This window comes from Balaenoptera acutorostrata, chromosome 12 (genome assembly GCF_949987535.1).
Source record: "Balaenoptera acutorostrata chromosome 12, mBalAcu1.1, whole genome shotgun sequence".
NCBI lineage: Eukaryota > Metazoa > Chordata > Mammalia > Artiodactyla > Balaenopteridae > Balaenoptera > Balaenoptera acutorostrata.
The window spans coordinates 54,693,225-54,837,403 of NC_080075.1; the positions used below are offsets into that span (position 1 = coordinate 54,693,225).

Sequence of the window (144,179 nt, forward strand, 5' to 3'; positions counted from 1 at the left end):
CCCCTCCTGACCCAAATTCCTCTGGAGCCCAGATTCCAGCCAGCAGCCTGGCAAAAAAGCATCAGACAGACTGAGGCTGAGAGTGGCTGAGTGTGTCATTCCTTAGGCTACCTGTGCCCCTCCTACTTCACCCCCTTTCGATTGAAAATAAGGCCTAAATAGAGAAACAGAGACTTAGAGCACTAATGGTATATTCAAGGCATTGGTGTGGAAGATACCTGGGAGGCAGTTTTCACCTCCAAAGCAGAGAACTGTCTGTTCTGCACAGATATTGGAAAGGCCTGAGATCAGAGAATAATAAAAGAAAATAATAGTTAGCATTTTTAAAAAAAATAAATGTACTTATTTATTTTTGTGTGCGTTGGGTCTTTGTCGCTGCACGTGGGCTTTCTCTAGTTGCAGCGATAGGGGGCTACTCTTCGTTGCGGTGCGCGGGCTTCTTATTGCGGTGGTTTCTCTTGTTGCAGAGCACGGCTCTAGGCACGCGGGCTTCAGTAGTTGTGGCTCGCGGGCTCAGTAGTTGTGGCTTGCGGGCTCTAGAGCACAGGCTCAGTAGTTGTGGAGCATGGGCTTAGTTGCTCTGCAGCATGTGGGATCTCCCCCGACCAGGGATCGAACCTGTGTCCCCTGCATTGGCAGGTGGATTCTTAACCACTGCGCCACCAGGGAAGCCCCAGCTAGCATTTTTTGAGTACATAGCCCGAGCAAAGCATTTTGTTGAGCACTTTGCAACCATTTTCTCATTTTCTTCTCTGAGAGACAAATTGCCACAGAATTACAGATGGATGAGGTGCCCAAGGCAGAGGCTTCTAAATATTTAAGCCAGCATTCCTTCTCCCTTTTTTCCTTGGTAAGAGTGTCCTGATTTTATTTGAGATGGCACTGTACCCAGAGAAAAGTCTGTATTTCCCAGACTCCTTTGCAGCTGCGTGATTAAGATCTGGCCAATGACACAGTGAGAAAAATAATAGTACCTACCCTTATAGAATTATTATGACGATTAAGCGAGAATATTTATAAATGTCAAGATGAATGCCTGACACATAATAAGCAATATAGGCACATTGTTATAATGAACACAGACAGAAAAAACAAAGAAATGAAGTTTGTAGCAGTGTACATCATTATAAGGAATATGACCAGAGAAATAAACTTTGTTCTTTTGGGGAAAAAAAAAAAGACCTGGCCAATGAGATTTTAAGGAATTGTTCAGGACTTAGGCTCCTTAAAGGAAGTGGTACTCTTTTATCCCTCCCTCTTCCTCCTTCCTGCTGCCTGGAATTCACAGATATTGGCTGGAGTTCCAGCAGCCATAGTGGACATAGAATGGAAGTCATGCATGGTGGAATAGAAAGATAGAAGAAGCCCAGATCCCCATGGAACCTTCTTAGTAGCTGAGCACAGCCTACCCATGGACTTCTTCTATGTGAAATAATAAAAATGTCTGTGTTTAAGCTACTGCAGTTTCTATTTCTTGAAGCTAAACAAAATTCCTAACTGATACAGGATCTTAGATATCGGTATTGAGCAAATGGTGCTGGGGAAACTGGATTCCACATGCAAAAGAATGAAGTTGGGCCTTTATCTAAGACCATAAACAAAATTAACTCAAAATGGATTAAATGTAAACATAAGAGCTAGAACTATAAAACTCTTAGAAGAAAACATAAGTGAAAAGCTTTAAGACAGTGGATTTGGCAATGATTTCTTGAATAGGACAGCAAAGGCATAGGCAACAAAATAAAAAATAGACAATTCGGACTTAATCAAAATTAAAAACTTTTGTGGACCAAAGGAAACCATCAACAGAGTACTAAAAAGCAACCCACAGAATGGAAGAAAATATTTGCACATTATATATTTGATAAGGCATTAATATCCAGAATATAGAAAGGACTCCTAAAACGTAATAACCAAAACCAAAACAACCCAATGCAAAAATGGGCAAAGGACCAGAATAGACATTTCTCCAAAGAAGGTATACAAATGGCCAATAAGCACATGAAAAGGTGTTTAACATCACTAATCATTAGGGAAATGCAAATCAAATCTACAATGAGATACTACTTCACACCCTTTAGGATGGCTATTATCAGAAAAAACAGAAAACAAGTTTTGGTGCAGACGTGGAAAAATTGGAACCTTTGGGAATGGAGCAATGGAGCAGCCACTATGGAAAACACTACGGTGGGTCCTCAAAAAAATCAAACATAGAATTATCAACCAGCAATTCCACTTTTGGGTATATATATATATATATAAATCGAAAGCAGGAACTGGAAGAGATATTTGTACACCCATGTTCATAGTAGCATTATTCACAGTAGCCAGAAGTTGGAAGCAACCCAAGTGTCCACTTATGGATGAATGGATAAAGAAGTGGCATATACATACAATGGAATTGTATTCAGCCTTATAAAGGAATGAAATGCTGACACATGCTACAACATGGGTGAACCTTGAAAACATTATGCTGTGTGAAATAAGCCAAACACAGAAGGACAAATATTGTATGATTTCACTTAGATGAAGTACCCAGAGTAGTCAAATTTGTAGTGACAGTGTAGAGAAGTGGTTATCAGGAAGTCGGGGGAAGGGAGTAACAGGGAGTTACTGTTTAAAGGGTTATGGAATTTCAGTTTGGGATGATGAAAAAATTCTGGAGATGGATTGTGGTGATGGTTGCACAGCAATGTAGAAGTACTTAATGCTACTGAACTGTACATTTAAAAATGGTTAAAATGGAAATTTTTATAGTATGAATATTTTGCCACAATAAAAATATTTAATTATCAATCAATTAGGGGGTCCAACCCCCTTGGTGATAGATGTGCTGAGAAATTATTGGCTCTGAATCACACAGCTACCTGAGTAGCCAGAAGAACTAAACCTGGGTATCTTCCACCTGGTTCAAAGCCCTGCCTCAAGGCCCTGAGTTTGGTGGAACAGGTTTCATCACCTGCCCTACCTCTGCATCCTAGAAACGCTTTTAATCATTTGATTACCCACCTGGTGTTTCTACCTTGAGGCCAAACAGTTCTCTCTTCTGGAAGGGTAGGAAAGAAGAAATGGGGGATGGGTTTGAGGCCCTATGTATAGGGCTGTGAAGACACCCGTTCTGGGTACAGGTTAGCAAGGTAGCTGCTTTTCTTTCATGGGGATGAGGGATTCTGTAGGAACTTTGCTGGTGATGGATGGTCTCCTTGTCCTGCTCTAGGGCTGGTTCTGTGGTCAGAGCTTCCCTAGCCTCCCTCCCTGCCCCCAACATCCCTCTCTCCTCACACACTGCCCCTGGCCACCAGCTGCTGGGGCTTCTTTGGTACTTGGCCTCCCAAGCTAGATTAGAAATTCTCTGAGAGCAGGGATCACATCTTCTTTGCAAATGCCACCCTCCCTCATCCCCTCCTCAACCGTCACCCCAGCATCTGCCAAGCATCTTACCCAGTGGCCTCCAGGGAACTTTCACTGGCGGCTTCATGCTCCCAAGCTCACATATCTCATTAGAAAGTGCATCTTGGACATGCCCCTGGTTGTTCTCTGCTTAATGACAGAGAGGTCCAGGAAGGCCACATCTGGGAAGAGACAGTCAGGGGGAACTTGGGTGAGGCCTGGGAGTGGGCAACAGGATCAGTGCAAGGTCTGAGCAGTGTAGCGACTGCTACAGACCCCAGGAGATGCACCCGAAAGCCTGGTGAGGTGGTCCTGAAAGCTGTCATCTAGGGGAAGAGCCAAATGGCAGGGACATTAGAGGGACTGACTCTGAGGAGGCCCATGGCCACCTTCATGCCCAGTACTACATCCACTGGTCTGGTCTCATGTGAGGTGGATTTGCCCCACCCTTGCCCTGACCTTCCCTGTGTCTCCAAGTCTTGAGGTTGACGGCAGGAGGAAGGGAATGAAGGTTTATGGAGTGTTGGCCAACAGTCACCTGCCCCATCACTCACAGCTTTTCTCAGGGCCAGGCAACCATTCTTCTCATCCCCCCTCTGCCCTGGGACTGAGCCTCGGGGCCAGAAGCAATTTCCACCCTTAAACAGAGACCAGTTTGGAGTCTTGTGAAAATTAACCAGCTCCCACCTCTTTCCTGTACTCTTCTGAGGTCTTGTTAAGAAAAACTGTGAAAGACTTTGAAATGGGCAAAGGTCCTTGGGCATCCTTTCAATGGAATGTCAGGGGTTGTCTAGACTGTTGTGTAGACTAGAGGACCCTTCCTGAGTTGTCTGATTCTATGGGGATCTGTGCCTTCTATTGTCATTGATGATATTGCATCCTTGTAGAGATAGATGTTAACTTATGGAGGGCTGCAGCAGAGGCACAAGATCCTGTTCATAGGAATGCAAGCAAAGATGCCAGCTCTGCATCAATTAGCAAATTCCCTCCCCCAACCTTGATTGCCTATATAAATGGGTCTGTGTTTTGGGTTCTCCTGTGAACTGACTGTAACATCTTACTGGTTCCCTCATTAATTAATTAGTTAAATGAAGTAGAAGTCACGTGTTCACTTTATATTTGCATAAGAGTCATGGTTTTCCATTTAAAATAATTATCCCTTAACAGTTTTAAATATCTGTCTCGTGCTTAAGTTAAAGGAATAGAGAGGGAGGGGAGGAGAGGAGAGCAGGGAAGTGGGCAGGGTGGAAGGACACGGGAAAAGAGAAAAAGAAAGGAAAAGTCAGGAGAGGATTGAGAGCGGAGATGGCAGGAGAAGGGGATGGGTGGGGGGGAGGAACAACATAGTCAAGGAAGAAGCCAAAGAAAAGAATCTTCTTGTCCTGAAACACACAAATGCTCTCCCTCTGCTTGATGGAAAAGTCTTTATTTTGAGTCAGCTATAAGAGGCCCTCTCTGTTCCTCAGTCTGAGAGGGAAATTATTTTCTGCCTCTCTCGTTTCCCAGGTCACCAGTTATATTAAGCCAAGGTCCCTTGATGGCTGCTGTCTATAATTTTTCCACTCCCCACCCTTTTGAGTCAGATTGGAAAATAAGGACATTTTGAAACTTGGACTCTTGGTGATGTGGCCCAGGACTCTTGGGCTCCATGGAGCTGGGCACGGTCCTTATTGAGGGTCCTGTTTAGATCAGAAACAGGAAGGCAAGCAGTGCTGCCAGGTTGCTCCCATGAGTCCTCAGACCCTAGCCTGAGGCCCTGGGGAGACCCCCACTGTGTTCCCAGGCCTTTCCCAGCAGCAGGACATGGCTGTTCCTGTGGTGCCCTGTCTGAGGTTAGAAGTAAGCTCTTTGCCCTGAAATGTCCCCACAGGCCTGGCACGGATCTGAAATTTAGAGAGTCAATCATCATCATTCTAACAAGCCCTTAATAATACATCCTCAATCTATCTTTCCAAACTTATCCCCTGCCACACCTGCCTTGCATCCTGCATTCCAGCCAGTACTTGCTACTCCCCCCCGAACTAGTCAAATATTTTCCCACCTCTGCCTTTGCTCTCGCTCATATTTTCCCACCTCTGCCTTTGCTCTCACTCTTCTCTCGGCTTGGAATGCCTCTTTCCTTTCTCCTCCACCCGATGATGTCATCCTTGTGCTTTCCTCTGATTTCCAGGCAGAGTGAATTATTTCCTTCCTTGAGCCTTCGAGTGTACTTTACATACATCTGCACTTGGATAGAACACTCATCACTCTGGTTTGTAATTATTTGCCTGTCTGCCCATCTGTTCTTCAAGGGCAAGAGCCCAGGCTTATTCATGGCCTGTACCCGTACTTGGCTTAGTGCCTGGCACATTCATTCAGTCATTTCACAAATTTATTGAGCACTGACTATGTGCCAGGCTGTTTTCTAGGTGCTGGACGAGGAACAAACGGATAAAGTTCTCTGTTCTCGTGGAGCTTACATTCTTGTTGGGGAGACAGACAACATACAAATAAGCAGAAATAAGTAACATGTCAGGTTGTGATAAGTGCTAGAAGAAAAATCGAGGGGGCTAAGGGCACAGAGGATGACGGAGGGTGTTATTTTAGGACGTCAGGGAAAGCCCCTCTCCATAAGGTGGCATTTAAATAAAGACCTGAAGGAGGGGAGGGAGTGGGTCACGTGGGCACCTGGGGAAACAGCATTCCAGGTAGAAGGAACAGCAAGTGCCAGAGTCCGAGGTGGAAGTGTTATCTGTTGAAATCAAGGGACAGCAGTTAGGGGACTGATATGGTCACAGGAGTGAGTGATGGGAGAGCAGTAGGAGAGGGGCTTCAAGAAATTAGTAAGCAGCAGGGGCCAGAGCACTTTGACCCTTCAGGCCAAGGTAGAAGCTTCAGTTTTTACTCCAAGTGAGCCAGGTAGCCATGGCAGGGATTTGAGAAGAGAGACGACCTAACTTAAATTTAGGAGCATTCATGATCTTATGGGACTTCCTGGCTCTCTTTGGAGAACAGACTGTCCAGGCTGGGTGCTCATGAAGGTCATATGGAATGTGGGACCAGATGCAAATGGCTCTTGAGGAGATCATGGGCTTATCCTTGATTGGACAGGATATGAGAGCGTTGGCTCCTTTTACTCTATATTCTGATTCTTGTCCCTTAGAGAAGTGCCCCAGCTGACAAGGATTTTCTGTCCCTGGTCATCGAATGAGCCTGGAGAGACCAGACAGAACTCATGGGAAATAAACAGAGAACCTGGCCTGCTAAACTGACAGATACTGACTTTGCCTGTAACCATACACCTAAAAAGTCAAGGCAGACTTCCTGGAGTAGGGGGGCTCAATTATCCAGTGATTAATAAAAGGCAAAACATGACAGGAGAAACTAGCCTTTCACAACCCAGCACTGCCACAGTATGACTGTTGGCTCTGAGTCACCTTCAGGATGGCCCCGGCAAATGACCTCTAATAAAAGCTTGGCTGAGAGAAGGAATGAACGACTTTGCCTACCTACTCCTTCCAAGCCCCTTCCCAGGTATATCTGGTAAGTCCTCACTGTTAAAATATCCAATAAAAGTTGAAGACGTCACCACTCCACCCCTCCAAAGAATGGTATCTCTAATGGTGGAATTTCAAGCACCTGGTAAGGCCAGATCCTAACGTGCTTTAGGCCAGGGGACTTCCGCGAGCGCCTCTATTTCCATTACAAAAAAAAGCCTCCAATTCCCACCTCCCTTCTCCCAGGGAGGAAGGCGGAGACCGCGGACCGGTAGGGAGGGGTCAGGAGTCGGCGGCGGGGTTCCCGGGGCGTGCCCCCCGCCGCGTCCAGCTCCTGGCGCGCAGGGGCGTTTGCGGCGGCGGTGGCGCGTGCAGTGGAGGCCGGCGCTCGGCAGGGGGCGCAGAGGACCCGCTCGGCGCGTCCGGAGCCCCGCTCCTCGTCCCCCGCCCCTCCTCCCTCCTGGCCGGCTGCGCGCCCCACCGCCCCACGGCCCCACCCAGCCTCTGGGCGTGTGTGGCAGTCTTCGGGAAGCGTCTTCCTAGGCCATCCCTCAGTCCCCTGCCCCGGCCCGCGGCCTCAGCCGGTATTCTGGTGGCGCCGCCCCGTCCACAGGCCAACCCCAGTTCCCGCAACTCCTTCCCTTCCAGGTGTGGCCGGTGGGGAAGGGCGGTGGTCAGGGTGGGGCATGATCAGGAGGACGTGGGCCTGGGACCCCGGACCGTGGGGATTAGAGGTTTCGTGGAAGGAAGCTGCAGGTGAGAGGTCAGAGCCAATTGCACCTCCACACCCAGCCCTCGCCCTTGGCCCGTATGGCCCCAAGCCTTGGGGCTGGGCACACGGGTGGGGGCCGAGAGTAGAGACCCAGGCCCGGGAAAGGCGGGAAGGCATCTGCTCTGTTCACCTGTGCGGGGCCTGCTAGGGGGCAATCAATTTCTGAATGAATGAAAGAAAGAGAGAGAAAGAAAGAAATGGAAAGGGTCTCTCTGCCCAAGACTTGGCTCTGGCCAGCCCTGTGCCGGCACATTACCTCCCAGCAGGGTTTGCCGCTCACCTTGCTCCTTACCTGTCTGTCTCCTGCAGATCATCTTTCCACGCCTCACAGCATTCCTTGCACTTACTTCCACTGCTCAAACGCCCTCACTAGCTTCCGGATCCAAATCCCTTCTCCTCGAATTCAAAGCTCCTACAGTCGCCACAACCTACTTGTGGCACATGCTGCACTCCTCTGCTTGAATCTGCTGTCCAGCTACACTAAATCTACTCAGGTTTTCTGAACATAGCTTGAACTGGCCTTCCTCCTGGGCGCAGCCCTTTGCCCCTATCAGCAGCACCTTCTCCCTTGCCTCCGAATCTTTCTCTTCCTTCAGGGTCTAGCCTTTAAACCTCATTCCCTTCCTTCATGAAGTGATCCCTCGCTTTTTCAGCCCATAGTAAGTTTTCTCAGCTCTGACCTATAGCATATACTCCTTGACTCTTTTTTGGTACCAGTTACCTGTGGTGCTTTGTCATATAGTACTTATATGCCTATGTTTTTTCTCTCACTAAATTGTAAAGTTTTGGAAGACAGGGTCCAAGTCTTATTTATCTTCCACTTCAGTTCATCACACATTTATTGGGCATCTACTATATACCACGTATTGAGTCTAGCATATTTGGCCCCAAAGGAGTCTAGGACACAGTCCCCCACAATGAAATTGGGGAGAAAAGAAGACATATGGGGCTTGAGGAAAAGAAGAGGGTATGGCTCCGTCATGGAGCACTCACTAGGAAAGTCCCAAATGATGTTCTTTGGGAGCACTCAGCATCCTGGATTAGGAAGCCATCTCATTCTCTAAGGGTGTGTCTGCTCATTCATGCAGCCACTTACCCACACCCTCATTCATTCATTCATTCATTCATGTGATAAATATTTGTTGAGTCCTCACTTTATCCATGTGTCTCATAGGATTAGTCATACATACTGCAGCCCCAGAGCTGGCTGGTGTGCATGCGTGCGTGCGTGCGTGCGTGCGTGTGTTGGGGAGGAGTAGGAGCCTGGAAAGTTTTTGGTGTGAGTTGCTTCTTTGTCAGTTCCTGTTCAGAGGCATAAGTCCCTGCTGGAAATGGTCTTGGGAAAGACGGTTGAGTGTGGCAAGAGCTGGAAAACCTGGGATTTCATGGAGGGAAGGAGGATCTTCAGCCTTTCCTGAGGGTAAGGTACCCAGACTTTGCTTTATAGTTCATTTTGGAACAGCTTACTCTGCCAGAGAGCATGTTTACTTCAAAGTTTTTCCTCCACGATCTCTTGAGGTTTTCCAAACAGCCCTCTGAGTTTACATCCATTTGCCAGATGGAAAAACTGAGGCTAGGAGATTTACGTTTCCTCCAGAGTCACTGGGCTATGGCAGGGGTGGGTCTAGACCAGATCGTTCACATCCTGGTCTCCTCAGCTTCACTGTAGGGTGCTGTGTCCTGGACACTTTGGGGACCATATATGCTAGATGTCACACCTGAGATGTAGTAGATGCTTAACCTGCTCGGTCTGCAGGTACACTCAGGCCTGTTGAGGAGCCAGTCAGAAGAGAGAAATTTCTGGCTCCCCATAATGAAGGAGGTAGGTCCTTGGTATAGAACATTTTAAATTTTAGATCAAAGAGATGGCCCCCACCATATCTGGCTACTAGCAACTCTCCATTTCTCATTCAGAAATTCAATGGTAACTAATAACCAAACCCTAACTCCAGGTGACTTCCAAACTCTAATCTTAATGCCCAAATTCTAACCACTCATCTAAATTGTTCATTCCTTAATTCTAACTGGAACACAGCACTCCACCCTAAGGGCAACTCAGCCCCTCTCAGATCCTCACTGGCAGCCTGATGTATCTTTAATATCCTTCATATAGCCCGCAGTGGGTCAAAGCCACTGTCCTAGCATCCTGGAGCAAGAAGGTCCAAAATGAGGATGCAAGCATCCAGGGAGGGGCTGGTCACACCATGAAGTTGTCTTTGTTATGAAAGTGCCCCTTTTCCTCCCTAGGTCCCAGGCTTCATGTTGTCCCCAGGCCCTCCTGGGAGTGGGGGAAAAGATTAGGGTGTTAAATCTTCTAGAGATTTTTTTGAGAGACTAAAAACAGGCAAAGCTAACCAGAAGGGACGAAGCGTGAATGGAGGATTCCAGCCATTCAGGCATTCATTCTTCAACATTGTATGACCAGTTAAAAGTACTAGGGCACCCAGGCAAGCCGTGATTCAGATATAGTTCCTGCCCTCAGGCACATTGCTATCCAGAGGCAACTGATTTTTTTGAGCACTTGAAATGAATTAGGTACCTATGTTAAGCAATTTTGCATGTTATATTTTATTTAATTGTTACAACCCTATGGAAAAGGAATTACTATTCCATTTTGTAGATGAAGACACTGAGGCTCAGTGCTAGTAAAGTGCAAAGCCAAAGACTGAAAGACTGTCTCTTTTCCTGCATTGTCTCTGGGTGGGGTGGGGGAGGAAAGTTTTCCAGGAACCCTGACTTCTCTTGCGGGGTCAAGTCACCTCCTGTACCACCTAGTCCCAGGCAGCAAGTGTGGAGCCAGATGATTGGGCCAGAGTCTCTCCAAGGCCCCACCCACCTCTGCTTTGCTGAGCCTATCAGATTGCAGGCCCTGGGGGCGGGGCCAGAGGCTGTTAGAATGGTCGCCTGGTGTCAATGGAGGGGCAGAGGGGAGTTCCATTTGATGGTTACCGTTCTTTTCCTTGGTGTCCGATTCTACCCATTTCCTTATTGACCACCAGGGTTCCAAGCCACTGGACAGTCATGGCCTGCTCTGGCTTCCCATTAAAGTCACGGTCAGATTAGCTTTGTCCACAAAGCACAAAGCCCTGCCTTAAAGGAAGCAATCCTGCTTCCACGTTATGATATTCAAAAATAATGCTTTAGTTAATTGGTATGTTAGGCAACTACTCTGTCCTGCTTGTGGAGAGGAATAACCCCTGCCTTTGAGGTGCTTACAATGCAGTGATAAAAAATAGAAATTAATGAGTAGAGTATTATAATAGATTTGTAGAGCACTAACTGCATGCCGGGTGCTGCAGCTTTCAACAAGTACTATCTCATTTAATGCACATTAACATGAGCACACATCACAGCAACTTTTCTCCTGCGACATATAACAGAGGTGGGAAGAGCTGGGAGAATGGCATCAGAAGAACTTACATTTAAATTTAAATCCTGTCAAACACTAGCTGTATGATGCTTGGCAGTTATTTAAACAGTCTGAGCCTCAGCTTTCATATCTGCAAAATGGGAGTATTTTATACCCCCATGGTAAAGAGCTGTTTGTGAGGGCTAAGTGGGATAATGCCTATGAGGCACTTAGCATGTGTCTAGGACGGAGTAGATGTTTATGTGTTTCTTTGTTCATTTTACAAATATGTACTGAGTGCCTATTATATGCCAGGCACAGTTCTAGGCCCTGGGGATAAAACACAAAGCCCACTTATACTCTACGGCTTTATTCAATCTTGGTTTCTTTTCTGCCTGTGTATTCCCGTATACTTTCATGTTCAGTAGCTCATTTTAAGTAGATATATATTCATTTACTTCATCTTTGCATCATCCTGGTCAAGTAGGGATAAAAGAGGATTACTTCCATGTGATGGATGGAGAAACAGAGGCCTAGAGAGATTAGGTGATTTACACAGCACATCTGTAACGAACTCTAAACCACAGATTGGTATCCTGTTTCTCAGCCTTGTCTCCGCCAGGGACTCTCTCTTTTGGCATATGTTCCAGGTAGCCCCACAATTCTTCTCAGGGCTGTGAGCTTTCTGGAGAAAGTTCCTGCAGAGAGCTCCCTGCTAGAGGTCCTAGCCCCTCCCACTCTCAGGCTCTGTCTACGTAGGTGGAGTGCTGAGCATCAGGGCAGAACCCTCCACCAGCATAGACAGACTGGGTCCATTACGATGGGGAAGAACAGGTGGAGAAAGAGGTAAATGGTGATTGAGCCCCTGATCATCCCCACCCACACACAGCCCTTAGCCACTGTCCACTTAGGTTCTTTCCTGCTGAGACTCCTCCCATCCCTTCTTGCAAATTCAGTGGATGGATGAGGACCCAGCAGGATCCCTGCAGAGTGGGAAGAGCACTATGTATATGTACACCTGTATATCAGGTATACAGGCTCAGCAGTTAAGAAAACTTGTGTTTAGTAAAACTGGCCCTTATTTGTTACTATGTAGCAAAATTTATCCTGAGCAAAAGTCCAAGGAATGGGCAAAGTTGATATACAAGCATGTTCATTCATGGAAGAGTTACTTAGGGTTGCAAAACATTAGAAACAAGCTAAATGTCCAACAACAGGGGCTTCATCGAGTCAAACTGTGGCTTTCCCTACTCTGGAGTATTAGGTGGCATTAACAATTCTATTGTAAAATAATATTTCTTGACCTGGGGAAATACCGTGATATATTGCTAAAGGGTAAAAAGCTGGCTGAAGTATCAGGGAAGGCCTCTGGGAGGAGGAGGAAACCAGGGCCAGCTCTCTTTGCCACCAAAGAAAATCTGTTTGTTTGTAGAGCCATCTCTCAACTGCCTATAAGAAATTTGTTTACAGCAGTGGATTTCAGAAACCGGTTTCAGATTCTCCTTCCTTTTCCCTACTTTTAAAATTTTATAACCACTATCCTTGATGTTTCCTGAAGCCCAGTAGGAGAAAGATCTCGTGAAAATCGTGTTATTTTCTCTCAGGCTCAGCCAGGGCCTTTGCACAAGCTGTTCCAGTTGAAGGAACCAATCACCGAGCACATAACACATATCCCCCTCAAAACACACACACACACACACACATGCTGTCCCTGACAGGTCAGTTACCTCTCTAACACATCCTCACAGCACCATGGACTTCCTTCTCCTTTGTTTCCACTTATTTCTGGAATTATCTGATGAATGTCTTTCTCCATCTATGCTGTCTCCCTCCATGATGACAAGGCCCGTGGGTGCTGGTCCTCACCCGTCTCTCTCCCACCCAGCACAACTCCTCTCAATAACTGTCGGATGCGTAGATAGATGAATGGCCAGGAAGATGGATGGGCAGATGAACCTGCAGGATAAATAAGCAGGAGGGAGGGGAGTGATTACAACAGACTCCAAGGCAGAAAGGAGGTTGGAATCAGGACTGGCTCCAGACACAGACTAGTAGGTAGCTGCCTGTAACACAGTTGCAGGGTCACTAGGAAGGCCCCCCCCACCGTGGCTCCAGTGCCTCACATCCCTTTTACAAAAGGAGGCAAAGCCTTCTGTTCCCTGAAGTGTACAGAGCTCAGGCATGAATCCCATGTTCCTGGAGAGGGAAGAAGTGCTCAGAGGGTTACCCTCATTCATGCTAAGGGGTAAATGACTGAGAGAGCCTTTCCTAAGAGCAAACTGTGATGGGAGGCTATGTGTGTGGAGGAAGGGAGAGGAAATTAGGGAGAGAGGCCAGGACCCAAAATGGGCCAAAGACACAGACAAAGGGGTCTTAGGGCCTGAGGCCAACGTTGACCGGACGTGTCATTTTGCTTTCGCTGCACTCAGTCCTAGTGGGTAGGACAGCCTTCTTGGTAAATCGGGTTCCGCAAATATTTGACGTCTGGAAAACTTTCAACAAAGATGGCGTTCGGAAGCCTGGCTCGGAGGCCCCAGGATGACAACCTAATTACGTTCCTTTTAATAGCTCCTTCCCAAGTGCTCAGTCAGGGACATCTGCTGTGCTGCGGTTGCACCTTCGGGGAGGAATATTTTTATCCCCGCGATGCCACAAAAGGAAACTTCTGAAGGCTGGATGAAAATGGCCTCTGCGTTCCCAGAGCCTCGGGGCCCAGGTAGGTAGGGCCTAACACTCTCCCCACACCCCTCCACCCCCAAAACAGGGCCAGGCTCCTTTTCACAAGCAGGGGAGGCGCTGACTGCCTAGGAAGTGGTGGTTGTTATGTGTGTGTGTTTAAAATTTTCCTTTTGCAGTTTTCCCAGAGGTACCTACAACACGCCAGGCCGCCTCACCCAGTTTTCCATGTAAGCGGGGTGTCAACATAACAACTAAGGCTGACGCCAGCCCTCCCTGCTCAGTGGGGCCCTGGCACCGCTTCTACCCCACAGCCCAGCTGAGGATCCCCAACACAGACCTTTGTTATGTCAGAGGAAGGAAAGGGGGAGACAAACAAGAAAGGGCAGGATTTCTGTGGTTTGTTTAATAGGAGATTAGCTTGCTAGGAAGGCCAAGGGCTGATAGGCTAAAGAAGGATATGTGTCTTTTGAGGGTCCCTGGGATCAATGAATAAAATGCAAGGAACCCCAGAGATGCATCTACTCCATATTCTCTCCTCCTCTTCTGCAGACGAGTTCCCTGCGTCCTGGAAAGGTAAATGGACTTGCTCAGGGAGTTAACATTGCCACCTGGGTTGACTCATCTCTTTTCAGCCAAAGAGTCTCTTTTGGTGAGAACTGCTCTACTATGAGTTCATCAAATCACATTGGCAAAAAAACAATAAAAAAATAAAGATACAGAGGATATTACAAAAAAAAATCACATTGGCAGACGCTTGACTGAAGCGTGGCCTCTTTACCTAGGAGGCCAATTCTCTTGGATGGAGGGACACCCTGGAGCCAGGAGGAGAAAGCAGTTATCACTCTGATGGGCCCTGGGTCCAGACACTCATCTTCCCACCAGAAAGGAGCTGCTGGGCAGTTGAGGGCACTCTGTGCTGTGTTTGCACTGAAATTTTTGACCCAGAAATTGTTTATTTTGATGGTGGCTGCTTTTTCTATTAGTGGTTCTAGCACATCCTAAAGGTGCTTACGGAGCCTTTGTGCTAATAGTTACTCCACATCCCTTCCAGGCTTCTAGTGAAGAAGAAGGAAAAAGAAGCAACATTTCTGGACAAGTGCCAAGGAAGCACATGTGGAGCACAGGGTGACAACTGCTGTTTTCCTCTTCTAGCCGGAGATCTTCATTTCCCAGCCCAGAGTCCCGTGTGGTTCTCTTCCTGCATATGTAATTTTTGTTGCCCCTTCCCCTCAGCCCTCACTTGACCATCGTGGACATCTGTGGTCCCCTCACTTTTCAACTTCAGCCTTTTTTTAAAAAAATTAATTAATTAATTAATTTTTTGTTATGTTGGGTCTTCTGTGCTGTGCACGGGCTTTCTCTAGTTGCATTGAGTGGGGGACTACTCTTCGTTGCGGCGTGCAGGCTTCTCATTGTGGCACACGCTTCTCATCGCAATGGCTTCTCTTGTTGCAGAGCACGGGCTCTAGGCGCACAGGCTTCAGTAGTTGTGGCACACTGGCTCAGTAGTTGTGGCTCATGGGCTCTAGAGCGCAGGCTCAGTAGTTGTGGCGTACGGGCTTAGTTGGTCCGCGGCATGTGGGATCTTCCCGGACCAGGACTTGAACCGGTGTTCCCTGCATTGGCAGGCAGATTCTAACCACTGCGCCTCCAGGGAAGTCCCCAACATCAGCCTTTCTTGCTAACAAGCTGCGCAGTATTTGGGTCTTCCTTTATTCAAATTCTGGAGAGAAGGAATCTGATTGACTCAACCTGTCTTTGGCTTCAGTTGCTCTCCTTTTGAGGTACCAGTGTCTGGATGCACTGGTTTTGGATCACGTGGACCTTCAGGACCAACCCTCGACTGCCATGCATAAGGACAAGCCTGTGTTGCTTTCCCGAAAGAGCCCTGGGGTCTGGGAGGCAGCCTACTGCTTGGCCTGGGCAGTAGTCAGAGTGCTGGAGAGGCAGTTTTGGAAAAACCAAGGGAGCTCTACGGTGGGGCAAAGGCAGGGTAAGACCTTGGTGATGGGTCCCAGCAGTGGCCCTTAAAATTGAAGAAACAAATAATTAAGCATTCAACAGGCGCCATGATGGAAAAATCTAGCGGGTGTGTGGGGAGGGTTGGGAGGATACCAGTGCACTGAGTATGTGAACTTGCCTTATTGACAACCTCAATCAAGGCCATGATACAAATAATCAAATACTACTACTACTAATGCTTACTCCAGGCCAGATACTGTTCTAAGTGCCTTCCTTCCATTAACTCATTTAATCCTTAAAATGCCCTCTGAGGTAAGTACCATTTCTATTTTATCCATGAAAAAACAGACTCAGAGCGTATATAAACGCCAAGTCACACAGCTAGTAAGTGGAGGAGCTGGGATGTGCTTTTCACGACTTTGCTATCCTGCCTCCCTGGTAGGAGAGCAGGTGGCCACCTCCACCAGGCTGTTTGGGTACCATTCAGTCCTAACTGCCCCAGAATTTCTCCCTCAGTTCTATCATGCTTGCCATCTCCCTTAGGGTTTAGAAATTCCTGCTCTCAATCATTAATGTAGTGGAAGACACGGTAACCTCAGAAGATCTCTGGCTAGAAGAGGAAAACAGCAGTGGTCACCCTTGCCCTCTCCCACTAGACCTTGAGTCCTAAGCAGATGCAAAATGAGCATGAAGATTTCACTCTTAGGAGTTAGTGAGTTAACAAAGCCTGGGGCTTAAAGGAAGTGGGAAAGCAGTGAAGGGCTCCAGGATTAACCTTGAATTTAGGCTGAGTAAGAAGCCAATATGTGATGTATTATATTGAGAAGCCTCAGGGAAGAAACCTCCCTCTCCAATACCTATCATTCCACCAATTATAGTCCTAGAGCAGCCCTGACCCACAGAGCTTGCTGTGCTGATGAAAATGTTCTATATCTGCGCTGTCCAGTTCAGTAGCCACTAGCCCCATGTAGCTATGGAGCATTTGAAATTTGGCTAGTGTGACTGACTAAATTTTTTATTTTAATTAATTGGAATCTAAATGTAAATTGCCACATGGGGCTAGTGGCTATTATCATGGACAGGGCAGTTCTTGAGGACTCCCTAGAATATATGTCCCACTGGGAGGCTCAGACCTTAAGCAATCATCTGTTAAAACCTTAGTTCAGGGAGTGCAGGCCAGGGACCGGGTGCGGGGCAGATGCATTTCATTTGGCCAGAATGTGGCTTTAGAATCTTTAATCTGAAAGCCTGCGGGCAGGGCAAGCACTCCCTAGTCTCTACTCCCCCTAATTTTACTCCAGGGCCAGTGCACACATTTCGCCACCTCTGATGGCATGTATAGTTGCGACCCTAGCCTTGGTAAAAGCCTTCAATGGGTCTCAACTTGATGTCATTTGCTTCTCACAACAGCCCCAAGATGGAGGCAGAGTTGAGATGGTTGTGTCCATTTTGTGGGTAAGAGAATGAAAGTCCCCAGAAGCTCCCAGGAAGGGGCATTCTCCAAGCCTACCTCCACCTTTCCTGTCTCATTTGCATAGACACTGGGAGCCACCGGCTGGCTTCTGGGGCTGACCTGGCCCTGCTGTGGAACCTTGCCCTGCCCTGGCCATAGGCAGCCCTCAGAGCACCTTTTCCCCAGCACTCCACTCTTGTTTCCATTCAAACATCATCTTGATTCATTTTTAATGCAACCCAGCTGCCGTCCTAAGGCTTACTTAATACACCACTTTCACCGGACCGTGTGCCTGCCTGTCTGCCTGGGCTTTCCAGCCTTCTGTTGTGCTTTCAAAGTTGAATACACCTGGGGTCCATCAGCAGATTCAACTGGGTGAACTGAGAGGGAAAAAACCCCAATCTTCCAACTCTATCTCCACCCAAAGCCTGCCCCCTAGGCCTTTTCTCCACATCAAACCTGATCCTAGCCCCATCCCAGTTTTCCACTGGCCTCACACTGCTTATCTCTAGGCTTCTGGAATTTAACACCTGCTTGACCCTCTGCCCCTTCAACCACCCAGCAGGGCCTCCACTCAAGTTTCGTGCCTCCCTGACAGGGGAGCAGGCCCATGCTGAGCTGTCTGCCCTCCAGCTTCCCCACCATTAACCTTCCCTTTCTGGAGACTTTGAATTTACACTACTATGGGACGGTGGCCAAAGAAAGAGACCTGCCTGCAATCAGGAGGTGCAGTTGTATGACCTTGGGCAAGTAAGTTAACCTCTCAGAGTCTCAGTTTCCAAAACTGGGATCTTCAGGGGTTGGACTGGATTAATGATTTTTCAAACTGTTTTTCCCAGGAGGGTTCCTCAGAGACTTCACAGATGGCTGGAAGTTGGGGGTTGGGGCTGGGAGGTTGGGTGGTGGGGAGAAAAACCAAGTGGACAGGAACTTCAGGATTTCTCCTATTTGATCAGAGAACCCACCTTAATCTGATTAATGGACCAGGCTTCTAAAATGCTGCTGAAAGAGAAAGAGAGAGGGAGAGAGATCGAAAACTCCAGATTAACCATAAGTAGATGATCCAAAAAGATGCTTACAGCTTTAGCATGGTGGAGTCAAAGTCTTTTCTCCCCAGTGGGTTACAGGCCACACAACTGGGGCCCAGTCAATGCCTGTGGAAGGAAGGAAGGAAGGAACAATGGAGACTTTCTGTGGTGTTCCACATGTGTCTCCTCTTAGCAGCCAGAGTGAAAGACTTCATCTTGCATTTCTCTTGCATTCTTCAGAGAGCTCCCAGCACAGGCCTGCAGTCTGGTCTCAAACCCTCTTCCTAATTGGAAGTTGGGGGAGGGGGTAGAAGTTGGGGGAAGGACCTCTGAGAGACAGAGCCTGTAACGCTGACCATAATGTATAATAAAACAAATGCCAAAGCCCAGGGGGCGAGTCCCACCTCCTTTACTACCCCGTGATCTCTGACAGGGCGAAAGGAAGAAGGAGCACCCTAGGGGCAAGAAAGAAAGAGTGCATTGGAGTAGCACTCCCTCCTGGAGATATTAGGGACCCAATGTGAGACCTCTCTCAGAGGGGGCTGCATCTTCAGGGGATCCTGGAGAGAGGAATTCCCAAACCAGAGGCCACGTGTGACCCACAAGTGCTTGCGGGTTTGGTCAGATCATGATAACATCAAGAGTTTTGTTAAAAAAAAAAATAAATAATAATTTATTGCTGGTATTAAAAAACAGGTATTTAAAAGAATTTTTTTAAATAAAAATTTAGGTTTCTGGCTTCTTTTGGAAAATTGGAAGAACTGAAAGTGCTGGTCATATATTCCCAGTGGGTAAGAGTTGGTTGCACTGAGCATCTGCTACTTTCCTTAAACCTTCACTAAAACATCCGCTTGCTGGTTTGCCACAGTCCCTACCACTCCCTACTGCTCCCTATCGTTATGTCTGGTCTCCTTCTCCCATTTATGCCACTGCCTGGCTCCTGTAGCATCTGAGCTTGTGACCTTTGACTTTATCCAAAGAGATCACACTGGCACAGAGAACCATAAGGGCAATATTCCTGGGCAGAGGAATATCCCCCTGCTCCTAACACCATTTCATTAGGGAGGCCACCCTTCCTGAAAGAGGTAAATCCTACCACACAGCCTCACAGATCGTGAAGAGCATTCGATTGCCAAAGGGTTTGGAAAAAAATTTGTATAGATCTGCCCAGCTCCCTGTCCCCACAGCCTGCCCCCTCCAGCATCAACAGCTGCCCATTGCATCATCAGTAGCAGCAAATTCAGGCCCCAGTTGCTCGTCCTCTGTGACCCAGGAGAGAGTCAACCTTGTGCCCGGGCCCAGCCTGACCTTGCAGTCTGTTCCATCATCAGGGCCCTTTGCTTTGTGCCTGCTGACCATCGTGTTTGGGTAGCCCCTTGCGTGAATACCTGCCTTGGTTTCCTACCAGCCCCGAAAGGCTCTGGGAACTGAGTTGTGCCCTGCCCTCTCATGCGAGGTCTTTGCAGCTGAGCCCTGTCCCTGGAACACCAGCTGCTGCCACCAGACTCCTTCAGCTGTGAGACTGCCTTCCTTCTGCCTCTGCCTATCCCAGAGGCTGGCCTGCTCCCACCCCTTAGAGCAGGCCTTGTCCTGTTGCCTGCCTGGCCCTGTGCAGGATGCTGCCAGCACAGGCAAAGCTTGTTTAGAGAGTGGGGTTTAGGTGGGATTTCAGCCCACACCCCCCCTTCAGCCATCACCTTCGTGCACGATCGCACAACTCTGAGTAAGTTCGCCTGGGTCCTGAGCCTGGGCCATCTCTGTTTGGCTTCATCCTCCCATTGACCCAGCTTCATTTCTGATAGCCATCCCCCAGTTTCCCGGCATTTCCTTTTCCTCCTCGTCTGACACCTAATCCTGGGGCAACAAGAGATGAATATAATAATAATCAACATATTGAGATTCTGAGATAGTATATGAAGCACTGTACATTTATTATTATATTTAATTCTTATAACAACCAGGAAATGTAGAACTGCTGTCCCCATTTTCCAGATGAGGAAACTGAGGCATAGAGAGATCAAGGAATTTTCCCAAGGCCCACCACCAGTGAGTGACAACACTAGGATTCAAACCTAGGTCTGTCTATTGCCAAAGCTTAAGCTCTTAACTTCTCGGCTCTGTCTACCAAATCAAAGAAAACTGGAAATGAGACTGAGAGAAGCCAATAATTTGTTTAAGATCACACAGCTCATCAGTGGTAGAGCTCAAATTCAAAACTCAGGTAAGTCTTCTGTCACCAAGTCCAAAGCTCTTTCATCTGCTGTCTCTTTCACTGTTCTGTTTGCCTCTCAGCTCCTGGTATATGATGGGGCGTTCAGGAAATACTTGCAGACTGAAGGAGTTACCTCATCTAATTTGATATGCCTAGTTATGCCTACTTGTTTTCTCAGAAACTCTCTCCCAGTTGCTTCCATATCAGCCAGACTGGTCTTGTCTACAAACAGGTTAGATCTTAACTCAAGTCCCATCCTCCCAAACTGAGGGCCTGGAATTCCACCATGGAACAACTTTCCTGTAAGGGGAATAGATGATTATAATGTCCTAACATCTTAGGATAAATGTGTTTTTCAGAAAGTTTTCTGACAAGAGGACCTCGGGGGTATGAGAAACTGAAGTTCTGGTTGGGGGTAGGTTGGGAGAGGACTCAGGGCTGAACCAGGATGTGAAGACAAATTTCACTTAAAGTGATTTTCTGGAGATCAGAGCCTCTTGATCCTGCTTCCCTGAACTCTGAATCTCTGCGTTTGACCTCGTCTTTGGGCCCTACAGGCCCCTGGTCCAGGCCCCTCTTCCCAGCTGGGGAGGTCAGCTCAGATATCCTCAGAGAGGACCTGGGGACTGGCAGGGCCCTAGGATAGGGCCAGCGGAAATGCCACCGTCACACAGCAAGTCTTCACACCTGTCCCCTTCAGGTGGTCCTAGGCTTGGCCACAGCCCCCAGGAACAGGCCTGCCAAGTGGCCCCTCTTGTTAGCCTCTCTAATGGACAGTAATTGTGTGACAGCCTATAAGGGCTGTGGATCCCCAGCTTGCCAGGTGAAAACTGGTTTCTTAGAGGCCTGGGCCAGATTTAGTTCCTGGCAGCCTGGTTGGGATTAAAGACGTTCCAGAACCTTCACTCAATTCAATTTAAATGAGCAAGGATTTACTTAGCCTCTCTGAGTGTCGGTGCTGTTTCTGAGCACTTCATCTCCCTCCTCCTATTCCAGTCCATTTTCACATCCTGATAGAAGCTGAATTTTCTTAAAGTCAGTGCTGCATAGTGCTCTGAGGCTTCAGAATAAGACAGACTTGGGTTCAATTCTTCTGCCACTCAGTAATGCATGACACTTACCATAATTGAGCTTCAGTTTCTCCATCTGTAAAACATCAACCTCAGATGGCTGTATTTGAGAATTAAATGAGATTGTGCATGAGCTTAGAACAGGGTCCATCACCTGGAAGGCCATGATCAGTCAACGGTAGCAATCAAACCAATAAGCAAATAAAACCATAAAGCCTTCCTGCTCCCGTAAAACATTCCTTTGCTCAGATACCTCCTATAATTCCCTACCACCCCTAGGACAAAATCCTGCCTTCTTCATCTGGCACTCAAGACCTTCCATGTAGGGCCACATTTCAAGTGCTTAACAACCACATGTAGCTTGTGGCTGCCATATTGGACAGCACAGAATAGAATATTTCCATCGTTGTAGAAAGTCTGTTGGGCAGCCCTGCTGTAGGTGATACTATAGTTCACTCACTAACCTGAGCCCCTTTCCTTGGAATAGGTTTCAATAGAGGTACGGGGTAAAAATGGTCAGCACGAGGGTCCTGGAAGGTGGGGAGTGGGCACCACCAGGCCAGGAAAAGGAGTAAACAGAGCTCAGGGAACCGAGGTCAGATCACAGGGGTAGCTATCAATATCCTCACTCCCCAACATCTTTATTTTTTTCCCCCCATTTTGGCCTTAGCCTCTCCAGGGGTGCCCTTGGAGAGTAAGGAGAAAGGGGGCAGTAGAGGGTAGCAGCAGGGGTCTTGGACCTTGTGGGCCTCTGTAATTTACTGTGTGAACTTCCTCTCACTGTTTAATTATCTCTACTTCTCCAGCTGTTGGGAGGAGTAAACAATTAACACCCTACCCCTGCCCAGGCACATTGGGAGAGTTTAACCCATGATAGATCCTTTTCTCACATTTAAATAAGCACTGTATATGAAAATCTGTCTGTCAGAGGGGGTGTGCGTGCATTTGTTTTTAATAAAGAAAGAAAAAAGAAGAAAAATGAGCAGACCATTTTTTACAAGAGCATGTTACCTTAAAGCGCATGCTCCTGCCCCCCAAAAGTTGGGGGAAGGTGGATAGAAGAAGACTGACCATGAGGTGATCATTTTTGAAGCTGAGCTATATTAATATGAAGGTTCATTAGTCTATTCTCTCACTGTGTATGCTTGAAAATTTTCATAAGAAAACAAGTTGAAAAGCTAAGAGCGTGATCCCACTAAAACTTAATATATCCAAGCAGACCACTTGCCCCCAGATTTCCAAGGAGTTCTCTCTCTGTAACACAAGGTACACCTGTTCCCATGAGCCTGGAGGGGAGCAGGGAGAGTGGGGAGGGGCAGAGGGTGAATGTTCATCCTGGATGTTTCCATCCTGGTATCTGTTTATTTTACAGGGAACCTGAGCCTGTGGTCTCTCAGGTGTCTCTGATTCCTGATGAAAGGATCTGGGGTGTGGGCCCTGGTATCCTGGTGTCCTGGCCCCTGGCCAGGTTTTCCAGTTGCTTCTAGGTCTCAGCCTCCGCCGGTGAGAGCTTCTGTCTCATGGGGCGGGGGTGGCGGGGAGCGCAGCTTGGAGTCCCTCCCAGGCTCTGTCCTGAACCTGCTCAGCCTGCACCTTCCTTCCTTCCTTCCTTTCTTCCGCTGCAGTTGCTCCTGTTCCCACCCTCCTGCAGCCTGCCGGTAGCTCGCTTTCCTCACCTCTCAGGGCTCCTTTGCTTCCCTAGGCCTTACTTCTCACTTCCTGGGCCACAGGGGGTGTTTCACAGGGCTGGGTAATCAACCCCTGGGGGATCACTCCCTTGAGACCCTGTGCTGCACCCTATTTTGCTCTGTTTCAGTGGCCAGTCTGGTCTCTCTGGTTACAACCTCAGTTCCGGGGCCTAAGCTCTGTTATCTCCTCTTTATTTCCCACAGCACCTACTATAAGGCTGGGTACCCACAGAGGAAAAATGAATGAATGAATGATGAATGAATGGGTCTGACAGGCAGTGAGCCCCTCCTTTTTCTACCTGCCACCCGCCACCCCCACTAGGGGCTCTGAGCCAAGATAAGAACCGTGAGGGATGGTCTTCCATCCTAATTCAACTAGGCCAGGAGTCAGCCACGGTGATGCTGTCATTCTGTCTGCCTGCCTGTGCTGGTTGGAGATGGAATGATTGCAGCCTGGGAAGGGTGGTGGGTACCCTGAGTCTCCCCAGAGGGATATTGAGAGAGAACTGGAAGAGCAGGAGAGAAGAAAGCCGGGGCGGGTAGAAACAAGGGAGGAGGGGCTGGGGAGGCACAGGGAGGAGGTGGGAGAGAGGGAGAGCGGGGCACAAAGAGAGGGAGGGAGAGATCCTGGCCTTGCACGTCCCCAGCCCTCTGACGTAGCTGTGCTGATATCCCCCGCACTAATTGCTTCAATTAATAATACTGCTCTATAAAATTTCCGCAGCTGAGAGCGAGTGCAAGGAAGGATGACATAATGCATTAATAATGCAGGCAGCCGATCGAGTTGGGCTCCTGGGGAGCTCCATTAAGGAGCCCGGCTGCCATCTTCGCAGCAGCTAACCCTCGGCCAGGGCGACCGGCGTCCTTGGGCCTCTGTAGACCGCGGGGCTGCAGAGCTGGAGCCGCAGCGGCGGCGCCAATGGTGGGAGGCCGGGGACGGCTTCAGCCTCCTCTTAAACTCCGGAAGGCACCCCTCCCCCATTCTCTGATCCGGACAACCGATGTTTTCTCAGTCTTACGTAAGTGCTGCTCACGGTGTCCAGATCCGCAGCCCTGAACCCCGCACCTGCCCCTTCCCGGACCCCGGCTCTGATTAGCTACCCCTCCCCCGCCGCCACAATGACTGAAGTTCCGAGGCAGCTCTCCCGATGGTTTCTTGCTTTTGTTCTGAAATCTCCGTGCCATTTTTGATCTTTCTATCTGCGTCTTTGTCTTTTCGGCGTTGCCTCTTTGTCCCTGTATTCTTAAGAGCTCTTAGGGAGGTAATCGTCACTCTCAGGACAAAGAACCCGTCGTCCAAAACACATTGAGCTGGTTTCTCTTAAGTCAGCAAGAGAGTCAGCATCACCCAAACCCTCCCTAAGGGCCGGCGGGTGCACAGTCCACCCCCCAGACTGTGCTCAGGCCAGTGTGAGTGTGGAGCCAGGAACAAAGGAGCCGGCAGCGGCGTGAAGCGGCAGGTCACTATGCGGGGTTATACTGGTGCAAAGCCAGTTCTTCTCCCATTTGCTTGCAGAAACCAGGCCTGGACCATCCCAAACAAACTCACTAATGCAGGACTTCTCATTCTGGGGTTTAAAGAGATACTTTAGAGTGTTCCAGAACCTGTGGAAATTACATGCAATAATATGTAATAATATATGTACAATAATCTTTTTACATATGTACATTTCTCTGATAAGAGCATCTACAACATTCTCTGATTCTCTCGTGGGTGTGTGATGGCCCCAATGGTCCTGAAGCACAACTCTAACCTCCTTGGGCAGTCAGGCCCTTAGCTAGATCCTTTGTTAACCAAGGCACTTAGATGGACCCTTCTTTCCATCTCTGCCTCCGTGGCTCTAGATAAGGTCCTCTGCTTCTCATCTGGATTTCTGCAGTCAAAGTTTATACCACAAAGGGTCAAGGGTTAGAAATAAAAAGGCGAGAAGAGGCCCAACATTCATCTAAGACTAAAGTGAGAAGTGAAAGCTCGTGCTTCAATTCTTGGCATCAGAGCACAGGCTGGTGCCTCTTTCACAGCAGGACTGAAGTTTGTGTTGGCAACTCAAAGTGTTCTGTAGAACAGCCCTCCTTTCCAAGGAAGGAGAAGGTAGGAGAAAAACATGAGGTGGGCACTTTCTATGTGCAAGGTTCCGTCCTGAACAGTCTGGTGTGATCCCGATCGCATTCCAGGGAGGCAGACCCTCCAGTCCTACTTCACTGGGGAGGAAACGGAGATTCCAAGACGTTCAGAAACTCAAGTAGCAGAGCCAAAATGTGAACCTAAGCCTTTCTGCCACCGAAGTCCAGCTCTTTCCATTACACAGAATTGCCTGGGTTTAAATAGCTCTTGAGCTCTTGGTCTCTTGGGGGGGCATTTTCTGGGTGCAATCTTGGCTAATTCCCACCTCCAGGTTCACATTTCTCGTTGCCTGTTCTCCACCCGTACAAGTCCTACCTTTTTTTAAAAGACCTAACTTAATCTTGTTTCCTCCATCAAGCCTTTTTTAGACAATTTCGGCACAGGGGGACCTCTTTGTATGGTGTGAGTAGACGTTAGATATACAAAGGGGTGGGCTGCAGTGGACACTGTTGATTTTTAGTCGACATTCATCTTCCCATTTATTCATGTCTAACAGATTCTAATTTCTATGGGATATTTACTCCTCCATTTAAACTCAGTGGATAGTGATCCCATCCCAGCTCCAAGAGTGGATTGTGGCTGGTCTATGCTAGTCACAGAATCCTACTCCCCTCACCAGTAGTCAGCCTGGGATTGGGCATGTGGCCCAGCTCTGGCCAGTGAGATGAAGGGAGAAATTGCTGGAAAGCTTCTGGGAAAGAGACAGGGGAAGAGACAATTTGTGCTTCTTCAGTAGGATGTTTCCATGTCTAGAATTGCTGTGGACATCCTGCCACCCAACATGAGGATGAAGCCCACTCGAGGATGGCAGAGCAGGAGGGAAAGGACTCCTTGAGCTGCGGTGTCAAACACTCTGAGCCTGCCCTTCCTCTGAACCTGTGCTATGAAAGATAATAAATTCCCTTGCAGTTGAGGACAGTTTGAGTTGAGGTTTTTTGTTACTTGCTGACAAAAACGTCATAGCTGATACACTCTCCCTGCTTTAACACACAGTATTTGCACTGTTTGCCTGACACGTATCACATACTGCCTTGTCGTCTTTATTGTATTGTTGTCTTGTGTCGTTATTTAACTTTTTCTGTGTTTATGTCTCGTCTATGAAGTCTACACCAGCTCTTCCAGCCCACATAGATGTTCTCTGAATTCTTATAGAGCTTCGAAATAGCAGTCAAATCTCTCATCCATTCATTCCAGAAGTATTTATTGAGCCCCAGTTATGTGCCACACTCTGGGCAAGGGCTGAGGATACAGCAGTGAGCAAGACAGACATGGTCCCCACCCCATAGATCTTATAATCTGTTATGAAATGTTTGTGTCTCCCCCAAATTCATATGTTGAAATTCTGACCCCCCAATGTGATGGTATTAGGAGGTGGGGTCTTTGGGAAGTATTAAGCAGGTCATGAGTGTAGAGCCCTCATGAATGGAATTTGTGCTCTTATAGAAGGGACCCCAGAGAGTACTCTTGCCTTCTTTCCACCGTGTGAGTCAATTGTCCTCATAGCACTTGACACGACTGATCCCTAAATAAGCATTCACATAAGTGCTAAATTAATGAAGGGATGAATGTGTAAATGGATAGATGGAGTTAAATAAACAGTTAAACATTTTCCTTCCACCTCTCCAGTTGGGAGGTTACAAACGAATCCTTCTCTTGCTGCCAGAATCCTCGTGGTTGGGCCTCAGGAAGAAAGGCTTCCTTCAAAAGTGAATGTCCAGGGGCTTCCCTGGTGGCGCAGTGGTTGAGAATCTGCCTGCCAATGCAAGGGACACGGGTTCGAGCCCTGGTCTGGGAAGATCCCACATGCCACGGAGCAACTAGGCCCGTGAGCCACAACTACTGAGCCTGCGCGTCTGGAGCCTGTGCTCCGCAACAAGAGAGGCCGCGATAGTGAGAGGCCCGCGCACCGCGATGAAGAGTGGCCCCCGGTTCGCCACAACTAGAGAAAGCCCTAGCACAGAAACGAAGACCCAACACAGCCATAAATAAATAAATTAATAAATAAATTCAAATAACCTTTAAAAAAAAAAAAAAGTGAATGTCCATGGGGAGTTCCCTGAGCCTCTTCCCTGCCGGTGGTACCCTGACTCCTTTATTGCCCAAGCTGGCTTCATCCTCCTGGCTGAGGGATCTGAAGGAGGGGAGATCCTAGGGTTCCCAGGCACATGTGACCCCGAGCTTTCCAGGCTGGAGCCCCACCTCATCCTCCTCCCCAACTGCACTGATTGGTGGCTGAGTAACCCTCGTGGATTATGTCCCAGGAGCTCTGGCCCTTCTCTTTCCCACTGCGGTGGCTTCCTCTGGCCCAGGAGACTGGATGTGCTCCTGCTAATGGTCTGGAAGTGCTCTCTCCTGCTGACCCAGACTCCCAGGAGGTCTTGAGAGAGGCAGAAGTCTGGAGAGATAACGCAGACTGATCACTCACTCCTGGGGTCTAAACTCTGGAAATACTGAGCAGGCCCGTGCCTGAAGCAGTCCAGATGACAGCCAGCAAGTTTCGCTGAGGATTATCTAAGTGGGCTGTTAGAGCCCGGACCCTGGGAGGCGGGCAGGGAGGAGGAGCCCAGGAAGGAAGCATCGAGTCCCCTGTGACGTGTCCCTTAAAAATCCATCAGCCAGGCCTATTTGCAGGCAGGAGTGAGGACTTGCCTGCGGCTGGACACAGAGCCTGCCCCGGGGGCCCAGCTTAGCACCTGGACTGGCCTGTGCTCGAATGCCAGCTACCTCCAAGTGTGACCTGGGCTGGTCCTGACCGTCTCTGAGCCTGCAAGTGTTGCAGAGGAGCAGGACAAGTTATGTAACTTCTGGAGCCAGTGCAACATGGAAATGTGGGGTCCCTTATTCAAAATGATTAAGAATTCCAAGATTGTGACAGGATAGCCTTAAGCCAAGCGCAGGGTCCATCTAAGCACCAGCCCCTGGGCAACAACAAGGTCGCCCTCGTGAAGCTGGCCCTACAGAGGGGTTACTGAAGAAAAATGTGAGTGAGGGGCGAGTCTGTACTAACACCTGTTCACAAGTTAACCACCAACCCTGGGTTTAAAAGAAGGGGCTTTTTTTCCCTTAGGTCTCCTTCCTGGGACCCACAGGTGCTCACCATTGACCAGGTGAAAGTGAGGGGTGTTTTAGTTTTGTCAGCCTTGGAGTAGAGATTGTGTGTGGAGTGGATCCAAAATGAGAGGGTCTCTGTTAGAGGTCACAGAGCCAAGACACCTTGAGGTGGCCATTTGTCCCATTGCCTTTGGTTTAAGTTAAGGCACCCAGGAAGCCCTCTTTAGAGTGTAATTCACCTCAGTGCCAAGGATGAAGTAACACATTACCGCCTTGGTGAGAAACAGTCTATAGGACCTTTGGCAATGAGCCTTCAAGGGAGGTAATACAGAGCCAATGTGGAGTTTGTAAAAGTCCTTGGATAGCAAGGCTTTATTCAAATGGCAAAACATGCTCATACTCTTTTTTTTAAATTATTTATTTATTTATTTTTGGCTGTGTTGGGTCTTCGTTTCTGTGTGAGGGCTTTCTCTAGTTGCGGCAAGTGGGGGCCACTCTTCATCACGGTGCGCAGGCCTCTCACTACCGCGGCCTCTCTTGTTGCGGAGCACAAGCTCCAGACGCGCAGGCTCAGTTATTGTGGCTCACGGGCCCAGTTGCTCCGCGGCATGTGGGATCTTCCCAGACCAGGGCTCGAACCCGTGTCCCCTGCATTGGCAGGCAGATTCTCAACCACTGCGCCACCAGGGAAGCCCCAAATGCTCATACTCTTGAATAGAAAGACTCAATTTTGTAAAAGTGAAAATTTTTCCCTAAATAAATCTAATTCAGTGTCCTTCTAATCAATGTTTTAAATTTGGCCAAAATAGTATTAAAATTGATTTGGGAAAAATAAAGTTGGGAGGAGAACCAGGAGAAATTTTTAAAAATTTGTTTTAATAAGAGGATAGGACTTTAGATATTAAAGTACCTTTTCAAGGGCACATAAAGGGGCCCCTGGGACCCTCAGCTCGAGCAGGTCCAGAGGATGGTCCTCTTTGTTCCTGTATCCTTGGCCGCTGAGCCCCTGGACCAGGGCTTGGAGGCTGTGCTGCTCAGACCCCAAGCCGCTCTGGCTGCTCTGCTGCGGTGCTGGACAGGGCATTCCGGGAAGCCAGAGGAGTTGCCCACTGCCCACTGCCTTCAGGTTGCTCACAGACACACAGGTGGCTTCAACTCATTGGGAGGCCTTGTTGCAAAACCTCCTCTCCTACAGATGAGACTCATAAAGAAATTTGCACCAGTTCCTGGTACCTGGCCTCGCCCTCACCCCAGAGGCTAGGGGAGTCATCAGGCCAAGGAAGGTCTTGAGTAGGAAGGCAGCCTGCTGCGTCAGGCACTGCCGACACATGGAACTAGGCTCCTCTGGGTTATTGGGTGTGGTACACACACTGGTTATGACCTGGGTCCTTGTGCTTTGTCTTCTTTGTCTCCACCCAAAATTCAAATCATTAATGTAAAGGATGGGGAACAATCAGGAGCAACATGTGGTTCAGAGGAAAGCTGAACTGATCGAGACTGGGTGTGATGTTTCTCTGCATGTTGGTGGCCTGTCCTCCCTCATCCCTCTCCCCACCCTCCCCTCATTCCCATGGATAACTGAGAGTGAGGACTATTCCAGAAAGCAGTGGGGATCCAGACACGGGGACATCCTTAATCCCTCCAACAGCGTTCCTGGTAGCCCTGAGCTCCATTCCCACAGAGGTCACTTGATTCTCTTGCTTCTCTATGGATTTGCTTGAGGGCAAATGGTTTGGAGTGAGTGTTGGAAGCAAAATCCTACAGCAGAGGTTTCTCCCCCTTCTGGAAAACATTCTTTGTTTTTGTCAAACACCAGGCATTCAGAGCAAGTTGCCTTTTGTCTCAACTGGGAGCAGACTTTGGTGGGCCTGAGGTGGATTTCTTTTTTTTTTAATAAAATTATTTATTTATTTATTTTTATTTTTGCCTGCGTTGGGTCTTTGCTGCTGCACACGGGCTTTCTCTAGCTGCGGCGATAGGGGGCTACTCTTTGTTGCGGTGCGCGGGCTTCTCATTGTGGTGGCTTCTCTTGTTGCGGGGCATGGGCTCTAGGTGTGCGGGCTTTGGTAGTTGCGGCACGCGGGCTCAGTAGTTGTGGTGCACGGGCTTAGTTGCTCTGTGGCATGTGGGATCTTCCCAGACCAGGGCTCGAACCTGTGTCCCCTGCATTGGCAGGCGGATTCTCAACCACTGCGCCACCAGGGAAGTCCCCTGAGCTGGATTTTCAATCTTTGCCTGCATCTGACTCAGGACTGGTGGATGGAGTCATTGCAGGGTCTGGGAGAGAAAAAGCAAATTAGCCGGAGGTATCAGCCCTGCCCCCAGCAGAAGCCTGAGTGGGGTCTGGAGTGTTGACACTCACTGGCTGAGGCTGAGATCAGCTGTCACTGCAGACAGAGCTGTTTCTTATTTTAATACTGCGGCATAAACTGAGAGACTGCAAGTGCAGCTTCCAGCAGGGGCTGCAGCTCAGGGCTCTTAATAGGTCCTTAGAACAGGCCTGCAGAGACTGGCTTCCTGGGAGCCGCAAGAGCTGGGGGCCTCGTGCTCAGCACCACACCCCCTCCTCCCAGTCCCTGCCTGCTGCATTGCACCATTGATTCAGTGAAGACATCATCCTCACCCCCTTCGGAGAGCAGCTCGCTGCTCTGTTCTGACAATTAGACTAGCTGCTGCAAAGAAGCACTCATCCCCACTGACATATGGCTTTTTAAAGTGATCAGTTGCATTAGCAAATTTCTTATTAGCTCTGCTGTCAGGAGGGAGCTCCCACCACATTAGCTTGCTGAGGTTGATGCATAACTTCCCGGCTGTTAATTACCAATGCCAAGGACTAAAGAGATTCAGAGGCTGATGAGTGGATGGGTGGAGGCCCCCATTCTCTCTTACCCCTCCCGTGGGAGGTCAGGGAACCTGGAGCTTGGTGTTCAGCTTCTCAGGTCTGACTCTGCAGTGGCCCTGCACTTTGGGCTCCTGATCTTGGGGGGTAGGGCCCAGGATGCCCAGTACCATCTGGGTTGATGGAGGTTGGGTTGTCCAATAGGGCCTCCGGGATTTGGCAGCTTGGAATCTGCACAGCATCTCTTTTGGAGCTGCATTTTCGAGGCAGAGCCTGGACTACATCCCAGAAAGTTTCTCTGGCCTCTCCTTGTGGGGTTCAAGGCCGCCAATCCTCCTCATTCCTGGTCCCCTCACTCCAGACAGCTCAAGAGTCTCCTCCCTGAAGGTGACCTCATGTCTCCTGCTCAGATCTTCTTTTGGTGACTATCCAAAGAACTGTATATTCAGGATGTTCAGCCCCCGACTTCCATGGGCTCAGGCTTCCCTTTTAGATGAGGAATTGCATAAAACTCACACGCATTGGGGAGCGAAATGAGAGGAAGCAAATTTCAATTCTTTGTTTTACCTATTGCCCCAGACTAGTAAAAGCATTCGGAGGGTCTCTGATTCCTTTGAGAATCAGACAGAACTAACAGATCTTTGTCCCCAGGAAAAATGCACATACGCACACATGTGCATTCAGTTTGGGGACCCTCTGCAGCCTGTTTATGAATCCCCATTTTATAAGTGCCCTTCCCAAGCCCATGGGAGCAGCTGATCCCTGGGAAGGGACCAAGCAGCTCCTCCCATAAGAAGTGAGGTCGGCTCCTAAAACAGCAGCAGAGCCAGCTGCCCGGGGCAACCCTAGGCCCTGTTTGGGTAAAAGCTGAAAGATGCAATTGCATCATTCCTTGGGTTACATTAAACGTGGTGAGACTGAGACGTGGGCTTAGGGCAGCACTGACTTTGTGGTCAGGTCTGCATTAACTACTCCTTCTGAGAAACCTGTTCCTGTGGTTGGGAGGCTGCTGGTCCTGGTGTGTTCCTGCTGAGATGGGAGGTGGGAAGGAGGAGAAGGAAGCAGAGACTGCGGCAGAAAAAAGAGAAGATTCTGAGATGGGTGCGGGGGAGGTGTGTGTGTGTGTGTGTGTGTGTGTGTGTGTGTGTGTGTAGAGAGAGAGAGAAGGGGGTAGGGAAGAGTGCTGAATTCCTCATTATTCAGCCTAAGGATGCTTGAGATGGAATCTCAGAAAAATTGTGAGGATGGATTTGCACTCTTTCACACACATGGCCTCAAATTCTGCATCATCTTGAGCTTTGGTAGGTAGGCGTAATGCTCTGCTCTGTGAAATCAAGAAAACGCTCTCCTTTCTTGTCAGCTCTCAGAAGGCTGGGCTTTAGGAAATCCCCCAGGGGGAGTGGAAAGGTGGAAAGAGGTCCTCTAAGCATGTGAGGGAGCTACCAAATTATTTTCCAGGGCCCCAGATTGTTTCCATGACTTCCTGAGGGAAGCAGGAGGGCAAAAGTGCTGTGATAAGACCAGACCCAGCGGGATTATTTTGAGGGATGGAAGACACTGATGGCCAACATGGATTGCCTCCTTCTCTGTATTTAGGAGCATGTCTTAACTTTAGCCCAGACCCTGACACAGCCTCGGGGCCGCAGGCTATCCAGGGCCCATCCTCACCCTTCCCTCTTGTTCCCTCCTCCCTCCAGGTTGATGCAGTCATGAGCTAGGCTCTTGTTCCAAGCCTAGCCTAGCATCTGCTGGTTTTCCCAGTCTCCTTCCGGGATGGCGCTGCTTGGGATCCAGCCCCACCAGTCTGACCTGCTTGCCATCCCCTTCAGGTATGTAGTCCCCGTCCCATCATGTCTGTTCCAGTTCTGACACTCGGCTCATTTTTGAGGGCCCCTCTTTGGGCTTTCTAGGTCCACACCATAGCCCTCCCGGCTTTTCCAGCTCCATGTTCCAGAAACTGGGGCATGACAAGCTCCCCCTCCCACCCCCCCGCCAGTATCCCACGTACTCCTCCCTCACGCTCAGGACAAACGTCGATCTGGCCACCAAGGGCGGGTAATCAGAGATGTTGAAAGGGCTCAGGATTTTGTGAGCTTGTGAAGAGATGACTCAGGCTGACCTGGTTTCTCTGAGGACCACTGGCCTGGGTTTAAGTCTGTCTTCTCCCTGCCTGTGAGGAATGGCCAAGACTGGGCCCTGAAGCAGAGGGGTCAGTTCAGAGAAAGAAGAACCCTGTTGGCTGCCAAGAAGATGAAATTCTGTAGCGGCTCATGGGTGAAGGGAAAGAAACCCATCTCTGGAAGTGGGTTCCAAACATCTACCATCTGTTCTATGTGGTCTCTGCGGTCCTCCTTTCCAGCTCGGGGATTCAGGGACTGCTCCCTCTGGCTGCCCCAGCCCATGCCTCTCGCTGGTTTATAAAGTTAGGTGCTCTTTGCCTGGGTCTTGGGGAGAGGCAGCATCAGTGGCCCAGGAATGTTGGAAGCATGGACCATGGTTCTCTAAGAACTTAACTTCCTTTCAGAAGAGAATTTGCAATGGGGGAAATTGACCCCCCCCCACCCAGTTTCCAGTTCTAAGACCCCTGTTCCCCATAACAACCAGAGCTCCATGGACAGGAGAGAAAACTACTAGAAGCAGCCTCCCCTCCCCGCCCCCAACTCTCTCTGTCCCCTTTATGTGTTTTATTTTTGTCACAGCACCTATCATGATCTTTTATTTATTTGTGTATTTGTTTACTAGGTATTGTCTTATTGTCTCTCTCCCTTTATTATCCCCTCTTCCGTTAGGCCTTGTCTTGTTCACTGCCACATGCCCAGCACCCAGCGCAGCGCCTGGCCCACAGTCGAGGTGTACAGTCAGTATCTGTTGATATGAGGAGCAGTGGTTAGGATTTGGAGAGGAGACCAGGACCAGGGAGGCCATCAGTGCAGAAAGAGTTAGTGGGACATTTGGCACTGTCCTCTTCATTACTCTTCAGAGACTTTCCACGGCCAAGTGGATAAAGTCCAGATTTGTTATCCTGACGTGAAAAGCCCCAGTCTGCCTTCCTAGGCTCATTTCTTGCCAGCCTCCCCTTAAGCCTCCAATGCTTCAGCCTCTCCAAATTGCTAAATGGTCCCCATATTCCCAAGTTCTTTCGTGTGTGTTCCTGTGCATGTTCCCACCAGAAATGCCTTTTGTGTACACAGTTAGGAATTATCATATCTATCTTTACAATGACTGTGAGGATTGAAGGCTGTAGTATAGAACAAACTCCTAGCACGGTGCTTTGCCAAAATGAAGTCCTCACTAAATGCTGGTTAGCATTCTTTCCCTTCCTCTCTGTCTAGGGAACCTATCAGCACAGGGGGCCAGTCCTCTGTGAAGTCTCAGGCCCAGGGAATTGAATGACCCCCAGGACTCCACAGTGCTTTGTTCTTCCTACAGTTAGAGACCTGTTAGAGGGTCTGTGTCCCCAAGCTGCCAACCAGGGCAGAGGCATCTGTGTCTCCTTTGTGCTTAACATGATGCTTGGCACACAGTAGGTGCTAAATAATGTCTGTTGAGTAACTGGAACCAAGGTGGGTCTGGAGGTGTTGGGAAGGAAGGTCAGTATCTGTGCCCTCCTGGGCTGGGAAATTTGGGGGAGGAGGGGGGCGGTGTCTCCCCCCTCCATTAGGAGATGGCCTAATCAGCCATCTGGGTACACTGGCCATGAAATCAGAATCTGCATCCCAGGCACTACAGCCACATCCAATTTTCCATCAATGAAATATTCAGCCGCTCCACAGCCACAGTCTGCTCTGCGCCTGAAAGGGAGGGGCTCGTGCCTGCTCAGTGCCTGTCTCCCGCTCTTCCCCTGCACACACCTGCCCTCGATCCCCAGACCAGGCCCTTTGTTATCCTACCTCTGTGCCTTTACTGATGCTCTGTGCCCCAAGCGTCACCCCCCACAAATAAGGACTATCCTTCCTCCTCCACCTCCTTCCTATCCAGCTCCAACCCACTCTTCCCCAAGGCCCACCATCTCCATGAAATCTTCATTAGAAGTGATCTTTCCCTCCCCTGGACCCCAAACACACATCTGAACAGCAAACACACACTTCACCATCCCAGCCAGGTGGGATTAGTTCTTAACTGGACGCATCCTAGTTCATATGGGATAAAGACCTTTGGCTCAAAACGATGGTTTGCTGCTGCTGTGGCTTTCCCCTCTGTAGACTGGGATTGGGGCTGGGGTAGAAAGAAGGAATGGGAATTTCCAGTGAAAACAATAGGGGACTTTCAGGGACCTCTGCCTGGCTTGGAACCCTAAAGCCTCCCCACTTTAACCAAGAACAATTCTCCAGTCTTGCCCCTACTCTAGACCAATTACTCTGCAGGGGCAGGGCAGGGGAAACTTTTTGGTTAAACACACAGTCATCTCCAGCCACAATGCACTGCATCCGGGAGCACGGTGACTGCTGTTCAATGTGGTGAGATTGGGGATGTTGTGAGATCGCCAAGTGGCACAGCGATGAGCTGAAGGCCATACATGGCAGAAGAAGGGGCATCAGTGAGGGGCCCTTGGCCAACCCTGTATGATCAGAGCAATAGTGCCTGGCTGCATGCATCTTGAAATTAGGTGTGAATAAGATGTTTGAAATCAAGTCTAGTTTTCACACACTACTCGTATGATTTTGATCCTATGGTTCCTAGGTGGCGGTGCTGGCTAGCGCATTGCCGCAGGATGGCGTGTGGAGAATGGGGATAAAATTTGGATTTGGAGTCAGGGGGATGGGGCTTGAATCCGGGCTCTGCTCTTTGCTCAGCCAAGTGACCACAAGGCAGACCTTTACCTCCCCGAGTATTGGTGTAGACATGCATGTTGAGTGTTTGTGTGTGTGATGTGTTTAGCTCTATCCATACAACACTTTCATTTTTTTGAGCATTCTTTATGTGCTAAGACCTATGTCGAACATTTTCTTTTTGGTACCCTCATTTAGTCCCCACAACTCTGGGAGGAAGATATTATTATCCCCATCTTAGAGTTGAGCAAACAGAGAATTAAAAGAGAGGTTAAGTAACTTGCCATAAAACCCATTAACTAAAGGGTAGGTCTGGGATTCCACGTCAGGGTTCCCAAGCACTGTGAAATTTTGCGCTCCTGTAAATGGGAGTAAAAATCTCTCCATCAGTGTGTCTGAAGAGGAAACAGGATAATCTATATGAAAGAGTCTGGTAAACTGCAAAGTATTATTTTCCAAAGGAGAAGACTCAGTTCTTGACCTTGAGCACTTTATAATCCAGCGAACTGATCAATAAGATCTGCGCAGTGCTTACTTAGATGAAACCAGGTGTCAAAATGTACAGTGCACACCTTTGCTAAGTGATCCAACTTCTCATCATCACCAATGGGACAAACAGACATGGCGTGACTCCTGACACCATGGCATGCCACGGGAAGGACACCGCCTCACCTTCGTAGTATATTCTTGCCTCGGAATATTTAGCCTGGATCAAATCAGACAAATCCAGTTTGTGGGACATTTTTTAAGACTCTTTAAAGATGCCAATGTCATAAACAACAACAACAAAGGCAGGGAGACTGTTCTAGATTAAAGGAAACTAAAGAGACATGACAATTAAATATACTGTGTGAATCTTGATTGTATCCTGGATTTTTTTTAAAAAAGCCATAAAGGATATTTTGGGAGAGTCAAAGAAATTTAAATATGTTCTATAAGCTAATATTACTGTATCAATGTTAAATTTCTTAGGTGTGATAAGGATATTGTGCTTATAGGAGGAACTATTGGAGGAATGGTTCTTAAGTGTTTGGGATGAACTGTCAGGATATCTGTGAATTTTAAATGCTTTTGCAAAAGGAAAGTGTATATATATATAGTATATAAATATTTGTGTATTTATATAAATATTTATATACTTGTATAAAGACAGAAAAAAAACCAAATGACAATGTTAACACTTGGTAAGTCTAGATGAAAGATTTATAGGTTTTCCTGTATTCGCTTTTCAAGTTTTTTCTAGGTTTGAAAATTTCCCAGTAAAAATTGAGAAGTTGAGCAAATAGGTTTAATAGGGAGGGCCAGTAACTTGCCATAAAATCCATGAATTAAAGGGCAGATCTGGGACCCAATGCATGTTACAATGATGAGGGGCGATAGCTATTGAAAGAAACCTAGATCTGAACACCTTTATCATATAAAAAATATCTCCACCAAACATTTCTTTGTTGGCTCCACTTTTTATTCAGTGGGATAGCTTAAGAGGGGGCCCACAGGGTCCCAGGATCTAAGGTAGCTTCTCCACTGTTCTACAGGTGTAACTCTTCTATTTTGTTGTTCATCGGGACTGCTTTCCCTTTGGCTACTGCGTAGTCAAAATAATCCACTGCCCCAGCCTCCGGGTTCCTAGGAGACAAGGATCAACATCCTCACAGAAGCTGGGAATCCTCTGTAGCCCCATGGTTTCCATGGTGCTAACAAAGCCCATCTTTACCTACAGGAGGGACAAAATGCCAAGAAGAGGACCTGCAGCCACCTCGCCTGTGGGCCACTATCAGAGTCACCTAGGATGCTTGTTTAAAATGCCCCATACATAAAGGGCCAGGGCCTGGGAACCTTATTTTAACCAGCACCACAGGCAACACTGCAGCGCACCAAAGTTTGAGATCTGACAGTCTAGGCTAAAACCCAAACTCTAAAGCTGGCATTCAATGCCTGCAAAGCTTGGCTGCTCTTACTCCCCAGCATTACCTTCCCCTCCAGCCAGGCCGAAGGGTTCCCTAACCTGCCCTCCAGCCTGGGCCTTTGCACAGACCCACACTTCCCTGGAATCCTTCCTCTCCCCCCTCAATCCATGTGATGCCAATTCAGCTTCAAGTCCCGCCTATTCCCAGGAGCCTTCCTGATCACCCCGGCCCATGTCTCAAGGGTTGCTCTCTTTCTCTGATTTCATTCAATGTGAAATTGGTGGCACCTGATTTAATACTTCATGATACACTATCTACTACGGTTTTCACTTGCTTTGGTTGAGTTAACGTCATTCTCCTGCCAACCTGTGAGATTCTCGAGGGCAGGGATCCCATCTTTATCTCTTGCATCCTCCTCAGTTCCTAGGACAAGGTTCAAGTCCCAGGTAGGTCCTCAGAACCAGGTTGCTAATAATCGAATTGAAGGAAATTTGGGAGAAGAATGGTGTGAAAGAGAGGCTGTAGGGGAGAAAGAGGAGGGAGAAGATGGGCTCCGGCCGTAGCAGTTTTCATGCAGGGCATGGCCACTTCCGTTGAGTCTGGGATTCCAGGCTCTGTGGATAGATGTTGTTAGGGTGACCATCCCTCCCCTCCCCCATAACTATTTGCATTTGGGGCTGGGCTGCTTTGGGGGGGTGTCTCTGCCCCTCCCCCCGTAACAATTTGCATCCAGGAATTTACATAGAGTGAAGGAGCTTTCTGAGAGGAGGCAGGGCCTGGCCACCTTGCCATTTTCCTCCTTTGTTGTTCAAAGTCACCTGTGGTGAACCTGGACCTGGAGGTGTGGGCAGTGGAGCCAGGTTGCAGAATAGTATGGCTGCACCCCTGAGTAACTGGACTTCTCCCTGAGGTTCTCAGTAATAGTAGTCCTGTAGCTCCTTGGTGACCTACCCGGGATTTCTCCACCGACATCTGCCCAGCTATGCTAGAAGCAGTTGAGACCAGCAAGTAGGGCTGTGTGGGGAGAGGGTCACCGTGGATATTTTATCGTAAACGTAAATGGGATCTCCCTTGTAGGCCCAGGAAGGGGAAACCTGCCACATTCACGCTGTTCCCAGATCCCCTTAGGCTGCTCCCTGTCTGGACCACCCTCTCCCCTGGGTGATGCTTGGTAAACTCCCCAGGGGGACCTGGCTGGATTCCCCACGGTGGGGGAAGACTCTGCTTGAAGGCCTCTGTAAGCAGCTCCGTCTCCTGAGTGAAGTGGGAACCATGACTATCTCCCAGGGCTGCGAAAGAGGAAAACCAGATCTTATTCAGGCCAAACAAAGGGCTTGAAATTGCTTTACTTCTGTCTCCCCACATGTCTCCGATAAGGCTGGCAACCCGGAGCCCTCCATCTCGGAGCACCTGGGCCAGCGGGTCCCCCGGATGGTGCTGAGGGCATGCATCCCAGGCAGAGGGACTGCTCCGAGCCGTCTGGGATGCTTCTCAGCCTCGAGTTCCGTCTCGGACAAAGGATGTACTCAACCGTAACGCCCATGGGACCAAAGGCAACGCGGCAGGTGGAAGCAGAGCTGCAAAGATAGCAGTCGTTGGAGGAGCACGGAAAGGTCAGTGACCCTGTGAAACCGAAGCACTGTTTGGAGGTTTGGACAGGGAGAGCGGAAGCACGGAGCGGGCTCCTAATGGAAGAAAGGTGAAAAGAGAAAAATCAATGATGCGGGAAGCTTCTCCTCACATCCTTCAAATGGCTGCTGGGGGAAGAGGGGGAGGGCGAGCAGGATCTGGGAATGTATTAGCTGCCTGATCGCGTTACCAAGGGAGTTGTGGAACCCCGGTGCCCGGCGGCCTCTCAGGAGATGGCAGATAATTACGGATGGATCTCTGGTTTGACACAGCTCCGTCTCAGGGAGAGGGATGGAATATATGACCCCTTCAAGGCCCCCTTATCTCTACCAAAGCAGGTTACCGCAAGACAAAGAGAATTCTGGCAGCTATCATATAATTAGTTGTGTTGTATGCTTCCTTTAGCTTTTAAGAAAATCTCCCAACGGAAGTCCTAAGCGCTCCAGACCACAATGAATTTGGGGAGTTCACTACCCGTCCCCAGCTGTCTTTTATTTAAGTAATAAAAGCTCCAAGCCCCTGAAATCTTGATGACAGTGGCTTGATGGGTAACAAGAGCAGGATCTTCAGCTTTCATTAGAAACGTCTGTGTTTCTCTTTGGTTAAGGGAGAGCGGAGTATGTTGGAATATTAATGCAGAGTATTTAGATGAGGCTCTTAATTTGAAAAGAATGTGAGAATTAATGCTTGAGTTTAATCGGAGCCTGAATCATCACAGATAGATTTTTACCCTCTTCTCCTTAATCAATTTCACCCTAATTAATTCTTCTGTGGCTAAGTCTTGTTGCATTAGATAGTCTGCTGATTATTTCCACAATCAAGAGACTGTATATTCATGCATTTTTAATAAGGGACCACTGCATCCTTTCTCATAAGTGATCCTGCTGGTTGGCAGTTGCAGCAGCTAAAATAATTATAGAGCAGATTACTTACTTTTAAAGCATTGTTTGCTGTCATATTCATGCTAGGTGACAATTTGGAAGAGCTCCTAAGGCTGCTGTAATCTGGCAGAGGAGCTGGGTATTTAAGTGGCAATTTTCAATGTCAACTGCTGTTTATTCATAGGTCAATGCCTTTTTAAAAAAAAAATAAACACAGGGGTAATTTGGTCCTGCTGGCTGATGAAGCCATGTGCTACAGGCTTGCAGGCCGTTCTAATTCTATGCTTAGTTTAAAAACTTGACTCTTAGAAGGACCTGCTTCTGAAGGCTGCGGGGCACCTTCTGCCTTCAACCATGACTGGTCCAAATGTGGTTGTTCATGTCTGATTATGACTTGTGTGATGGGGTGCTCTCATATCCGACTCTGCAATCTAGAAGGCTTGAAGCAGGGGACACAGTAATTTCAAAGCCTCAGCTGTTTTCTGTTTAACAAGAGGACAAAAGGAAATCCACCTAAGGGAATAGACTGCTTTTTATTTTGGGAAAAACACTGGGCTTTTTGATTATGCAGAGGGAAGGTTGGCATTATTCCGGCATGGACAGGTTGAGACAAGAGGAAAGCAATGGTTATGCATACCAATACAGAAGGCTCTCTTTCTAGTGGGCAGACAGAACCACCACTCATGGCAGAATTTCACTTGGTGGAGGAGAGGCTTTCCTCTTCTCTCTTGGGGAAAACAGAGTTGGGGCCTGAACTCCAGGCAGGGGAGATCTGGCCAATGACCCTCCTGCCTGTGAGAGTTGAGTTAGCTCTGCAGTCTGATGGTGGCCTGAAGGCAGTGTGGGGCTGGGGGAGGCATGCAGGGCACCCCAGGCCATGGGTCAGTGGACTCTAGGAGAGCTTATAGGCAATCTCCGACTTAATTGTTTTCCTTCTGTAATTTTAACTCTCTTTTGTCAACCCCAAGCCTTCAGTGGTTTTCTTAACCTTACAGCCTTAAAAAAAAAAACAAGAGAAGAGCCCGTATCCACATTTGGAACAAAGGTGGGGCAGGAGAACGTGATTTTCCTTTTGACCCCCTACTCTAAAGCCTGTTCAAGGAGGCATGGTGGTCCTGGAGCCCACATGAGGGGCCACAGATTGGCCTCAGGGAAGGAGGAGACTCATGGGATCCAGGGGACGATAGAGGCTCGGGCTGAGGCCTTGCTCAGGTGGGCAGGTGCAGAAGTGGAAAGAGGCAGACTTCCTTCCCCATATCCTGGAGAGAGAGACCTTCAGAAGGAGAAAGTACGGCTTGCAAATTACACAGCACGGGTTGTTGGCTAGCGGCCATCTGGGTTGCCCTTAATATACACTGCAGTTGGCCAGAGTCTCAGAGGTTGTCCTGCCCTCCCTGCTCTCCACACCAGCTGTTCAGGGAAATTGCCGAACTGTAGCAGCCTTTAGCTCATTTCCCAGGAACGCCACCGCCAGCTGTTCTGCGGAGCTCAGAGCCAGCAATTAGAGGCGCCATTGAACCTTAGGTCATAACTCCCATCCCTACTGCAGATGAGGACACTGACCAATTCTGGGGCCATTACTATCTGCAGTGAAATGATCAAAGGAGGTGAGCTGGCCCCCCAACTCCAGCTCCCACTTCACTGGTAGGGAACCTGGGCTCAGAGAGGTAACATGACTTGTTCAAGGTTACTCTATTGATCAGCGACAGGTTTTTGACTTGGGTCCTAGGTCCTCCAACTCCTAATTCAACACTCTTTCTGGATAGCCCATCACTCAGGGGGATTTCTTTTTTTTTTTTTTTTAAGAGTTTTTTGATGTGGACCATTTTTTTTTTAAGTCTTTATTGAATTTGTTACAATATTGCTTCTGTTTTCTGTTTTGGTTTTTTGGCCGCAAGGCATGTGGGATCTTAGCTCCCCGACCAGTGATCGAACCTGCACCCCCTGCATTGAAATGCGGAGTCTTAACTGCTGGACCATCAGGGAAGTCCCCCTCAGCTGAATTTCTTTTTCGCTGGAGAAAAAGGGGCTGGCTCAGGACATCCAGCCAGCTTGCCCTTTATTTACCAGATCGCCAAACACTTGCTCAGGTCCTGTCCTTCCAATCTCCTACGCTCCTTCAGGAGTCTTAAGGACACCTCCTTTGATCATTTCACTACAGATAGTACCAGAATTTTTCAGTTTTCTCATCTGTAATATGGAGATAATAGTAGGAGAGGTGATTATTAATTGAGTTAATTCCATATAAAGAACTCAGAACAGTGTGTGGCACATAATAAGTGCTCAAAACAGGGTGTATGTGAACGCAACTCATTTTCATTATGTATGAAAGGCTGTGCCCAAAGGAGGCTGCAATCCAATAAGAGTCAAATTTGAGTGGGGAAGGCACTCTGATCCCCAGCATTCATCCTTCAGTCGGTGGTCCCAGAAGCTAGGAAAGGAACAGCAGTACCCTAATAGTTCCCAGTCACCTGCTCTGGTCAAACCAAACCACAGTGTGAAGCCCAGCCCTGAGGCTGTGGGGTGCAGGAGGGGAGAGCGAGAGCAGTGGGTGATGCACTTACACTTTCATATCAAGCCTCCTTGGGTGCTGGCCTCACTTACCAGGTTTAGTGCAACTTCTGTCCTGCGTTTCATAACTGGGGAGCCTCACTCAGGGTGTAGGACCCCAGAAAGGTAAAGGTGTAGTATGGGAGTGGAAGAGGGCAGAGGACCTCTGTTTCCTCAGAGCAATAGGAACCTCCCAGGCTACATGTAGGGAACTCATTTTGTTTATTTTTTCCTTTATTCTTTGTTCCCCCTTCTCTCCTTTCCTTCATTTTCTGCCTTCCTCTAATGTTAAGTCCCTCACTCCTTGCATCCCAACCCCAGAGCTTATCACAGAAGATAAATCAGACTGAAGGGAGGGGGCAGTTGCGGGGACCATTTCAAGGAAGTGGTTTGACCCCCTCACCAAGGTAAGTAAATCCTTCAGAATTAGCTTGTAAAGTGGACTGGAGAGGAAGGAGATCTTCCAGGGAAGCCTGTAGCCCCAGGGCTGTTGGCTGAGCTCTAGGGCCCCTGGAGACAGATCCAACTCTGTCCCGAGAGCTAGGCTGGCTTTTAGCCCAAGCTGCCTGGTGGTGCTGGAGCACCTGTGAGGCGGTCTCAACTCCGACCTTTGCTCTAAGCTCCCTCAGGCCAGGGACTGGGTCGTAGGTGCTTTTCTTTTCTTTCATTTTAATTTTTATTTTATTTTGGAGTATAGTTGATTAACAATGTTGTGTTAGTTTCAGGTGTACAGCAGAGTGATTTGGTTATACATATACATGTATCTATTCTTTTTCAAATTCTTTTCCCATTTAAGTTATTACAGAATATTGAGCAGAGTTCCCTGTGCTATACAGTAGGTCCTTGTTGGTTATCTATTTTAAATGTAGCGGTGTGTACATCATAGGTGCTTTTTTTTATGTTTTGTTTTTAGAATCAAATATTTTCTTCATTTTAAACTAGGTTTGTTACTTTTTTTTTTTTAATTTTTATTTATTTATTTTTATTTTTTATTGATTCATGACTGTGTTGGGTCTTCGTTTCTGTGCGAGGGCTTTCTCTGTTTGTGGCAAGTGGGGACCACTCTTCATCGCGGTGCGCAGGCCTCTCACTATCGCGGCCTCTCTTGCTACGGAGCACAGGCTCCAGACGCGCAGGCTCAGTAATTGTGGCTCACGAGCCCAGTTGCTCTGCGGCATGTGGGATCTTCCCAGACCAGGGCTCGAACCCGTGTCCCCTGCATTGGCAGGCAGATTCCCAACCACTGCGCCACCAGGGAAGCCCACTTTTTTTTATATATATATATTTATTTGGTTTCACTGGGTCTTAGTTGCGGCATGCGGGCTCATTAGTTGTGGCATGAGAACTCTTAGTTGTGGCATGCATGTGGGATCTAGTTCCCTGACCAGGGATGGACCCTGGGGCCCCTGCATTGGGAGCGCAGAGCCTTAACCACGGTGCCACCAGGGAAGTCCCATCATAGGTGCTTTTAAAGCACAGGATTGGGAGTCCAAAGATCCAGCTTGGCCTGGGGCTGGTCTACATTTGGGCTGTGTGAACTGGGGTGAGCCTTTAACCTCTTTGAACGTCAGCTGTCCTCATTTGTAAAATGGGGAAAATACCTACCTCCTGGGTCTGGCTGAGATAATGTACACTAGTGTTCTGTGAACCGAGAAGTTCAATGCTAAGGGTAGTTATGAATACTTTTACTGACTTAAAAAAAAATCATCATTATCATTTCTAGCTCCTCTTGAGGGGCTTCATACAGTGTAGGTGCTCAATAAGTAACTAATCATGAGACTGTGATTTATAATAAGAAATATATATTTCTTCTTCCTTTTCTGGGCTAAGAACTCCTTAAAAACCTTGAAATTTCCTAAGTGATTAGAATGATAAAGGTGCATTTTGTTATTCATAACAAGCCTCCTTCAACCACTTTTGAGTTTATGTTAATGTGGTGACTTTTAGAAAGCACATAGGTAACCTAATGCTGGGGGCTGTTTGCCAGGGGAACCAATGTGATTAGAGGGTTGCAACTCTTAGCTCCCCCTCCACCTCTGGGGGAGACTGAATTCAATCACCAATGATCAATAATTTAATCAATCGTGCCTCTGTAATGAAAACTCCTTAAGACCCAAAAGGACAGGGTCCAGAGACCATTCAGGTTGGTGAACATGTGGAGATTCGAGAGAGTGGCCCCCCCAGAGAGCAGGGAGGCTCTTTACCCTTTCCCATGTATCTTGCCCTGTGTATCTCTTCCAAATGTCTGTTCCTGAGTTATATCCTTTTATAATAAACCAGTGATCTAGTAAGTAAAATGTTTTCCTGAGTTCTGTGAACCTCTCTAGCAAATGAATCAAGCTTGAGGAAGGGGTTGTGGGAATCTCTGATCTATATAGCTGGTCATTCAGAAGCACAGTGACAACCTGGACTTGCAACTGGTATCTGAAAAAGGGATGGGGGACAATCCTGTGGGACTGAGCCTTTAACCTGTGGGATCTGATACTATCTTCAGGTAAATAGTGTCAGAATTCAATTAAATTGAAGGATACCCTGCTGCTGTCACAGAATTGGTTTTTTAAAATCTTTTATATAAATATGTATATGTATATATATATATGTATACATTTTTTGAAGCATAATTGATTTACAATGTTGTGTTAGTTTCAGGTATACAGCACAGTGATTCAGTTTTGTATATATATGTCTCTGTGTGTATATATATATTATATATATGTATAATATATATATAAAATATTCTTTTTCAGATTCTTTTCCCTTATAGGAGTATAGTTCCTTGTACTATGCAGTAGGTCATTGTTGGTTATCTATTTAATATATAGTAGTGTGTATATGTTAATCCCAAACTCCTAATTTATCCCTCCCCTGCAAACCCGGATAGTTTGATGGGTGGAAAACCCACACACCTGGTGTCAGAAGTGTAACAGTGTTGTAGTGGAGTATTGAGAGTATAAGAGACATGCAGGAGGAGTGCGTGTTTTATTTTACACTGACGATGTCAGCTTTTTCTGCATGAAGCTTGCATTGGTCAGCTTAGACTAAATTATTCTGTGTAACAGGCAGTCTCAATCACAAAGGGTTATTTCTCACTCATATTACTTGTTCATTATTCAACTCTGTTCCATGTCTTCATTCTTAGACTCGGGCTATAGAGGCAGAACCTCTCTGGGGCATGTTTATCTTCTGGGAGAGGAAAAGAACAATGAGGAACCACTCAATGGCTCTTAAAGCTTTATGATGTACATCACTTCCATTGGGAAATGAAGTCACATTCAACGCTGACATCAGTGGGGCAGGAGGTATACTCTTCCTCTAGGGAAGAGCACCAGGAAGGGACAGTGTAGGAGGGGGTAGCAAATAGTTTTAAACAAACAGTAATCTACCCACATAGCAGTTTCATATTTTGAATATACTATGGCTGTAAATATACTCATGTTTATGTAATAATAAACTAAGTATTACAGATTTTGCTGTACATTAAATCCATATGACTCTTGTCTGTCCACCTACATTTTGCTTAACCTTCAATGCCCACATCAAGTCTCACCTCCTCCATGCAGCCTTCTTTACTGATCACAGCATTTATTGCCTCTACAATTCATTCTGCTACTCTTGCCAGCCTTTATTGGCTGCTGTTCTATATGTGTCTTATTTCCCCTAGTAGACAGGGAGTCTTGAGAACAGGGACTCCATTGTATAATTCACTGGGGATCTCAATCTCTTCGTGGAAAGTACTCAGTACATTCTTATGGAGACAAGTTAAATACTTTAGTATGGAATTTTATTTTTAGGGAGTAGTCCTCCATGCTAATGTGACACAATTCCCATTTTGACAGATGGAAAAACTGAGGCTTCAAGAAGTTTAGGGTATGGTCACAATCAGGACTGGCCTCCCAGACTCCTGAGACCACCCCAGCACTCTTATCCCCCAAGTTGCCTCTCACTGCTCCATGGTGTGCATGTCTAAAACATGTTTAATCTTTATGAATCACTTCTGAGACCCATGTTCTGGTCTGTCTGTGATCTGTATCACTGAGGTAAGATAAATGGCATCCACTGGAAGGTCAGCTGCTGAGTATATTGGGTTAAAGGAGCTAAGGAAGTAAATCACTCGGTAAGTGAACTTCGAAAGGCTAAGATGTTAAACTCCAAGCCAACCAGGATTTAATTTATTTGTTGCTGAGGTCAATGCCATTTTTATTGCATGCTAATAAAAGCCTGAGCTCTGTTGCCAAGATTCAAAAGCAATCCTAGTTGTCATTTTTCCCTCCATCGGTAATAAAATGGAGATTGTCAAATTCAGGAAGCCTAGAAGAAAAGGAATAGTGGAGAAAACGCAGAGCACTTCTCCCCTCCCCTGGTCTGTCACCTCTGTATTCAGGACGGATGGAGTCATGTCATCTTCCTCATCTGTGCTGTGGTGCTCTAGGAACAGAGATCCCTTCCTGGGGGCAGCATCCCCCTTTGGATAGCCAGTTACTTTGGGCCAGAAGGTGGACAACTCGGGGCTTCTGCAGATGTCAAGCTCAGTAGAGGAGCACCCTGCCCCCAATCCAGAGCCCTTGATTCCCTATCTTTGCTCATCCCAGACTTCTCATGCCCATTCTCTTTAACTAGCAAAGCCACTGCCAACTCCACAAGTGCCCAGTTCACTTAGACTCTAAGCCATTCAAAATGCTTCTTCTCCCCCTGGAATTCGCTCTTCAGTTCTCAGAGTCATGCCATATTCCATGCTTGCTTCAACATTTAATGGAAAGACTACCTGTTCCAGGAAGGATGCCAGGTTTGGATTCATCTGGATGCCATCATTCCAGGGTACCAGCCCACTTTAGGACAGTTACACAGAGCTACATCCATGGGATCTGCTTGACATCAGCATGGCACAGGGGAAAGCACACCAGTCGGAGGAGTCAGGAGACTAGGGATCTAGTCTTTTTTTAAAATTAATTAATTAATTAATTAATTTATTTATTTTTGGCTGCATCGGGTCTTCGTTGCTGAGAACGGACTTTCTCTAATTGTGGCGAACAGGGGCTACTCTTTGTTGCGGTGCACAGGCTTCTCATTGTTGTGGCTTCTCTTATTGCAGAGCACAGACTCTAGGCGTGCAGGCTTCAGTAGTTGTGGCATGCAGGCTCAGTAGTTTTGGTTCGCGGGCTCTAGAGTGCAGGCTCAGTAGTTGTGGTGCACGGGCTTAGTTGCTCTGCAGCATGTGGGATCTTCCTGGACCAGGGCTCAAACCCGTGTCCCCTGCATTGGCAGGCAGATTCTTAACCACTGTGCCACCAGGGAAGTCCTAGGGATCTAGTCTTACTCTTACAGTTGCTGGATGTGTAGCTTTAGGCAAGTCACTTGATGTCTCTGGGCTGTTTTCCTTATCTACAAATATAAGAGTGCCTACCTTACCTCTTCCAGTGGTTTGTAAGAATCAAGAGCAATGACATGTTCCTTCATTTAACAAATTCTTAATGAGCGAGTGTTCTCTGCTAGATCCTAGGGATACAGCCGTGGATAAGAGGAGCTCAGTTCCCATTTTCTTTTAGCTTACGCTTCAGTAGGGGACATAGGGAATCAAATCATCATTGAAACAACCACGTGTCTTTGTTATCTATTGCTGTGTAACAAATCACCTCAAAATTCTGTGGCTTAAAACAACAATCATTTTATTATTCCCTGTCTCAGCTAGGTGGTTCTTGCTCAGGGTTTCTCATGCAGTGTCAGCCAGACGTTGGCTGGAGCTAGAGCTAGAATCATCTCAAAGGTTCCCTCACTCACATGTGTGGCCATTCATACCTGCCCTGTTGGCTGGGATCCCAGATGGACCTGTTGGCTGAAACACCTACATGTCATCTTTTCATGTGGCCTGGGCTTCCTCACAGCATGGCAACTGGTTCCTAAACAAGAGAGCAAGGCAGAAGGGCATGGCATTTTTATGACAAACTTGAAAGTCATTTGGCTTCACTTGTGACACGGTCTCCTGGTCAAGGCAGTCACAAAGGCTCGTCTAGGTTCAAGGGAAGGGACACAGATCCCACCTCAATGAGAGGAATGGCAACATCATGTCATAAGAAGAGCATGTAGGATGGGATGTATTGTGGCAACCATTTTTGTTCGTTTTTTTTTTTTGGCCGCGCTGCATGGCCTGTGGGATCTTAGTTCCCTGACGAGGGATTGAACCCGTGCCCCCTGCAGTGAAAGTATGAAGTCTTAACCACTGGACTGCCAGGGAAGTCCCATGGCAGCCATTTCTGGAAAGTACAACTTGTTTCATTACGATAACATGTAAATGCTTGGATGAGTGCCAGGCAAATAGGAAATGGTCAGCCAGTGTTAACTGTTTGCTCTTAGATGCTTTGAAGGAAAATCATGTGATTTCTGATGATTCCTAGAAAGGCCAAAACATTGTGCAAATGTGAGGGATTGGGTTTTTTATTCTGTATTCCATGGTACTTTTATTTTTTTTAAGCCATTTTAACTTTAAGTTTCTCAACAGCAGAGACCACACCTTCTCACCTTTTCTGGATTATTTCACTCTTTCGATTCATTACCAGAAAATATCAGCTCCCTCATTGATTGTATAGGTGAGATATAAAGGAGATGTTAAGAAGTGGGGAATAAGGTTGGCCTGTGAGAATGAAACTAGAAAATCAACACATAATGGATGCAGTCATGTGTGTGTGTCTGTTTTATGTATTTAGTTATTTTATATATATATATAAATATATACATATTGCTGTAACATATTGCTGTGTAGCAAACCACCCCAAACCCAATGGCATAGAAGAATGGTCATTTGATTGTTCAGGATTCTGAGGCAGGAATTTAGGCACGGCTCGGCTGGAACACTCATCTTTGCTTCCCCTGGGGTCAGCCATGGCGTCTTAAGAATCAAGACGGCCTTACTCACATATCTGGGTTCTGGCTATCTACTGAGGCGTCTTGGTTCTTTCCTGTGTGGCTTCTTATCTTCCACACTCTCTCCATGTGACCTCTCCAACAGGTTAACCCAGATTTCTTTCCATGAAAACTAGTTTCCTAGAAGTCAAAAATGGAAGCTGCAAGGACTGTTAAGGCCCGGAAGTCCCAGAATGTCATTTCTACCCTAGGACCAGCCCAGATTCAAGGGGAAGGGAAACAGACTCCATGTGGGATGGGTGGGATTGTTGCAGCCATCTTTGGAAATGATCTACACAACATATAACAACAGTGGACATCTGGACGCCCACCATGTGCCAGGTGCTGTTTTAACAGCTTTATGTGCATTAACTCATTCCATCTTCACAACAACTCCATTAAGTAGGGTCCATCAGTAGCCCCATTATGCAGATGGGTAAACTGAGGCAGAGAGTTTCAATAACTTGCCTGATACAGATCGTATGCCCAGAGCCCATGCCCTATGGGCCATTCCTGTGCTCTACTGCTGTTCCTTAAAGAGCTAACAAGGCTCACAGGCTGCGCCAGAATAGTCAAAATAATATGAATAACAGCAATTAAAGTAACCATCTCTTGAATGGCTAATATCAAGCACAAGGGGCTTTACATAGCTTGGTTACCTCACTGAATCCTCATTTCCATGCCAGAGCCCTGCAAGCTAGCTCTTATTCTCCTTATTTTGTAGATGAGGAAACAGACACAGAGAGGTGAAATCATTTGGATAATTTGCCCAAGCAAGATTTAACAGTAGCCCACTAAGTTGCATTAACCAACCTGGGGACATGTGTGGATAGCAGGGGCAAGGGGGCAGACTCCCCAGCACTGCCTGTGCGGAACAGCCTCAATCCACAGACATCCTGGCCCCGGGCAGGGAGAGGCCCGGGCTGGCAAGGGGCCGTCGCAACCTTCTGCCAGTCACTACCTGGAGTCCCTTCCTCCCTTTCTGTGGCTCCTTGCTCACCACACGGCCTTCTGCCTGTAACTCACCTCCCTGCACCGGGTGCCTGGCGAGAAACGGGACGCAGGCCCGTAGAGGCCGGGGTCCCAGTCTGCTGGGCAGTTTACTCAGGACTCCCGCCCTTGCTGCTCGCTTTGCCTGGAATGCCTCTGATCGTGGCTCTGAGGAGGTGGCCTTACCTTAGCTAAGTGGCCCCCCTTCCTCATATTCCCCACACCTAACCCTGGTGTTTAACATGCTCTATTAATTATTTATAGATTAAAAATATCAACAGACTATTTTTTACAGCAGTTTTGGGTTCATAGCAAAATGGAGCTGAAGGTATGGAGCGTTCCCACATAAGCCCTCCCCTCCGCACCTCCCCCATGCCCCAGTATGACACCTTTGTTTCCTCATTATTGACCAAAGGCCATAGTTTACATGAGGCTTCACTCTTTTTGTTGTACATTTTATGGGTTTTGACAAATTTGTAATGGCATATATCCGACATTATAGTATCATACAGGGTAGTTTTATTGCCCTAAAAATCCTCTGTGCTCTGCCTATTTATCCCTGCTTCCCCCAAACTCCTGGCAACCTTTGATCTTTTTAACATAGCTATAGTTTTACCTTTTCCAGAATGTCATGTGGTTAGAATCTTACGGTGTGTGGCCTTTTCAGATGGGCCTCTTTCACTTAGTAATATGCATTTAAGGTTCCTCCACGTCTTTGCATGACTTATTAGCTCACTTCTTTTTTATGGCTGAATAATATTCCATTGTCTGGATGTACCACAGTTTATTTATTCATTCACCTTCTGAAGAACATCTTGGTTGCTTAATTTGGGCAATTATGAATAAAGCTTCTATAAACATTTGTGTGCAGGTTTTTGTGTGGACATAAGTTTTCAGCTCCTCTGGGTAAATATCAAGAAGCTTGACTGCTGGATCATGCAGTTAAGAGCATGTTTAGATTTGTAAGAAACTGTCAAACTGTCTTCCAGAGTGTCTGTACCATTATATAATCCCACCAGCAATGAATGTGAGTTCCTGTTGCTCCGCAGCCTCACCAGTGTGTAGTGTTGTCATTGTTTTAGATTTTGGCCATTCTTAATAGGTGTGTAGAGGTATTGCATTGCTGTTTTAACTCACAATGACACACGATGTTGGGCATCTTTTCACATGCTTATGTGCCAACTGTATTTTCTGTGGTGAGGTGTCTATTTGTTCAGATCTTTCCCCCAGTTTTTAATCGAGTTGTTTGTTTTCTTATTGTTGAATTTTAAGAGTTCTTTGTGAACATTTTGGTTAACATTCCTTTTCAGATATATCTTTTGTAAATATTTTCTCCCAGTCTGTGGCTTATTTTCTGATTCTCTTGATAGATGTTTATTTTTTTCTCCCCAACTAAAATGTATGTTCTATGAGATTAGAGACTTTTATTTATAGCTGCCTAGCACATAGTAGGTATTCATTAAATATTAGGAAGAAGGTAAGAAAGAGAGAAAGAGAGGAGAGAAAGAAAGAAAGAAAGAAAGAAAGAAAGAAAGAAAGAAAGAAAAAAGGAAGAAAGGAAGAAAAGAAAGAAAGGAGGAAAGAATTAGCATTCTGGTCTATATATCAGTGTTTTATTACTCTGGTTGATGTTAGTCTATCCCTAAAAGACAATCCACCCTCAGCCTGTTGACAACATCAAGTTTTGGAGCCTGATGAGGGATAGCCTCAGACTCTGGAAAAGTCATCAAGGGATGCTATGGCCTTGGGAACCCTCTTGGGAACCAGCTGGCCTCTTCCCTTGGCACCACCCTCTCTCTTGCTACACATTTTCTTTCTAACATCAGCAGATTGTATTTCTTATGGGTGATTATGGGTCTTTAAAACGGAGACCCTCTCCTGACTATTTTGCCTTCTACAAAGGAGTGTGTAGTCATGTCCAGTTTTGCCAGTCCTGTATCAAAGAGTTCCTAAGGCACTGCCCCAAAGGGACCACTAGCCATTGGCACTGTTGTGGGCCGTTTGCATGTAGTTCACTTGGCATTGGCTGCTTTACTCTCCCCAGTTTCTGCCCTTTCCCTCCTGCAGCCTCTAGACTCTGCTGGGCTGTGAGAGTTGATCAGGACCTGGAATTTGTTTTGCTGTATCACCTTCCCCAAAATAGGTGTCAAGTTATTATGTGTTAATCCCCTAGGGACCCCTGCTGTCTCTGGAGTTGGGAAAAGGGTAGATGGGAAGAGATGGGAGTGGTGGTAACATTCTTTTATTTATTTATTTATTTATTTATTTATTTATTTATTTATGGCTGTGTTAGGTCTTCATTTCTGTGCGAGGGCTTTCTCTAGTTGTGGCAAGCGGGGGCCACTCTTCATCGCGGTGCGCGGGCCTCTCACTATCGCGGCCTCTCTTGTTGCGGAGCACAGGCTCCAGACGCGCAGGCTCAGCAATTGCGGCTCACGGGCCCAGCTGCTCCGTGGCATGTGGGATCTTCCCAGACCAGGGCTCGAACCCGTGTCCCCTGCATTGGCAGGCAGACTCTCAACCACTGCGCCACCAGGGAAGCCCAACATTCTTGATAATACTAATTTTTTGAGCACTTACCCTGTGCTGGCCCCATGCTAAGAACATAATATGTGTTATCTCGTTTAATCATCAAAAACTCAATAGGACAGGCATATTATTACTATTATCATCCCCATCTTACAGGTGACCAAACTGAGTCATAGAGAGGGTAAGTACATTTGTCAAGGTCAGACAGCAAACAAATGGCAGGGCCAGGATTTAAGCTCAGGACCCGTGCCATGATTTGGCCACCACAGTATAGCCCTCTGTCTCCTTGCCCGCTACAAAAAATAATGTCTCTCTTCCTCACAACTCTGCAGAGGACACAAAATTAGCCTTTAGTACCTGTGATTCCAGCTGCCTGCCTGAACCCTGGAGTCTTCCCCAAGGGTACCCCCCTCATGGAATCCTCTCCAGGCTCTGGTGCTTCCCACGGAGGCTCCCTCCACCCCCAGAGGAAACCTGCAGCTTCAAGGCAAAGGTGTCCCCATCTCACCCTTCAGTCCTCCTGGAGCTCTTATTAGCAGTACCTTCTCAAAAGCCATTCAAGGAGACCTTGTGGGTTCCAAAATAGAGTATTTAAATGGTTTATCGTCTCATACACAGCACTCCGCAAGGACGCTGCAGGCCCATGTTGATTGAAATGCTCAGTTCCTGTATTTTCAGGTTCGGATTTACCTTACCTGGCTGTGAGTACTTCCTTATTCCAGGCAGGCTGACCTTTGTCAGGGGGAGGTTGATGTGCTGGGCTGGCAGACTGCCCCTCCTGCCTTTCTGGGTCTGTGTGATGAGGAGCCAGAGGGACCTTGTTCCTCTCTCCTTCAGTCTGAGTGAGCAGGGTTTATCCAAGGGATAAAAGGCTTGTTAGTGGGGAGGGGAGCAGGAGAAGGGACCAGGAGACCTACAGAATCCAAGAGCCACGGCCTGAGGGTCCTCCAGTGACGCATCGCCTGGGATAACAGCAGTGGCTAACCGTGTACATTAACCTCCAAGTCCTCACAGCCTCTAGTATCCCCACCCACAGATGAGAAAGCGGAGCCCAGAGATCGACTGTCCCCGGTTATTACACAGCTAACAACTGGATCCACTAAAGATGGTTCAAAGAGATTTCAATTCGAGAGGTGAGGGCAGGGTTAAGGGACAAAAAAGACTGTTGAGTTACCCAGAGACAAGCAACCGCAAGACGTTCTGAACACCCACAAGCCTAAAGGATCAAGGAGTGGAAGAGTGGGGCCAGAAGTGGGTGAGACCTGGACCCATGGGGGTTGGCCTAGAGTCACAGAGGGACCCAGCCACTGCCAGTACCAGGATCCAAAGCAAGGAGGGAACAGGGAAGAAATACCCTGACTCTCATTTCTCCTGCTCTCCCATCCCTCCCGTGGCTCCCATTGGCCAAACCCATCCAGAATCCAGGTGATGCAGCCTAAAGGGGTCAGTCGTCGGGGCACAGAGCAGGAGGGTGGAGGAGGGGACATGTGTGTGTGTGTGTGTGTGTGTGTGTGTGTACGCGAACGGAGTGCAACCAGCATAGCGGTGCAACCGGATTTTGAGCCGTGAGCTCTTAAGAGTCCTTGTCCTTTGCTGCAGTTCTTTCAAGCTGAGACGCCCTTTTACCATGCAGCATCAGATGGACGCGCTGGCCTGGCTCACCTATTTATTAATTAGGATGATCCTTCTCCCACTTTTCCCTTCCTCCTTCCTCCGGTAGGAACCTCTCCCAGAGAATGAAATTGCCTGGATCCAGGCTTCTGGCCAGCTGGATCCCACCACGGCCCTGACTGCTGATTTCATGGTTTTTTTGTTTGTTTTGGGGTTTTGTGCTTACTTGGCTCGCTGATGGATCCTGGAGAAATCTCCTCCAGTTTCTAACCAGCCATTTCCCCTCCTCACGTTCCACCAGTACCAGCTCAGTATTTCCCCCTAAGCCTTGCATTTCTCTACGGATTTTGCTGCCCTTACCATGAGCGGTCAGCTGCTGGTGGCATTACCGCTGTTCTTCTGGGCAGGGACTAGGTGAGTGTTCTGATCGTCCAGGCCAGACAGAAGCTGAGGTAGTGCTGACTCTCTTGGGTGGCACCCCAGATCTGGTGTGAGCCACAACGGGTGGTAGACTGGAAAACATTGGAACACTGAAAGGTGGTCCCTCTGATATGTCGAAACCACTTTCAGGGCAAGAGAGATGGAGAAGAGTTTATCTTCCACCGTGTCTAATGTAGCACCAACAAAGTGTTGGCTAGAAACTCAGGAACATTTGAAAGGGCCCCCACGAAGTCTGTGAAACTGTATTTTCTATCCGCACGCTTTCATCCAGGTGCATCCACGTGTCTCTCTTTCCCCTGCAGCTTCTAGACCTGCTAAACGTGGCTGCTCGGAAGGTTGCACCACAACACCATTCCTTGGGGCGGTGGGACTTCTGGATATTCCTGTCAAACCTGAATTCTTGACGTCTCACCTACTCCCTTCCACCCACCCACCTGGACACTGATCTATAGTATCTGTCTGCCTTGCATTTCAGTCATCAGCTTTACAAATGATGATGATGATGATGACGATAGCCAACATTTTCCATACTTTAGCTGCTATTCCAAGTACTTTATAAACTCTAGATAATTTTGTCTTCACAACACTATTATTATCCCATTTCACAGGTGAAGATAGCCAGGCTTAAAGAGATCACATGATTTGGCCCAGGTCACACAGCTAGTAAGTCATACACAGATCCTGAATCCAAACCTAGAGAAGCCTCCAGAGCCCACATTCTAGCCATGACTCTGTATTGCCTCTTGATGGCAGGGGGTGGGTTTTTCCTTCTTTCTTTTTTTTTGGAAGGCTTTATTGAATGATAATTGGTATACAATTAACTGCACATATTTAACAATACAAATTGATGAATTCTGACATATGTATACAGCCATGAAACCATTGCTATAATCAAGATAATGAATATGTCTATCACTCCCCAAAGCTTCCTTGTGCTCCTTGGTAATCCATCCCTCACTCTCCCCTCCTCCGTTCCTAGGCAACCATTTGTCTGCTTTCCATCTCTATAGATTAATTTGCATTTTCTAGAATTTTATATATGGAAGCAGACAGCATGTCCTTTTTTTTGGTCTGGCTTCTTTCAGCATAATTATTTTGAGGTTCATCCATGTTATTGCATGTGTCAATAGTTCATTCCTTTTTATTGCTGAGTAGTGTTCCCTTGTACATATATACTAACTTTGTTTATCCATTCTCCTCTTGATGGATATTTGAATTGTTTCCAGTTTTTGATGATTACAAATAAAACTACTAAGAAAACTCAAGTACAAGCCTTTTGTGGACATATGCTTTCATTTCCCCAGGGTAAATACCTAGGTGTTGAACGGCTGGATCATATACTAGGTATATATTTAATATGATAAGAAATGGCCAAACTATTTTCCAAAGTGGTTGTACCATTTTACTTCCCTCTCAGCAGTTTATGAGGAGTTCTGGTTGCTCTATTTCCTTGCCAACATTTGGTATAGTTAGTCGTTTTAATTTTAGCCATTCTAGTAGATATATAACAGTTTCTCATTGTGATTTTAATTTGCATCTCCCTGATGACTAATTATATTAGACATCTTTTCAGGTCTTATTTGCCATCTATCTATCTACTTTGGTGAAATGTCTGTTCAAATTTTTTGCTCATTTGAAAAATAATTGGATTGTTTGTCTTATTTTTGAGTTATAAGTGTTCTTTATATATTCTGGAACATGTCCTTTGTCAGATAAGGTTTTGCAACTTTTCATATGCAACCCTTTCATTTTTATAACAACCTCTTTTAAAGACCAGAAGTTTTATTTTATTTTATTTTTTAATTGAAGTATAGTTGATTTACAATGTTGTGTTAGTTTCTGGTATATAGCAAAGTGATTCAGTTTTTTATATATATATATATTCTTTTCCATTATAGTTTATTACAAGATATTGAATACAGTTCCCTGTGCTATACAGTAGGACGTTGCTGTTTATTTATTTGATATATGGTAGTTCGTATCTGCTAATCCCAAACTCCTAATTTATCCCTCTCCCACCCCCTTTCCCCTTGGTAACCATAAATTTGTTTTCTATGTCTGTGAGTCTGTTTCTGCTTTGTAAATAAGTTCATTTATATCATATTTTAGATTCTACATATAAATGATATCATATGATATTTATCTTTGTCTGGCTTACTTCATTTAGTATGATAATCTCTAGGTCCATCTCTGTCGCTGCAAATGGCATTATTTCATTCTTTTTTATGGCTGAGTAATATTCCATTGTATATATATATATATATATATATATATATATATATATATATACCACATCTTCTTTATCCATTCATCTGTGGATGGACATTTAGGTTGCTTCCATGTCTTGGTTATTGTAAATAGTGCTGCAATGAACATTGGGGTGCATGTAGCTCTTTGAATTATGGTTTCCTCTGGGTGTCTGCCCGGGAGTGAGATTGCTGGATCATATGGTAGCTCTATTTTTAGTTTTTTAAGGAACTCCATACTGTTCTTCATAGTGGCTGTAGCAATTTACATTACCACCAACAGTGTAGGAAGGTTCCCTTTTAAAGAACAAAAGTTTTGAATTTTGAATTTTCTTTGACAGTTTGTGAGTTTTTTTCCCCTGGCAATTGTCTGAAGAGAAGGTATTCTCTCTTTTATTATTATGATTATTGTGGTAAAATATACATAACATAAAAGCAACATAGTTCCCATTAATGGTTTACTATACTTGAGACCTTAAAGAGATTTAACTAACTGTTCATTTGGTGCAGTTTCTGCTGAATTATTACCATTTTAACTATTTTTAAGTGTACAGTTCAGTGGCATTAAGTACATCACACTGTTATAGTTTGTATTTTTTCAATCCTTTTAAAGAATTTTTGGCAAGCTAATGGTCACTGAGACTTTCTCCTGTGGTTTCTGTTAAAGGTTTCACAACTTTAGACCTTATAGATCAATTTGAAGTTAAATTTTGCATATGAAATGGTCAAGGTTCATTTTTGTATAGGGTTAAACACTTGTTCCTGTACCATTTGTTGAAAAAATTATCCTTTTTTCATTGAGTTACACTGACACTTTTGTCAAAAATCAATTTTTTTCCCACTATTTTTCTGGTTTGTTTTACGCTCTAACTCTTGACAGGTTACCTTCTGACTTCACATACTGTCTTCCTGTATAGACTCCCCCACTTGTCACTCTGCACTGATCTGGCTCTGACCTTCCCTCCTCACGGGTTGATAGATTTTTAGTGGTATTTTCCAGATATGACCTAATTCTTGCCTGTCCCCTAAACTGCAGCCAGCATTGCTGCAGCCTCCCTTGCCTGGGCTCTGTGCCCAGCACCTGGGTCCCGCTGTTGCCCACAGTCTTGGTGCCGTCAGAGTCCTGGAGGGCAAGGGCTGCAGATGGGCCCAGCTCAGGGCCCAGGGAACTCTAGCACAGCGGACTTTCCCAGCCAGTTACTCAGGAAACCCTGATACGGGAGCCCAGAGAACCAGCCCTCATAGCAAATGACCTTCTCAAGACCTCCCTGGTCATTGAGGCCCCATTAAATCCAGAAATAAGATATTGCAGACAAAATATTGATGGATAACCTGAACAAGGGAAATGCAGAGCCTTGCAGATCAGCGTTCTCCCATAAGGAAAGAAAACCTTATTAAGCATACCTTTTCAAGCACTATGGAGCCCATGTATCCTTATATGATTTAGAGGCAGAAGAACCACAGTGGTGATTTCTGCCTAATCAGCCATCATGTCTGATTAACAAAACCTGGAAGAAGCCTTGGGGTGACTTCTTTACATTGTTTAGACTTCTCTGACAATCTGGGAGACTGGGAGAGTGGCTGAAGTTTGTTGAGAGTCATCACTCTGTATCCATCAGGGTGGACCCAGGGGATGTTGATCTCAGCAGGGGCTGTGCAGCTTACCTCCCAGACTGTTCATGTTAGACCCTCAAAGCAGTCTGCAAGAAGGACTTCTGGAAGGGTTTTGTTCTGAATTCAGTTAAAAGAGGACACTGCACAGAACATCCAAATCAACGGTAAGGCTTTATCATGTGGCAAAAACATTTTCCACAAGGAATAAAGAATCCCTGTAGTAGCATATGTTCAGGGGAACATTTGAGGAAGGCCATATCCTAGTACAAATATCCCTCCATATCCAAGAGGCTGGACGGGCAGACACCATGAATGAACATGTCTTGCGTGGGCCCTGGGCTCTGAGTTGTTTCTTCAGCCACCAGCCGCCCTTAGGCTCTTGCCTTTGTGAGCCAGTAGCTCTAGTCTGGGAGGTGGTCAGACGTGAAACAGAGTTTTATGTTAGTGTTGTCCTACCTGGTTCATTCAGGGATGATCCCATTAACACCAAGTCCTAACTCAAGTCCCCACCACCCCTGGCAGGAAGTGGAGATGCACACAGCCTGCTTCACTTGTGGGCCTTGTCAAATGGACAGAGTACGTGGATGTGACTGGGGAAACAGAAGGAAGGAAGGAGGCATGGATTAACATCATCATATGCTCATTTGCCACTTGGCCCTGGGTCTTGTCTCAGAGAAATTAGAACAATGCTTGTCTCTTTCCCGGCTTGCTTGGGAACAGAAGTAAATCAAAGAGGCTTATGCTGGCGCTTGACTCTGACATGCCAGGATGTTAGGGACTTTCATCTTTTCTCAGGCTGTCACTTCCCCAACAATAAGTGCTGTGAGTACCGGGGGGAGAAATAACCTCCCCTGTTCTGGGAAGTGGTGAGGGTGAGAAAACTGATAGAAAAGTTTTTCATGGTAAGTATAGTCTTATAAAAACTGAAGCATTTTACAAATGATATGACCACTAAAGGGTTAATATCCAAAATATATAAACAGCTCATACAACTCACCATCAAAAAAAAACAGTCTGATTAAAAAATGGGTAGAAGACCTGAATAGACATTTCCCCAAAGAAGACATACCGATGGCTAACAGGCACATGAAAAGATGCTCAACATCAGTAATCACCAGAAAAATGCAAATCAAAACCACAATGAGATATCACTTCACACCTATCAGAATGACTATCATCAAAAAGACCACAAATAACAAATGCTGGGGAAGATACGGATTAAAGGGGACTCTTGTACACAGCTGGTGGGAATGTAAATTGGTACAGCCACAGTGGAAGACAGTATGGTGGTTCCTCAAAAAACTAAAAATAGAACTACTGTATGATCCAGAAATTCCAATCCTAGGTATAGATCCAAAGAAAATGCAAACATTAATTCAAAAGATATATGCATCCCAATGCTCATAGCAGCATTATTTACAAGTGCCAGGATATGGAAGCAACCTAAGTGTCCATCAACAGATGAATGGATAAGGAAGATGTGGTGTATATACACAATGGAATACTACTCAGCCATTAAAAAGAATGAAAATTTGCCATTTGTAACAACATGGATAGACTTGGAGGGTATTATGCTTAGTCAGACAGAGAAAGACAAATACTATATAATATCACTTACATGTGGAATCTAAAAAATAAAACTAGTGACAACAAAAAAGAAACATACTCACAGATATAGAGAACAAACTAGTGGTTACCAGTGGGGAGAGGGAAAAAGAGAGGGGAAAGATAGGGGTAGGGGATTAAGAGGTACAAACTACTATGTATAAAATAAATAAGCTACAAGAATATATTGCACAGCACAGCGAATATATCCAATATTTTATAATAACTATAAATGAATTATAATCTTTAAAAATTGTGAATACTGTGTTGTACACCTGAAACTTATATAATATTGTAAATCAACTATACTGCAATAAAAATAAACAAATAAAATAAAAATATGAAAAAAAACATTAAACATTTAAAAATATATATATTTTTATTTTTGGTTGCCTTGGGTCTTTGTTGCTGTGTGGGCTTTTTCTAGTTGTGGCAAGCGGGGACTATTCTTTGTTGCGGTGTGTGGGCTTCTCATTGCAGTGGCTTTTCTTGTTGAGGAGCACGGGCTCTAGGGTGCACGGGCTTCAGTAGTTGTGGCACGTGGGCTCAGTGATTGTGGCTTGCGGGTTCTAGAGTGCAGGCTCAGTAGTTGTGGCGCATGGGCTTAGTTGCTCCGCAGCATGTGGGATCTTCCCGGACCAGGGATCGAACCCATGTCCCCTGCATCGGCAGGCGGATTCTTAACCACTGCCACCAGGGAACTTGAAAAAAAAGCATTTTACGACACTTGCCTGTGTGCCCAAATTTCCGACCAGACTCACCGGTAGGCAGATTCATCTGAGGCTTTTGTGACTTGAAATCCAAATGATGTTATAAGAAGAGCACATCTTTGGAGTCAGATAAATCTGGATTTAAATCCTAGCCCCACATCTATCATCTGAGTGTGTTTGGAAAGTTATTTACCTTTGTTTCTTCATCTGTTAAATGGAGTAATACACAACTCATTGAGTTGTTATGAGGATTTTTTTTTTTAAATAATAGCCACTTTTAATTGATTTTTTAAAAATTAATTAATTAATTTATTTATTTATTTTATTTATTTTTGGCTGCATTGGGTCTTTGTTGCTGCACGTGGCCTTTCTCTAGTTGTGGTGAGCGGGGACTACTCTTCATTGCAGTGCGCGGGCTTCTCATTGTGGTGGCTTCTCTTGTTGTGGAGCACAGGCTCTAGGTGCGTGGGCTTCAGTAGTTGTGGCTCGCGGGCTCTAGAGCGCAGGCTCAGTAGTTGTGGTGCACGGGCTTAGCCACTCCACGGCATGTGGGATCCTCCCGGACCAGAGCTCGAACCCATGTCCCCCGCATTGGCAATGACTCTCAACGGCTGCGCCACCAGGGAAGCCCCTAATTGATTATTTATTATGTGCACCAGGTACTGTGCTAAACACTTTACATATATTAAATCATGTAATCAGAGCCCATTACTTAAATGGTATAATATTTACAAAGTGCCTGGTATGTATAAACTCTACAGTATTTGCTGCTATTGTATTATTTCAGAGGTACAAGGAAGGCCTCTTGCTCCTCTCGCTTTCCTCCTCCCCAGACTGTTGATGCTTAATCTGAGAAATGTGGCTGAAAACATAATCATCTCTGAAAAAGAGAAAACACTGGCATTGAAATTAATCCCAAAGTGTAAATGAATGATACATCGCAGAACCTTTCCTGAGAGTAGGTTTTGGTGGGGGAAGGATGAAGAGGAGGGCATGGGTAAATATGATGCACACTGAAGATAAAGTGTTGCGGGCCCTGCCTAAATCACCCACCCGCAACAGAGTTAAGGAGTTTCAAAGCGAGTTTTCATGGGCCAATAGGGAACTTCCTGTACTTTTTTAATAAAAGCCTGGTTGAGTGGAAATGAAAGGGAATGTCATAAAGAGCTCCGGAGAATTCTGGTTTTGCATCTTTGTTTTTGAGAAGCACCTAGGACGAGGGAGAAGGCAGTCCCTGAGTTTAGGGGAACCTCTGGGGGGGTTGCTTGGGCCAGAGCAAAACCTATCTCAGAGAGGTCTCTGGCCATTTCAGTCCAGACTCACATCCATCCACCCTGGGGACTCCAGTGTATAAATATATTAAAACTGTATTTTATCATATTGTATACGGTCATATTTAATAGAATTGATAATACTTCTTTTCGTTCATAATTACTGCTTTGACTCTACATGAAAAAACCTGTTTTGTGGTAAGTAATAGAAATCAAAATAGTGCTGGCCATGTAAGAAAATGGTACATTTAAGCCTTGTGGGTTTGATTTGAGACGAATGTTGACACCACGCTTGGAGACCATGTTAAACTATGTGGGCAAGGCTGGCAAGTACTGGCCAAGGACGGCTACTAACCTGGGGTCAGAGTGGACCACAAGTTGGATAAGCTAAGGATGTACATTGTCACTTTTTAAAGCTAAGGGACCCTGAAAACTGTCAGAATTATCCAATAGTAGAGACCTGAAGGTCTTCCAGTGGGTTTGCAGCTGGGGCAGCTGTCTCTCAGGTGCTTGCCACGGGATACGATGAAAATATCCTAGTTGTCTGTTTTTATAACTTATAATGTGCTTCCAGGAAGCAGACATCTTCAAGGGCAATTAGAAAGCTTGTAGATTTCTCCAGTGCAAGGCAGTATTGAAGCAAAGTGAAACATTTCCGAGAAAGGGTTCTGGGGAATTTATGTAATATAATCTCCAAAGATCATATTTATATATTTTACACGTATATATAAACTTCTCCCTACCAGCTCTGCTCTCCTAAGAACCCAGGTCCCACAAAGTCCATACCTTTGGGCTTTTTTGGTTTAGAAAGACATATTTATATGTTTATGCACTTTTATTTAGGTTTGTTTTCTTCTCTTTGATTTTAAAATTATTTTTTGTATATATTTCAGTAGCCTTTGAGTTTCACCTCTAGAAACAAATATAAAAAGTGATTATTTACATATCTATTAAACGGCCAAAATCCAAAACACTGCTAACACCAAATGCTGGTGAGGATATGAGGCAACGGGAACTCTCATTCATTGCTGGTGGGAATGCAAAATGGTACAGCCACTTTGGAAGACAGTTTGGCAATTTCTTACAAAACTAAACATACTGTTACGATATGATCCAGCAATTGCACTCCTTGGTATTTACTCAAAGGAGTTGAAAGCTTATGTTTACACAAAAACCTGTACATGATGTTCACATCAACTTTATTCATAATTGCCAAAACTTGGAAGCAATCAATATGTCCTTCAGTGGGTGAACGGATAAACTAGTACATCATACAATGTACGATGCTAAAAAGAAATGGGCTACCAGGCCATGAAGAGATATAGAGGAACCTTAAATGCATATTACTAAGTGAAAGAAGCCCATCTGAAAAGGCCACATACTGTATGATTACAACTATATGGCATTCTGGAAAAGGCAAAACTATGGAGACAGTAAAAAGATCAATAGTTGCCAGGGATTAGGGAGGGAGGGATGAACAGGTGGAACACAGTGAATTTTTAGGGCAATGAAACTAACTCTGTATGATACATGGTAGATACATGTCATTGTACATTTGTCCAAACACGTAGAATGTACAACACCAAGAATGAACTCTAAAGCTATGGACTTTGGGTGATAATGATGTATCAGTGTACATCCATCAACTGTGACAAATGCACCACTGTGGTGGAGGGTGCTGATGATGGGGGAGGCTATGCATGTGTTGGGGTAGGGAGTATATGAGATATATCCTCCTAGTATAGACATAGCCTCTCAATTTTGCTGTGAAACTAAAACTGCTCTAAAAAATAGTCTTTTTTTTTTTTTTTTTTTAAAGTGATTCTGGCTCTTATAGCTGCAGTCAAAAAGTAACACAAGGCAGACTCCTCCAGTGTTAAAATCATCCACCCAAAGTTTCACTGTTCGCCAGAAGATCTGCAGGTTGGGGGTAGCCGTGAAGAGAAAGAAGGATGAAGCACCGGGCTGCCCAGTTCATATTTGATCATTCATTCATTCATTCATCAAATCCTAACGGAGCACCTATTTTGTGTCATACACTCTGCCAGGTGCTGAGGATACAGCAATGAATAAAACTGACAAAAATCCCTGCCCTCATTGGAGCTTTCTTTCTTTCTCTTTCTTTCTTCCTTCCTCCCTTCCTTCTTTCCTTCCTTCCTTCCTTCCTTCCTTCCTTCCTTCCTTCCTCTTTCTTTCTTTCTTTCTTCCCTTCCCCCTTTCCTTCTTCCTTTCTTTCTTTCTTTTATTTATTTTTTTGGCTGCGTTGGGTCTTCGTTGGTGCGCGCGGGCTTTCTCTAGTTGCAGCGAGCGGGGGCTACTCTTCATTGTGGTGCGCGTGCTTCTCATTGCGGTGGCTTCTCTTGTTGTGGTGCTTGGGCTCTAGGCGCACGGGCTTCAGTAGTTGTGGCATGCGGGCTTAGTTGCTCTGCGGAATGTGGGATCTTCCCGGAGCAGGGATTGAACCCATGTCCCCTGCATTGGCAGGTGGATTCTTAACCACTGTGCCACCAGGAAAGTCCCGGTGCTTACTTTCTAGTGGGGAAGACGGCACGGGCAGAGGCCCTGAAGTGGGAGCGTGCCGTGGGTGTTGGAGCAACAGTGAAGATGTCTATGTGGCTGGGGCAGAGGCGTCAGACAGGGGGAGGAGCAGGGGAGGTGGGAGAGGGATGGGGCCAGACCATGTGTGCTGTGAAGGTCATAGTTAGGGCTTTGGATTTACTCTGAGTGGTGGTATGGGAGCCACTGGGAGGACATGAGCAGTGGAGTGACATGGTCCAACCTACACTATCACAGCATCCCCCTGGCTGCTGTGTGGAGAATAGACTTCAGGGGCACAAGTGGAAGCGGCGCCTCCAGCGAGGAGGCTGCTGCAATAGTCTGGGCCAAAGACCTTGATGGCTGGACCAGAGTGGTGGCATCGGGTTGGTGAAAAGCATTGTTCCAGTTATGGACGTGCTTTAAAAATGTTTTTTAAATGTTTATTTATTCATTTGGCTGTGCCAGGTCTTAGTTGCGGCACGCGGGATCTTTGTTGCCACGTGCGGGATCTTCATTGCAGCATGCAGGATCTAGTTCCCCAACCAGGGATTGAACCCAGGCCCCCTGCATTGGGAGCACGGAGTCTTTTTTTTTTTTATTTATAATTTTTGCAAGAAACTCGTATCCTCTTTACTTTCTTTTTTTTTTTTTAATTAATTAATTAATTAATTTATTTTTGGCTGTGTTGGGTCTTCGTTTCTGTGCGAGGGCTCTCTCTAGTTGCGGCAAGCGGGAGCCACTCTTCATCGCGGTGCGCGGGCCTCTCACTATCGCGGCCTCTCGTTGCGGAGCACAGGCTCCGGACGCGCAGGCTCAGTAGTTGTGGCTCACGGGCCTAGTTGCTCCGCGGCATGTGGGATCCTCCCAGACCAGGGCTCGAACACGTGTCCCCTGCATTGGCAGGCAGGTTCTAACCACTGCGCCACCAGGGAAGCCCCCAGATGTGCTTTGAAGGTAGTGCTGGTAGGGTTTGCTGACAGATGGATTGTGTGGCCTTACCTGGTCCTAACTTGGTCTAAACTGTGTTTTCATTTAATGACAAATATTGGATCTGCGGGGTCTTCAGCAAACATCAACTCCCACTTACGTGAAGTTACAAATGAGGATTTTTCTGGAAGAATATGCAGACCAGAAGGAAAAGCTTTAGAAATGGGTTCTGAAAGGATGAGTCTGGGATCTTAGTCCCGAGAGTTATCCTTCGGGTAAGGCCCCATTCATGGGACGAATAGCTCTAGCAGTCTCAATTCAGGATTCAAATTTCAGCGGGAGAGCTAGTAAGGCTACCCTGGGCCACATGGTTGTCACTGGATGCAGCCACCAGATGTATGGATGGGTGGGGAGTGGGTAGGGAAAGGTACTTCACACGAGTCAAATTAGGGGCTGAGATCAAAAGAAAGAAGGGGAAAATAGGTACTGGGCAAAAAAACCACCGTTACTTACACTCAATTCCAGCATAGAGTTTAAGAGGTGAATGAAATAGAGGCTCTGGTTTTGACTGACCAGGAAGTGGGCAGGGAAGGAAATCAGCTGGTTCCCTCTGAGTTGAATTGAGGAAAGAGTGCTGGCCTGGTCTGGGCTCTGCTGCTCACTGGCTGTGCTACTTCAGGCCACGGCTTAACCTCTCTGGCTCCAGGCTCCTATGGACTAGAGCGAATGCTGTAAACCTTGTCTTCATCAAAGACCACCTTGATGATTTTTCTCATCCCCCCTCCCAAACCGCCCCCGCTACACATTCATGGGCTTATCTTATAGAAATGTACAACATGCATTAGGCTTCTTGAAATTTCCAGACTAGCTGAGGAGGGGGAGTGTGGACATTGTATTAAAGGGGGCTTGAAACAGGGAGTGAATGAAACAGGCAAAGTAAATTTCAGGATTTACTGAAATTTTACAGCAGCATTTCATAGGCAGGATCAAGAGTATTTTAATAGTCTCTCCTACTGTTCATTTTCCACCTCTATTGAGACTAAAGAAACTGTGTCCTCAGAAAGGTTTCATCCACCCAGTGCTTTCTAGGCTTCAAGATTCCATTTGCTACCTTGTCACCTTGAATTCCCCACTGGGGGTGCCACGCCAGCTGTAAATGTTCACGCAGCAAATTGCACTGGATTTCTCCCCCATCCGCACAGAGCCCTCGGTTTGGAACACACCCCCTCCTCCCCAGCACTTATGCCCACTTACATTTCATATCATCCTATTTAGCACTTGATTACATATTGCCTCGATTTGTTCTCCAGCCCACTCCCATCAGAGCCTCCCTCCTTCCAGCGCACCCACTCCTACCTCCCAGGATGCTGGGGTTTCAACTTCCTCAAAACCTACAGTCTCGTTCCCTTGCCATGTTCTGTCCTTGCATCAGAACCCTACCCTCCTCTTCTTCATTTCCGTCCCTATTTAACCTAAGCTTCAGGAGCCACGTCGTCACCCTCCTTGGCCTAAACCCTCCCTGCCCTCTGCAGGTCCTGCTGCCGCTGCTTCTGTCTGGCCGTACTCCAGCCTGCTCAGGTCGGCTCTTCCTTCTCTCTGACATCTGGGCTCCTGAGCTCTGCTGGAGAAATCACAGCCCACGCAGATTGGCGCTACTACAGAGCCGTCATCTGCCGGCCTCAGTGGCGCTGAGCAGCCTGGAAACCCTTTCAGAGTCCCTGTCAGCAAACTCGTCCTTCCCCACAGTGATTCTTCTTCTAAGCATTTCCCACTCCTTGAGTTTTGCTGAGAAAATAGAAGCCATCAGATAGGAATTCCCTCACCCTGATGTATCCCCCCTTCTGCCCTCTTTCATCCTTCCTGCCTCTCCTCCTCTGAGAGGCTGTGGGACTCCCTTACTTGGCCAAAGTTAACCCCTCCTGAGAGCTCCACAGCTGTGGCCCCTCCTTGGCGTCATCAGTTCTCTCTCTTCTCTACCTTCTTTTTCTCTGGCCCATCTTGTCTTTCTCCTGAGCACATAAATACTTTCCCTCTCCATCACACTGAGGCTTCCTTCCCAGCCAAACTTCAAGGTATACCTGGTGAGACCATAGCCTGCCATGACCGAAAGTGTGCAAAGGACACGTTGTCAGGTCCATGGTCACTTTCAGCCTGTCGACTTGACTTTGCTGAAGTCATGACACCACTGACCTCTTTCTCTTCTGGCTTCTCTCCCTTCTCTCCACTGTCACCCTCTGTGAACACTTGGTTCTCCTGCTTCCCACCCCCTCACATTCCAACCTTCTTACACTCTGCTTCTCCCCCTGCTGCTCTCTTGCTCCTGGCTCACCCCCTCTTCCGCTGGCCACCTTCTGTCTCGTCGTGGGCCTTAGTGCATTTCCTTCCTCTGTCCGGAATGCCCTTCTCCCTCCTTGCCACCTCACCAGGACAGGTCCTATTCATCTCTTAGGGATCAGCTCAGGTGTTGCCTCATCCCTAAGTCAGTCTTTCATGATCATGCCTCATCTGAATTCCCAAAACACCGTGAGCATGTCTTAGTCTTAGCACTTATCACATTATATTGAAATTATCTATCTATCTGTGTCTGCTCCACTAATCTGTCAGCCCCTTCATGCTGGGGACTGAGCCTCTTAGCTCCCATATGCCTGGCACAGCTTGATACACATAATACATGCTCAATTCATTCATGTTTGCTGAATGAGTGAATGAGTTAATATATTAGTTATTATTCTCAACTAGGCTACTCCAGGGTAGTAGATGTGATCAGTCTTCTCAGAGCATTTTTAGGTGATTTTATATATCTAATATACTTTTTTTTTAAAGATTTGTTTATTTATTTATTTTTGGCTGTGTCAGGTCTTAGTTGTGGCACTCGGGATCTTCATTGAGGCATGCGGGATCTTTCGTTGTGGCACGTGGGCTTCTCTCTAGTTGGGGCGGGTGGGTTTTCTCTTCTCTAGTTGTGGCACGCAGGCTCCACGGTGTGTGGGCTGTCTGTAGTTTGCGGCACACGGGCTCTTTAGTTGAGGCGCACGAGCTCAGTAATTGTGGCACTCGGGCTTAGTTGCCCTGTGGCATGTGGGATCTTAGTTCCCTGACCAGGGATCGAACCCGAGTCCCCTGCATTGTACGGCGGATTCTTTATCACTGGACCACCAGGGAAGTCCCTATATATCTAATGTACTTTAATTGCAGTAAAATACATATAACATGAAAGTTTAAAGTGTACAACTCAGTGACATTTAGTACCTTCACAATGTTGTGCAACCATACCCACTTTCTAGTTTCAGAACATTTTTATCACCCCAAAAAGGAAACCCTATACCTGTTAAGCAGTCATTCTTCATTCCTAGCTCCTTCCTATCTCCCCCAGCTCCTGGCAATCAAGGATCTGCTTTGTCTCTGTGGATTTGCCTGGTCTGGATATTTCATATAAATGGAATCATATGATATGTGGTCTTTTATATCTGTTTTTTTTTTTTTTCACTTAGCATAATGTCTTTCAGGTTCATCCCTGGTGTAACATGTATTACTTCATTTCTTTTTTTATGGGCAAATAGTATCCCATTGTATGGCCAAATAGCTATACCACATTGTTTAGCCACTCATCAGCTAATGGACATTTGGGTTGTTTCTACCTTTTGGCTGCTGTGAATTGTGCTGCTACAAAGATCTGTGAATGAGTTTTTGTTTCAACACCTGTTTTCAGTTCTTTGGGATGTATACCCAGGAGTTGAATTGTTGAGTCATTTGGTAATTCTATGTTTAATCTATTCAGGAACCACCAAACTGTTTTCCATAGCAACTGCACCATTTTACATGTATATTCATATACCATTTACATTACATGAGGGTTCCAATTTCTCCACATTCTTGCTAACATTTTATATTTTCCTTTTTTTTTTTTTTTAGCGTAGCCATGCTAGTGGGCATGTATGGTAGATATATTTCAAAGTACATGCTCAGCTTAAATGATTCCTATCTATAAATGCTTTCTTGTCATCTGTAGAGAGTGGCTCCCAACAGCTGTTTATTCCTAATGGGACCCTGACTCCTGGTCATGGTTGATTGGATCAGGGATTCCTGAGCCAATTTGGGCCAAAAGAGTTCCTTCCATGGGGGCTTTGTTTGAGAGAGAGGGATGAGAGGAGAGAGCCTGGGTTCATATGGCTGAAATATGAACTTTAGGAGCTGTGGCAGTCTGTCTTTGATCCCACATGTAGACAGAACAACAGGGGGAACTCCCCAGAAAAAAAAAAAAGGACACAAATACTCAGAGAGAAACAGAAATGAAAGCTGGGGAGAGCACATATCCCCTGAGTTTCTGACAGCCTACAAGTTCCCAGTTCTGGATTTTCCTTGGGCCTGACACATTCTTGCCCTTAGGGCCAATAAATCACCTTTCCATCCTATTGTGGTTAAGCCAACTCCGGTGAATTTCTATTTCTTGCAAGTAATAGAATCCAGGGCAGCAACAACTCATTTGCACTCTCACAACCTACTTGACTGAAGAGGGGCCTTCAAACTGTAGGCCAAAAGAAAATATCTGTAAGGTTACTTCCATCTTTTTTGTCATTCCTTGTGCTCTCACTGACATTACCTTTGCCCACCAACCCAATGTAAATTTGGAGGCAATCCAGTGTATTAACCTCACCTAATATTCATGAAGCATCCTCAAGGGCAGGGTGTCCAGCACTTTGCTACCACCTTGATGTGTCTTTTAGCATCTGTTCTAGATTTTTTTCCCCTAATAGCAGAACTCTTTCGTTCAGCTCTCCAAATGTCATGTTTTCTTGATTTGGTGGTCACTGTAACTTTTCCCACTCTTATAGAGCTTTTCAAGGGCAGCAAGGTAACATAGCATGGAGGAAAGGACACTCAGCAGGAAGTTTTGCAAAACCAGATTCCAGTCCTATCCTGCACTCGCTTTGCTCTGTAATGCTGAGTAAATCATGAAATGCTCTTGATCTGTTTTTTCCCATCTGTGGAAGTGGGAGAGAAAAATAATACTTTCTCTGCCTACTTCACAGAGATGCAAGCTAAAATTAGGTCATGGATGTGAACATGCTATGAGGCAAAGATATATAAACTGCTGTATCTAAAATGGCAATGAACTCCCTTGATTTCTATCCCACTCTCAGACACCAAGTTTGAGGTCCTCGTTTAATAATTACTTGGATTTAACTCTAGTTGTTTTTTCTTTTCTTTTTAATAAATTTATTTTATTTTATTTTGTTTATTTATTTTTGGCTGCGTTGGGTCTTCGTTGCTGCCCATGGGCTTTTCTCTAGTTGTGGAGAGTGGGGTCTACTCTTCGTTGAGATGCGCGGGCTTCGCATCGCGGTGGCTTCTCTTGTGGAGCACGGGCTCTAGGCGCACGGGCTTCAGTAGTTGTGTGGCACACGGGCTTAGTTGCTCCGTGACATGTGGGATCTTCCTGGATCAGGGCTCGAACCCGTGTCTCCTGCATTGGCAGGTGGATTCTTAACCACTGCACCACCAGGGAAGCCCCTTTTCTTTTCTTTTAAGATACATAATGACTATATTAAAAACCTAGAGAGCCCCTGAGAGGTAGGGGCACTCTGCAGACTCCCCTTTGGCCTGGGGTGTCTCCGAAGGCATGCTGGGATGGGACTGATGCCTTTGAAAATTCACCATAGTTCCAACTGTGTAGGGAGACATGACAACTAAATGTAATGTGAAATCCTGGATGAAAATGCAGGAAAAGGGGTCGGGCTGGGCTCTTCTGGGCATGGTGAGCAGCGGGCCCCCCATGGGTGCATGACAGGGATGGCAAGCCTGGGGCTCTCTGCCTTGTAGTTTTTTGGTCGTAGGTTAGACAGGTGGTGTCAGTAAGTGGAGACTGAGGAAAGTCATTTTTATGATTGGAAAGCGTTATGCCTTTTCTTCTGCTAGGCCTTTAGTGTTGGTTTTTCATTAATTCTTCATCAGGAGTTAGGCTGCCTTGGAGGACTGTTATTGCTATTGTTACCCTCAGCGTACCACAGACCTCAGATCATGGAGAGATGTCTTATGTTTAGGGTAGAGGCTGGTTTTCCAGAGGGTTTTAATTCGTGTGTCTTTGAATTTCAATTTTAGCTCTTGGCCTCATGCTGTGCTTCAGTTTAAGAGTCTTTCTTCCAACTCTGCTAGCAGGATCCCACTGCTGCTTGTTACTGATGCTCCGTGGCCTAGCGGTGGGGAGCAGGGGGGAGTGTTTCCTGAGGACCTGGTTAATCTTCAGTCCTGGGAAGGCCCTGCATTGCTGGTATCATGGTGTGGCCTGTTCAGTGCTCCAGACTTGCCTGTTGTAGTTCCTCCTGTACATGCTTCTGCCTCTTCCCTGGGAATAGAAGCGTGTGTGTGTTTGTGTGTGTGTGTTTCACCTCCCCTTCCTCGGGACCTTAAGGGTGATAGTCTCTATTACCCTACCCTCTCAGATTAAGACTTTGTTCCCATCTAGGAGATGGGGAGAAAGGCCCAGGAGTGCTCTGTGTCCCAACCACAGCAGCTGCATTGCCTTTCCCCACACCAGCTCCATGAGGGAAGCTTCCTCAGAATCCACTGCCATCCTCCCTGTGAGCAATGGTGGAATACTAGGTAAAAAAGCCTTCAAGATGACATGAACCTCCCACCTTACATACTGTCCCGAGGGGTTGAACACTTCCCAGATTTCCACATTTAACATCCACCGATTCATCACCTACTCTCAGTATATTCAGCGTTGACAAGAAGGGAAATGTTGTGGTCCTCATGACTGGCCGAGTGCAGGAGGTGAGACTAGCACTCTGAAACACTGCAGTGTCAGGGCTTCCCTGGTGGTGCAGTGGATAAGACTCCACACTCCCAGTGCAGGGGGCCGGGGTTCAATCCCTGGTCAGGGAACTAGATTCCACATGCATGCCGCAACTAAGAGTTCACATGCCACAACTAAGGAGCTGGGGAGCTGCAACTAAGGAGCCACCTGACGCAACTAAGGAGCCCATGAGCCGCAACTAAGTAGCCTGTCTGCCGCAACTAAGGAGCCCATTAGCCGCAACTAAGTAGCCTGTCTGCCACAACTAAGACCCAGCGCAACCAACTAAATAAAAAAAAAAAACAAAACCCAAACAAACAAAAATACCCCAAAAACAACAAAAAAGAAACTGCACCGTCCACTTCCCAACTTGGCTTAAGATTGTTAGCCACTTCTTCTGTGTGTTAGGCATAGATTTTTTTTTTTTTTAATTTTGGGTTTATTTATTTATTTATTTATTATTTATTTATTTATGGCTGTGTTGGGTCTTCGTTTCTGTGCGAGGGCTTTCTCTAGTTGCGGCAAGTGGGGTCCACTCTTCATCACGGTGCGCGGGCCTCTCACTATCGCGGCCTCTCTTGTTGCGGAGCACAGGCTCCAGACGCGCAGGCTCAGTAGTTGTGGCTCACGGGCCCAGTTGCTCCGCGGCATGTGGGATCTTTCCAGACCAGGGCTCGAACCCGTGTCCCCTGCATTGGCAGGCAGATTCTCAACCATTGTGCCACCAGGGAAGCCCAGGCATAGATTTGTTTACTTTATCTTGAAGAAGAGTGATACATTGAGGGATGCTAGTATATGTAAAATGGAGCAAAGATAAGATGAATCCACACTAAAAAAGACATGTTTATCTTAATTTGTTTGACCAGGTTAACAGTTTCTGCCTCTAGGTATAATTTTTTGCTGAAATTCAATGCCTCATGGATCATGTGTTATGGGGAAGACAGTGAAATTAAGGATGTAATCTCCATGCCTTTCTTTGACTTGATTTGCTGCCATGCCCTCTACACATAGTAGAAAACATGTTTTTTAGAAGTGCCAAGATTGTATGGTTTCTACAGCTTGAACCTCAGAAAGAGATAGAATTTATCAATTCGAAAATCTTGCCCTGCTTCTTCTGCAGGGATCATTATACTTAGGTTGATTCTGTGACGTCTTATCATCACTTGTGGTTTGGGGATGGAGAGAATGTCTGTAATACATGGAATGTTCCTTACCCAAGATCACATCCATCAGTCTAGCTCCAGAGTTTGTGCTCTTAACCACGTGATGCCACTGACAAGATTAAAATGGAGCAAACAGGTTCATTTCCCCTTTCTAAGAGTTGGATGATGTTGAACTGGGAGAGATTACATCTAGACAAGATAGTGACTGTGTTGGATCCAGACAGCTCCCTTTCTTGGTCCACAGTGTTGTCGTAACCAGGGAAATTCCCGCTCATCTTTAGAGGTGAAACACTCCAGGCATTTTCCTGCTGCAGTGACACCAGCTTCAATGTGGGTCTCCTCTCCTTTGCCAGCCGCGTAGGAGTCACTCAGCCAGTTCTGAGGCTTTTTTAGTCAGAGGAAGTTGTTCCACGTGTAGCTGTACATTCGGTGTGTTTGTGGGAGGAGGTGAGTTCAGGATTCTCTTACACTGCCGTCTTGGACCCCTTTTTTTCTTTTTTGAATGTGGCTCTGTCTCTTCATCCATTTCTCTTGGACACTGACACACACTTTTAAAATTACAAATAAAGGAAATGAGAGACATGCATCCTGTTCGGTTTTAAGGCAGGCTAACTTCTTGCTATTTCTTAACGACTGTATTTAATTTTCCTTTAACCTAACACGCCATTTCCTAACAAATCTCCACAGTGTACGTATATGGTCCATTAGACAGTGGTTCCCAGACTTGTCTGCACCTTAGACTCAAGGGGAGCTTCAAAAAATACTAATGCCTGTGTCCCACCCCTAGAGATTATGATGTCACTGAACTGCAGTGTGTTCTGGGCTTTGGAAATTTATAAAGATCTCTAAATGATTCCAGTGTGTAGCCAGGTTTGGGAATCACTGTCTTTAAGGTTCTTCTTTTTTAAAAAAATCTAATCATCTTGGGGTTAATTCCCAACTAGGTTCTCATCAGAAGCATTTCCCTTATAAATTAGTGTAGGAAACAACAGGAGATTAATCCTAAATCCATCCCTTCTCCCTACTGTGATTGCCTTGGTCTTCATCAGGTTAATTGAAACCCCTTCTGATAAGTGCAGGGAAAGCATTAATGGAGGCTTCACTTATCTGCACACACATTTCCTGTTCTGCTATGTCTTCCCTGCAATAAGTTAGTTATGATTTGCATGATACCTTTTTTTTTTTTTTTTTCCAATTCAAATGGCCTCTCACTATACCTGAGTGGCTGGCTGGGTCTGTCTACCTACTGTCTTCACTTCTTTTTTTTTTTTTTAATGATATTTTTGTCTGCTTACATTCTTTTTATGTATGTATGTATGTATGTATGGCTGTGTTGGGTCTTCGTTTCTGTGCGAGGGCTTTCTCTAGTTGTGGCAAGCGGGGGCCACTCTTCATCGTGGTGCGCAGGCCTCTCACTATCGCGGCCCCTCGTTGCGGAGCACAGGCTCCAGACGCGCAGGCTCCAGACGCGCAGGCTCAGTAATTGTGGCTCACGGGCCGAGTTGCTCCGCGGCATGTGGGATCTTCCCAGACCAGGGCTCGAACCCGCGTCCCCCGCATTGGCAGGCAGATTCTCAACCACTGCGCCACCAGGGAAGCCCTGTGTTCACTTCTGAGTGGACACAATTTCCCTCTCCACTTATGTTATCTCCATCTTCTGGATCTAGCCATCCAGCTCGGCAAGCTTGTTCCAAGGGTTGCTTGAGCTACACCTCGGACTGAGACATTTCACAATTTGGAGCCAGACTTGGTGAAGCAATTCTACACTTCTGTGTTTGTCTATTCCTCCCTGACTGGGGGCAGGCTGAATGTACTGTTGATTCTGTAATATAAGCAAATCCCATTAGGGACCCTCTGGTGGTTATAGCCAATACTATATTGGCTTTCATTAGGAGCTAGGGCAGATACAAACCTGAACACAAATTCTTTGGGACTTTTTGGGCCACCCCCTGACCCAAGGGAATATGTGAACATCATCTCAAATGTGAATCTGTATTCTAAAGTAAAAACTAAGACTGCTGTTTCGTCAGGGCATCGTCCCCATTTAACATGAGTCACTGTGTTTCATCGGCCTTGGCCCTCTGGGTTTATAACACCATCTGATTTCCAGGGAGTGGGGATGACAGAAGAATAGATGCTTTCAGTCAAACAAGCGTTACTGAGTTCTGGACTATTTTAGGCCATACGGTGCCACAGCCCATGAAAGTCCTTATTCTCTCCCTTCTTCTCTGGTTCACTACATCTCTAATTGGCTAGAACCAGAGCATCAACCCCAACCAAGGGTGAGAGTTGAAACTCACCCATGTCATCAATGGAGGGCCCAAATCATTCTTTCTCTTTTAAGAACTTCTTAATTTTTTTAGTTGCTTAAATTCTTTTATAGTCTTTTTTAGTCTCTTTGAAGAAAGCTATTTTTATATTAAACCATAATCTTAGGTATTTTAAAGAAACTTACCATTACTTTCAATGATTGAAATATAAAGCCATTTTCTCCCACTTTATCTTTGCTTCAGGGACCCAAGAGAAGTCCAGAAATGTATGTGATGCCCAAGGCCACAGTTGCTTCTCTAGATTAGGGTAAACAAGGGACATTGTACTTATGTGTTATTAATGCAGTATCACTATTAATAATAACCGAATCTATTGAGCATTTACTATGTGCCAGCCACTTTCCTAGGCTCTTTCCACAATTTATTTCAATTACTTCTTGTCCTACCCTATGAAGTAGGTATTATTTATTATCTCCATTTTACGTATGAGGATGTAGAAACTTAGGGAATTTAAAGCTTACACAGCTAGTTAAGTGGTGGGATCAGAGCTTGAACTTATCCTGACCGCTGCAGAGCCCATGTTCTTAATCTCTAGAGTCTTCTGACATGATCTCTTTCCATGGAAATGTTGTCCTTAAATCCCAGTAACACAGCTTGCTCTGATTGTAAAAACTAAGGCCAACATAGCACAGGGAGATCAGCTCGGTGCTTTGTGGCCACCTAGAGGGGTGGGATAGGGAGGGTGGGAGGGAGACGCAGGAGGGAGGAGATATGGGGATGAATGTATACGTATAGCTGATTCACTTTGTTATACAGCAGGAACTAACACACCATTGTAAAGCAATTATACTTCAATAAAGATGTTAAAAAAAAATAAAAATAAATACTAAGGCCAGCATGATTGTTGGGGTTCTAAATGTGAGGGATCAATTTTTTTTTTTTTTTAAACAATTGGTTTTTTTGTTTTTTGTTTTTTTTTAAATTTTATTTATTTATTTATGGCTGTGTTGGGTCTTCGTTTCTGTGCGAGGGCTTTCTCTAGTCGCGGCAAATGGGGGCCACTCTTCATCGCGGTGCGCGGGCCTCTCACTATCGCGGCCTCTCTTGTTGCAGAGCACAGGCTCCAGACGCGCAGGCTCAGTAATTGTGGCTCACGGGCCTAGTTGCTCCGCGGCATGTGGGATCTTCCCAGACCAGGGCTCGAACCCGTGTCCCCTGCATTGGCAGGCAGATTCTCAACCACTGCGCCACCAGGGAAGCCCCAGGGATCAATATTTTAATGCACATATTAATCACTGGAAGAATCATTATTGATGGGTTCATTGACAAACAGCATTTTATTCACTCAGATTCTGGACAGGGTTCTGGATGTTAGGAGATGATGGAAGGGGGGCTGACTTGGCCTCCTTGGGGGTTCTTCAGCCACACCTGTGCCGTCACTGCTCATTCACATTCTGCTCTAAAACGCTCCCTTATTTCACAGACCTCACATAAAAGCGATGGAGCTGGCTGACAAGTCTGAGGACTGCTGACGCTTTTGAACGAAGAAACAGCAATTTCAGAAAATGAATCCTGTGGTTTAGAAAGAAATCATCTGAACTTAAATAAAGAAAGAAAAGAAGAGAAAAAAATTGTTCTCATCACAAAGAAAACAATTTCCTTAGGCCTAGAGAATTATAGTCTATTTATGAAGGCTTCAACCCTCTGAGATATCCAGATTTTGAGTGTCAAAAGGAACCTTTAAAGATAGCTTTTTCGTCTGAGTCCTGAATTTTACAGAAAGGAAACTGAGGCTCTGAGAGAGTTTGGGACCATATAACTAGTTAGTGGAAGCTGACTCCCAGTTTTCCTGCCTTTATCTTACTCCTTTTTACTTTTGCTCTTTAAATGACAGGGTATTCATAGGCCACTGGGAAGAAAAAAAACAAGACAGCTTCTGCTTCTGCAAGAAAGGTCAGTGAGAGCTCCGAAACTTCTAGAAAGAGGAGAGTCAAATTATTTAATCTAATTTCAGGAATAGTCTTGATCTTATTAGCTGAAGGACTGAATAAGGAGGCAAAGGCCTTACAAAGCAAGATTTATTACTACTTTCCGTAAAAGCACAGGGAAAATGAATATTAGCTTAATGGGGATTTGGGTCTATAATTTGATTCTTTGCCTCAGCTTAGAGAAACAACCCACAGACAAAAGGTCAATGGATCCTAGTAGTGATCTCCTGAGCCAGTGAGGCAAGGGATCACCTGCCATTTCTCCAGGTACCCCTAGGATCAGAAATCACCTCTGTGGTATGGAAACCTAGAAAGGAAGAAATCCAGTGGACTCTTACTGGCCTGGAAAGTGTGTTAAAAGTGCCAGTGCTTCTTCACCTGACCCTTGAAGCAATTGATAAGATTTCCTTAGTGAGAAAATATCTAGCAAGGATGTGGCCAATGGTACTAATATTAGTTCCCAGGGGAAGAATTTGGAGGCGAAATGGAGAAAAGAAAGAGGGCTGGGCTGTGTCAATTCAATAAGCGCTTACTGGATGCTAACTATGTAGCAGACACCAAGCGATAAATAAAACCTCTCTGTCCTTGGAAACACTTGCAGATGAGTAGGAACTAGCAACTACAGAGGAAATTTCTCCCAGGATTCAGACACCAATATTCAAAACTGTCCAGCCTCCCAGCAGCTCATTTCCATTCTGAGACCTTGTTCTGTTACAATTATTGGGCAGCACAGTTCACTCTGTGGGCTACAAAACTCCCCAGCTACTTAGCAGCTCACAGATGTTAACCCAGCAGCTGGGTGCTGGATGAGGCACACACAGCCAGCCAAAATCTCAGGATGCTTGAAAGGAAAAAGAGAAATTCAGAGTCAACTGATGCATCCAGATGTCATTGGTGCAAACAGGCAGCAGGACCTGTCCCAGCCCAGCTCAGAAATTCAGTTCTTGCTGGTAGCCTCACTCTATCAAGAGTTCAGTTATTGGGACTTCCCTGGTGGTGCAGTGGTTAAGTAATCCGCCTGCCAATGCAGAGGACAGGAGTTCGAGCCCTGGTCCGGGAAGATCCCACATGCCGCAGAGCAACTAAGCCCATGCACCGCAACTACTGAGCCCGCGCTCTAGAGCCCGCGAGCCACAACTACTGAGCCTCTGCGCCACAACTACTGAAGCCCGTGCACCCTAGAACCCGTGCTCTGCAACAAGAGATGCCATCGTGATGAGAAGCCTGCATGCTGCAACGAGAAGCCTGCACACTGCAACGAAGAGTAGCCCCTGCTCGCCACAGCTAGAGAAAGCCCGCGCAACAAAGACCTAACGCAGCCAAATAAATAAATAAATAATAAAGAAACAAATTTTAAAAAAAAGACTTCAGTTATTGAGGAAAGGGACTATTTGCTTGTGTTAAAAAAAATGCATTATCCATCAGGGGATCCAATCCAGGCCAGTGCCAGTTGGATCAATCAACCTTTTAAAAATCTTCTTAGGGTAAAGATTCAGCTACAGTCATGAATTAAAGATGTGAGGGAGAGAAAGATAGTGCACAGCTTACGGTGGTTAACACTGGGTTTAAAACCAGTGACACTGCATTAATCTTGTTGAGGCCTTATAGGAATTGAGTAAAATTTGTTTTAACCATTTCTGTTCTGATTGATAAGCATTAAAAATTATTGAATTTTGTGGAAGGTAAGAAGGGGAATGACTTCAGTGGGGAAAGGGGAGGCAAGTCATGGCTAAATCAACTCCTTTTTTTTTAAATTAAAAAACCCCCAGAATTTTCCACCAAAGCTGTGTATCTGTTTGCTAAATATTAAATGAGTGCCTTATTGGCCAATTTTACTCATCCCCCTGCAGATATATTTCCAAGTCACGAATCCTCCTGTACACACACGACAGGAGAGGTAGTAACTGGGGGCATACATAGCTGTTAGGGTAACTTTTTGTATCCCTAAGTGAATTACCCATTGTTCCTCTGTATTTTTACAGGTAGAGTTATGGCAGAGGTTTCAGGAAACCACAGGCTGGCTTCATAGGTGTGTCTCCAGTGCAGTCACACAGGGCTGCACACTCAAAAGGGACCCACACTTGGCAGTTAATGCTCACCATTCACCGTCTTGAAATTGTTAGTAATTTTATCTTTGATTTTGTTTCTGTAAGCGAATGGGACAATGGAGCATGTGCCCAGGGTTTGGTAGCCTTTACCCTCCTGCAGTCCTGTCTTCCTAGCCTTCCTGCCTCCCTGGGATGGATTTTTGACTATCTGCTCCCTATCCCCTGGCAACCTGAGCCTCACCTGGCCTCCCCTTCCCCATCCCTGCCTTGTGATCACTGCCACCCTCCACCTGGAGTGATGACCAGGTTGCATCGGTGGGGGGAGGCCTGCGTGCCACTATTGCCTTCTGTTCCTGGCAGGGGTCTGGGTACAGGTGTGGGGAGGGTCCAGGTTGGGTGTGTGCTCATGGCATCTCATGGCAGGGCGAGGTGGCAGCAATCTCTGCCCTGGGCTGGCAATGCCACAGTGGGCAGCCTCTGATCTATGTACTGAGTGCAGCCAGCATGGAGGCTGCAATCTCTCAGGGAGTCACCTGTTGACTGTGGGTTGGGGCAGTGGGCCTATGGGAAGGGGGAGATTGATTTCCTCACCCCTGGCCAGGGCCCTGTATTTTCATTTTTCAATGGACCTGGCTGGCAAGTGGTCAACTTCAAAGACTGTGGAGATGGGAAGAAGCCAACTTCTTTTTTTTAGAAAGGTAGAGAAGGTTTTGAGGGCTGTAATTTTTAAGCCAGATTTTTTTAAAATTAATTTATTTATTTATATTTATTTTTGGCTGTGTTGGGTCTTCATTTCTGTGCGAGGGCTTTCTCCAGTTGTGGCGAGCGGTGGCCACTCTTCATCGCGGTGCGCGGGCCTCTTACCGTCACGGCCTCTCCCGTTGCGGAGCACAGGCTCCAGACACGCAGGCTCAGTAGTTGTGGCCCACGGGCTTAGTCGCTCCGCGGCATGTGGGATCTTCCCAGACCAGGGCTCGAACCCATGTCCCCTGCATTGGCAGGCAGATTCTCAACCACTGCGCCACCAGGGAAGCCCCAAGAAGCCAACTTCTTGATGAATAGAGTTTTTATATGGCATCTAGCTTGGTATAACACCTGTTAGTAAAAACATTAGTAGAAGAAAATACGTTCCTGCTCTCAAGGGATTTTTAATCTAGTTGGAAATAGATGAAATTGACATAGATGAAATAGCAAGAAGGTTTCATCAAGGATGTGGAGTTAGAGAGTGGTCCTGAAAGTAGGATTTAGGTATGGAGGAGAGGAAGGAAGATACCTGGTCAATGTGTTCCAAAATGTAGGGACGCCACCGGGAAGATCTCACATGCCACGGAGCAGCTAAGCCCGTGCGCCACAACTACTGAACCTGTGCTCTAGAGCCCACGAGCCACAACTACTGAAGCCCACGCGCCTAGAGCCCGTGCTCCACAAGAAGAGAAGGCACTGCAATGAGAAGCCCGTGCACCACAACGAAGAGCAGCCCGTGCTCACCACAACTAGAGAAAGCCCGCGTGCAGCAATGAAGATCCAATGCAGCCAAAAATAAATAAATAAATAAATTTATAAAAAACAAAACAAAACAAAATGTAGGGAAGCCAGTGCGACCTCAGAACTTATGCTGACTCAATGACTGTTGCATATTTTGGTTCAAGGCCACTCACTCACAGCATTCCAAGGGTAGGACTATCTTGGTAAGAGGGGAACAGGCATGGCTGATGTGGATCACTGAGTGAGAGGCCTGACAGAACGGAAGGTGTGGGGTTAAGGTGGGAGGTTGTCTGCACCAACCCTGAATCGTGTCAGGCAAAGGAGGGAAAATGGGTTCAGAGCCTCCCAGCTGTGTGCACTGAGGTGCTTACAGCAGGCTGCTACTATTCAGCACAGCAGGCCACTCCAAGTTCTTCCTAGACCATCTAGGAAAGAACAAAGGGAACTGACCTTGTGCTTAAGATGCAGCGAACTCGAACTTCACAGGGAGCTCATGATGAGAGGAAAAAGCAAATATTCTCTGGTGAAGGTTGACTTAATTAGCCATTTTAATAATTCATGAGTCTTTAAAATGTTTGCCAGAAGATTCAGAGCTCAGATTCTGCTTCTGGTGTTTAGCTCTGGGTTTTCTCCATCACAAGTTGTGCTGCCTCATGGATCAATGACAGGAGCCTGGGAATGTGAGGTCTGGTTGGCCAGACCGTGCACAGTTCTTAACCCTTTGGGGCTTAAAACCTCTTTGAGAAACTGATGAAAGTTCTGCACCCTTGCCCTAGAAGAATGTTTGTATACACAAATTCAGGGCTTTACAGGTTCCCCTGAGGTCCACCCTTGAACTCCAGCTTAAGATCCCTGATTTAGATGATCTCTAAGCACTCAAACATTCTCTTTTAACTTACCCACAAGCACTCTGTCAGGCTGTTAGCTGGAAATGCCATGACTCTTTGGGCTTGCAGGCAAGCAGCCTCATGTGGCTGTTTTGCAAAGTGAGAGGTGCATACTGCAATATCTGTTCATCAGGCTGAAGTAACAATGCTAATGCAGACAAGAGAACTGGACGAATCCAAAGCCATGAGTCAGCTCCCTCCTGCCACCTGCTAGCAGGCAGTCTGCTGAAGCTGAGGGGGTCAGACAGCCTGGGGCCCTCCAATCCCAGCTCAGTCACTTTCTGGCTGTGACTTGGGGGAGGCACTTAGCCTCTCTTAGCCTCAGTTTCCTCATTTGTAAAATGGGGCCAGTCAGATTTACCCTGTTTCCTCATTTTCTGAGGGTGCACTAAACCAACCTCTGTAAATCATCATGCATAGGGCCTGGGCCACTAGGCCCAGGAAAGGGAGTTCGTTCCCCTGATTTTACCCATAAGGAAGAAGGATGCTGTGAATTTGGGGACACCGTCTTGATTTGATGGTGGGGGAGGGCACAGACTGAGGAGGGGCAGGAAACTCTCTCTCTCTCTCTCTCTCTCTCTCTCTCTCTCTGAACCCCTCCATATGTGGCGCCTCTCCCTTCCCTCATCTCCCATAGAACTCCACGAAGGAACCTAGGAGGGGTGCAGCTCAGGAGGCTGGAGGGGGATCTCGAGTAGCAGCCATGGTCTGAAGCGGCTCCTTGTCTCAACCCTTCTGCCACTGTTCAAGCTTGTGGAGGCTGTGGGAAACGATGAAGGGAGATACTGGGCTTTTTCTGGCTGCAGGCCTGACTGCAGCAGAGGAGAGAGAGAGAGAGAGAGAAGAGGGGGAGAGATGGATGGCTTCCTTCTCCTCTGTTTCTGAGCAGACAGTCCGCGTGTGATTCAGAAACCCACAGTGAAGCTGGGGCTGGTCCTGCAGGACATGCAGAGCTGGGCATGATGCAACTCCTGCTCTCAAGGACCTTGCAACTTTGCCATGGAAATAAGATAAGCCCCAGGAAGGAAAGTGACAAAGGGCTACATTGCTGGATGCAGAACGTCCTGTCCAATACAGAGTCCGGGAAGGGTGGGGACAGTGAGGGCAGGATGATGGAAAACAGGTTTCTGCGGTGCCAGGCAACTGACAGGCACTGACTCAGTCTCACAGTCACCCCGCAGCATAGATGCTCGTAGCCTTCGCTGTGCAATGAGGAAACGGAAGCTCAGAGAGTCAGTGACTCAAGCAAAGGCAACCACAGTTATGTGGTGCCAGAGCATTCAAACCAGGTCTTCCTGCCTCTGAGATCCTTTCTTCCGTTCCCCTTCCCCAGCCGGACTAGCTAAGTGAAACGGGAGACCTCCGAAGCCCTAACCTGAGGCCTGCGAGGCCCTTCCCCAGCTGCCTGCAGTGCTACGCGCGCGCGGAGTCCGGCTCGGTAAATATTTGCCCTGTGATTGGGAAGGGGAGAATGCTCCTTTCTTGGCTCTAGGCAGCTCTCGGCAGTTCACGTGCACTGATTACCTTTCTTCCCACATTCCCCCCCACCCCCGCAAGGAATCAGCATCCCTCCCTTCCCTCAACTGCAAACCAGGCGGAGTGGACTGAGGTGCCTGGCTTCTAGAGAGCCTGTCTCAGACCTGCCTGATGCAGCCCCAGGTCTCCTTTGTCTCATTTCCGACAGCAACCTCTATCTGAAAATCCTAGTTAAGAGAAATACCTTAATAAGGCCGACTTAGCAGGCATAAATGTTTTGAGGCCTTCGCAGCCCCAGTGCCATGGAAGACTGCGTGTGTTTGAGCTCCTAGGAAAGAAGGCATTTTGGATTTTCTGGGGGAAGCCAGCATTCCAGAGACTGACAGTGGATCAGTGAGAAGTAGGTCTACAGCCAGCAGCAGGAGGGAAGCTTCAGCCCGGCTTGGGCCTCTGCCGAGCAGGAACCCTGTCATCCTAGGGAATTTTCTGAGAAGTCTCCTGACCTGATTTGTAGCTGGTGATACGAATGCATTACCCAAAGCTGGGCACCAAGCAGAGAGCAAAATGAGACCCTCTCCATTCATTTCCAGCCATTGATTCAATGATGTTGATGAACTGTGATTTTTAAATGGAAAGGCCTTTGTCATCACGATTTTTCAATAAAATTCTAGCACAGCTCTTTATTTCCTGAGTAAGGCCCTAGGGATCTTTTTCACATGTTGGGTATGACATATTCCCCCGGGTCAGCTTTTATTTCATTGCCATTTTAAGGGTATCAGAGCATGTGGCTAGAATTTACATCTAAATAATAGATTTCTGGATGGTAAAAGCTTGTATTATTACTTACATTTAGTAAAATCCCTTTGGATGGTAAAAACCAGCATAATATTAATTTTTCTTGCTGTCACTTGACAATATGAATTGGTTTTGTGTAAGGACAAGGAGCTCACTGGATTGAATTTAGGAAATTGGCAAAACAAATTTGACTTCAGCGGGTTTGAATGATTACAATGTAATAAACATATAAACGCTAGGAAGCTAATTTATCATTGCTTTCAGTTTTATTTATTTGAGACTCCATCATCGTTGGTATAAACAGGCTTTATGAAAGATTATGGATTCAATTTCCAAATGACCTGTAAATGGCTTTCTATAGAGAGATTACTTGATTTGTTGTTTTCCTGAATAAAACATGTTTTTGCCCAGTGGCGTTATACAGCCCATATATTAACATTAGAAGATTATTCTGTTGAGCTTGGCATCTCTGATGTGCAACGTTTGATTTGCTCTGATCTATTTGTCTTCACTCTTTTTAATACACTGGGACGGAATGCATAACCTCTTAAGACCTGCACTTCAATGAATCATAAGAGAATGCCTGTCTGTGTGGCAGTTAATCATCTGAATGATAATTCTGGTTCCCTTTAAAAATGTTAAAGTGTCTGCTCTTCGAAATAGACTGCAGTGAAAGGCATGAGAGCTGCTCTGGGTCACTGATGGGGAATCATAATTGACCTCAGCTTTGGTCGCATGGTAACAGACGCCCTGGGTATTAGATCATTGCATACCACAGAATTACCAACACACTGCCCTCAAAGTCAGGGGAAATGTTTGCATGTGCAATTCAGAAAGTTACATAGAGTGGACCCTTGTAGAGAGAGGCAGCCTGTCAGGAGAGCTGGAGCCTCTGGGAAGATGGCCCTCCAGAAGCGAGCCATATTGTAAAAACCTGTTCAATTTCAATCTTTTCACAAAGGGATTGTAACTTTCACAGCCCTACTAGACTAATGAAAACACTGAAAGGGGAATTAGTATCTACATGAAGTACAGTATCTCAGAATGCTGAGACTGGGGAGGACCTTGGGAGGCCATTCATTTTCATTTTCTGGAGGCCAGTTGGCATATTTTAATGTATTAAAGCTATTGTCTATAGGGCTAAAAAAGCTAATTGCCCAAAGAGGGAAGATTCTACCTCTCTCCAGGAAACTCCCTTTGTTGCTGTTGTTGCTATTTTACTACATCATAAAACTCCAGATTGAAGGATACAAAGTTCCAGTGGAGAGGAAGTCATCACCCAACATCAGTTTTGGAAGAAATGATTCCACTGTTAGTGACAGTAGCATGTTCATTCCATAATTCAACAACTTTAACGCACTCTCTGGTGAAGAGACTTGGCTGTCTCAGATCAAACTAAATCGGGCCACAGGCCAAACTGATTTTTAAATGTATTGGCTTTAAGATTTTAAGTTGACTCAATAATTCCAAAGTCTAGCAAAGGAATACACATAGTTAAACTATTCATTCATAAGTGTGTGGCGACCTAGGAGTGAGTCAGTACAGATTAGTGCCATGAAAGCAAATCAAATTCCCATCTTAAGGGAGCCTGCCCCTGGATGTAGAGGGTGGTGAGAAGCCTGGAGGACTGCCTGGCTTACTAAGTCCTCACTTCAAACCCCAAACTTCCTCTCCTCTTCTTAAACCCCCCAATTACTAAGTTTGTCATTTTCCACTTCTCCCTGGAAGATAATTCTCTTTCCCCAAGATGCTTTAGATAATCCTAAAGCCTCTTCTGGTCACATCAGCGATAAGGCACTACACGCACCCCAGTCTGGCTTTACTCTGATTGGTCTGAGTGTTCCCGTTGTCTTCCTTGTCTTTTTATCTTACAGGTGCCCATGATTATACCTAGCATATAGTAGATACTCAACTTTTCTTGTTGCTGATAGTTTGTTGACACAATTTTAGAGGATCTGCAAATTCTATATGAACGCAGGACTTAGGTTTGACTCTTAGCAGTAAACCTGCTTTTTCAGCCCCAGCCTCTATTTTCTGTCTGACAAGAGATTATTCCCTTTATCCATCTGGAGCCCACTGTATTCTAGAAACCATAGACTGAAACCCTGCCTTCAGAAAGTTTTTAGGATTTTAGGATATATTTTAGGATATAGTTTTTAGGAATTCCTATAAAATGTGCGTTGCCTTGAATTGTATTCTAGTTGTTTATGTTTATAGATTTTGTATCTCCAGTTAGAACAGGGTCTTCCATTTCTTATTTCACATAGTGCCCAGAACAGTGCTGAGCACTAGTAGGTACTTAGTAAGAACCCGGATAATGAATGGATGAATGACTGAACACTGTATTCACAGACAGAAAAGTGCTGTGAATAGATCTGGAGGCCAGATAGAGATGCGTTAGAAATCTAATTCTGAGATCTACCAGCTTGTGTGACTGGGAAAATTATGTAAATCCTTTAAGCTTCAGCTATTCCATCTATAAACTTGGATGGTTGTAGAACTGACCCTGAAAGTTTGCCATGAGGATTAAAAGTGATACACTGTAAAATGCTTAGCACAGAACCTAGAATATAGTGTTTGAAAAATATTAGCTACTATTATAATCAGAAGGGACAAAAACACAGACAGAAAGGTGAGGAGGGTGGGAGATAGGAGTTACAATGGCTGGATTAGAGGGTTAGCAGAATTTTAAAGAGGATGGAGATGGGAGCCAGCCATGTATAGTATATAAGGGACTAGATTGGGAATCAGGGAAACTGGGTTTTAGACCTGGCTCTTCCTTCAACTAGAAGCAGGACCTTGGGCAAATCACCTCATTTTTAGGGCCTTAATTTCCTCATTAGAAAGTTACATTAAATGACCTCTGAAATCACTTCTCACTCAAACAATGTATAATTTGAGAAAAAAGATTTCTAGGATGTCTCTCTCCCTCTCCTTTGCCCCCCCACCCCACCCTTACTAAAAGGAACCTTAGAATCAAAAGATTACATGACTGTTTGCAATCTGAGGCCCAGAGAGGTTATGAACTTACCCCAAGATTACAGAGCTGGTTTGTGGTGACTTCGATACAAATCCCTACCTCCAGAGTCCCTGTGCAGTGATGGGCCCTCTATATGATGTCAAATGACTCAGAGGCAGAAGAGGGAATAGCCAGGAGGCACTTGCTGGGGCAAGGAAAGCATAATGCAGGGCTTGCTGGAAGATAATGCCACAGAAAGGCACAGCTGAAGGAGACCTTTGATCCACAGCTAAGAGTTTTAATAAGATGAAGATAACTAGGAATCACTGGTACATACTAGTATTCTAGTTTTATTTACTATTGATACTAAAACTATAGGAAGTCCAGATAGAATATTTTCAAATACAGAAACTTAAACATGAACACAAGAGAAAAATTAACAAAGGAGTTTTCTATACAAATAGCCAAAATGATAGTCTTATGGGTTCATATGAATATTGGAGTGACCTTTGGGGACCTAGGGCAGTAGCTGCCTTCTTTTTTCTCTCCTGATCTTGAGGTCACCCTACCCCAAGCATTGAACTCTGAGATTAAAGCAGAGCTTCTGCCCTCCCCCAGTCCTCGCTGTCTTCTTGGAAGCAAACAGGTGTGAGGATGAGAGCAGGGGCTTCTGGAAGACGTGGCCTCTCTGTCAAGGGAAGTTGCTGCTGCATCCTGCTGGTTGAGGGTCTGTGCTTTTCTCTTGCCCAGGCCCTGCTTGTTTAAGCTTTCACCTGCAGCTTCCTGATGGCATTTGGAGATTATCCATTTTCCAGTTTGACTCAATGCTCACTTTTTATACCCACCGATAAGACACCTCGGGAGAGGACTGAAGGAGACTCTAAAAGCTGAACAGAGACAGCACTGAGAGCAAGGGTCCAGGATAAGGGCTGAAATGAGAAGGAAAACTTCTGAGGACCTAGGGAGAGCCATTGAAGTGTTTATTGATTGGCTGAGTGCAACAAATACAGAATGATGACTTTTTAAAAGTTTGGAATGAAAAACAAAAAAGGATGCATTTAGAATCTCTGAGGATCCTTGAATAAAATAGCTGATTCCAGTTCTGAGCAGAGAAAGTACAAGGTAAACCTGGAACATTTTGTGCCAGAAAGCAAGAAACTACTCAAAAACTGATGGAGATGTGTCAAAAGGACACAGGACCTGGCATGAACAGTGCATGCTGGCCAAATTTGGGACACCTTGAGCACAAAAAAGTAAAATGCATGTAATTGATAACATTTACACTCAATTTAAAAAAAATACACCAGTTAATAGGAATATTCAGAAAAGGAAAGAAGGGGAGAGGAAAGTACTTCCTTACAAAAAGAATGCCAGCTAATACGTATCAAAGGGGTCAAAGAATTAGAAAAACCATTTTACAACCTGCAATGTATTTATATTATTAAGCAAGGACCATCAATGGATGATAAAATCACTAGGTGAAGAGCTGTTGGGAAATAGGATATTTACATGGTGGCAGAGTATTGTCCCACAGATTACTTATTGATTAAAAATGGAAAATGTCCCCTTACAACGATGAGGTCTGGTAGATGACATCTTTTTTTTTTAATTTTTGAATTTTATTTTATTTATTTTTTTATACAGCAGGTTCTTATTAGTCATCAATTCTATACACATCAGAGTATACATGTCAATCCCAATCGCCCAATTCATCACGCCACCATCCCCAACATCCTGCTGCTTCACCCCTTGGTGTCCATACGTTTGTTCTCTACATCTGTGTCTCAATTTCTGCCCTGCAAACTGGTTCATCTGGACCATTTTTCTAGGTTCCACATATATGTGTTAACATACGATATTTGTTTTTCTCTTTCTGACTTACTTCACTCTGTATGACAGTCTCTAGATCCATCCACGTCTCAACAAATGACCCAATTTCGTTCCTTTTTATGGCTGAGTAATATTCCATTGTATATATGTACCACATCTTCTTTAGATGACATATTAACTAAGTGATCAAATTTATAATCACTAAGAGTGGAACAATGGCTATTATGTGCTCTTGAGATGATGCAGTATGAAATACACAATATTACCTGTGAAGTATTTTTGCCAGAAGTCTTCATCCTGAAACTGTGAAGCCTTTAGAGGAACAAGTTAAATGACACTAGAAGGAAACAATCAGACTAATCTAGAGTGTGGACATTGTGAAAGAAAACTGTAAGGGATTCTTCAAAATATCAATGTCATGAACAAACAAACAAAGGTGGGGAAACTGATCTAGATTAAAAGAATTAAAAGAGTCTAAAGAGACATGAGCTTGCAAAGTGCAATCCTTGTCAGATCTAGTCAGGAAAAATAAAACAGCTATAAAAAACATTTTAGGGACAATTAGGGAAATTCAAGCATAGACTGGATCAAAGATAAAATTAAGGAATTTTTTAAAAATGTGGTAATGGTGTTGTGGTTTTGTAGGAGAATATCCTTAGGAGAAATACGCTGAAATTTAGGGCTGAAGTATAATGTCCATAACTTACTTTCAAATGGTTCATCCAAAAAAATTGCACGTTTGTGTGTGTGTGTGTGTATGCACGCGCTTACGTGTGTATGCATGCGTGCATAGAGAGACAGAGACTGAGAAGGAGAAAGCAAATATGGCAAATGTTAGCCATTGTTGAATCTAAGTGGATAGTATATGAATGGTTTATTGTATTATTCTTTCAACTTTTCTGTCCAAAGTTTAAAAAATAAATTGAGAACCAAATTTCTGAGGCAATATTTGGCAGTTAGAAAAAAAGCTCACATCTGGAAAAACAGAAGCTCTTTTATTTCTGATCAATCCTGTTGTTGTAATAGGGGTACATCTATATCTTCCCCAGCCTCCACATGAATGGCAGGGGCTGTGACTTACTTCACTTTGGACCCAGTGAACGTGAGAATGTGGCAGTAAGATAAAGGAGATGTTTTCCCTGAGTGACTCCCTTTTTCTCAGGCAGAAGGGAGTGACTTAGGGAAAACATCTCACCAAGTTTAGTTTAGAATATTGAAAAATCTTTTTTCAAAGCAGACAAAGGTTTACTCCAAGTTCCATGAGCAGAACCTAGAAATATTGGCTAGTCAGATGGGGAATGGAAAACAATGAGAAAGGAAGAGAGGACCCCCAACAATGCCAACTTCCCAGTCTTGAGAATGGGAATCCTGATTTTTACCTGGTAAACCAGACAAAGGATAATAAAAAACCAAGCTAGCATGAAGAAAATGAAATTAAAATTTGAGGTACCATTGTAGAGAATTCAAACATCCATGGAGGCTCCCACACTGCCAACACGATGTGAACCACAACATCAATTACTTCTTTTCTGTGAAACCATTCGAAGTTGAAAGCACAATTTTTTTTAGCTTAATTATGTGGTGATTAATTGCTTTAATTCTTTATTTCATCAAGCTAATATAGTCTAAACCATAAATTCTCTAAATAAGATGAGAAAAAAATACAATCCAAAAATTGTATAAACAACTCTTGTATAATGAATCCAAAAAATTCCAAGGAAGATGAAAATTACATTTGACTAAGAACATATTTAGCATTTTCAATTTGATTTAACTTACATAAGAAGATCAGAATTATCCTCTGGCTACTTTCTTTTATAAAAGAGATTTCAGTATACATAAGACAACTCATACTTTGTAAAAATCTTCTGAGTGTTATTAAAGCCACGTGAAAAAAGCATATACAAAACAATAATATCTTTGTCTGTCATCCACCTATTCATTCAACAAATTTACTAAGCATCAACTATGTCCCAGTACCACGCAAGGTGGTGAGGGTACTAAGATAGTTAAAGTCCCTGAAGGAACTCAGTCCAGTTGGGGCAACTAACCTGTAAGGAAATAGTACCATAAAGTGTTATAAGGATATTTTTGAGAGAGAGTGATTCTTTCTCTTAGGACCAAGAAGAGAGGGCTGGTGGGGTTAGGAAGACATTACAGGGGATATGATGCTTGGGCCAAGTATAAGTGAATGTGCAGCAAGCAGTGGGAAAGGGAAGAAGGACGTTCCAGGCAGAGGGAACAGCAGGAGCAAAGACACAAGTATCTGCAAGTAGTGTGGCTTAGGTGACAGGGTGGAGGGAGGCACTTTTCAATGAGGCCAGAATAAAGGAAAGCAGATCTGGGTGAAAGGATGATGGGTTCAGTGTTTGATGTGATGTTTTAGGGCCTGAGGGCCTCCAGGAGGAGTTGCCAGTAGACATTTTCAGGACTGCAAGAGAGGACCGTGTCCTAGCCTCACTTTACAGGGCCCTGCTCTGGCCCTCTTCCAGATGCACACCTCCATACAGGGCCAAGGGGACCTCCCTACCCAGAGCCCATACTCCCTCCTACTCAAGACTCCTCTAGGTCCCCAGGATCACAGAATTCCTTGCTCAGGTAGCACAGAGCCTGCTTCCAGGGCCTGTTCTGGCTTCTTTCTCAGGTCTACTCGCCAGGGAGCAGACTGTGTCTATAGGGGGCACGCCCCTATTCCCTGAGGGATGGTCGAAAAGCAGCTATTTTGGGGGCTGTTGATGGACTTGGTTACAAGGACCAGAGTGAGTGCACATATGGATGCCAGCCCCCTTGTAGTGTATGTTGGGGCTGACAGTGAGAGGAGAAACGGTGGGCGGTGGGTTAGAAGATGGCTTCCTCACACTTCATGATCTGGTGTGGAAATCTGAAGTTCTACAATTAACCACAGCCTTTGGGTTATTATGAAAGTTTATTTGTCAGGGTAGGAGGATAGAACATATTTTATTTGTTAGCTTGATTTATAACTTTAACACATTTAACATATGCTGTATAAGCCTCCGTTTGTACTCTTGGCTGAGTCCACAAATGTTAGGGTGGGCCTGAGCAGCTGAAAATACTGACCAGGATTTGAGAAGAGATTTTACCTCGGGCCATCCACATTCGGGGGTGATCAGCACAGAGCCACTGCTGTGGGAATGGGGAGGGGGCCAGAGCGGGTGTCAAAATTCACAAGAGAAGAGAGCCACGGCCTAAACCTGGAGGCATGCCATCTTTTAAGCAATAGGTGAACGAGCCAGCCAAGGAGGCTGCAGAGAAACTACCACAGAGGTAGGAGAAATACTAGGGTGATATTCCAGAAGCCAAGCAAGAAGAGTGTTTCAAGAGGAATGGAATGGTCAATAATGTGGACAGTGTACATAAAGTGATCAGCACAGGGCCTGGCCCATGGGGAGCATCAAATCACCAGTGGCTGTGAATGTCATGATGATGACAGAGGTGATGATGGTAGTGACGATGTCTCTGTTCGTTTGTGCTTCTTCTCTCTGCTTCAAACACCTTTTCCTCTTTCTCCCCCTTAACCCAAATTCCTATGGATCACATTCTCTAGGAAGTCTTCCTCTCGTCCATGAGGTTGTCCTCCTATGTGCTCCCAGAGTCATTCTTATCATAGCTCATTCTTCTCATTGCACATTTACAGCACATAATAGGCTGCTGGTATTTATTGAATGAGTGGTCATGGTTTCTAGGGTGACCAACCATCCTGGTTTGCCTGGGACTGTGTGGTTTTAGCACTGTAAGTCCTGTGTCCCAGGACACCGCTTAATCCTAGGCAAACCTATGTGGTTAGTCACCCTAAATTGACATCTCAATTTTTTTGAATGAATAAATGAATGAATGGCAGAGTGTCAATATCAAAGTTAATGACCCTCAACTTTTCCCACACGTATATGAGCATAAGCCCATTCAGTAAGTCTGGAGGATTCAGTGCTTCCCCTATACTCTTCACTCCTCATCACACTGAGGATGCTGTGGGCGAGACATTCTCATGACCTGGTTGGATTCCTGTCCCAGCTCTGTTTTTCCCCATAGTCCTGGAAGGGGATAGCTTAACTTTCTCAACCAGGGCTCCTTATCTGAACCACAGAACAAGAAGATCATTTGAGTACTATTTTCTGAATTCTCTCCAGGTTGGCACGTAACAAGTTCCATTCTACGTGCATAGGAGAGAAGTTGATGCATACTGTTGGTGCCTTAGGGCATTTAGGGCTTAATTCTTTCACCTGTCGAGAATCACATAGGGCCTACAATCAAGAATGCAACTGTGACTGTCCTCTGCCCTTGTTCATAGCACAGCTGCCTGGAGGATAGAAACTATGGGAAGGAAGTGTCAAAGGATGGGGCTTGTGTTATCTCTATTCTGCAAATTGAGGAACTGAGGCCTGGAGAGGAAGTGCATTCTCATTTTCCCAGGATGGACAAAGGTAGAAAGCTGTAATATCTCACCAGACAGGAGAGGAAAATAAACAACCAACCACCTCTTAGGCCTTGATGTAATGGTGGTCACCAACTTTGCTTCTCAGCTGGAAGTTGCCAAAGTCAGGCTGTACTGTATGTTATCTTGTGGAAGACAAATTCTCTACAAATAAATTGATTTGGAACAGGCTCAAATACACAAAAACCACAATGGCTTTAAATGTACGTCTTGACTTTTTTTCTCATTTTCTTTCTCTTATTGGAGAGGTCAGCAAGGAAGCTTCTGCAAGAGAGGCCTTACTGAAATTCAACCTAAGAAACCAGAAAGAACTTTTCTGTGTTCTCTTTAACAGACATATTTCATTACCAAATATTTGTTTAAAAACTCCTTGATTCAATACATACATCTCTAAGCATGCACCTGTATATTATACTCAAGCTTGTTATACGTTATGCATCAATCCTTTTAAAAATTCATTTTCTAGAAGAAGTGATTATTCGTTTTGTCATTCAATTTCCCATCATTAAAATTTTTATATGTAAAAGCACTGCATACTGATGGGGTAAAAAATTGTTGATAGCCCTTCCATCTGAGGAAGAATCAGGGACAAATTTCTGAGGAAAATCTTGGAAAGACTTGGGCGCTACCACAATGGAGAGTAATGGAATGGTGGCCTTAGGGCTCTGTTTTCAGCTCAATTCTGAAGCAGAGGTACCCACTTTTAAGTAACATTCTCAATGGTACAGTGTATTTCATTTGTGGGGTAACTTAATTAAGCCCACCCTCTCACCCTGTGGAATCATTATATCACATTAGCAAGGACAATAGAAGCATGGGGGTCCTGAGTTTTTACTGAACAGTCATTCATCTGAAAGGAAGGTCACAGGGTTGCCAGTACTAACTGAAAGAGCACTTACTTTGTGTCTGATTTGTATGACTGAAAGAAAGAGAATCCATCTCCGGCCTAGTAAAGGAAATATTTTAGATAGCTTGAGAAAATGCCTAAATTGTTTAAAGCAGGTTAAATTCCACTGAGTCTTTCCAAGTGGGTGCAGATAAGCTGTTAGAGAATATCTTGGTCTTGCTGGGCAGGAAGGTGTTCTGGAAGGATCCTTCTCAGTAGGCGGATTTTACCTTGGCTTGCTGAAAATGTTGTTCACTAGGTTTCAAGGGTCCACATGGCTGTGCTTTTTACTGGAAAATTCTAAAGCCTTGATGTGGCCTAAGAGGATTCTTTCTGGACAGTGGTTCTACCAACCTTCTTGAGGAACTGCAGTTTGAGCATGACCCTTAGTTCCTTTCTAACTTCCCAGCACCCTCTCCTGAGATCGGCTGGCCCTGGTAATGCCTAACCACTGACACTCCTCCATTGTGCCATGCCTCTGGACCTTTTGCTCTGTTCTTTCTTTCATCTAAACTTGCTTCTCTCTTCCTCCCTGGCTTTCCACTTTTTCCTAGCTCATTATCACGTCAGACTCAATTTAGGAGTCATGTTCTTTGGGAACCCTCTTTGGAACCTCTGTGGTGAGCAAAGGTCCTCTCCTCTGTGCCTTCTAAGCCCCCTCTAAGGTAACAATTCCATTATACTCGAATGAGTTTACACAGTAGGTAAACTATTGCTATTCATTTGTTAAATATTCCAGGTTATGCACACCCTTGCTTATTTTGGGTGGGACCAAGGAGTTAATTTTTTTTTTAAATGGGGGGAAATATATGAAACAAGAATGACAGAATGCTGTTAACTGGTAAAGCTGAGTGATGGCTACTTGGTTAAGTGATGGTTATACTTTTCTCTCCACTTGTATATAGCTTATGTCTAAAGTTTTCCAAATAAAAAAGTTCAAAAATTAAAACAAAATTTCATGTGTGATAAAATCCACATAAAATTTACCATCTTAACCATTTTAAAGTGTAGGGTTCAGTGGTACTGAATACCTAATGTTGTGCAACCATCACCAGCATTCATCCCCACAACTCTTTTCATCTTGTCAAACTGAAACTCTTATCTATACCCGCTAAACAATAACTCCCCATTCCCCCTTTCCCTGACAACCAACATTCTACTTTCTGTTTCTGTGATTTTGACTATTCTAAATACCTCGTATAAATGGAATCATACCGTATTCGTTTTTTTGTGTGACTTATTTCACTTAGCATAATGTCCTCAAGGTTCATCCATCTTGTGGCATATTACAGAATTTTTAAGGCTGAATAATATTCCATTGTATGTAACAACAAACGTATACCACATTTTGCTTATCCATTCATCCACTGATGGACACTTGGGTTGCTTCCACATTTTAGCTATCGTGAAGAGTGCCATGAACATGGGTGTACCAATATCTCTTCAAGATCCTGCTTTCAGCTCTTTCGGGTATATACCAAGAAGCAGACTTGCTGGATCATATGGTAATTCTATTTTTAATTTTTAAAGGAACTACCATACTATTTCCCACAGTGGCTGTACCATTTTACATTCTCACCAACAGTGCACAAGGGTGCCAGTTCCAAAGAGCTAACTTTTATGTGGCTTTAGAAATGTTCATTTAAATCTGAGAGGTTAGCGACCCAAAGGGGCAAATTCATTATGAAATTCATTGTGACCATATGTATTATGGTTTTATTATAGTAACCACTTGTTGGGTGCCTACCCTGTGCCAGGTACTTTAACATTTTACCCGAACGCCAGTCTCTATATGATTCTAATTCTTACAATAATCTTTCAATATAGGTATTATAACCTCCATTTCACAAATGAGGCTAAAGATTAAATAGCTCATCCAAGATCATACATCTAAGAAAGTGGCCCAAGCGATACTCATTACCCAGGTCTCACTCCAAGCCAGAACCCTATTATTCCACAACATCAAGGGGCTATTGGGAGTGACTAATCCCACAGAATCCGGGATACTGCGCTTTTTCAGTGATTTTTTTTTTTCCCCCGGTAAATTACCCCAGACAAACGCGGCGAAGGGGAAGTATAAACGGAAGACCCTTTCAGATTAGTCAGCTGAGCAGGTGCGTTCGCCCTTACTCAGATATTCGGATTTTGTGAGGGAGTAAAATGGTAAGCGTGTGGCCGCCACGAGGCCAATAACCGAAGCTGAGAAAAAGAGCGCGGGGTAGGGGTTTCACTGGGTCTTTCAGCTTCATTCTTAGTCGGCGTTTTCGTAGACCCCTATACCAGGGGCGGGAAAATGTGCGTACGACTGTGGAGAGAAAGGATGGGTGGAGGAGGAAGACTCTCCAGCCAAGCGCAAAGCAAGCGACTCCGCCGCCTGGCGCAGTTGCCAAGACAGTGCGGCCAGGGCAGCAACGGCACCAACGGCAGAAACCACACCGCGTCCCGGCGGCGGTGGCAGCGAGCCCAGTGACGCATTGCAGGTACGAACCAGCCAATCAGAGGCCGGTTCAACGATGGTCGCGTTACGCGTCGCTACCACGATGCTCTTCCGCGCCGCAAAGTAGCGCCTCTCAGGCGCCACTCCACCGGCCCTTCAACGGCTCGCTGGGAAGCGAAACCCACTTACGCCATCCGTTCGCCCCCCTCCCTTTAGCTCTTGTATCGTCGACCACACAACTGTGGATAAAAGGGTCTCGAGAGAAGTTGGAGTGGAGGGGGTTGGCCGGGACTCGTTTGTGATGTTCCGTTATCTGGCGTGCGGCGGAGGGATCTGGCGGAGGGAGGTGTTTATGAGGCGCTGGGGGCGGAGGAGGAGAATTAGTCCGAGTGGAGAGAGCGAGCTGAGTGGTTGTGTAGTCGAGTCCCGGAGACCGGTAGCGCTTGCAGCATGGTGAGTGCGTCGCTAAGCTGCCGGCGCTCGGCCTGTGGGGGGAAGAAGCTGAAGCGAATTGACGAAAGAAAGGGAACTTGCCACCCTCACACTCTCCAGGAGTGGTTTTCGCCAGGGGGATGGCGCACATGAGGCTGGGGGCGCCCGCGGCCGTTGTGTCGCAGGTGCTTCCCCACCCCCCCATTCTCCTCAGGGAGGTGTCCCCTAGTGTACTGGGGGCCGGGCGCACCGCCCCCGGCGCTGCGGAGCTCCTCAGGGGCTGGATGAGGATGGAGCCCGGGCGGGGGGCAGGTCGGCCCCCGGGGGAGGCGAGAGTGGAAGGGCGGGGGGGAGCAGGAGCGCAGAAGCTTTGGGTCGGGCATCTCGAAAGGTCAGCCCGGGGCCGGATTCAAAAGCCCAACGGACGGTTGGTGCGGACGCCAGGAAGCGCTTTTGTCCGCGCGCGGCCGCCTTGCGCCGAGGGGGCGGGCGGGAGCGCGCGAGGCCGTCAGCCCGCAGCCCCGCGGGTCGGGCCGGGAGGGGGCGAGGGGCGGGCGCGCTGTGTGGGCCGAGCCCGCGCGGCGCTGGGAGCGGCCGGGGGCGGGGCGGGGCGGGGCGGGCGCGGGGCTGGGGCCGCCGCCCGCCCGGCTAGGCTCGCGCCTCAGCTGCTGCGCTGGCACCTGCAGGACTGCGGAGGTCTGGGCGGCCCGCGGCACTGCGTGGCCGGCCGTTCCGGCATAGGTTGGGGAGGGCAGCCTCGGCCGGTTCCCATCCCCCTCTGGCGGCGCGAAGGAAGCTCGGTGATTCCTGATCTTTTTGCTCCCTCTGCGCCTTGAGACCTAATTCCACCTCCCAGGCTGGACATTTAAAATAAAAAAATTTTTTTGAAGTGGTTTTGTCGTTGAAGGAAATGGCTGTATATCTGAAGTCAGGCGCAGCCTCCCACTATTCACCTCGTTAGAGAAAGCCAGAGGCTCCAGCTGGGGGGTCTGAAAGGCATTTCCTGTTCACCTACCGAAAGCCAGCTCCGGGGTGACTGTCGTTCTGTTGTGAAAGTCGGTCTTACTCTCCTGTAACAAATGGAAGGATGCCTTTGAGAAGGGCCACAGTCCTCCTCTTGAGTGCTCACGTGCACGCCGTAATGTTAAAAGAACCACTACCACACACAGTGTTGCCCCGCTCCAACCCCCTTGAAAATAACTGGTATTTCCGTAGAGAAAGTGCCAGATATCTTAACGTGCAGTTTAGTTCATTTGTACAGTAATGGCTGTCAAAGACCGTCGTGAAAGAAGGGGGACAGGGAATTTTTAAAAGCATGTTCCTGTCACTAGAGACCGGAACTCCAGTTCTTTCCTGTTTAATAATAATAAAAAAAACTAATGAGGGCGGTAATTTGCAATACTTATTTTGTCGTTTCTTCTGCCAAGTGGTTACGGGAGATGGGTGTGTCCGGGAGGCAAGGTGACATCTTAAACAGGAGTTGGGAATCCTTGCCAACTGAAACCTCCAGCATGTATGGGCGTGGGGAGAGGAGTTCGCATTTGTTTGATGTACTCTTCCATCTTGATATTCTAAATTCTAAATTTGAATGTGCTGGTTGAGTTTACTTTTAGGTGAAACAGGGTGTACACTATAGGCATGTAATTAAGATTCAAAATTGTGGGGTAAATTTTTTTTTTTTAATTTCTCATATGAAAGGTAAGGTTTCTTCCTGATCAGTCTGATAATTGAATCAAGAGCTCAAATGGAGTTTCTTGGTGAGGCATAGAGTTTGTATCTACCCTTCGGGGTCCTTTGCCAAGGGTAGGCTTTTGTAGTTACTGTTCACATCATTGATGTTTGGGGGGGTTTCAGTTAGTTAAATTGACAGTCATTGTTAACTAATTTGGGAATTGTCCTCAGGTAATTTTATAATTATAAGACCTGATGATTTAAAATTAGGACTCTGTAAAGTCAGAGAATGAACATGTATTTGATGTGGAAGTGGAATAAGTTTGCTCACATGGCTCTTGGGTTTACATATAGTCGATGCATGCTCATTGAAGGGAGATTGATTGCATTAAGAAGACTTGAGGCTGGGGTGATAAGTAAAAGATGTGAAGAGGTAGAAAATTTGGTCACTTCAGTCTAAATAAATATCCCATCGAACAGCAAAAAGATCTGTTTCTACTAGACTGAAGAAATTCACCAAGGCTCTATTAAAATATAGAAAGTTCTAGATTCAGCTAGAATGGTCAAATTAGGCCTTTAGTGAAGGTAATTTTTAAGAAGTAATATCTTCTAGCGTTTTCTCTTTTGGACCAAGATGCCGTATAAGTGCTGTTCTATCAGAATGAAAGGTATCTTAAACTCTACTGAAATAATTTAGAGATTGCTTTTGATATAGATAAAACAAATACCCTGATTTCTGAAATGGTAGAAAAATTTTTACTTATGAAGCCTTTGTTGTATCTAAGTAGCACTTGGAGTAAACAGGAATCAATGAAGGGTGGAAGTTTGTTTCATTTCAAGCCTATGGACTGATACACTTACTCAGATGAATTTTGGATTATTTTTATACCACCTTTCACTAGATATGCTCCAAGGGTATCCATACCTACTTTTGAATGCCATTTTGGAAATGTTTAATAGGTATGTAATTTCCTTAAGGTCACACATGTAGTCTAGATTAGTAGTGTTTTTATCAGTGTTGACAAATCACCTGCATTTCTCCAAAATGCAGATTCTAGTCCAGTAGGTCTGAGGTGGAACCTGAGAGTGTACTGGTGCCTGGGAGCTTTCTCTAGAGTTGACAAGAGCAATAGGAAGAATTACATCAATATTTGTAGAAACAAAGGAGTAAGAGCTAGTCATCTCTCTAGTGAGTTATTTACTGAGACAAACACACATTTTGATGAGCTTGAGTTTTCCCAAAAGTATAATTCTTTTAGTTCTTCTACCAAGAAAATGACTCTCTCCATAGACAGAAATAAGAACCAAATTTATTTGTATTTCATTGGAAAAGGCTTACAAATTACAGTGCTAGGGAGCTTTGTGTTTTTGCTTTTAGTAGGCTTTAATCTGAATGTTGCTGATAAAGGTTATTTTAAAACCTTGAACTCTGGGTTAGTAGTAAATACAAAAAAATTGTCTTTAAGTTTCCTGAAACATTGCAAGCAATATCTAGCACTTTCAGGCTATGTGACTTAGTGTCCTGTTTATTCCTTGAAGCTCATTTGTGATCTTTACTGAGATCGCAGACAGGATGGTGTGGGGCCATTAAAATTTTGACTTTTCGAGCAAAATTGGTTAATTTTAAAGTTTTCTTCCTGAGGCCTTCTCAGCTTTCGTACAAATGAGTCTTCTCAAAATCTCTTCCCGCACAACTTGTCGAGAGAAAAATCCCTGTTGTTTCTGCACATAGCAGTCATTCCTTCAGCTTTCGCACATGCTGCAGTGTCTTCCACACATTTGGTTTAACTAGTCCTAAACTGATGTGTCCTGCCACATCTGTCCCTGGGCTTGCAACTTGTGGTTTCAGTTTGTGGAAGTAGATTTTCTCATCTTGAAGTTAACATGGAATGTGGTGAGTTCGCTGTAAAGGGCTTGATAATGCCCCACCTGTCTCCCTTCTGTGTGGAAGTTGAACTAGTCAGGTTGGTGTTTAACATTACATTGTAGGTTCTTTGGTTAATTAATTTATATAAAATAGTTATCACTGAACTCTTTGGGCTAGCCCTTTACATAGCTTCTCACTTACTGTGCACAATAACACTGCAAGGTAGGTATTACTATTCTGTGTCACAGGTGAAGTTGACAATGAGAGGTTGAGTAACATGTCCAAGGTCACAGCTATTGAGTGGCAGAGCTGGGATACTAGCCCAGCGATGACTCAAAGCACCATGTTTTTTTCTTCCACCATGCCATGTTGCCCTTCTTTCAAAAATGATAGACGTCTAGCAGAATGGAATGAGACTAGAAGTAAATCATCTATAGTCTCTAACAAAGTAAAAATTAACTCAGTGGATTTACTGGGTTTTAAATCTTATCCCTAGAGAAAACAATCGACTCATTTTATACCAAATACTTGGAGGATTGGGATTTGTAAGGATAAAAGTAGATAATTTTTATTTTATAAACTTCTGCATTTGAGCTTAATTATTGGCTCTTCAATTTTAAGTTACTAGACTATTGGCTTTTTTTCTTTTCTTTTTTCTAAAGCAACGAGTTGAGTTTGCATCAAGGTCAAATCAAAACTGTTTATCAGGGAAAGAAACTTCTCCTCTTCTGGTTTCTTCTCAAATGTTCTCATGCTGTCTCCTAGAGAAAAAAATGTGATGCTATCCTATATTAAGGTTTTATCCTTTCCAGGGGTGTGTTCATTTAAAATGAAGGAAACCAGGCAGGGTTTATTCTTCTTCTCATACCAATAAGTGAATGGATTAATCATAGTACACTTGACTTCTGTAGGTAGGAATATTAGATAGGAGGCTATTTCTTGTCAGTGCCTCTGGATATATGTACCAATAAGCAATGAAATGTCCAAGGGTGAAGGCCACATGAAGAACAAGGAGGCTTGTTATTTTGCAAATGTCTTTATAATATTATGGTGTGCTCTGAATTTAAAATTGAAGGTATTGGATATGTCTGACACCTTAGTGTTTAATTCTGACTCTACTAGTTAGTAGTTTTGTACTCGCGCTCGCTGAAATTTAACCTGAGCCTCTCTCCCCATCTGTGAGATAGGGTATTAATGATATTATTAATACCATTAAGGGTTGTTGTGAAGATTGAATAAAAACAACATACAGCAGGTGCCTGAATGTGTGTTTTTTTAAGTAAAAACAAGTAACTTTACTCCATTTGCTAAAAACATCACAAATCTTATGCTCACTTTGGAATTTCAAACATAAAGAGAAAATAAGTAGCTGGACTTAACATTTTGTAAGTAATGTACTTCAAATATTCAGAATCCTGGATTCTCTGCAGTTGCATGGCAGGTGAGGAGGAGTAAAAACTGGTACCTTTCATGTTGCTCCAACCAGGACAGCTTGGATTTTTGTCTTTTTGATAGTTTTGCTTAGTAATTTTTTTGTTGTTGTTGAAGTTTTGAAAATCACATATATGTCCAAGTGAAGTATTTAGCCACTTACAGGGGAATTTTAAATGTAGTCCTTGTTCATTATTTTTGATTCAATGGAGATTTCTGGTATTAATGGTTTGTATTTACCTGAGGAGGTGAGCTTAAGTTTAGATATCTTAATTTTGAAAAAGGAAACATTTCTATTGGATCTATCCTTGCTTTAGAAGAATACCAATTCCAATTAAACTTTCTAGTATGCTAGATTTGCTTTTTACAAATTTGTGTAAAATTAGACTTTCAAACGTATTCTGAAATATTTTCGTATCTTAAACTTGGGGGCGAGTTAGCTTAGCTTTGAAGATAAGATGTGTGCATTTTCTGCCCACCTGTGTTTGGTACTAAGGAATGTTGAACTAAGTAAAGTTTATGGAACAGGGTGAACCTTGAATGTTTTTTTTGTTTTAATTTTTTATTTATTTATTTATGGCTGGGTTGGGTCTTCGTTGCTGCATGCGGGCATTCTCTAGTTGTGGCGAGCACAGGCTACTCTTCGTTGCGCTGCGCGTGCTTCTCATTGTGGCAGCTTGTTGTGGAGCACGGGCTATAGGCACGCGGGCTTTAGTAGTTGCAGCACGTGGGCTCAATAGTTGTGGCACACGGGCTTAGTTGCTCCACAGCATGTGGGATCTTCCTGGACCAGGGGTCGAACCCTTGTCCCCTGCATTGGCAGGTGGATTCTTAACCACTGCACCGCCAGGGAAGTCCCACCTTGAATGTTTTTAAACTTGTTTCTGTAAGTGTTAAACTACATACTCTCAAGCCACTTAACTATTTCTTTGATCTCTTTGTAGGCTGACCAGCTGACTGAAGAGCAGATTGCAGGTGAGAAATAACTTTGCTAGATTATACCCATTGGATTTTATTATAAATTGATTCGCTGTTCTCAAAATAAGGTACTTGTATGACAGAATTAACTTTGATCTGTGTAGTAGATGGTAACAAATGAGTGTAATACAGTAATTGAACCTACTCTGGCAAGTGAGAAAGTAAACTTGACTATGAAAGATGTGTGGGGCTAAATGTAATTAAAGACATGTTTTTAGGTTATGTGGATATACTTTTGAGCCTGGTAGGGGTGGTCTTTGTTTTTCTTAAAGATTATCTTGCTGTAAAACATGAATTCTGGGCAGGTTTTAACACTTCAGCGTCATATCAGTCTCCATAGGAAAAGAGGCCAAATAATAGTTAATAGGTAACTAGAAATGTAAAATCAGAAAATGAATGTTGAATTTACCCTGGTTTAAAGTAGCTAATATTTTAACCTTAGAATTGCATATATGGTCATTCAGGGAATAACCATTTCTCTAGTGAAAAACTTAGATCCAAAAGTTAGCATTCTACTTTACAGATGTAGTAATTTGAATTTTATCTTCAAAAGCAGTGATAGCTGTTGAAATCAGTTGTGAGTTTTGTATCCTTTGGTTTGCTATGGAAGTATGTGAAATTGCTACATAAAACTTGATGAGATGTTGTCAATACGCCGAACCATTAGTACTTTTGATTTTATTCTACTACTTTGAGATGGCTAGTTAACATCAAAATGTTGGGGAAACTTAATAAATGGTGTTTTGCTTTTTGGTTGCAGTGTTGAAATGCTTTTCAAACTCTATTCCTTGACTTTGATTTATAGACTTATTAACAAAAGCATCAAGCAGTTTTGATTGCCATAGTTTTCCTGGTAGGCAAGGAATTTCAAGAGCTCAAAATCACTAAAGCTTTTTTATTTTTTTTTTTAAATGCTAGAGTCAACTAAGAAACCCAGTTGGAACTGAGCTATGTAGCCCATTTAAAGTAAGCTCCACCCCTCATACCCAAATTTGGTGGAGCCAGAAATCATTAATCTCAAATACTCATCACAAAATAGTATTTGCTAGGACTGTGTAAAGTAGAAACCTATTAGCATTAAGGACCAATTTAAGCAGGTTTTATTTTTATTTCTTACTGTGCATTTGACTTAAACTGGGAATTTGCTTTTTAGGGTTGGTAAATTTGCATGTATAGGGTGTGTTGAAGTAGTCAAGCACAGCTTTGGAAATAATTTCTTTCTTCATTTATAAGTGTATTGATGAAATGTAAATTATTCTGGAGTAGTTTTCTATATAATGTCTTGAGGAAATGACTTGGGGTATTATTTCCACTCTTAAGTTCTTACCTTCTCTAATACACCTGTCTTTGCCTTTCATTTCTCCGTAGTCCCAGTCAGGTAGTTCTGCATGGCGCAGCGTGTTCACTTCAGGATAGAAAATGTATTACTCAAGGTGCCAGTCACATAGTTGATGCTCATTACTCCTCTCCCAAACACACATGCAACTCTTTTAAAAAGTAGTTTGTGTCTGTTAAATATAAGAGGCTCAGTCCTCTGGCTGATTGCATTTTTGTAAAGAATACTTGTAGTTCATGGAACATTGTCTTTAAGATAAATTCTGTCTTTTCATTGGTTCCTATCATACAATTAAATTTCTAGTGAGAGTGGTAGGAAAATCTATTTTAGGTTCTTTCCATACTCTGCCTTTTCCTAGGCTTTTAATAAAGCTGTTCTTGGACCCTAGGTTTTAGTGAACCTTTTAGGTAGAGGAGCCAAAGCTTTTATGCTATTAAAATAAAAATCCTGTGAAATCACGGACCTTTTTATTTCCTCTGTATCCCCAGTACCTCCCACACAGTAAGGACTGAATAAATATTTCTTTTTTTTTTTTTTTTGCCATTTACAGTTTTACTAAATTCCCTTAAACTTTGAATAAATATTTCTTGAATAGATAAATTTTCAAAGAGGTGTGCCACACATGTATGTTCTAGAACAGTACCTACCCTATTCCTAAGAATTATTCTGTCTCCTCCCAAAGTCCCTCTCAATGTCTACCTTTGAGGTGAAGGCAAAAAATTTTTTTAATCTGGTAAATTGTAATTGCTGGTAACCAGTAATATCTTAGAGTCTTAGTTCTACTTGTGCTAACAAGCTTCATACATATAATGCAAGGTTGAGTATACTAAGGTACTTTTTATCTTCATCTGATAATCATTACTACTTCAGGTTTGAAATTCCTCTAACAAATAACTTAGTCTAGAAAAAAGTATGCTTATTGTTTAGGTGAAGTTTCTAGAGTTGTTTACGTTACCCTGGTCTTAAAGAGCAATCCAGAACAGTCTAGTGTGACATCACTAACAAGTTAGTTTTGTTGATGACTCTGCCATGATGTCATTATTTGTTGGTATTTAATATTTAAAGAAAAAATGTAAAATAATTTTTTTTCTTTAAAGAAATTTATGCCTAAACCATTAAACTTTTAAAGTTCAGTGTAGGGATAAAACTTATTTGATAAAAAGGTACTAATCTTACTCAACAATAAAGGTCTGGTACATGGCCTTTAAAGGATTAATAAGTTCAGAATTTTATAAATAAATAGAAATTGATAAACAGGCATTTGATTTTTCTTGTGATTGTTTCATGATGACCTGTTTTAATAGAATTATAAATTTATGTAAAAATATTTAGAAAGGTATCCTGGGGTTGCTAATGAACAAATAAAACAAGTAATATTATGATTTCTGAAAGTTTCAACTTGGGTATAACTAGAATGAATTTTGGGAGGTTCCATCAATTATGTTGAAGATAGCTGTTCTGTGACATTCAGGACCTGTTGTTTTCTTATCGTATATTGAGGTTTTGACTCCTAGGTTTATATTCAGCTCATTCCTGGGAAATACTGTTTAGAATGATATGCTTCTATATATTAAGATTAAACTGTTCTGAAGCACAGGTGGTGAGCTATAGAAGCAGGTGGAATAAAATTGTACTTTTCAGTTTATTCTTATTTTAAGTTTTTGCAGGTGTTTCTGCCTCTTTAGTGTAAAAATACAAATAGAGATTTGGAATAAACCTTGACCTTCAAAGTATTTTTATTCCTTTTTGTATGCATGAAGTAAACACTAGTTACAGCATAGAAATGGTTTTATTTTCTGCTTTTCACTTATTCCAGCAAATATTTTAAGAGTTATTAGATGTTTAAACTTCTTGAAATTTAGAACACACATACATAAACTTATAGCATGCATCTTTCAGAATTTGTCGTTTAAGTTAAATCGTTTAGTAAAATGATTATGGCTAGTTATACTGGGAATTTTTGTACATAATGGTGGTATCAAACGATAACTGTATTATAGCAGAGAATGTAATGTAAATAAATACAAATCTCTAAGTACTTTAATTTTCTTGGAGCCTAAGTTATTAGGTGATAGATGCTACTGTGTTCCAAACCTAATAGTTTATATATTTCTAGACAGTATTTGTACATCCTGTTTTTTTAAAAAACCTGAGTGTAAAATGGAAATGTTTTCATCAAATTCTGCTGTTTGTAGGACTCTGATTTATTTTTGTCATTGGGTTGGTCTAGGTTAGTACTGCATATTTTCATAAGATCAGTCAGTAGTTTGGTACTAAGCTTCTGATATCAGGTGAGTTCCTCTGAAGACAAGTAATATTTAAATGGAGTGGAATGTTTAGCACTCAGTAAGTAGTAAGTGGCACTTACTACTTACTGAGTGTAGCAAACTATAACTAGTCAGTGATACCTGGTCTAAAGCTAAGCAATTAAAAGAATCAAAGCAGAAGAAAATAATGTGATAATCCAAAAAGGTAATAGGACTCGGGTAGTTGTGTGGATAATTTTAAATAAAGAATCCATTTGGAGGCTATTGTGATAGTCCAGATAAAAGATGATAGGGTCATTAGCCAAAATGTTGGATGTAGAGATGAGCAAAGAATCAGGCAGTATTTAAATAGCAGAATTCAGCAGGCCTTGACAGGTTTCAGGGAAAAAGAATTAAGGTGGTTTTTGTTTGCATTCCTAGGGTTGCTGAGGAGTATAGAATTGATTTTCATTGTCTTCCTTGAGGTCAGCCAGGGAAGATGTCCTGTAGGAGTGAGAAATAAAAATATTATGTTGAGAGAGATGAGTGGACTAAAGATGTGAAGTCTTCATTATTGGTGGGCATAGATGAAGTGGCCAAGGAGAGAAAAAAGGATAAGAAAATTGGTCACATCTATATGTAAGAGACAAATAGGAGCAAGACCCTTGTAAGACCCAAATAGAGCAAGGCAGTAGGAGGTAGAAGGTAAATTACTGTTGTGAAAGCCAAGAGAAGTTTGAGAGTTTTCCAGTGTAGTTGTGGATGCTGCAGGAAAATGAGACCATCTTTTTCTTGACATTTATTAAGTAGTTATTTGCCAGGCATAGTTCTAAGTGCTTTACCTATACTAATTCTTAAATTTAGGAAGTAGGTACAGTTATCCCCACTTAACACACATGAGAAAGCTGAGGCAGAAAATCTGCCCAAGGTTATTTACATTACTAGTAAGTAGCAGAGCTGGAATTTTTTAGCCCAGGCAGTTGAGTTCCAAAGTCCGCTTTTAGTTTCTGTGCTGTATGCTTCTGTGTTTGCTTGCTGACTGGGCCTAATATCTTTGCTAGCTTTGTTAACTAGCTCATTTATATGCCCTTGCACTACCAAATTAAATCTCTGATTTAGTTTCTCTGTATTCAGGTATTCTGGACTGTTGCTCCAGTAGCTTTCCATGTAATCTAGTGGTGAATTGAAAGCAACATAATTTCACAAGAAGATCTAAAAGATTTTAGGCAATAATATATCTCTATTATAAGCTTGGGATTTTATATTCTGAAGAAAGGGTCTAAATTTTGTTTTCAGTGATACAGCACTTAGTTAAAACTGGCCATTCATATCTTGATCATCCCATTGTTAACATCATTATAGATTATTTGGTGATAGTCCCTTCTGTCTTCCAGAAAAGGAAGCTAGCCTATTGCAGGTTGTTCTGAAGTTTAAAGTTTTTTGTTTTTAATTTAGTAGGTGATTAAATAGACTTAATTTTAACTTTGGGTATTACTGTAAGTAGTACAGTTGCTATATAGAAGTATGTATTTGGTAACAGTAGTTTTCCTTTTCTATTCTGAGTGTAGGTTAGATCTGTAATTTTGAATTGTATTCCACAGAGCAGCTTCAACAGAAAATAGAGAAGGCAGTCATCAGGGGCTTTGAGTGTTTTCCTCTTTCAACAATAATTTGACTTTTATCTGGACTAGATTTTGGAGTTCCCTGTAAGATTTTAGATGAAAAAACGCTCAGGTAGATCAATATATGAGCATATGATTAGCTAAAAATGTTTGAAATACCACAAGGTTTCCCCCCCCTAATCCTTCAGGAATCAAAATCCCATTTCAGGTCCTGTCTCTATATATATGTTTGCTTTGACGGTTGATTAATAACATTTCATTTAGGAGGTTACTTTTTTATTGTTAACCTGTACATTTGGATTGTGGTCTCTCTTTCAAACAGAATTCAAAGAAGCTTTTTCACTATTTGACAAGGATGGTGATGGAACTATAACAACAAAGGAGTTAGGAACTGTAATGAGGTCTCTTGGGCAGAATCCCACAGAAGCAGAGTTACAGGACATGATTAATGAGGTGGATGCTGATGGTAAGTCTTTTAGTTTTAGGGTTTGGGAAGGGGGAGTTGAAGAAGTGGCATTTAAGTTCTGTTGTAATGTTTCAACTAAACAAACCATTTCAGGTAATGGCACAATTGACTTCCCGGAATTTCTGACAATGATGGCAAGAAAAATGAAAGACACAGACAGTGAAGAAGAAATTAGAGAAGCATTCCGTGTGTTTGATAAGGTAAGTATCCAAAGACTGGATTTGTTCAATTTTAATTTGAGGATAAAAAGATACCAGGACCTCTTAATCTGTGAAGACTTGTTTTTCTGATGATTTACCAACATACTTTAATATCAAGCAAAAGCTTTTTAAGAATTCAGTGTAGATGGAGGTTTCCTAATAACATATATATTGCATTAGTTTTGTGGCGAAAGGCATCACTTGACTTTGGAACCAAGAAATTGTGATTTCAATATAGGATATCCTGCTTGACTCTCAGTGACATTTAATATATAGGTCAGCTATTTGTAAACTCTCTTTAGTTTGTATAGATTACTAAAGTATATTTTGCTCCCTAATGTGAAGTTTAATAAACTTCTAACTCGTTACGTCTATAATTTTGCTTAGACATTTTACTAAATTTTTTTGTAGGATGGTAATGGCTATATTAGTGCAGCAGAGCTCCGCCATGTGATGACAAACCTTGGAGAGAAGTTAACAGATGAAGAGGTTGATGAAATGATCAGGGAAGCAGATATTGATGGTGATGGTCAAGTAAACTATGAAGGTAAGTCTTTCACTGTCACTGCCTTATTCTGTGCTTTGACTTTAAGGTAGAGGTTCTTGTTAGGTATCTGATAGGTCAAAATTAGTGACTCCCCCCCCCCCCCCACCGCCCAGAAATGGAGATGCTGAAACAGTTACTGATATTTACCAACCTTTTGCTATTCAGAGTGTTGTGTACAGATTAGGCAACATCATTGTCACCTGAGAACTTTTTAGAACTATTTATTATCAGATCCTACCCCTTTACTTAGAATCTACATTTTAATAAGATTCCTGGGTGATTTCATAATGCACATTAAAGTTTGAGAAGCACTGCACTCCAAACTATGATAAAACAATTTTTGTTAACAATTGTGGAACAGTGTGAAAAGCTTCTTCAAACTTATTTCAAGATCCTCAAAATTGGGCTTCCCTGGTGGCGCAGTGGTTGAGAATCTGCCTGCTAATGCAGGGGACATGGGTTCGAGCCCTGGTCTGGGAAGATCCCACATGCCAAGGAGCAACTGGGCCCGTGAGCCACAACTACTGAGCCTGCGCATCTGGAGCTTGTGCTCCGCAACAAGAGAGGCCGCGATAGTGAGAGGCCCGCGCACCGCGATGAAGAGTGGCCCCCGCTTGCCGCAACTAGAGAAAGCCCTTGCACAGAAACGAAGACCCAACACAGCCAAAATTAAATAAATAAATAAATAAATAATAAAAATAAAGGAATTCCTTTAAAAAAAAAAAAAAGATCCTCAAAATTAAGGTGACTTTCTTTCATTGGATTCTCCTTCCCTCTAATTAGCTTTAAGTCTAAAATTGTACATGCTTCAGTTCAGAAGTATGATATATGATATTGAACTAAGCAAGAATGCTTTTTATTTGTAATAGCTTATCTAAAGCATTAATTTGGTTTATATATTAATAATCATAAATAATTTTGGTTTATGAAGGTCCAGCCTTGGCAGTAAACTAGCTTTCCTCTGTACTTTATGATAATTTTGAGGAAAGAAAGGGGAATGGAGACTGCTCAGTGATTGAGTAAATGTGATTGGTTTTGTCAGACTTTTGCCATTGACTTAACATTTTTATGTACTTCTTTTTCAGAGTTTGTACAAATGATGACAGCAAAGTGAAGACATTGTACAGAATGTGTTAAATTTCTTGTACAAAATTGTTTATTTGCCTTTTCTTTGTTTGTAACTTATCTGTAAAAGGTTTCCCCCTATTGTCAAAAAAAATATGCATGTATAGTAATTAGGACTTCATTCCTCCATGTTTTCTTCCCTTATCTTACTGTCATTGTCCTGAAACCTTATTTTAGAAAAATTGATCAAATAACATGTTGCATGTGGCTTACTCTGGATATATCTAATAAGCCCTTCTGCACATCTAAACTTAGATGGAGTTGGTCAAATGAGGGAACATCTGGGTTATGCCTTTTTTTTAAGTAGTTTTCTTTAGGAACTGTCAGCATGTTGTTGTTGAAGTGTGGAGTTGTAACTCTGCGTGGACTATGGACAGTCAACAATATGTACTTAAAAGTTGCACTATTGCAAAACGGGTGTTTTATCCAGGTACTCGTACACTATTTTTTTGTACTGCTGGTACTGTACCAGAAACATTTTCTTTTATTGTTACTTGCTTTTTAAACTTTGTTTTAGCCACTTAAAGAAAATCTGCTTATGGCACAATTTGCCTCAAATCCATTCCAAGTTGTATATTTGTTTTCCAATAAAAAAAATTACAATTTACCCAACTGTTGCTCTGAATCTGAGTCATTTAATTAACTTGAAGTTAAATAATTTTGAGAATCAAGTGGGGAGGTGGTTTCTACTTGGTATAATTTAAGTTTAGATAAGTAATTTTTTTGACTACTTTAGAACTGTTTGGTTTTTAAATTATAATACTTCCTTCAAAAGGTTTAAGTGAAAGATTAAGAAACATTTTGTAAGTGTACCTAGCATGGGGACTGGCATAAGGTAGGTGTTCAGTGTTGCTGCCTACCTTTTTAATATATTTTTCAACTTTGGCATTTGTTTATCCATATAGACTTTAGCCATGCAGTGATTTTTTTAAATGTGTTTAAAAACACAAAAAATCCAAATGGGGGGGTGGGTCATTATGTTTTGCCTCTATTTTTTAATGTTTTACTCAGTGCTTTTTAATTCTCCTACCAGAAAACAGAATTTTCAGTTGTGCCTGCCTATCTGCAACATACTTTACAAATAAGGTATCTTTAGTAGTGGATTGACAGTAACTAAACCTTGTTTTAGTATTTGCTTGCTTCTAAACTATTGCTTTCTCTATAAACTACTCAAAAGGTGGTTATCAGGGTTTCTGTTTTTCTAACTACCTTTTAAATACTTAAGGAAAGATTGCATAGCAAAGCAGAGCCAAGATTAAAACATTTAAGTATAATAGTTACTTGATTATTACAGCCACAAGGTTTTTAATTTCCCAGGGGCGCAATTTGTTTACTGTGCATCTTTGACTATTTTAATATCACTATTATTAGTTCTACAGGAAAACGGAGAACTTGATGGTCAGTGAAGGAAAAGAATTAAGTATGTTTTAGGTAGGATGAAGGAAGTTAACAGGAATTGATCATCCTAACAGGGTATTATTACATGTTAGGCAGGCAGTACTAAGTAGGAAGAGCTTCATTAGATGTAAGAGTTTAGTCAAAGGTGGGAGAAGATTCATGTGTCTAGCTGTTGAGGCACAATAATCTTGAATATTAAACATGGGCGTCGGAGTTTTATTGCAACAGTATTCAGATCATTGCTCTGTATAACTTTGAAGAGGTCAGTATTACCTGAGCCTCGGTTATCTTACCTGTAGAATGGGTGTAATTTACCCAGCTGGTTTCTAACTTTGTTTTTATAATAATGTTAGGTAAAGCACTTAGCATAGTTCCTGGTATTTGCATTAAGTGTTCAATCTATGCTGTTAAATCAGTTATGATCCTTGTAAAATGAGGGAATTGGGCAAAGTTAATGTTGGTGCTTTTCCAGTTCCAATAGTTTGAAGTAAAGTTGATAACAAGGTGGAAGGGAAAAACACGTTTTTGGGGTACTTTCGTGTGTCATGTTACTGATTTTATATTCTTGTAATCTTCATGAAAATCACACAGTAAGCATTAAATAATCTTACTCAAATCAGGACTATAATTTTAAAACCTTATCTTCACATCGTACCCGTATTACCTGTTTTATATTAGCAGCATCATGGTAATTGATGATTCTTTTTCCAAATACTGTCTGTAGCATGTTTGCTTTCAGATGATTCTAACCTAAACTATCACTGTTGCAGTTAAAAGTGATCCTGGAATATGTAGAATATGAAGTATTTTACCTAGAATTTTTATTAAAAATCTGATGTGTAGCAGAGGCACTGTTGATCTCTAAGAAGCGTAGTCTCGTATTTGCAAAGAGAAATGGTTCCTCCCTTTAAAACTGCTGTAATGATAACCTGAAAATAAATCTTAAACTTTTCTCAGTGATATTATGCAAGACAGTGTTTTCTTAAGGGGACACTTTGTTTATTCTACATATTTAGTCTGTTTTATTGGTAAAGTCCTTGAAGTCATTTACCCATGCTGTTTCTATTTTTGCGATACCCAAAACTATTTTCTCATCTAGGTGTTTCCTTATATTTCACACCTTGCATGGGTTTCTGGACTTCTCTGTACCTTTCATCATATTCAGTCTCTAGGGTACCAGTCCCTAGTCTGCTGAGCCAGTTTTACAGGCTGAGCCAAAATAAGAAAATGAAATGAGGCGCAGTGACGGACTGGCTGTATCAGTTTTGTGAAAGTTTTGCTTTTTACTTGTCTCTTGGTCTTACTATTTCAGTTTTTGATTTCAAACCTGGTGCCTGGCTCCTCCCCTCCCCATTTTTCCTGCTATTTTTAAGGCTGTGTTAAATGAATTCAGAATCCCAGTATTTCAAGAGAAATTTAATGGCGTCCTCCTGTGTCTTGCTACTCAAAAAGTCACCCACAGAATCACCTGTGAGAGCTTGTTAGAGATGCGGAAGGTTAGGCCCTGCCCTAGAATCTCAATCAGAATCTTTATTTTAACATTATTTCCTGGTATCTGTATGCACATTAGTTTTTGAAAACCACTTATGTAGTCCATCCTCTGGTTTTATTTATAAAAGGAAAACTTAACAAATATTCAATTCTTCCTGTGTTCAAAGGGCTGAGAAGACAAAAACCTGTGTTCTGGATATGTTTAAAATTAGGGGAGACATGATTTGTCACAATGAGTCCTGCAATAAAGAGAGGAACAGGGTCCTTTGGGGTATGAGGGATTAGGCCTAGGAGGACTTAGAGGAGCTGACCCTTGAGGTTTGCCAGGCCATCGAAGAAGAGAATAGCATTTCAAGCAGAAGGGCTAGCATATGAGACAATAGAAGAGACAATAGAAGTGTGAAGATGGCATGTTTGGGATTTGCAAGTATACATCAGATCATGAGGTTCTAATGAGGTGAGACTGGATTGTAAATTTGTAAAGTTTGCTTTTGTCCTAAAGGCAGTGATTATATGTTTTGAATGCATTGTGCCAGATGTGGTTCCAGACATTTCACTCAAGTTAATCACCCCATGTAGGTACCAATATATTATCACCTCCTTATAGACAGGCACAATAAATCAGCAAATGCAGCCAGGGAGAGGAATAATCAATGCAATGATGACAAATAGAGGTCAAGTTTGCTAAGAGCCTGAAAAATCCCCATTGGATTTGGCAACTAGATAACTGGCTGGCTTACTTACTAAATGCAAGTTTAACTGAAAGTTGCCTGCACATGTCAGATTAAGATGGTTTTAGGAAAGTATGGGGGTGGGGGTGAGGAAAGAATTGAATCCACATTACTCTTGAAAGTTTGTGAACGGAAGTAGAAACTCCGTGGTGTAGTGGACAATGGGGCACTGGAGTCAGACCCCTGGATTTGAACTCTGGCTCTGCCACTTCTGTGTGATGCAGAGTAAGCTGTGCTAAACTGTCCAAGGAAGCTTGTTTCCTTGTTCATAAATGGAATTAATACCTACTTCACAGGGTCATTTTGAGGATTAAATATATGTGAAATATCTGGAACACAGCAGATACTCCATAAAATGGAACTGTTAAGCTTAAAGGGACGTTTGTTTTTAAAGATGGTAATGTTTATAGGTTGAGAAGCTACAGCCAAGAGGTTGAAAATGAAGAGGGTCTTTACGGATGGTAAAGGGTAATCCGTGGTTTTACAGCCTGTTGTGTTTAGTACTCACTCCACTTCTCAAAAGTGACACCCCCAGAACTTCCATCTGGAGGAGTTTAGAAACAATCTTAGGAAGTGGGTGCTATCCAAGGGGGGAAAGTGGTGGAGGGGTGGAGGTGGTGGTGGGATGAATTGGGAGATTGGGATTGACATGTATACACTAATATATATAAAATAGATAATAACCTGCTGTATAAAAAAATAAAATTCAAAAAATGAATAAATGGGTGCTGAGGTTGATTTTTGCCTTAAATCTTAAGTATGCGTATCAAGCATGAGGTGATTTGGGAAAGGGCTGATGGAGATCCTGGGGCGCTTTAGCCTTTGCAGGTCTCCCTTGGCGCAGATACTTGCCGAGGGCTCTCTTGGCGACTCCCGCGCTCTCTAGCTTTCCTTACCACGCATGTGCCTGACAGTCTCGACCCATTTCCTCTGCGTGAGGCTTGCTGCGGGCCCTCCAAGCGTGTGCCCGCCTCCCTTCCCCCACATCGGGAGACGAACCTGGCGCGTGCCCTGCGCACGCTCAGGAGCCGGCGGACTAAGGCGCCTCCTGGCAACCGGACGCCCGCCTCGGCCTAGGGAGCGAGGCGGCAGCAATGGACCAGCCAATCATGGCCATCGCCTCCGCCGCAGTAAGGGAAGAAGCGAGGCGGGGCGGCCTCGGTACCGCCTTCCTTCCCTGCCCTCCCACCTCCACAACAACGTTCCCCTCGCCGAGCTCCGCCCCAAGTCCCACCTCTCTCTAATCCCGGGCTCTGGCGCCCCTCCGCTTCTCCCTACCTTCACGTCTGCACCTGCCGTCCTTTCTTCCCGATCGGTATTTGAATGCCACTTCGTTTGCTCTCCTCTTCCCTCGCTCTCCCCTATCCTTCCCATTCGCCCTTTGTTTTCTGTGTTGTTTTTTCCCCCTCTTACCTACTGCTAATTGCACTGGACAACTGTTTTAATAGGGTAATTAGATTTCTTTCACTTTCCCCTCTGTCTGCCGAGAGAATGCGTTTTTCCTTCCTTAGTCTATTGGACACGTTTTTGCCCTGCTTCCTACTTTAGTATTTATAAAATATTTGAATGTATCTTTGTTTAGTTTTTAAATAAATTTGGGCAAGGGATGTCTAGCCCGTCTTGTGTAAAGTGATTCACCCCTGAAGTGAATTGGAAGTGGGAGATAGGTGAAGTTGAGATCACCTGTCTTGGGCAAAACAGAACAGCAGCCGCCAATTACCTTCCTTTAGATGTATCATGTTTACTTCTCCCTTCTTCCCACCTCATTTCCGTGGTCCTAGGTAGAGGTGGAGGCCTGTCTCGACCTGCCTGAAGAAGTTTGATTTCTGTGACTATAAATGTGCAACAGAGAAGATTCAACATAAATCTAATAAAGGGAATGTATAGGAAGAAATTCAGACTTAGCAGTGCGTATGAAACAATGCTTTTTTAGAGAAATGCCTATATTTCATAGCAAAACTAAAGCCCAAGGGTACTTGTAAGTGGATATAAGTTGCTAGACAGGAATAATTAATTATCTCCGTTGACTGATTAGATTGTTTATTATTTGTAATGCCTTGTTGCTTGAGATAACCTATATTTCATAGTAATAACAAAAGTATTCTAAATGAAAGTAGAACTCAATATTTTAATGATTTTACCTACTGGAAATAGCACAAAAGGAAAAAACTAAACAACCGTGTTCTGTTGACAGTGAAGCTGAAACAAATATGGGATAATAAGTGGGTGTAAAGTACTTACTATGGAAGACAAGAGCGTCCTTGGAAACTGAAGACTATCAAAATAATCTGCTTCGTAACTTGACAGATGAGATGTTAAAAATAAAAGCTGCCACTTACTGAGCCCTGGTTGTGGGTACAGGTTTTACAATGCCTTATTTTCATGCCAGGCCTGGTGCCTTTTTTTGTATTCCTAAGAGGAAGCTGAGGTTCATGAGGGTTAACTTGCCTAGTGCTCCTAGCCAATGGCCGAGCTGGAGTTCAAGCCCAAGTCATAGCATATGTAAATCCAGGAAATGGCAGTGTTCAACATTTGCCATATCGCCAGGAATTTGTATCCCAATATCCCATTAATTTGATGACTATACATTTTTACCTTGAGCTCCCTGAGCCATAAATCTTAATAACAATTATACTAACACAATTTTGGGTTTATACAACTCTTTTCCTAAGAGCACCCAATTTTGTCACCTCTAATTATTCTCATGACATCTCTGTGAGATGGGGATGTTTATTACTCTAATTTACCCAAAGGGAATTTAGATGTTTAAAAAGCACTTAAGGTCATAAAATAGTAATTTAAGGAAATATTACAGGCAAAATTTATCATTATGTAGCTTTTATTTTAATTCAGGCTGACCAGTTTGGTACTGGTATCCATTTCTTCAAGTACATGTTTTATAAGTGATATTTAACTTCCAGGGATCACTTCTAAAATGAATACGCACATTTTATGTTTATTAATAGAAACCAAGCCGGAAGGCATCTTTTGAAAGAGAAGGATGGTGGAGAATAGCATTAACAGTATGTATATTTTCATCCTTTCCTATTCAAAGTATTCTCATTCTTATTGGTATTATAATCAGTCTAACCTGATTAAGTCACTAATACTTAATTTTAAGAAAACAATGGTTGTTCAAATCTACATGGGCCTATTTCATATTTATAATTTTAGTATCAGCTTATGACTGAGAAACTAACTTTAAATTTTGAATGCTGTAAAAGCTTGGAAGTAAAACAACTCTAGGAACCCAGGTGTTTTACAGGATCTCTTGATAAAGTCAACCTAGTTTATGACCTTGGTGAGATTACACAAGGAAGAAAAAGCATGCATTCTGGAAATGTGTTTGATTTTGGTTTTTATCTTACTTAGATAAAAAGTAAGAGTCTATGATAACTTTTGTTAACATGGTCAATGTATGAAAACAAGACCATAATATACGAAAGAAAGATGACTGGAAGATGCGCCTCTCAAGATACATTGTTTCTATATGGCAGAAATATTTTCTGTTCACACCTTTCTATAACAGAGGGGCCTCAGGAGCCAAAACCTCCTTGGAATTGAACTAATTTTAATGGTAGAACTGAGCTCAGTGCTCAGTGGGAAGATGGCCACAAAAGCAGCAGCAACTAAACTGTCAGGTCTGGCCATTCAGCCATACTGTGGTTGTGATTTGAAAGTACCAAACCTCTTATGGGACTAATTAGGCCATGTATTCTGCCAGTTCATCCTCAGTCTCGTGTTATTATCCTTTAGCTTCCCACTTGAGGGCTAGAAAGAAACACGTGGTATCTACTAAGCAGAAGTAGGATAACTTCTGTTTAGTCGCAAAGCTTATCCTGAGGGGGTCTCATGAGAGGCCTGACATTTACAGTCAAATTGAATCTCAAGTTTAAGTATCTCTGAAGCTACTTTTTAAAAAGTTAAAACTTCAACTATGGCCATAACCCATTTGCTATAATTTAGCAATTGTCTCAGAAAGGAAATCATCATGATTGTCTTGAAATATTGTTCTGGGGGGAGTGTTTACTCTATTTGATAGAATCTTATTAAACTGTAAAACAAAGAGAAATGCTACTTAGGAGTGACCTTTGCAAGAATGATGCTTCAAGAGATGTTAACCAGTTTACACACTGACTGTAAAAATGATGTCAATTCTCCACAGAACACTCCTAATCCTGGCACTTACCACTTGAAAACTTTTATTGAAGAATCTCTATTAAATCCAGTGGTAGCAACATACAGTTTTAAAAATGAAGGAAGGAAAAAACCACCTCTTCTGCAAAGAAACGATCTGGTACTAAATGACCTTCCCCAGTACATGCCTCCTGACTTCTTGGACTTGTTAAAGAAGCAAGTGGCCACCTACTCGTTTAAAGACAAACCACGGTCAAACCCCAGCACGCTGGTTTACAGAGATCAGGTAAAGCACTAATAGCAGCTGCCTTTGTATGGGAAAGCTACCAAGAGGCCCCGAGGAAAATAGTCTCTATACTTAGAGTGTATCTTCCCCAGGAGAAACTGAAAACCTGTAGAATGCCTTATTTCATCCAGAAATCAAACAAAAGCCTGTCTCATTTGCAAATATATCCAGCAAGGTGTACCCCTGTGAGACCTCCTCAACCTCAAGTGAGTACATGGGGAAATTTTTTTTCCCTCACTGGGAACTGTTGGCAGGATTCCCCTGACTTGGGGTCTTATCTGTGATGGGGCCATGCTTCTGGTCTCTTCAAGCAGTTGATATGGTGTGCCCTCTTCTTTTAAAGAGAAAACTTTGCCTTTCAGTCAGTAGTCCTCTTATTAGAGCATGAGTATAACTATACACCATAGGGAAGCTTTTGCAAGAATTTCTTGTAGAAATGAGCACCCTGGTACCAGGAGGGTCAGGGTGAACTCTCAGCTCCACCAGTTCATGCATCACATTGAGAATTCAGAGAACTGCTTGCTTAGAGCCCTGGGCTAGGCTCTTCTGAGGGAAGATGTTCCTGATTTGGAAATATTTAAATAACAACACAAGAGCCCATAGATCAAGTGCTGAGATAAATAGTGTAAGAGGAAATGCCAGGGGGTGGGATTGAAAGTCTGGAAGGCTCCCTGGATTGAGTAGGACTCAAGCTGGACCTTGGATAACATATGACATTCGTGTGGTTCTTAACAGTTTGCTGTGAGTTTCCACATATATTCTCCTAGTAGTTCGTCACAGGCATTCTGAGATAGGCAAAATGGATGTTAATCCCCATTTTGCAGATGAGAAAACTGAGGTGAATAGAGACGAAGTAACTGGTTCTGAGGCACATAGCTAATAAAGAGGGGAGGCAGTACTTTTAACGGAGGGCTTCTGAGCCCCAGTTTGATGCTTTTTCCAGTCTACCTTGCGCCTCTGGCCTTGAATGAGGGGCAGGGTTTCAGGGGGTGGAATCCGAGGGAGGCGTTTCACGGGAGGGGCAGAGCACTGTCTGGGGCCTGCCCAAGGGCCAGAGTTGGGACTTGGACTTTGTTATTTGGGACTTTGGGCCTTAATATCTCCCATTTATAAAGGAGCTAATAATAGTATCAGTCTTCACCACCTTATCAGAATAATATGGTGATAACCTGAGAAGATGCATTGCCACAGGAGGTTGAATTAAATGGAAGGGGTGTGGTAGTAGGGTGGACACGAAATCTTCAGCAGGATGAGCACATGTCGTATCCAACCGTGAACCCTTCCTGCAGCTTTGCAAATTATAGCTTTGAAACAGGACAGGATGATAAATGTTCATGGGATAAATCTTATCCCGTTTGGTTCAGTGGATGAATACAAACACTAAATTAGACTTTTATGACTTGGTATCAGGTAACCAGGCAACGTGTGAAATCGTTCTGGCCACCTCCAATACAAAATCATTCTTCGTTAGCCTCCCTCACCATTTACTTCTCTTCTGCTTCCTCTCTTCTGGCTTTTAGAGGTTTCTAAGGGTAGGCCCAGGCCCACTGCTGAAAGGAGAAAACATAGATGGTTGGTATTAAGCAAAATTTAAAGCTTTAAAAGACCAAAAGAGTGTGGCTTACCCAGAGGGATGGATAAAAACCTTCTGAAAACATACTTTTCCTGTTTCTTTCCTTTCTTTCTCCTCTCTCTCCCTACCTCCCACAAAGGCTTGAGCTCCAGAAACTGGAAGAATTAAATGTTTTCCTAATTTTCTGTTTCAAAGGCATATAATAATATATTCACGAGAGGAGAGCTATTCAGATGTAACCCTGTTTAGTCACCAATAAAATTCATAATTCTGGTAAAGCAACTATACTCCAATAAAAATTAATTAAAAAAAAAAAGAAATCCCTGCCTACTCTAAGGCTGTACACATATTCTCCTATGCTTTCTTCTAGAAACTTTATAGTTCTGTCTTTTGAATCTAGGCATATGATCCTGCTTGCATTAAAGTGTTTGTATGAAGTGAAGTAGGAGAAAAAAATTCATAATTCTGTTTTTTAATAGCAGAACTCAGTAAAATAATAATTGGAATTCGAGGTAGATACAGTATACATTATTGTTATTTATTAAGATAGAACAGCATTCTCAAGTGTCATAATTTTTAATAGAATATTCACATTATACTTTGTTAGTGCTGTTCTTCATTTGTAAGAAAGTTTTTACTATTTTTAACACCTTTATTCTGAAGCATGTAACTCAAGAGGAGAATCTATATCGAAGAATCATATGTGCATAGATATATTTATATTCACATTTGAATGTGTATGTGTGTATACTCATCTATATCTGGCTCTTTCCAAAGAGTATTTGATATAGACCTACAACTTTTACAGTACTTTTTTTCTTATTAGAGAAATAATGTTTTTATTTTAGAATATATGTACAGAAGTGGGACCTTTTCTCTCCATTATATAATTTTATGACCTGCTTTTTCCCAGTGTTTCAGTCATCCCAGTAACCCCTGTGTTACTCCACCTTATTTCTGGATGATTTTAGCTCCCTTTGCACCCTGTCACTCTTTCCACTACTCCTGTCATAATTTCAGTACACGCATAGATGATGATTTTCCAACAATCTGGCTTCTCAGTTTCTTGAACTCTCCTGCACTTCAACCCTCACTCCTTAAATTTTTTTCAACACCAATCATTTCAACCCTCCTTAATTTCAGTTGCATGCATCCCACTCTGATCACTCTCCCGTGATCTTCTGCCTTACCCACTCTAGTATCCCAACCTCAACAATTTTTCTGTTCCCACCCAGTCTACAATCCATTGATCCCACTGTTGCCCAAAAAATGAGTTTGCCTCCTTGCGGGTGTCGAACCAAAAGATACAACTAAGCCAAAGAGCGGGAGGAGGAAGGATTTATTACTTGCAGCGAGTTAGGAGAAAACAGGTATCTTTCCCAAAGCAGTGTCTCCCCAACAGCAAAATTGGGCAAGTCTAAAGCTAAAGGTACATGCATATTCATGAGGGGGCTTGAGCAGAGGAGGATTCAGCGTAGGATCAGGGCAAAGGTCGACAGAGTCCAAGCTTTAGTTGATTGAAGTCCGGAGGGTCAGCATCGTTCTTCCTTCCCCCACCTGGGTGGAGGCCTTAGTTGCTGCAGAACTCAAAGACCGTATCAAATTGTTACGTATATCCCTTGAGGAGGAACTGGGACTCTGTTTTATCGCTGACCTATTGTTCCTTGACTGCTTTTCCTCTGTTCCTGCATTTCCTCACTTCCCTTAAGATCATTAATTACCGAGGCCAGGCTTAGATCACAAAATGGCTTAGGCCAAAAATGGCTTCTCTTATGTCAGAAAAGCCATGCCTGGTTCTCTTTCTCTGGGGACTCCCTACCCTATCTGCTTATACTACCACCTTTCATTGCTGCTCAACTTTCAGTGCTTTCCTTCCTTTCAAAGCTTAAGTTAATCATTAGAGTTACTCCCTGCACACGCCCTCAATTCCCTGGCCCCTGATGGCTCATCTTACTTGTTTGGCAAAGCCACAACCCTGGTCAAATCTCTCTTCGAACTTTGAACCTGCATCTTTGTAGCCAAATGACTAGTCTCATTTTAAATTCTTCACCTCCTGTGGGCCCAGAATGGACTTCCCTAGTCTGTTTACTCTCCCATTCTCCTGGGTAGCTCTCTCTCACATCTCCCCTCTTTCCAAACCCCTGACACCTCCTCCTCAATCCTCATTCCTGTTTTCCTCTTCTCAGCCTTTTGGCCGGTTCAGCCCCTCTTCCCTGCCCTCTTCCTGTTGGAGCGCCAGGCACACAACACCTCTTCCCCATCTACACTCACTCCCCGCTGATCTGATTCAGTCTCAAGGCTTTGAACACCAGTTATTTGTTTGTGATTTCTGAATGTATATCTCCTGCCCAGCCTTCTCTGTTGAACTCCAGACTTGTACATCCAACTGCCTTTTTGACTTCTCCATTTTATGTCAAATTTAGGGTTTCTCACCCTTGGCACTATTGACTCTTGGGTCAGGATAATTCTTTGTGGTAGGGGGCGGTTCTGTGCTTTGTAGGATGTTTAGCAGCATTTCAGGATAATTAGATGCCAATTAGCAATCCCCTCTCCAAGTTGTAACAACTGAAACTGTCTCCAGACATTGCCCAAATGTCCCCTGAGGAAGTGGGGAGCCAAAAACCAAAAAAACACTCCTGATTGAGAACCTCTGGGTTCAGGCTTTGTGATAGTCGGTGTGATCTCTGAGTGGCTGTTTTCAGGGCCAACAGGTTGATGGTGGATAGGCTTCATTTGTGACCTCATCTCTTGTGTCTCCCCTCACTCTCATCCTGCCCCACTGGCCTCATCCTGGCTGCTTCTTGAATTTGCTGCTCCCACTCTGACCTCAGGGTCTTTGCACTGGAACTTCCTTCATATGCTCTTATCCCAGATATCTGCATGGCTTACCCCCTCTCCTTCAAGTCTTTGTTCAAGTGTCACCTTCTCAATGAGCCTCATTTAAATTGGCCACCTGACACTCCTGACCTTCCTACCCTGCTCTTTCATTGTTTCCATAGCACCTAGAGCCCTCAGTATACTATATAATTTATTTGCACTTTGCATTTATTATTTGTTGTCCGCCTCCTTCCGTGAGAGTGAAGCTTCATGAGGACATGAATACTTATCCGCTTTGTTCACTGTTACATCTTTGCCTCTAGAACAGTGTCTGATGGTTAATATTTATTGAATGCATGAATGAATTAATGATTGCTTACATTTCTGAAATCTGACTCGGGCTTACTCATTTTGGTTCCTTGGATATGTGATTATCTTTGACTGTGTGTTGCTCGTTCCCACTGAAAGGTTGTTTTCATGAATTCCCTAAGATGAAAGCCTTTTTCCTTCAGAGAAGGTTTGCTTTTGGTTCTGCTAATACTTAGGGGAGCTACCAGTTTGGTGCCACTTGAAATACACTGCTTATGTAATCTTGGATCACTCTAGTGATGGGCATTTGGACTGAATCCATGAAAGGAACCAGCCCACGGTTACAGTCTCTCAAGGATGTGTTTCTTCCCCCTCTCCCAATTCTCCTTAGCACCAGGACAACTCTTTTTGCAGTCCCTAGCATTGGGGTGAGGTGGTAGGTTTGCTTTCAGGAAGTCCCCTTTTAGGGCCTCCAATTCCTGTTGGTAGGACTTCCATTAAATCAGCAACATTGATGGTCCAGGCTTTGGCCTCTGGATCCTTCTAGGGCTCTGAAGTTCACTCAAACCCAGCTCTGTTCCTCTGCTGAGTTTAGTCTGGACCAGCATACATCCTCTGAGCAAAACTGGGCCATTTGCCTGTCTGGTTTCTTGCTATCTCTTGGTTTGGGGGGGTTTATATTCCTTATTGTCATCAATTTCATATCTTTTTAAAAGCTCTTGTCTACTTTTAATATTTCAACTCTCATTTCTAGTAGTTGTCTGCAGTAGGAAGTTTCATCATCCAAATAACCTAGGCTGCCATTAGCAGAAAGCAGAACTCTTTTTTTCCCTTGGAAGTATATTGTGAATCTTTTCCACACCATCATGTATTCTCTACATCATTTTAAATAGCTGCATAGTATTCTACTGTAAGGACATAACCTAATACTAATACTGCATATTCAGTCATTTCCTGCTTTTAGTCAGAGAGTGGAGTTGCTGAGGAAAGGGCATGTAGATGTCTAAGTCTTTTGAGATGCATTGCCAAAATGCCCCACAGAAAAATTGTGCCCCAGTGCCACTCCACCTTGCAGAGTATCAGTCCAGGACCATTTAAAATGCACTGTTTATGTTTTCAACTGGAAACCTGGATCCAGTGATTTAAATGGGAAAGTTTAAAGCCTAAGCTTGAAATCAACATGGTAGGGGAGTTTCAGAGCAACCCAAAGTCAAATAAGTCTGTGCCAGAGTTTCCCTACAATGAAGGGGGCGAGGAGAAAATGGTGACTCTGCCCCAGTCTGTAGGCAATGAGTCAGTACTGGCCAAGGTCAGCCAATGCAGAAGAGTAGAGTGCTATCAGGGAGTGAAGCTGCAAGGGAGTTTCAAGAAACACTGACCACTAACTGCATGGCTTCAACACTCTTGCATCAAAGGGTAAAACTGAGTCATGCTCTCTTATAATGCAATTGAAATGGACATTCTGGTTTAAAAATGAGCAAAGACACCAAAAAAAACTATTAGAACTAATAAATGAATTTGGTGAAGTTGCAGGGTACAAGATTAATATACAGAAATCTGTTGCTTTTCTATACTCTAATAATGAACTGTCAGAAAGAGAAAGCAAGAAGACAGTCTCAGTTAAAATCACAGCAAAAAGCATAAAATACCTAGGAATAAACTTAACCAAGGAGGTGAAAGGCCTATACTCTGAAAACTATAAAATACTGATGAAGGAAATTGAAAGTGATACAAAGAGATGGAAAGATATTTCACGTTCATGGCTTGGAAGAGTTAGTATGGTTAAAACGTCCATACTTCCCAAAGAAATCTACAGATTTAATGTAACCCCTATGAAAATACCCATGACATTTTTCATATAACTAGAACAAATAATCCTACAATTTATATGGAACCACAGAAGACCCTGAATAGCCAAAGCAATCTTGAGATAAAAGAACAAAGCCGGAATTATGACTCTCCCTGACTTCAGACTATACTACAAAGCTATAGTGATCAAAACAGCATGGTACTGGAACAAAAACAGACACATAGATTAATGGAACAGAATAGAGAGCCCAGAAGCAAACCCACGCACTTACGGTCAGTTAAGCTACGACAAAGGAGGGAAGAATATACAATGGGGAAAAGACTGTCTTGTCAGTAAGTGCTGCTGGGAAAACTGGGCAGCTACATGTGAAAGAATGAAATTAGAACATTTTCCCACATCATATACAAAAATAAACTCAATGGGTTAAAGACCTAAATGTAAGACCAGAAACCATAAAGCTTCTAGAACAAAACATAGGCAGAACACTCTCTGACATAAATTGCTGCAATATTTTTTTGGATATGTCTCCTCAGGCAAAGGAAACTAAAGCAAAAATAAACAAATGGGACCTAATTAAATTTAAAAGCTTTTGCACAGCAAAGGAAACCATCAACAAAATGAAAAGACAACCTACTAAATGGGAGAAAATATTTACAAATGATATGACCAATAAGGAAGGTGTTAATATACAAAATAAATAAACAGTTCACACAACTCAATAAAAAAAAAAAACCCAAAACCAAGACAATTAAAAATGGTAGAAGACCTGAATAGATATTTTTCCAAAGAAGACATACAGATGGCCAGCAGGCACATGAAAAGATGCTCAACATTGCTAATGATCAGAGAAATGCAAATAAAAATGAACAAATGATACGAGCTAGCAATTCACAAAGAGATATACCAGTTGCTAAAAAACATAAAGTGGTGCTTGGCTTCCACTGATTATTAAATAATTACAAAAGAACAAAAGCAGGTTGACATAATTTTTTGCCTGTCAAATGATCAACAATTTAAGTTGGATGATACCCATTATATTGGCAAAGGGAGTACAGAAAGAGATATTCTGTATGCATACAAATTGTTGCAAGTATTTTGGAGGATGGTTTGTCAATTCTTGTTCATATTTTAAATGCACATAGGGACCATTCCACTGTCAGGAATTTACCCTAAAAATGGTCGTTTTAAAAAATATATTTATTTTATTTATTTAATTTCTTTATTTTTTTGGGTGTGTCAGGTCTTAGTTGCAGCATGCGGGATCCTTCGCTGCTGCGTGCGAGCTTCTCTAGTTGTGGCGTGCGGTCTTCTCTCTAGTTGTGGTGTGGGTTTTTTTTTTTCTCTCTCTAGTTGTGGTGCACCGGCTCCAGGCACACCTGGGCTCTATAGTTTGCGGCACACAGGCTCTCTCGTTGAGGCACATGAGCTCAGTAGTTCCTACAAATAGTCTTATTAAAGTACAGTGAGATATTTATATAAAATACTACAGCATTGTTCATAAATTTATCTAACTAGAGGGCTAGTTATATAATGGTACATCCATACAATGCTGTGCTACCATTAAAAATAATAAGGTATATCTATCTGTGTTGATATGGAAGCATCTCCAAGATATATTATTAAATGAAAAAACTCAAGGAACAGACCAATATTTATAGCATAATCTCATTTGTAAAAATAAAAACAATTCTATATACGATGTTAAATGCATATTGTTTTCTTGGGTGATACTTAAGCAATCATTAACAGTGGTTTCCATTTAGGAAGCAGAGGTTAGGTAGGGGGCAAAGAGACTTACCTTTAATTTTTTTTTCTTTCTATAGATTTGACTTGTTTTCAGTGTGCAAGTAATAGTCTTTTCAATCATGTTCATTTGTAGAAATCAAAATTTTTTCCAACTAATATTTTTGCTCTTATTTCTTTTCATTTTCCATTTTAAAACTTATTCACTTCCTAGGCTGGAGACATTTCAATGAAAAGCACAATTAAACAAAATTTAAAATTTCTTCAAACTTCTGTCTAGGTTAGCTTTAGCATTGTCTTAGAAGATGAAACTTATGTGAAAAGAAACAAATGTGGTGATTCTGCCCCCTCCACCTCCCAATATCTGTTTTAGGTTAAAAGGAGGTAGGCAGGATGGAAAGGCACCCCTATTAACTCAGTGAATGAATCCAAGGATCCATTTCAATGTGTTCAAAAGACATCCTTGAACAGCTGATTGGGAGATGATGGTTGAGAAAATCTAACCAGTTCATTGGTTTTTGTTAGCTGTGTTCATAGCTGTGATCAAGTATCTCTGAAGACATGTTTATTTGCAAAGTGCTCCATGGTAAAATAACGGCTGAAGGAATGAATTTTCAACAGGATGGTTTTTCATTGAACAAGGTATCAACAGAGAGAAACTTTGTGCCTAGGAGGGGGCTGTCAGGTAATACTTCAGGGATCCGAAGACTTAAGTGTTAGAATAATGAAGAGCAAAGCATACATAAGATGGAACAATTCATCATGCAATTAAATGAAAATAAAATGGTGCTCAAAGTTGGCTCATTTAGCAGATATTATTTGAGGATGAACTCTCATAGAGCAACTGCAAGGCAGAGCAATGATTGTCACAAGTAAATTTGTGAAGAGAATGGTAAATGAAAGTGAATCTGAAAGACGGATACAGAAGACATCTCAGGGACTGGGACTCACATAGTTTCTGGAGCTGATGAAAATTACAGGGTGCTGGTAAGAACAACATCATTGGTACCATTAGGCAGGCATCTTTTGGAGAAAGTCCAATGTTGTCTATTTCTCAGACCATAAAGATGTCTGGGTGGTGAGTCACTGATACTTCCATGTGAAGCAAGAGACCATTTCTCAGAGAAGAAGACACACTGGATGAAATTTCCACCAGTAGTACCTAAAAATATTGTACCTGACAGTCTTTTGGCTACATTCATCTTATGAATATCCTGTTAGGATTTCTAACGGACTGAAAAATCCACCGTAGAAGAGACTGTCTCTCTGCCCGTTGTGAAACATTGCAAACTACCTGGGTGGCTCCACTATCCTTGGGTCTGTGGATATTAGCCCTGAGGTAAGGGAAATAAGGGAGTGTCAGGAACTGGTAAGCACAGAGAGTGGGATGTGTGAAGGAAGGGAGGGAGGGAAGGAAAGAGAATGAGAAGCCAGGGGAAGACTGACCGGACCTCCAGAACTTCCTATGTTCAAGGAGCTGGCAGGGAGGAGTTATATTACCGAATCCTGGGGAGAATCCTTCCCCAAATGGAAGGATTCTATGGTGTTCCTCCTTCTTAGAATCCCTCTCTTGCCTCCCTCAAGGAAGTCTTACCTTCCTTAAAACCCCACTCAAATCTCACTGTCTTTACCATCTTTAGATCCCGCAGTTGGGTTTATTTATTTATTTCCCCCCAGCTTTATTGAGGTGTAATTGACAAATAAAATCAAATATATTTAAGGTGTACAACATGATGATTTGTTTTATATATATATATATATATATATATATATATATATATACACACACACACAGACACACATATTGTGAAATGATTACCACAATCAAGTTAATTAGCACATCCATCACCTCACACGGTTACCATTTTGTGTGTGTGTGTGTGTGATACGAGCACATAAGAATGGGGACTTCCCTGGCAGTCCAGTGGTTAAGACTCCACACTTCTACTGTGCGTGTTCGATCCCTGGTTGCAGAACTAAGATCCCACATGCCATGAGACACAGCCAAATAATTAAAAGAAAAACAAAAAAACAAAACCACAAAGCACATAAGATCTTCTCTCTTAGCAGTTTTCAAGTATACAATACAATATTATTAACTATAGTCACCATGCTCTACATTTTATCTCCAGAACTTATTCATCTTATAATAAAGTTTGTACCTTTTGACCAACATCTCCCCATTTCCCCCACCTGCCATTCTGGGAACCACCATTTTACTCTCTGTTTCTATGAGTACAGCCCTTTTAGATTGCACATATAAGTGTTACAAAACGGTATTTGTCTTTCTCTGGCTTATTCAACTTGGCATAATATTCTCCAGGTTCATCCATGTTGTTGCAAATGGTAGGCTCGCCTTCTTTTTTATGGCTGAACAACATTCCAATATAGTATATGCATTAAGGGAATATATATCACATTTTCATTATCCATTCACCCATGGATGGGCACCTAGGTTATTTCCATAGCTCGGTTATTGTGAATAATGCTGCAGTGAACATGGGACTGCAGGTACCTCTTCCAAATATTGATTTTGTTTCCTTCAGCTATATACCCAGAAGTGGGATTGCTAGATCATATGGTAGTTCTGTTTTTATTTTTTGAGGAGCCTCCATACTGTTTTCCATAATGGCTATACAATTTTATATTCCCACCAAAGTGCACAAGGGTTCCCTTTTCTCCACATCCTCACCAACACTAGTTATTTCTTGTCTTTTTGATAATAGCCATTCTAACTGGTGTGAGGTGATATCTCATTGTGGTTTTGATTTTCATTTCCCTGATGATTAGTGATGTTGAGCACCTTTCCATGTACTTGTTGGTCATTTGTCTGTCTTCTATGGCAAAGTGTCTATTCAGGTCTTTTGCCCGTTTTTAAATTTGATTACTTGTTTTTTTGCTATTGAGTTGTATGAGTTCCTTATATATTTTAGATATGAACACCTTATCAGATATATGGTTTGCAAATATTTTCTCCCATTCCTTAGGTTGCCTTTGCATTTTATTGATTGTTTCCTTGGCTATACTTTGATGTAGTCCCACTTGTTTATTTTTGCTTTTGTTGCCTGTACTTTTGGTGTCATATCTAAAAAAATCATTGCCGAGACCAATGTCAAGGAGATTTTTCTGTATGTTTTCTTTTAGGTGTTTTATCATTTCATATGTTATGTTTAAGTATTCAATCATTTTGAGTTAGTATTTGTGCATAAGATAGGGTTTAGTTTTGTTCTTTTGCATGTGGATATCCAGTCTCCCCAATACCATTTATTGAAGGGACTATCCTTTCCCTATTGTGTATTCTTGGTGCCCTTGTCAAAGATTAGTTGACTGTTTCTGTGTGGATTTATTTCTGGGCTCTCTATTTTCTTCCATTAGTCTATGTGTCTGTTTTTATTCTGGTATCATACTGTTTTGATTACTGTAGCTCTGTAATATAGTTTGAAATCAGGAAGTGTGATCCCTCCAGCTTTGTTCTTCTTTCTCAAGATTGCTTTGACTATCTGGTGGGGCCGTTTGTGGTTCCATACTGAATTTAGGATCGTTTCTTCTATATCTTTGAAAAAATGCTACTGGGATTTTGATAGAAATTGCACTGAACCTGTAGATTGCTTTGGATAATATGGATATTTTAACAATATTAATTCTTCTAATCCATAAACATGGGATATCTTTCCATTTATTTGTGTCTTCTTCAGTTTCTTGCATCAGTGTCTTATAGTTTTCAGTGTACAGATCTTCCATCTCCTTAGTTAAATTTATTCCTAAGTATTTTATGTTTTGGTGCTATTGTAAATGAGATTGTTTTCTTAATTTCTTTTTCAGATACTTCATTGTTAGTGTATAGAAACTCAACTGATTTTTTTTTCAACTGATTTTTGTATGTTGTTTTTGTATCCTGCAACTTTACTGAATTTGCTTATTAGTTCAAACAGTTTTTTGGTGGAGTCTTTAGAGTTTTTTATATATAAGATTATGTCATCTGCAAACAGGGACAGTTTTACTTCTTCCTTTCCAATTTGGTTGCCTTTTATTTCTTTTTCTTGCCTAATTACTCTGGCTAGGACTTCCAGTACTATGTTGAATAGGAATGGAGACATAGGCACCCTTGTCCTGTTCCTGACCTTAGAGGAAATGCTTTTAGCTTTTCACCATTGAGTATGTGATGTTAGGTCTTGGTCACCCAGTTGGATTAATCTCTCCCTATCCCCGACATCTCCAATCTTTCTTTTAGTGTCGATTATAGTGTTTTATATAAGCATTGTTTATGTATTATGAGAACACTCCTGTATTCCCCACCATACCTAGCACAGTTCTTTACCAACAGAGCAGGCTCACTAATTGGTGGTCAATTGGATTTGTTGAATCTAGTACATTTAAAATATGATTAATTGTACAGCATTTTTCTCCATACCACTGTAGCCATACTGTCGTAATATTCACCATGAAAAGTGAATATCTGTTGAGTGTTTTGAAGCTCTACCTTTGAAAGTGTACCTTTTCCACTCTTAAAATAGAAAATAAATTATATAATGTTGCATGGTAATAAAGTAAAGGATTATGAATGATAGATAATAAAGTGAGTTTGAGACCTGTATTAATCTATTATTGGTGTCCTTGTCCATTCTGTGTAGTCAGTTCAGCTTTCGCCAGGACAATACGAGCTACTTCCTGCACCAGTTCCCAAGCATGCTTCCAGGTAATTATATACTTATTAAATTGCTTTTACTAATTTCACTCATGCCTTTCTATTTACATACTTAACCACCAACACTAATAACTTTTTTTTTTTTGGCTGCATTGGGTCTTCGTTGCCGTGCACGGGCTTCTCATTGTGGTGGCTTCTCTTGCGGAGCCCGGGCTCTAGGCGCGTGGGCTTCAGTAGTGGCAGCACGTGGGCTCAGTAGTTGTGGTGCGTGGGCTCTAGGGCACGCGGGCTTCAATAGTTGTAACGCTCAGGCTTAGTTGCTCCGCAGCATGTGTGATATTCCAGGACCAGGGATCTAACCTGTGTCCCCTGCACTGGCAGATGGATTCTTAACCACTGCACCACCAGGGAAGTCCCAACACTAATGACTTTAAACCTCATTTATGCCCATCATATTAGATTAACATTTTTAAAAAATATTTATTATTTATTTATTTGGTTGCGCTGGGTCTTAGTTGCGGCTCGCCGGCTCCTCAGTTGCAGCACATGGGCTCCTTAGTTGAGGCAGGTGGGCTCCTTAGTTGTGACTGGAGGGCTCCTTAGTTGTAACACATGGGCTCCTTGTTGTGGCATGCGAACTCTTAGTTGTGGCATGCATGTGGGATCTAGTTCCCTGACCAGGGATTGAACCCCGGCCCCCTGCACTGGGAGGATGGAGTCCTATCCACTGCGCCACCAGGGAAGTCCCCAGATTAGCATTTTTAAATATTTAATGAGAGACAGGGAATATGTTAAAGATCCTCACATTAAAAAAAAATAGATTTAGAAGATCATATCTTTTTTTGTTTTTTTAATATAGGAGCTTTGTATTTCGTTCTACAGTTCAAAGGTTTCCAACAGGCTGCTTCACTCCTGTAAGTATGTTGGTAGACAATTAACTCATGATGAATTTGATGTTTAAAATATGCCATGATTCCTTTTTGATATATCAAGATTAACATTTCACTCATCGTAGTAGAAAAGCAATGAGTGATTAATGTAGTTGATTTAAGATATACTTAAGAGCTTCCCTGGTGGTGCAGTGGTTAAGAATCTGCCTGCCAATGCAGGGGGACACGAGTTCAAGCCCTGGTCCGGGAAGATCCCACATGCAGTGGAACAACTAAGCCCGTGTGCCACAACTACTGAGCCTGCGCTCTAGAGCCTGTGAACCACAACTACCGAAGCCCATGCACCTAGAGCCCTTGCTCCACAACAAGAGAAGCCGCTGAAATGAGAAGCCTGTGTGCAGCAACAAAGACCCAACACAGCCAAAAATAAATAAATTAAAAAAAAAGATATACTTAAAATATATCTAAAGATACACTGGGGATTTCAATAAGTAACCCATTTGTGTCAAGTTATAGAAGAAAAGTAAAGGCTCCTTTACTTTCTTTAGGTCTTGACTCGTATGACCTTCTTATTGAGGTCATCTCTAGTCACCTGTTCAGAATTTCCTGTCCCTCTTTCTTGGTTTATTTTTCTCCATAGCACTCATCACTGTCTGATACATTACATTTAAAAATTTACATATCCTGTTTTTATCTGTCTCCCCCACCAGAATGTAAGCTTCATGAAGGTGGGGATTTTTGTCTGTTTTTGTCCTGTATACCTAGTGCCTAGGAAAATGGCTTACACGTAGTGTTTGTTGAATTAATTAATTATTTAAATCATCAAAGATATTCAATATATCACTGTATGAACAGCAAGAAAGAAAAGTAGTCCTAGTTTCTTTCCTTTAAAAAAGATGAAAATGCTTTCCTGTTTCTAAAAATTTTCAAATACATGTACATGTATTTGATAAAGATGAACTCTTTTAGATAAGTAACTAATCAGTAGGATGCCAAAATATAAAAAAAGAAAGAATGAGAAAATATGAAGTTATTTTGGGGTATTTTGATGGACTATGATTATTTATTTGTAACTAGAAACTTGAGGGGGAAAAGATACAGCGAGCATATATGAAAGAGGAGTTGAGACAACTGAACAGAGCTCAAAAACAGACTCTAGAATATATAAAATTTTTATATTTGATAAAGATGGTATGACAAATCAGTAGGGAAAGGAAGAGCTATTTTGTGCTAGACAATTGATTAATTAACTTGTAAATATTAGACTCTTCATACCACATATTATAATAAATTCCATATTGATTAAAGAATTAAATACTTTTGAGACTATAAAACCAGGAGAAAATATATTAGCGTATATCTAATTTTAGGATAAGGCTGATTTTCTGAGATAACAGCAGTGGATGAATTGCAAAGGAAAAGAAGTCTTAGATTTGATTACATAGCATTTTGAATTTTTTGTACATCAGGGAATAAACTGTAAACAAAGTTAATAGGCAAATGTGAATTAGGAAAAGTATTTTCAACATACATGGCAGATACATGGTTAATGGCCTTATCTAAAATTCTCTTAATGATTTATAGGAAAAAACACCAATAGAAAAGTAAAACGGATGAAGGCAGTGAATTGACAATTCATAAAATAAGAAATTCAGATATCCAATAAAGGTGAAAAAATTTCTATTCACTAATACTTAAGTGTGAGAAACTAAAAAGCTAATTGAAAGCCTTCTGTATGTGGGTGGTGTGGTGGGTTAAATAATAGGCCACAAAGATGTGCCCACGTCCTAATGCCCAGAACCTATAAATGTTACCAGATGGCAAAAACTTTGCAGATGTGAGTATGTTAGGGATCTTGAGATGGAAAAATTATCCTGGATTATCCAGTGGGCCCTAAATGCAATCACAAATGTCCTTATAAAACGGAGGCAGAGGGAAATTTAAGAAAGGAGGAGAAAGCAATGTGACCAGGGAGGTGGAGATTTGAGTGATGCGGCCAAAAGCCAAGGAAGGCGGCACCACCAGAAGCTGGAAGAGGCAGGGAATGGATTCTAACAGTCTCCAGAGGGACCACAGGCCTCCCGACACCTTGATTTCAGCTCAGTGAAATTGATCTGGGACTTCTGGCCTCTAGGACTATGAGAGAGTAAAATTCTGTTGTTTTAAGCCACCAAATTTCTGGTAATTTGTTATAGCAGCCACAGGAAACTAATACAGGTGGGGATTATTTCCAGGTGGATAAGATGAGGACTGGCTTTTCCCCTCTGTAGCTCATAAATGTTTGTATCTGTTAGGCTTTCTCTTTTGAACTTGTCAGTTGCTTCAGAATGACTCCTCAGCCTCCTGCCTAGGCTATAAGCTAGTTGCCAGTGTTCTGGTTACTGAGTGGGGGAACGGGCTGGGCTGGGGTGGTGGTGTCTCACCATTCGTTGTGCAGAAGTTCTCTCTCTCTTTTTTAATTGAAGTATAGTTGATTTACAATATTTTGTTAGTTTCAGGTGTACAGCAAAGTGATTCTGTTTTATATATATATTTTTTTCAGATTATTTTCAGTTACAGGCTATTACAAGATATTGAATATAGTCCCTGTGCTGTACAGTAAATCCTTGTTGCTTATCTGTTTTATGTGTAGTAGTTTATACCTATTAATCCCATACTCCTACTTTATCCTCCCCTCCACCTTTGGTAACCTTAAGTTTGTTTTCTATGTCTATTCCTGTTTTGTATATAGATTCCCTTACATTATTTTTTAGATTCTAAAAAATGAAATGTGAGCGATATCGTATGGTATTTGTCTTTCTCTTTCTGACTTCACTTAGTATGATAATCTCTAGGTCCATCCATGTTGCTGCAGATGGGAATATTTCATTCATTTTTCATTCATTTTTATGGCTGAGTAATATTCCATTGTATATATACATACCACATCTACTTTGTCCATTCATCTGTTGATGGGCATTTGAGTTGTCTCCATGTTTGGCTGTTGTAAATAGTGCTGCTATGAAAATTGGGGTGCATTTATCTTTCAAATTAGAGTTTTCATGTTTTCCAGGTATGTGCTCAGGGATGAGGTTGCTGGATGGTATGGTAACTCTATTTTTAGTTTTTTAAGGAACCTCCATACTGTTCTCCATAGTGGCTGCACCAACTTACATTCCTACCAACGGTGTAGGAGGATTCCCTTTTCTCCACATCCTCTCCAGCATTTATTATTTGTAGACTTTTTGATCATGGTCATACCGACCAGTGTGAGGTGATACCTCATTGTAGTTTTGATTTGCAGCGATGCTGAACATCTTTTCATGTGGCTGTTGGCCATCTGTATGTCTAGAAGTTCTCTTAATTCCTGTTTTCAGTAAAAACCCCTGTCCTAACAGTGCCTGGGGCTCCTGGGTCCAGATCTCTGGCTCAGTCTCCCTGGAAACGAAAACCTCCGTCTCCTACAGGGATGAGGGAAGGGTAGCTACCTGACTGCTGGGAGTAGGTAGGTAGGGACCTGGGGAAAAGACACTCAGTCAATCTTCCTGCTTGCAGCCTTACCCTCACCTCCACCTCACAGGTGTCTAAAGCCTGAAATTCCTGAGCTTTTCTTGGATTCTGGGGAGCAAATCAGCCTGCTTCTCATCAGCAGGCCCCCTCCACACACTGGGCTTTAGCTTTCTCCACCCTGCCACCTCAGGGACCATTCCTCCACGCCGTTTCACATCTTCCCCAAACGCATGATCTCTGTTGGCTGTTGTCTCTTCTCTTGGTTCTGTGTGTGTGCGTACAGTTGTGTGTGTACAGGTGTATATGTCTGGGGGGAGATAGTTGTGCCTTTTTTGTTTGATCAGGGAGGAATGGAGATAAATGCATGTGTTCTGCTGGCTTTGGCAGCAAGCAGTCAAGACATCAGTTTCTTTTTTCCCCCCCACTGGCTGATACTGTATTTCCTTTGAAATGCGTGCTTTAAATGAATGCCATGAGTTAATAATGATTTATTTACTATTAGTAAACAGACTCAGTTAAAATTAATTTGGTTTTAGTTCAGGTTAGGCATCCTGAAGGATAAGCAGCCTGGTATGTGAAATATCACAAAGCAGTTGATTCTGACAGCTTTTGCCTTTGTTCTCTTTGCTTTATGGAGGAGGAGTTTTTCGGATATCCTTATTCTGCCGTTTTCATTGATGTCACCTCATTCATCCCATTTTATAAATAAAAGTGATTCACAATTTGGAACATCCTGTCCTTCAACAAAGTGAAAAGAATACTTTCATGGAAAATGTTCCAAGACAAAGAAACAGCTCAGGGCTGTGATTCATTTCAGTCTTAAACACACACTCCCAGAGCAGACTTGCGGGTTTGTTAGATCCATAAACTTGTAAACTGCAGAGAGCAAATGGCTTTGATCCCAACGGTGGGAGATAGTGGCACGCAGTGTGAGTGTGGTGAAGAAATGATGCTTGCTAGGAGAACATCATCCCAGACCTTCTGGAGATAAATGCATTAATCCTTAGGCCTTTATCTGGAAACCGATTTGATCACTTTTATCATTCAGTTTCCTTGTTCTAGATATTAACATCATAGTCATAGAACTGTCAAGGACTCTTAGAACTAGAAGAAACTTAACTACTCTGTTGGGGTCAGTTTTGATGATGGTGATGGCCATCATTCATTGGTTTTCTGGTGCCAGGCACAGTGCTCGGTGACTGACATACCCCATATCATTTCATCCTCACTGCAATGTGGGGAGGGTGCTATTTATCATCTCTCTTTGATAGGTTAGGAAATGGAAGTCAGTGGCCCAAGGTAGAGCCAGGACTTAGACCCAGTCTATGGTGACTCAGAACCTGGGCTGCCCCGTGAGTGAGCTTGACCAAGTGACTTGCTTAATGTCTTTAGATGTGTAGAGCTGATCTGTGGTCAAATCCAAGTGGCAGACATTGTACCGTCTCTGGAGTCACAACTCCCCACTGATGACTGAGGCTTATTCATGGGGCCGGGTTGGCCTGCTTGACCCCGTGTGCAGTGGGATGAGTTCTCTCTCCTGCGAGGCCCACCTGCCAGCCTGCCTACTGGGCCTTGATCATCGAAGATCCTTACGATGGAGGGCCGCAGCTTAGGCTCCTGCTGAGAGCCTTGCTACACTGGCTTTTCTTTTCTTTTTTTAACTTTTTATTTTAATAAATTTATTTATCTAATTTTTTGGCTGCGTTGGGTCTCTGTTGCTGTGAGTGGGCTTTCTCTAGTTGCAGGGAGCGGGGGCTACTCTTCGTTGCGGTGCGCGGGCTTCTCAATGCGGTGGCTTCTCTTGTTGCGGAGCACAGGCTCTAGGCACGCGGGCTTCAGTAGTTGTAGCTCGCGGGCTCTAGAGCGCAGGTTCAGTAGTTGTGGCGCATGGGCTTAGTTGCTTCGCAGCACGTGGGATCTTCCTGGACCAGGGCTCAAACCCGTGTTCCCTGCATTGGCAGGCGGATTCTTAACCACTGTGCCACCAGGGAAGTCCTAAAAAATTTTTTATTGAAGTATAGTTTATTTACCATGTTGTATTACTTTCAGGTGTACAGCAAAGTGATTCAGTTATACCTACACACATATATATACATATATATTCTTTTTCAGATTCTTTTCCATTTTAGGTTATTACAAGATATTGAGTATAGTTTTCTGTGCTATACAGTAGGTTCTTGTTGGTTATCTATTTTATATATCTATTTTATAGTGTATATATGTTAATCCTAAATTCCTAAAGGACATTTTCAAACATGCAAAAATTCATAAGAATTACCTCCAAGATACCCTTTTTAAAGATGCCATTGGTGATAAAATACAGCAAAACAAAGGAGTAATCCAGAAAGAGGAAGGGATGGGATCCAGGAGAAAGTGGATCCAACTCGGGAAAGTAGTTAAAAGATGTCCCAGGTGGACGACTGTATAGCAGGCTGAGAGAGAAACCAATCCACATTTGAGGAAGAAGCTAAAGAACTCCAGAAGGAATGTTTCTAAGGAAAAAGGGACTCAAGAACAGCTGATGTGATGGGAAAATTTAAGAAAGTATGTATAGCAAAGTGTGCAAGTGAAAAAACAAGGCACTAATTAACTCCAGGTAAAACAAAAGATGGTGCAAGACAAGAAATCATATTATATAACTTGACTCTGCAAGGAATAATATTTATTTAGTAAACATTGGTTAGTGATTTAAAATGCTACTTTGAGTGGATAGGGAGAGAGGAATAGTGGATAGAGCAAGAGAGCCATATCTTCATTTATTCCAGGACGTCACCAAGAGATAATTTCTAAAATATAAATTAAGGAATAACAGTATGAACATATTATTTAGTGATAAGGAAATAACTTCCAGAAGAACAACTAAGAGTTAAAAATAGCTGTCTTAGGCTCTCTAGAGCCTGCTCAGACACGTGTGCCTAAGACGTATGTGGAAAAGATGTTTCTAAGAGTGCTAGCTGCCTAAAAGAATCAGAATAGTATCATTTCAGTGAAAGAACTGTGTTCACCATCCTGTGCTGCATGTTATACACTCTTAAAAACAAAACCCATTAGGGAATGAAATTGGAGAGGGATGAGACCAAAGACTTCTGTTTTTCATTATAAGGCTTTTGGTTCCAGTTGATTTTTAAAATGATTTTTATCTATAAATTTAATAAAATATCTTAAAATTTAAGTAAAAGTATATTTAAAAATTTAAGTTAGAATAAAAATGAATGAATAAAATTTGGAAAATATAGAAAATTATATTTTTAAAATTTCCTATTACTCATAAGCAACCAATAATGTTAAGTAATTTTCTCCCTTTTTTTTCTGTGAAGTTTTAAAAACATACTTGTGATTATGGTACACTACAATTTTATATCCTTTTTTTCAATTAGCGTATGTTCCACTTTCATGTTATTAGAAATCCTGTTAAACTTTCTTTTTACTGGGTAAATAATCAAGTTATCACATCTCAGTTTATTCACCCATTCTCCTGTTGATGATTAACCTCGTTTTCAATTATTCCTGACACAGGAGTCTTCATTATCTAAGTATAACTTAACCCACAAAAAAGACCTATTAAGGTGAACCTACTTTAAATGGAATCAAAATTTCAGAGTAATCAATAAAGTTACTGAATTTTACTGAAAAAGAGTTAAACTAAATGAACCTATCTATGAAACAGAAACAGACTCACAGACATAGAGAACAGGCTGTTGGTTGTCAAGCGGGGGGGGCAGTGGGGGCAGGATGGATTGAGAGTTTGGGGTTAGCAGATGCAAAGTATTATATATATAAAATGGATAAACAACAAGGTCCTACTGTAGAGCACAGGGAACTATATTCAATATCCTGTGATAAACCATAATGGAAAAGAATTTTAAAAAGAATGCATGTATGTATATATAATTGAATCACTTTGCTGTACAGCAGAAATTAACACAACATTGTAAATAAATCATACTTCAATTAAAAAAGGAGTTAAACTAAAAATTATGAAAATATAACTGCAACTATGTACTAAATCATATTAAAAAGGGAAATTGTGTTGATTTTAGTTTATTTTTTCTGACAATATTTTATGATAGTATAGTGACATCCATTTCATATTTGATGTTCTAACGAAATCATAAAGAACAAATTTTAGAAAAAAATATTTGAAGGTTCATCAGTTTTCCCAAGGGTGTCTTGTTTGATATTGTAAATCATTCTTTACTGAAGTGCCAATAATGTCACAATCCTTGTCCAGCTTCTCTTCTTTCTTTTTAACTGATCTAACTTTGCTGGATCCTCATTGGTCAATCAAAGACTGTTCCTGTGATTTAGGCACTTCATTACTTACATCAGCTTCACGAAATCTTGCATTATTTGGTAAAATTTGCATTTTCATTTGAAGTGGACTTGCATTTTATTTGCAGTGTGTCGTTGAATATCATTTAATGAGGGAGAGAAACTGACTCACAAAGAACCTCACCTGTCTGCAGTGGTGGATGCTAGTGTTAAGCAGGGAGGGATATTTGAATAGGATATAATTTTATTAGTGGCCAGCTCTTTGGAGAATTCTTTTGTGCTATGACAAATTCTGTCTACATTCACAGCTTTGTTATGCAAGGACAATGGTGCTGAATACATAGATCGAAAGACTAATGCTATGATAAGACAACGCATAAAGTCTTTTCTAAACTTAGGAATCATTTTTTATAGATCATCACAAATAGGATTTACTAGAGTAGAGATTATATACAGGTTCTTGATCTGTTTAAAGAAGTATTATATTAATTTATATCTCCAACGGCAATCAAGAGAGTACCTGGGGACTTCCCAGGTGGTGCAGTGGTTAAGAATCCGCCTGCCAGTGCAGGGGACATGGGTTCAAACCCTGGTCTGGGAAGATTCCACATGCTGCGGAGCAGCTAAGCCCATGTGCCACAACTACTGAGCCTGTACTCTAAAGCCCGCAAGCCACAACTACTGAGCCCGCATGCCACAACTACTGAAGCCCACTTGCCTAGAGCCCATGCTCCTCAACAAGAGAAGCCACCACACTGCAACAAAGAGTAGCCCCTGCTCTCCACAACTAGGGAAAAGCCCGCGCGCAGAAATGAAGACCCAATGCAGCCAAAAATAAATAGATAGATAGATAGATAGATAGATAGATAGATGATAGGTAGACAGATAGATAGATTAAAAAAAGGAGAGTACTGGGACTTCCCTGGCGGTCCAGTGGTTGAGACGCTGTGTTCCCAATGCAGGGGAACTAAGATCCCTTGTGCCACAGAGCTCGGCCAAAAAAAAAAAAAAACAGTGCCTATTTCACAAAATTTTTATAAATCTTGTTTATCATTGTTAATTTGATGGTAAAAGAATGATATCTCATTATTTTAATCTGTAGGATAGGAGGCTACACATTCTAGTTATTTGTTAGCCAGTTCCTTGTGGCCCTTCTTGCATACTTTCTGGCCACATTCTTTACCCAGTTATCTATTGGGTGGAGCTTTAACATTCTTTTTTGTTGATTCGTAAAAACTCTATAGTGAAGAGATATTAACACTTCTATTTGTGGAAGTTTTTCAGGGATTTTTGCCTTTTACTTTGTGTTTTTTTATATACAGAAGTTTAAAATGTAAAATTTTTTTTTTTTAAGTTTTTTTGATGTGGACCATTTTTAAAGTCTTCATTGAATTTGTTACAACATTTCTTCTATTTCATGTTTTGGTTTTTTGGCTGCAAGGCATGTGGGATCTTAGCTCCCTGACCAGGGATGGAACCCACACCTCCTGCATTGGAAGGCGAAGTCTTAACCACTGGACCACCAGGGAAGTCCCTGAAATGTAAAATGTTTATGTCATCAAATTAGAGAGTTTGTAATCACCTTCTGGAATGTAAGATCCATGAAAGAAGGGGCTGTCTTATTCATCAATGCCCCCAGCACCTAGGACAGTGCCAAAAATGTGTTGAATGAATGAATGAAACCTATATATCCTTTCCTTTTCCAAATTTCCAATTTTCCATTCCTTTTCTTTGTATCCTTTCCACCACTTAAAAAATTCCCTCCAGAGACAGGACGTCACTTTAATTTTCCTTGTTTTTTTTTTTTTTGGCATTTTGGTTTTTTTTAACCAACTTGTCACTCTTATTCTTCTGAAATGCATTTTGTGTAAGGTCACAGTGTCACTTGAGCCCTGTTGATTTAGGACAGGTTGCCTCACCGTCGGTATACATGAAACCTACGATCACCAGAAATCTGACCTGTAGATCAGGTGCAATAGAGTACGACAACCTATAGACATTCACCAAGTCACTTTAAACCCTTTAGGGAACGAGGCAGGTTATAAAAGATGGATACGTACAGGTGTGTATCTCTTCCTTCTTTCTTTCCATCATCTGTGAAAACTAGCTCATTGAAATGTGTTAATCATTTATGCCTAGAATCTCTAGGAGCAGCCTATCAGAAAATGAGTGGATGACCATGTGAAAGCATGGCAGATTACTACACCATTTTTTAGTTGTAAAAAGTACAGTAACTTTGAATTTGAAAATCCTCTAGGGTCTTATGTGCCTGAAGGCCCCTCCATGTGGATGAGCCATTATCACTTGTTAAAAAAATGCAGCCTTCTTGTTTATGTCAAGGATTCCATTGATGAATTACACTTTGTCCCAAGGTGTAGGTGGCTCTCAGGAGAAGCAGTTGGGAAGGGATTTGTCTGGTTGGAAGATGGTTTCTAATCTTCAGATTACCAGCGTAAGGTTGTACACTTATTGGCTATTTCAGTTATTGTTGAAATAATAATAATAATTGATTATGGATCAGCATAATTGTTTTGTCCATAGGAAAGACAGTGAGGAGTGTTTATGTGAGCAGTTTGGGATAGACACCAGAAGATATGTTCTACCAAAAGTAAAAAGGGCCCTTTTGTACCCACAGAAAAAAATTGTATTGGAAAATTCTACCAGCCACCATTCCCTTTTAGCACTTTGATAATAATGACCAAGCCCCTCAAATCCCCAGACCCAAAGGCACCGTTCCCTCATAGCAGGATTTTTTTTAAAGAGTAGAAAACAAACTGCAACAAACCCCAGTCATTCTTATCCAAGCAAAATGGACAAAGTAAAACTTGTCATTTGTGGTTTCTCCTCCCCTCATTCCTCCCTTTAATTTTAGCTTTTATAAATGACTCAATCTCTTGACCTACAAAAAAATTGCATGAATTTTGTTCCCTCCTGAATGCATTTCAAAATTCGGGCATTAAGGATAGCAGATATTCTGCACAACTTCTTTGA

The 144,179-nt window shown here is 43.6% G+C and overlaps 2 protein-coding genes and 1 long non-coding RNA gene across 4 annotated transcripts in view; all 3 read left to right on the plus strand.

Annotated features, from left to right (window-relative positions):
• The first annotated feature begins 8,911 nt into the window (after window positions 1-8,911).
• LOC130709404 (uncharacterized) lies at window positions 8,912-79,727 on the plus strand. 2 transcript variants are annotated; one of them, XR_009009943.1, is made up of 4 exons: window positions 8,912-9,058; window positions 32,792-32,923; window positions 39,148-39,383; window positions 77,919-79,727. It is a non-coding gene; the product is annotated as an uncharacterized LOC130709404 (long non-coding RNA). The 2 variants fall into 2 exon arrangements; XR_009009942.1 differs by lacking the exons at window positions 32,792-32,923; window positions 39,148-39,383; window positions 77,919-79,727 and adding exons at window positions 13,556-13,703; window positions 14,718-14,945.
• Window positions 79,728-98,013: 18,286 nt separating this feature from the next.
• Window positions 98,014-112,209, plus strand: CALM2 (calmodulin 2). The gene is made up of 6 exons (XM_007190055.2): window positions 98,014-98,129; window positions 104,022-104,052; window positions 109,582-109,725; window positions 109,819-109,925; window positions 110,337-110,472; window positions 111,558-112,209. Exons 1-6 carry the CDS (start codon window positions 98,127-98,129, stop codon window positions 111,584-111,586), a joined length of 450 nt encoding a protein of 149 aa, XP_007190117.1. The 5' UTR covers window positions 98,014-98,126; the 3' UTR covers window positions 111,587-112,209.
• A 206-nt stretch (window positions 112,210-112,415) lies between these two features.
• The window catches only part of STPG4 (sperm-tail PG-rich repeat containing 4), a 42,767-nt gene continuing 11,003 nt past the window's right edge, over window positions 112,416-144,179 (plus strand). The window contains 6 exon segments of the mRNA XM_007198620.3: window positions 112,416-112,432; window positions 116,295-116,532; window positions 118,184-118,240; window positions 119,383-119,640; window positions 132,524-132,588; window positions 133,397-133,451. Coding sequence (XP_007198682.2) covers window positions 112,416-112,432; window positions 116,295-116,532; window positions 118,184-118,240; window positions 119,383-119,640; window positions 132,524-132,588; window positions 133,397-133,451 — 690 coding nt within the window.

Coding starts and splice junctions, on each gene's coding strand:
- CALM2 (XM_007190055.2), top strand. Junction 109,726..109,818: donor TAATGAGGTGGATGCTGATG/GTAAGTCTTTTA, acceptor AAACCATTTCAG/GTAATGGCACAATTGACTTC. Junction 109,926..110,336: donor CATTCCGTGTGTTTGATAAG/GTAAGTATCCAA, acceptor ATTTTTTTGTAG/GATGGTAATGGCTATATTAG.